The sequence below is a fragment of the Geotrypetes seraphini genome, chromosome 9 (genome assembly GCF_902459505.1).
Source record: "Geotrypetes seraphini chromosome 9, aGeoSer1.1, whole genome shotgun sequence".
NCBI classification, from domain to species: domain Eukaryota; kingdom Metazoa; phylum Chordata; class Amphibia; order Gymnophiona; family Dermophiidae; genus Geotrypetes; species Geotrypetes seraphini.
Genome location: NC_047092.1, coordinates 64,332,605 through 64,476,783, shown reverse-complemented (window position 1 = coordinate 64,476,783; position 144,179 = coordinate 64,332,605). Strand labels below are relative to the sequence as shown.

General features: G+C 42.8%; 2 protein-coding genes and 1 long non-coding RNA gene across 12 annotated transcripts in view; 1 reads left to right on the top strand and 2 right to left on the bottom strand.

Annotated features, from left to right (window-relative positions):
* The window catches only part of TMEM117 (transmembrane protein 117), a 649,075-nt gene extending 600,778 nt beyond the window's left edge, over positions 1 to 48,297 (bottom strand). For 2 of the 7 annotated variants that reach the window (XR_004540699.1, XM_033959432.1), the window contains exons 1-2: positions 47,555 to 48,259; positions 28,444 to 28,746 (exon numbers count right to left, since the gene is read on the bottom strand). Coding sequence is in view for 6 of the 7 variants with exons in the window: in XM_033959432.1 (XP_033815323.1) it covers positions 28,444 to 28,717 (274 nt within the window). In the remaining variant the exon portion in view is untranslated. Of the gene's footprint in view, positions 1 to 28,443; positions 28,747 to 47,554 lie in introns of all 7 variants that reach the window. The other 5 variants (XM_033959431.1, XM_033959429.1, XM_033959428.1 and 2 more) reach the window with 4 other exon arrangements.
* Positions 48,298 to 61,064: 12,767 nt separating this feature from the next.
* LOC117367140 lies at positions 61,065 to 68,594 on the bottom strand. The gene is made up of 2 exons (XR_004540701.1): positions 68,367 to 68,594; positions 61,065 to 61,348 (listed from the first exon to the last, which is right to left on the bottom strand). It is a non-coding gene; the product is annotated as an uncharacterized LOC117367140 (long non-coding RNA).
* Positions 68,463 to 143,613, top strand: TWF1 (twinfilin actin binding protein 1). 4 transcript variants are annotated; one of them, XM_033959446.1, is made up of 10 exons: positions 68,463 to 68,610; positions 77,917 to 77,994; positions 96,100 to 96,278; positions 113,461 to 113,556; positions 131,900 to 132,004; positions 136,117 to 136,242; positions 139,565 to 139,715; positions 141,168 to 141,289; positions 141,977 to 142,031; positions 142,447 to 142,545. In XM_033959446.1, exons 1-9 carry the CDS (start codon positions 68,484 to 68,486, stop codon positions 142,016 to 142,018), a joined length of 1,026 nt encoding a protein of 341 aa, XP_033815337.1. In that variant the 5' UTR covers positions 68,463 to 68,483; the 3' UTR covers positions 142,019 to 142,031; positions 142,447 to 142,545. The 4 variants fall into 4 exon arrangements, with proteins under 4 accessions (XP_033815337.1, XP_033815334.1, XP_033815335.1 ...); XM_033959443.1 differs by lacking the exon at positions 141,977 to 142,031 and having other exon boundaries at positions 142,447 to 143,613; XM_033959445.1 differs by lacking the exons at positions 68,463 to 68,610; positions 141,977 to 142,031 and adding an exon at positions 68,630 to 69,227 and having other exon boundaries at positions 142,447 to 143,613.
* The last annotated feature ends 566 nt before the right edge of the window (positions 143,614 to 144,179 follow it).

Genomic DNA, 144,179 nt, shown 5'->3' with positions numbered 1-144,179 from the left:
CATACAAACATGGAGAGCTTACAGAAGAGCCGCGGTAGCGGATTACAATGAAGAGAGCTTACAAAACAAGAGCCGATACAGGCGAGGAGAGCTTACAAAGTAGACATTGTGGCAATCAGTATTACTAGTACCAGGTATACATAGTGGCGTACCTAGCATATGTGACACCCGGGGCCCATCATTTTTTGACACCTCCCTCCCATCTGTACAAAAAACATGATTTTTAGTAACAAGCCACACATCACACATGAGTACCTAGGAAAAGGCAGCATCTTATATACTGCAGTGAGCAGTACAACATCAATACACCCATTGTAAAACTAAACAAGCCAGACTAGTACAAATCAATCCTACACCGGCAATCCTAACAGAAAACCATGTCTTTCGAACACACCTTTGCCTAGTATAGAATATGTCATCACAAACTAACCCCTCCCCCTTTTACAAAACTGTAGTGTGGACTTTAGACTTGGTGATAACAGCTCTGACGCTCATAGAATTCTGAGCATCAGAGCTGCTACCACCATGGCTGGCGATAAAAAATGCTCCACAGTTTTATAAAAGGGGGGATAAAATAGAAATACATAGACAAAGGTTAAATTGAACCAGCAAGAAGCTGGACTCTGCATACAATGCAACACCAAAGAAACAGTGACATGTCTCCTAAAGCAATAAATAAATAGAAAATTTTTGTTCTACCTTTGTCTTCTCTGGTTTCTGCTTTCCTCATCTTCTTGTTACTCTCTTCCTTCCATCCACTGTCTTCCGTCTCTGTGCCCCTATATGGCATCTTCTCTCCTTCTATGTCCCTTCCAGAAACTGTATGCCTCCCCCTTCCATCTCTCCTTTCACCCCATTGGTCTGGCATCTCTCTCCTCTCCTTCCCTCACCCATACCTCTCTTCTGCAATCCCTTTCTTCCCTCATTTTCCTTTTCAATTTATTTTCTGCATCCATCTAGATTACATTCTTACTACCCTCTCATCAATTTCCTTTTTTACTGTCTACCTACAACTTGCCACCTCTTTTCCTCACCCCCTCCAGTATTTCCCTAACTCAATCCTTTTCCCCCCATCATGTGCCCTCCTTTTATTTATCCCCTCCTTCCATTATGTGCCCTCTTTTTCTACCCCTGCCATCTAGCTAAAGAAGCACTGCCTGGGCTTTGCAGTCCCCAGTTATGTCTCTAGCAGGATATATATTTCAAATCTGATATATTCTAATGACAAAAATAGAAATAAAATGATTTTTTTCTACCTTTTGTTGTCTCTGGTTTCTGATTTTATCGTCTTTTCACTCTTTTCCTTCCAGTGTCTGCCCTGTCTCTTCAATCCAGCATCTGACCATTCCATTCTCTGTCTGCCCCTTCCAGAAACTGTCTATCTCCCCCTGCCATCTCTCCTCTAGACCCCCCCTCCCCCCTTTGGTCTGGCATCCATCATCTTCCCTCTGTTCCCTCATGGTCTGGCATCTTTCTCCTTTCATCTCTCTTTCCCTCCCCCCTGTGGTTTTTAGCATCTCTCTCGTCTCATTTCCTCCGCTCAGATCTGATATCTTTGTCTCCTTCCCCATTCTCTGGCATCTCTCTCTCCTCTCCCCTTTCCTTCTTTGGTCTTCCTTCTTTATTTTCTGCCTCCGTCTAAATTAAATTCTTTCTTAATATGCAGTCCTCAGTTTCCCTCTTTTCACTGTGTCTACCCACAGCATGCCACCCCTTTCCTTCACCCCTCCACTATCTCACTAACTCTATCTTTTTCCCCATCCAGCATATGTCCTTTGTCTTTATCCCTCCTTTCATCCAGTATGTGTTCTCTTTCTCCACTTCCATTCAGCATTTGCTCTCCCTTCTCCCCACTTCCATCATCTGCCCTCTTCTCTCTTCCCACTTCCATCATTTGCCCCTTATTCCCACTTCCATCATCTGCCCTCTTCTCTCTCCCCATTTCCATCATCTGCCCTCTTACCTCTCCCCCTTCTTCCCACTTCCATCATCTGCCCTCTTCTCTCTCCCCCTTCTCCCCACTTCCATCATCTGCCCCCTTCTCTCAATCTCTCCATCCACCATAGGCCCATCTCTCTTCCTTCCGCTCACCTTTCCAATTTTGGCAACAATATCAGCAACGCCCCCCCACCCCCTTGACACTTAAGATCGGCAACAGGCCTCCTACCCCAGCATCAACAGAACTTCAGATCGGCAATGCGGTGCTCAGTCAAAAGCTTCCCTCTAACTCAGTTTCCTGTTTCCACCCAAGCAGTTCAGTGTGTCTTTAGTTTTCTATAAAAATAATAGGATGAGACTCCTGGCATGATTTTGCCAAACCAGGCGTTCATTTTAGCTGCCTGGAAAGTGAGAGTTCTCTCAAGAAATCTCTTCAAACGACACGATATGACAGTAGGATATGAGAATAATTGGACTCTACGTGTGGGCTTATTGGAGTGATTTAAAGAGAAATGGGAAGCAAGGTAACCTGGGGAAATACCGAAGATTGATTTGAAGCAAATACATGCAAATTTGAATAAAACTTGAGTATCAATTGGTAGCCAGTGTAATTTTTGGTAATAAGGAGTAACATGCTCCCATTTTTTCAGACCGAAAATCAGTCGGACAGCAGTGTTTTGAACCACTCTTAGTCTTTTGAAGATTTTCTTATAGGCGCCAGGTAGATTATATTACAATAATCAAGGATACTCAGTATCGATGACTGAACTAACAAACAAAAGGAAGCTGTATCAAAATATTTATTAATGGTTCGGAGTTTCCAAAGAACTGAGAAATATTTCCTGAGTAACGAATCTGTGTGTTGTTCTAAAGGTAAGGTGTCAATCTAAAGTCACTCCCAATATTTTTATGAACTGTTCTATAGGATAGTCACAACCATTTAGGTGTATCATTGATTCTTTAATCTTGTCACTAAGACTTGCAAGAAAAAATTTAGTTTTTTCATCCAGAATTCAATCTGATTCAGAATAGTTGCTATAAAATTTGTTATCTCTACTGTCAGACACGTTAGGGGAATGACTATAGTAATGTCGTCAGCATAAATATAAAGCCTAAGATTTAAACTTTGCAAGAGGTTTCCCAATGATGCAAGGTAAATATTAAAACAGGGTGGAGATAAAAGGTGAGTCTGAGGAACTCCGCATATGTTTACCCAACGATAAGAGAGTTTATCATCCTTGAACACTTGGTACGATCTACTGCCCAGGAAACCTCAGAACTAGTTCAGGACATTTCCCGAAATATCAATAGATTCTAAGCAATCAGTTAAAATAGTATGGTCGACCAGATCAAAAGCGCTACTTAAATCAAGTTGCAGAATCAAAGCGCTTGTACCCTGACTAAATAATGTGTGGAGATAAACAGGAAAGCCAAGACTGTTTCGGTACTGAAACCCGATCAAAAACCTGACTGGTTATCATAACCTTATCTAAATAGGTAGTCAGTTCCAAGTTAACCAGACTCTCCAGCAATTTAGTAAACAAAGGAATGCTAGCAATAGACCTATAATTAGAAGCCAAGGTAATAGAATTTTTGACAATTGGTGTAATCAATATCTGACCTAACTTTTCCGGAAAACTCCCATTAGACAGTACGGAGACCCAGTTGAAGAGTTTAACCTTGAAAGTGAAAGGGCATCTTTCATGGTATTGGGGGACAGCTGTCCAGTCTACAAAAAGAGTTTGCATACTTGTTGGAAAACTTACAGAAAGTTTGCCAGTTAGGAGCTGCAAACTTATCCCTGCACATATCAACTGTGATTTGAGCCACTTTAAGTGGGAAGATATGTGGGGGTGTCTAATTTATTCCTCAGTTAGAATACACATTTTTGTGGATATCTTTTGTTTCACGAGTAAATCAAGGAAAGTCTTTGCTATTTACCTACAATTACATCATTTTCTTTTCCAGTGATAAACAATTTAAAAAATTTGATATCAATGTGTGAACATTTCTTAAGAAAGAACTGAATATTTCAGTGTCCTAATTTTTTCACATGACTGTAAGTATGTTTTTCCTAGGGGCCAATACAGTGTCAATCTGGCCTTGCATGGAGTCCATTTTTGGTTCTTTGTAGAGAATCTGAACCCAAAGGATTATACAGTTGAAAATTAAGCTAGAAACAAAAATTAAAATGAATTCCTCTCTGCAGGATTATATACATCAGCATGGATTAATGAGAGAAAGGCAACATGGATTTAGTCAAGGAAAATCTTGCCTCACCAATCTACTGCATTTCTTTGAAGGGGTGAATGAACATGTGGATAAAGGTGAACTGACTGATATTGTTTATTTGGATTTTCAAAAGGCATTTGACAAAGTAACTCATGAAACAACAGTGTTCAGAAGCAACCATAAAATCGCCTCCTGGTAGTGTGCACAAACTGCGTACAGGGTGGATGCCAGCATGAAATGTTAGAAATATATACTAGTTTCACAGGCTCTTAGCTCTTCTCAAGCTCCCCCTCTGCATTCAACTTGTATGCACTGCTATTCAATGGCAAATCCTCTCAATCAAAAAAACTTTACAATGGCAAGTCTGCTCAGCCAAAGCCGATGGTGGCTAGTCAGCATTTCGCTAAGCTGCGTCAGGGCATCATGGCTGCACTAAAAGACCGATAACAAACAATTTTCAAAACTCAAATGCTTAAATCCGTACTGATTTAACCTTTCCTAACTTAAGAACAAGACTAAACTTCCTAACTCACTCCGGCACATAATCTCCGTGCTCACAGGCGTCGCAAACATGGCTACCTCCGGGTCAGATCTTGTATGTGTCGGTGTCTGATGTCAAGCCAACGCCCCCTCAAAAACGAACCAATCAGATCGCTCTAATAGACATATAGCGAATGAAAAATGGGCGACAGTGAACTGCTTTAAAGATCAAAATGGACACCAAATTTCTAACTGATCCCTAATTAAATAGTGGGGTTCCCCAGGGGACTGTGCTGGGACTGCTGCTTTTTTAACATATTTATCAATGATCTAGAGATGGGAATTGATAAGTTACTTATCCCTCATACCCCACTTGGAACACTCTGATCTTCTTCCCAAAACTTACTTTTCGTGCCTACTCTTAATATATTTGGCACTCGCCGGGACTCCTGTTTCGCCGTAACTGCTCCCCTCACTTAGAATGCTCTTCCCCCTTACATTAGAGAGGAAGCAAGCCTAGATAAATTTAAAGGAGCTCTTAAAGCTTTTTTATATAGAGACGCCTTTGAACAATGATCTAATCTCCTACTTTCTGCTCTCTCTCTATTCCATGCGGATAATCAAAAAAACTCCTACCCCCCTCCTCTTTGTTCTATCTTTTTTTGTTTTCTCTCCTTTACTATACCTTATTGTAGTTTTTACCCTTAGTCCTTTTGTGCCATATTAGTCCATTCTGTTTTTGTATCTGATATGTATTTTTGTTGTGTACCCCCTAATTTTAAATATTTTGTATAATTGCTTAGTATTACGATAGGCGATGTGTCAAATAACCATTAAACTTGAAACTTGAATAACTAGTGAGATGATTAAATTTGCAGATGACACAAAGTTGTTTAAAGTTGTTAAATTGCAAGAGGACCTTGTGAGACTGGAAGACTGGGCATCAAAATGGTAGATGACATTTAATGTGAGCAAGTGCAAAGTGAAGCTTGTGGGAAAGAGGAACCCGAACTATATAGCTATGTGATTCTAGGTTATGCGTTAGGAGTCACTGCCCAAGAAAAAGGATCTAGGTGTCATTGTTGATGATATGTTGAAACCCTCAGCTCAATGTGCGGCGGCTGCTAAAAAAGCAAATAGAATGTTAGGCATTATCAGGAAAGGAATGGAAAACAAAGATGAAAATGTTATAATACCCCTGTAACGCCTGCACCTCGAATACTGTGTGCAGTTCTGGTTGCTGTATCTCAAAAAAAATATAGCAGAATTAGGAAAGGTACAGAGAAGGGCAACAAAAATGATAAAAGGGATGGGATAACTTCTCTATGAGGAGAGGCTAAAATGGCTAGGACTCTTCAGTTTGGAGAAGAGAAAGCTTAGGGGTGATATGATAGAGGTCTGAAAAATGCTAAAAGAAGTCTCCAAAAACCCAAAAATATCATCATGGGAACTACAGTAGGCTCTTGCTACTGTTGATGTGAAAATGTATCCTCTACAATCAGAAAGAGAATGCACAAATTTAACTTACATGGGAGGTGTACAAGCCTTTGCTCTCTAAGAGAAACATCAAGGCCAGACAGAGGTTTGCCAAAGAGAATGTAGACAAACACCAGGACTTCTGGAATAGTGTTTTATGGACAGATGAGTCTAAAATTGAATTATCTGGACATCAGAAAAGAGGACAAGTTTGGCTTACACCAAATACAGCATTACAGGAAAAGAACCTCATACCAACTATGAAGCATGGAGGAACTGTCATGGTTTGGGAATGCTTTGCTGCAGTAGGATCTGGCCAGCTCACCATCATAGAATCCACCATGAATTCTAACATGCTTGAGGAACATATGAGATCATCTGTAAGAAAATGAAAGCTGAAGCGGAACTGGACCCTACAACAAGACAATGACCCAAAACATACCAGTAAATCCACCAAGGACTGGCTGAAAACTAAGAAATGGAGAGTCCTGGAATGGCCAAATCAACACCCTGATTTAATCCCATTGAGATGCTATGAGGTGATTTAAAAACAGGCTATACATGCAAGAAACCCCTCAAACATCTCACAGCTGAAACAATTCTGCATTGAGGAGTGGGCCAAACTTTCCTCGGACCAATGTCAGAGACTGGTAGATGGCTACAAGAAGCATCTCACTGCAGTTATTTCAGCCAAAGGGAGTAACACTAGCTATTAAGGTGTAGAGTGTCAGAATACACATTTTGTGGATAACTTTTGTTTCATGAGTAAATAAAGGAATCGTTTTTTTGTTTACCTGCAATTACATCACTTTCTTTTCCAGAGATAAATAAAAAAAAAAAAAAGATTTGACATCGATATGTGAACATTTCATGGTGTGTCCTAATTTTTTCACATGACTTTATATCAGAAGGATTCATGAAGAGACTAATTTGGAAGTGCGGGCTATAGAACCTCTGCATCAGGGGTGCCCAAAAGGTCGATCGCGATCGACCAGTAGATCGTGAAGGCAATGTGAGTCGATCACGTTGCCTTCACGTTCTACCTGCTTCCCGACGCAGAAGCACCGAGCCGACCAGCCTTCCCCACCCAACGTCAATTCTGACATCGCTGGGAACTTCCTCTCAGACATCAGAATTGATGTCGGGGGGGGGGGGGTGAAAGCAGGTCAGCCCGGCGCTTCTGCATCAGGAAGCAGGGAGAGCTTGGGGCGGCGGTGGTTTGGAGGTCTTTAACCCGATGGCGGTGGCTTGGGGGAGGGCAGGGAGAAAGAAAGAAAGGGGGCAGGCAGGGAGACTGAAAGAAAGACAGACAGAAAGAAAGAAGGGGGCAGGGAGAAAGGAAGAAAAAGTTGGCGGAGGGAATGAGGTCTGGAAGCATACAGCAGGCTGAAAGAAGGGAAGAAATATTGGATGCACAGTCAGAAGAAGAAAGTGCAACCAGACAACAAAGGTAGGAAAAATGATTTTATTTTCAATTTAGTGATGAAAATGTGTCCGTTTTGAGAATTTATATCTGCTGTATATATTTTGCACTATGGCCCCTTTTACTAAACCGCAATAGTGGTTTTTAGCGCAGGGAGCCTATGAGCGTCGAGAGCAATGCAGGGCATTCAGCGCAGCTCCCTGCGCTAAAAACCGCTATTGCGGTTTAGTTAAAAGGGAGGGGGTATATTTGTCTATTTTTGTATAGTTGTTACTGAGGTGACATTACATAGAGTCATCTGCCTTGACCTCTTTGAAAAAAAACCCGAAATATAAATGATAATTCACATTTTTTCTGCATACGGTGTGCTTTGTGTTTTTTTTTTTTAATTTTATTGTTGGTAGATCATTTTGACTTGGTCATTTTAAAAGTAGCTCGCATGCCCAAAAAGTGTGGGCACCCCTGCTCTAGATGTATCTGGACTTTTGGACTCCTCCAAGTCTGAGCTAGTTAGAGGGCGGGAGCTGGCAGGCGTAAGAACATGTTCAGATGATAAAAACCCCGCTCCAATCCAATCAGCAGAAAACTTTGTCAGTATGTACCAGGGAAGCAAGCTCCTGTAAGAGAAAAACCAATGATCGGGGGCTGGAGAAGGTAGGAAATGTTTGCAGCAGCAAAGAAGGGGTCAGAAAGAAATATCAGTTGCTGCTGGGGTTGAAGTGATGGTGATGGGGAGGTGGGAAATGTTGGCTGCTGCATGAATACTTGAATATAAGCCCTTCATTTATTGTGGTTTATGCTCAGATTAGTCTTATAGCCCATTACATTAACGGGTGCTAGAATATATGTGTGTGTCTCTCTTTATTTCTTTCTCTCTCGCTCTCTCCTTAGCCGCTTTCTTTCTTTCTGTCTTTCTTTTTCCTTGGCTGTCCATCACCACCCCTTGCCTGCTCCCCCTGTCCATTCTCCCTTCCTTTTACCGCCCCTGTGTTCACCACCACCCCTTCACATCTCTTCTTATGCAGCAGCAGCACTTCTCCCTTTGTTTTACCTCCCCCCTGTCCATCAGCACCTCTTTCCTTCTCCCCCTGTCCAGCAGTAGGCGTCCCTTCCTTTTTCTCCCCCCCTCCTCCTTCTTATCCCTATGATACATTTACCTTGCTCTGCCCCTGATCATAGGCTCCCGACAGTCGTCCAGTTGCACCCATTTGAAAAGTTCCCTCTGCACCCCTCCTGACGCGACTCCCGCTGTCTTTCTTTCTGTCTGTCTCTGTCCCTGGCCCCCTTTGTCTGTTTGTCTTTCTGTATATCTCCCTGCCCCTGTGTCTTTCTTCTTTTCTTTCTGTCTCCCTTCCTCCCTCTGTCTGTCTGTCTGAAGCAGCATTCCCTCCCCCTCCATTTCCCTCCCCCCACACCAGTTCCCTGTGCACCTGCTCCTGTGTCTTTCTTCTTGTCTTTCTGTCTCCCTTCCTCCCTCTGTCTGTCTGTCCAAAGCAGCATTCCCTCCCCCTCCATTTCCCTTCCCCCACACCAGTTCCATGTGCACCTGCCCCTGTGTCTTTCTTCTTGTCTTTCTGTCTCCCTTCCTCCCTCTCTCTGTCTGTGCAAAGCAGCATTCCCTCCCCCTTCCATTTCCCTCCCCCCACACCAGTTCCCTGTGCAGCAGCATTAGCGTTTCCTCTACCCCCTTTCCCTTCCCACAGTCGCGACTACAAACGCGGGCCCGAGTCCTTTGCCGCCGCCCCCTTCCCTTCCCGCGGGCCCGACTACACATGGTGATTCAAGCAGCAGTCTTCACACGCTGCTTCGGGTCCTTCTACTGCCCTGATTTACTCTGGCACGTCCGGAGCAAATCAGGGCAGTAGAAGGGCCCGAAGCAGCGTGTGAAGACTGCTGCACATGCTGCTTAAATCGCCAGTCGGGCCCGTGGTAAGGGAAGAGGGGGGACGGCAAATGATTCGGGTCCCGGGCAGCGGAAAGTTGCTGGGCTCCTCGGTGGGGGCGCTGAGTAGCCGCGATCCCTCTCCTCCCAGACCCCCCCTCCTCCCCCCGGAGGAACGGAGCTGGCTTCGGCGTCTTCTATCCACTGCGGCCAACCCTAGCGGAAACAGGAAGTAGTCAGAGAGGGTGGGCTGCAGTGGACAGAAGACAGCAAAGCCAGCGTTAGTGCGGTGCAGCGCTTTTCTCTTCATTTAAAAGCGGGTGAGCCGGCGAGAAGGAGGAGGTGGTGGTTTTGGCAGTGAGTGAGGGCGGGAGGGGGCAGTGAGTGAGGGGGGAATTGCCAGCTGTGCTGTGCTTTCCCGATCTGTCCGCCGCATACGCACTCTGGCCACGGACCTACGGATCAGGGATTACAGATCACGCAGGTCTGAGTGCGCATGCACGGCTAGCGTTTTATTATATAGGATAGGTTTATATTTGAGTATATATGGTAACTTGAGGATAGGGCTAATGTGACTGTACTGACACACTAACGGAATATGTCATGCAGCAGAATTTTGAACAGATTGAAGGGGGACAGAGATGGTTTAGTGAGAGTCCTGTGAGAAGCAAGTTGCAGTAATCTGAGGTGATAAGTGTATGGATAAAGGTTTTGGTAGGGTTCTTCAGAAAGGAAGAGACAAATTTTTATGATATTGTAAAGAAACAACAGGTTTTAGCAGTTTGTTGGATATGTGCAGAGGAGAGAGGCATGAAAGATGAACCCAAAGTTATAAGGGTGGGGGGAGGGGGCACAAATAAAAAAAACCACACACATAGCAACACAGACAGACAATCTTATAAGCTTTCTTTTCCATTGAGCCAAGGCTACAATGTTACAACATGAACATTTTAATCATGCTATTGTTTACAGAAAACTAATAAAAATGTAGTAACAGATACTGCCAAAAGATCAAAACAGGCTATGAATTCCGTTTTTCTCTCTGGTTTCAGAATTGCTGTTTTACACTTTTTACACATCATCCATCCCCCACCAACCCCGTCTAACACCAGACTGGGAAATACTGTAATACTAAGTGTTCACCACAAGATGGTGCTCCACTCATAGACCAAGATATACCATATACTGTACAGCAGGAGTGCCCAGACTTTTTGGGCTTGCGAGTTACTTTTAAAATGACCAAGTCAAAATGATCTACCAACAATAAAATTTAAAAATTTAAAAATATAAAAATTTAAAAAAACAAAAAGCACACTACGCAAAGAAAATGTTAATTATCATTTATATTCTGGGTTTTTTTCAAAGAGGTCAAGGCAAATGACTTTATGCAATGTCATCTCAGTAACAGTTAAACAAAAATAGATAAATATACCCCCTCCCTTTTAACTAAACCGCGATAGCGGTTTTTAGCGCAGGGAGCTGCGCTGAATGCCCCGCACTGCTCTCAACGCTCATAGGCTCCCTACGCTAAAAACTGCTATTACGGTTTAGTAAAAGAGGATCATAGTACAAAATATAGACAGCAGATATAAATTCTCAAAATGGACACATTTTGATCACTAAATTGAAAATAAAATCATTTTTCCTACTTTTGTTCAAGTTCAAGTTTCAAGTTTCAAGTTTTATTACTTTTGATATACCAACCATCAAGTTAATATCTGGCTGGTTAACAATATGTTTAAAAGAAAGAGAAATTATACAAAACTAAAAAAAAAAAAAGAGGCATTGTGTATATACATATAACATCACAAGACGAACTAGATAGTGAGGATAAAAGGGAAGGGGGGTAAAGTTACATATTTGAGAAGAAATTGGAGATAGTAGGGTGAGGATAAAACATGATTGAGGGGGGCGCTTTAAAGAAAGCGGTTATTTTTGGTAATTAGAGAAGATGGCTCTAAGTGAATGAGAAGGCATCGCAAAATAAAAACGTTTTTAAATCTGTTTTAAATTTGTCAAGTCGTGATTCGTCGCGGAGTTGCAGTGGCAGGGAATTCCAGAGGGTAGGGGCAGTTACTGCGAAATTTACTTTACGTGTATTGTAGAAGTCTTTGATAGTGGGGATAAATAGAAGTTTTTGATCAGTTGATCTTAGAGTGCGTGAAGAACAGTAGGGAATGAGAAGTTTGTCAAGGAATAAGGGCAAATGAGAGAGCTTTATTTTGAAAGATAGTAAGATAATTTTAAAGGTGATGCGGTGAGAAATAGGGAGCCAGTGTGCTTCTTTTAGAAGAGGGGTTGTCTGGTGATTTCATGAGTCTCTGGTTGCACTTTATTCTTCTAACTGTGCATCCAATATTTCGTCCCTTCTTTCAGCCTGCTGTATGCTTCCAGACCTCATTCCCTCCACCAACTTTTTCTTCCACTCTCCCTGCCCCCTCCCCTTTCTTTCTGTCTCCCTGCCCCCCTTTCTTTCTGTCTTTCTTTCTTTGTCTCCCTGCCCCTCTTTCTTTCTGTCTGTCTTTCTTTGTCTCCCTGCCCCTCTTTCTTTCTGTCTGTCTTTCTCTCTCCTATCCCCCTTTCTTTCTGTCTCCCTGCCTGCTCCCAAGCCACTGCCGCCGCCATCGGGGAACAGGCCTCGAAACCGCCGCCACCATCTGGGCACAGGCCTCCAAACCACCACTTTCCCTCCTCCCCCTAGGAGCCACAAACACTACCAGTCACAAACTGCTGCACGAAACGGGAGTTTTCTGCATGTATTTCTAAGGACAAAAGCGAAGAGGCGTTCGATCGGTTCTCTTCCCCCCCCCCCCCGAATCCTTCCTTCCTCCCGCTTCTACCTTCTGCACCGCCATCTCCGAGGGTGCTCGCGCTCTCTGCCGCTTCTTGCCCCCCAGTCCCCCCCACTTGACGCAACTTCCTACTTCCGATGGGGCGGCCCGTGGCACAGGGTAAAACTCCAGGGCTGGCCTGGGAATCCTTGAGAGAAAGTAGGATGGTGGGGGGAGTGGGAGGGAGGCTGACTGACTGGCGCCGTTCCATGCAGGTAGTGAGTGGAGCTGCCGGTCGCCGAGAACCACCAGGATGCTTCGGGTCCATCTGGCTCTTGGGAAGCAAGTAGAATGCGAAGGCAACGCGATCGACATGCGTTGCCTTCGCGATCTACGCGGCAATGGTCAGCAACGCAAAAATTAAAGATGAGCTCCAGACCCCACTGCAGCAAACTAAGCGGAGACACGCACAGCATATGTCAAGTCACCTGATTTGCACTTGCTGTGCATGAAGCTGGATTCTCCACTCTCCTCAACTTTTTTCCTCTTGTCCCGCCCACCTCATGCACAGAGACTGTGTACTGCATAGTGAGCCGATGCCAGAAGAGAGGTGGTGGTAAAACCTTAAAAAAAGATCATGAGGGCAGTCTGGAATCTGGAGTACGGACTCATCATGGAGGAGAGGACGACAGAAGGTAAGAAGGAGTCATGGTTCAGTGATGTAACAAAGAAGGAGGGGGGCTGTCCGCCCAGGTGCAGCCTATAAGAATGCTCTGAAGGCCGACAATCTTCTTCCCCACAGCAGCCAGCAACCTTTACAGCTGGCTGCTCTCGCCAGCGTCGGGCCTTCAGCTCTGCCGGTCCTGCCTTCTTCCTGTTTTTGTGAAGGCAGGACCCGGCTGAGAGGAAGGCCCGATGCTGGCGAGAGCAGCCAGATGTAAAGGCTGCTGTTGCTGATGGAAAGGGGGGGACGGACAGAGAGCAGAGGAACGGGGGCACATGGATGGAAGAGGAAGGAGATGGTGGCACATGGATAGGGGGAAGGAAGGAAGGGGGGTTGGGTGTAGAGCCTGACAAGGAGGGAGGGAAGGGAGCTGGGTGCAGTGCCTAATGGGGGAAGGAGGGAAGGGGGCTGGGTACAGTGTTTGACAGGAAGAGGGCTGGGTACAGTGCCTGACAGGGAAGGGAGGGAAGGAGGCTGGGTGCAGAGCAGGATACTTGAACATTAAGCCGCTCGACTTATATTCAAGTCAAGCGTTTTTCCTGCTTTTTGGAGGAAAAATGGGGGGTCTCAATTTATGTTCGGATTGACATATTTGAGTATATAAGGTAAACTAATCAGTGTTCAGCAGAAATTAATCAAAGTGATCTGCAGGAGCAGGGGTAGATAAACAGGTAAATTCCTCTCATTAGATAATCCCATTTCTCAATTCCGGAAATGGAAAACCTCTGTATTAGTCTCAGACTATGCTTGTTTAAAATAGTCTAGTACCGTATTTTCACTCATATACCGCGCACCCGTGTAAAACGCGCACACGGGTATAGCGCGCGGGAAACTGTAATTTATGTAAATAAATTTTTATATACCGCGCACACCCCTATACCGCGCATGCCGCCCCGACTCTCCCGTCGCCACCCGACTCTCCTTTCGCCCGCCCCGACTCTCCTCTGGCCACGCCGACTCTCCTTCCGCCCGCTCCGACTCTCCTCTCCCTCTTGAAGTCCTGTCCCCACCCTGAAAGCCTGATGCCCCCCCCGACGTCTGATTCACCCCCCCGCAGGACCGCTCGCACCCCCACCCCAAAGGACCACTCGCACCCCCACCCCGAAGGACCGCTCGCACGCACTCCCACCCGCACCCCCACCCCAAAGGACCGCTCGCACCCCCACAGCCTCCCGACCCCCCCTCATCATGTAGAAGCTCCTACCGTTGTCCTGCTGCTTCCTCTTGGCGGTCCCGGCCATTCTGCGAGTCCTGCGTCTGCGCTGCTTCCTCTAAGGGCGGGACCGCCGGAAGAGGAAGCAGCGCAGACGCAGGGCTCACAGAAGGGCCGGGACCAAGAGGAAGCAGCAGGACAACGGTAGGAGCTTCTACATGATGGGGGCGGGTTGGGAGGCTGTGGGGGTGCGAGAGGTCCTTTGGGGTGGGAGTGCGGGTGCGAGTGCGTGCGAGCGGCCCTTCGGGGTGGGGGTGCGAGCGGTCCTGCGGGGGGTTGAATCGGACGTCGGGGGGGGGAACTATGTAAAAAAAAAGTTGAAAAACGCGCTCACGCGTATAACGCGCAAGGTTATGCACGGTTTGTAAAAATCGTGTATAACGCGCGCGTTATATGCGTGAAAATACGGTAAGCCTTATTTTATCTTGCATCATAACTTGAATATAACACATTTATACTGACATAATATTTTGACTTTATAACAGCTCAAAGAATTCTATCTATTAACCACTCTTTTGACCCAAGGCACTGAACAGCATAAATATATCATTAGGTAATGTTATAAAGCATTTTCTGCATGTCAGACCCATTATACATATGGAAAACCATCCACTTTTATGTGACTTGCAAACAGACGGTCAGTTTAGTGCCACTAAGTATCGGGTTAGGCAGACAATTTACGTGGACAAGAGCCTCGCTGGCCCATATAAATTGCTTATAATATATCGGAGGAAAATTTTTTCACATTCACTAAATCAAATATATTATCCCCTGGATTCTATAAAGGTTGCTCAAAATTGGATGTTGATCTCAGATACTCACAGAACAACAATTATTGGAGGTAATGGGCACTTCATTGGCACTACATAAATATATTTAGGTGATTGGTTTTTTTCCAATTTCTAATTTAAGCCCCCTTTCACAAAAGCACAGAAGAGATTTTTAGTGCTGGCTAGCCCGCTGAATGCTCTGTGCTGCTCCAATGCTCATAGAAACTCTATGACCGTCGGAGCAGCGAAAGGCATTCAGCGCACCGGCCGGCGCTAAACACCTCTTCCGTGCTTTTGTAAAAAAAAAAAAAAGGGGGGGGGCTTCATTAAACAGACCTGTGGAAATAAGAACCGACCAATGAACATGAAGTTTTGAGTTTCAAATCTCAGAAGCCCAAAGGCAGGACCATTCTTGGTAAGTTGAGAAACTGCCACTTTGGCTAAGGTGGAGTTTGAATTGCTATACCTGTAATCATCGGGATTACAAAAGTATTCCATAAACCTATACTAATGTCAAGTCAAATGGGAGGGATGAGAGCTCTTTTAGGCTGAGTCATTGTCTTTGAAAAACCTGTTTGCCTATGATTAATACAGTACCAAAATGTGTTCTTTTCCACAACTAGAGACATTTGTCTTATCCTGAAAGAGCTAAGAACATAAGAATTGCAACTTCTTGGATCAGACCTATGGTCCATCGTGCCCAGCAGTCCACTCAGGCGGCTATGCACTTTTAGGTCCAATTTAATTCAAAACAGCTATAATTCTATATGAACGCTTAATAAATTTCATTACTCACAAATTCCCAGGGAAAAAGGTAATAATTGCATTTTATTAACTTGAGGGGGTTTCTTTTGTTTTTAGGGTTGTTGTTGTTTTTACACAAAACCTTGTTAAGTGCCAACACATGCTTTATAAAAGGAGAAATATATTTGCAGCATTTTATTGATAAAGTTTATGTATATGACAATTTTAAATGTGTGAAGTTGTCTATTTTAATGCATTTGTATGTATATTATAATCCGCATAGATTTTTATAATATGCGGGATATAAATGTTTTAAATAAATAAACATAGGGAAAAAGGCTTATCATGTTATTATTTTACAAATCCTGCACACTGTTAAAAAAAAAATTAGTTCAGGACATGCAAAAAACATTAATAAAACAAAATAAAAACAATTTACTGTGGCATAAAATATGGGGAATGCAGGGAACATCTTGTGTTAAAATGGACTAAGCCTATATTTTAGCATGTTTTAATTTATTTTTGAAAAACTTAACTTAGAAAATCATGTTTGTATCTGTTTATCCCCCAACTACACCCCCTCCCCATTACCTTTGAGTTTGATGCAAATTTCTGCTAGATAGGGGCAAACTGAATGATCTGCTCCCCCCACCCACCCCCATTCACATTTTATGTGTACTCACTCCATCCTACACATAGAATTGATAAGGCAAAGGTAGAGCTTTTCCACTTATAATCCTTCTCACATATTCCTTACCTCACTATTTCAATTCAAAACTTTATCTGTATGTCTCCTCCATCTGTCTTGTCTAGACCAGTGTTTCTCAACCTGCGATACACATACCCTAGGGGGTACACGAGCCGCCTGCCACCCGGGATCTCTCCCTTACTGCCCCCTCTCCCCGCTGAAGCTGCCGCAGATTCCTCCCTGCCATCCAACATGCTCCACCCCCCACCCCCCCACCTCTGCCACACAACATGCTCCATCCATCCATCCCCTGTCACCACAACTCCAGGCACGGATGGGCCAGAACACGCGGCCGGCCCACAAGCCTTCCCCCGATGTCAATTCTGACATCAGAGAGAAGGTTCCAGGCCGGTCAAATGCTGCTTGACTGGCCCAGAATCTTCTTTCCAACATCAGAATTGACATCGGAGGGGGGGGGGGGGGTGAAAGGCTTGTGGACCAGCTGCATGCAATCGCTGCACATGCCTGGCCCGTCCCTGCCCGGAGTTGCAGCGGGGAATAAATGGATGGATTGTGTTGGGTTGTGGCAGTGGCAGTAGTGGCGGGTGTGGGGATGGAGTGTGGCAGGTAGGAATCGGTGGCTTCAGGATGGATGGAGAGTGTCGTGTGGCGGTGGCGGCGCTGGGGGTGGAGGGTGGATGGGCGTGGAGGGTGGCAGGGAGAAATCGGCGGCAGCGGCTTCAGTGGGGGGCAGGCAGGCTGGCTTTGGCACAGGTCGGCTTTGGGGGAGGGAAGAAGGGTGTGTGTGGGCGGTGGAACTTAATTTTGGGTTAAAGGCTGGAAGGCGGTAAGGGGGAGGGGGCACGAACTCGACACAGAAGGAAGGGAAAGGGCATGAACATGGGACACAGAAGGGAAGGAGGAAGGGGTACTAACTTGGGACAGGAGGAAGGGAATAGAAAGGGAGAATTGTTGGGCTTCAGTGTGTGAATGAGAGGGAAAGGAAGAAAGAGGAAAACTGGGCATAGAGAGAAAGAAGAGAGAGGTAGAGATGCATGGGAAGTGAAGGATGAGAGAAGAAATGTTGGATATGGTGGTAGAGAGGGAACAGATTGAAGGGATGCAAGGTGGAGGAATATTAGACATAGTGATGGAGGGAGAGATGTGGCATGGTGCTGGAGAGGGGTGATAGAAGGAGAAATGGATATGGGGCTGGTGGGCAGTGGTGAAAAATGCTGCACATGATCCGGGGGATGAGAGAGAGAGATATATTGGATGTGGCAGTAGAGATGCCTGGATCTCTCAAGACTGATGGTGGGTGGGTGAGTGAGTGAGAGAGAGACTTGTTGCCAATAGGGGTGGAGGAGAGAAGAAGAAAAGTTGGACTCATGGAGGGACAGAGAGAGATGTTAATTGAGGAATGGAGTGAGGACTGGAGGACAGGAAGCATGCAGGAGAAAAAAAGACAAAGACAGAAAACACAGTCAGAAGGAAGTGCAACCAGAGACTCATGAAATCACCAGACAAAAGTAGGAAAAATGATTTTATTTTCAATTTAGTGATCAAAATGTGTCAGTTTTGAGAATTTATATCCGCTGTCTATATTTTACACTATATTTATCTATTTTTCTATAGTTGTTACTGAGGTGATATTATATATTTTAAAGTCATCTGCCTTGACTTCTTTGAAAAAAAAAAAGAATATAAATGATAATTAACATTTTTTTCTGCGTACAGTGTGCTGTTTTTGTGGTTACCATTATATGTTAATAAAATTATATTGTGTGTATATGAAAAATGGATGGAAGAAATTGCATTACGTGTTTCCCCAAAAATAAAACCTACCCCGAAAATAAACCATAGCATGATTTTCGGGGTAGATTTTAATATAAGCCCTACCCCAAAAACTAAGCCCTAGTCATAGGCAACCGCACTTCCTCCCCACCGCCGAACCCCCGCTGATCCTCCATCCTTCCCTCCCAACTGATCCCCGCCGATCGCGACCATAAATACCTTCCGGCAGAGGAATGTCGGGCCAGCAGCACTCACAGGCTGCTTTGCAGCCTTCTCGCTGGGGCCTTCTGTGTACTGATGACATCATCAGTAATGTGGCACACAGACGGCCCCAGCGAGAAGGCCGTGAAACAGCCTGTGAGTGCTGCTGGCCCCACGCTCCTCTGCCAGAAGGTATTTATGGTTGCGGTCGGTGTGGATCGGTTGGGAGGGAAGGATGGTCTGCGGGGGTTCAGCGGTTTGGCTGCGCCTCCGCGGCAGGTGCTCATGGGTTCTGCTGTACAAGGGATGGGAGGAAGGATGGAAGTTGGGCAATGGTTCTGCTGCATGAAGGATGGGACAGAGGGAAGGATGGAAGATGCTGCAGAGGGAAGGCACAAGGGGATGGGTGAGAGGGGAGGAAAGATGTTGCACATGTGGGGGAAAGGAAAGAGGAAGAATTTGGGGTGAAGGAGAGGAAGGGAGAGATGATCATGTACATGAAAAAAATAAGCCCTATATGAAAATAAGACCTAGTGCCTTTTTTGGGCCCCAAATGAATATAAGACACTGTCTTATTTTCAGGGAAACAGGGTATTATTATGGGGGTGGAGTCAGGGGCAGAGTTTGGGCAGGGGTACTCGTTTGGTATTTGTTAGGCTTAGGGGGTACTTGGCTTGAAAAGGTTGAGAAACACTGGTCTAGACTATGAACTACAAGGAGCAGGCACTCATTCTGTGGCTTGATAAAGCACGAAGAGGTCCTTTTACTACTATTTTGATAATATACGGGATACTATAACAATGATAGTGAAGTGGATAATGTATGAAATACAACAAAACTCACAATATTCCCTTGGCTATTTAAGTGGAGCATTGTGAGTTTTGTTATAATATACGGGATATAAATGTTTTAAATAAACCAACAAACATAGGAAAAAAGCCTTACCACAAAACATATTAAAGCATGTTCTTGGAATCGTTTGTCAATGCATGCTAATCAAGGTTTGTTTGTTTTTAATTTTCAGAATGGGGCATGCCACAGGCAGGGAATGGGCATGGATGCGGTACCCAGCTAGCACATTCACTTTAGCATGTGCTAACTAGATACCAATAGGATTAGTGCCCGCTAAATGCTAAGAAATCCATTTTATACCTATTGGCAATGGTCTTCACTAAATTTTAAGTTACAACCACTTTGGATGCAAATGAGCTGAAAGAAGAGCTACCAAATAACTTCCCATACTAGGCAATATCACTGCTGATCAATGTACGTCAATGACATCTACACAATATACCAATAAACAAAAATGGAAGCCAGTCAATCATACAAAAGTTCCTCTTCACAGAAAAAAGTAGGGGAGAGTCATTAGGGTGGGCAGACTGGATGGGCCGTGGCCTTTTTCTGCCATCTATTTCTATGTTTCTATGTTTCTACCAAAGAAACTAACTCAAAAAATAATGCATGCTACACATGGGTTTTTTTTAAAAGGAAACAAAGGATCTCAGATATCCATACCTTATGGCACATAAGTGTCAATTGGTAATTGTTTATTTTTTTAATCTTTTTTTAAGTAAGAACTTTTTCAATGACATCCACCCCAACAACTTGCCTTCAAATCTTTTACTGGTTATATCTTCAAGGAGGTGGGCATTTCCAAATGGAAAACTTCTCATATGCGGACAGATTGGAAATGCTGGGGCTATTCTCTCTGGAAAAGCGGAGACTTAGGGGAGATATGATAGAAACCTTCAAAATCATGAAGGGTATAGAGAAGGTAGACAGGGACAAATTCTTCAGGCTGTGGGGAGCCACAAGCACAAGGGGGCACTCGGAGAAATTGAAAAAGGATAGGTTTAGAACAAATGTTAGGAGGTTCTTTTTCACTCAGAGGGTGGTGGACACATGGAACGCGCTCCCGGAGGCTGTAATAGGCCAGAGCACGCTACAGGGGTTCAAGGAAGGTCTAGATAAGTTCCTAAAAGATAAGGGGATTGAGGGGTACAGAAAGAAGTAGAGGTAGGTTATAGGATTAGACAGAAACCACTTCACAGGTCACGGACCTGATGGGCCGCCGCGGGAGCGGGCCGCTGGGCGCGATGGACCTCTGGTCTGACCCAGTGGAGGCAACTTCTTATGTTCTTATGTTCATCTATTGAGAAATGCCTTGTGCTTCAAACATGTGGCTCTTTCCCTTCATCCATTTCCCCCTTTCTGTCATAAACTTCAGCAGAGAAGCAGAAAATAAGCTAGAATAATGAAGACTACCCTAGTGGTCTCTGGAGGGGTCACCATTGGCCCTGGGCCTTGCAATGAAGAATACTTCCTATAGGCTTCTTTCATCAGGGCTATCGTCTTGGCTACTGAAAGTCTCTCCAACAGATTCAGCTTTTGTTCACACACATACTCTTGCCGCCATGCTGTGCTGTAAAAGCCGCTACAGGATTCTGTTGAGCCCTGCCTCAAGCACCATAAGGGAAAGGCAAATCATAAAATCGAAAGCAATAAACCATAAGTTAATACACCGTGATTGCTCCAAGCAGAACAGAGCATGTTTCTGAAACAGCCAGCCGCTTATATTTAATCAATTTAAATCTGAACACATTATCCAACACTGTGCATTTGCCAGCACATCGACAGCTGCTGCTGCTGATCCGAGACAACACTTAAACAGGTTTTCCAAACAGGAAGGTCACTTTGAAAGGGTTACACTGAGTGATATACTATAAAAGTTAAGATTGGCTCATGTAATTTTTAATTGATGGACAGACTTGCTAAAAGGCTAGCGGTCATTTGAAAAGGTTTTTATACATTGTTAGGGAGGTGCGTGTTATCAGTGATGCTGCTTACACTGGTAAGTCTAAGGAAAGGGTTTTTTTATGTCCATGATAGGAAATTATCCAAACCCTAAAATCTAAAGTCCATAAGCCGTTATTAAGATGGACTTGGGAAAATCCACCGCTTTTTCCTAGGATAAGCTAAATAAAATCTGTTTTGCTCTTTGGGATCAAGCCTGTAATCTGGGTTGGCCACTGTTAGAAGCAGGATAATGGGCTTGATGGACCTTCAGTCTGCCCCGGTATGACAATTTTTATATTCTTATGTTTTTATTATTAGGAAAGGGATGGAAAATAAGACCAAGAATGTTATAATGCCTCTGTAATGCTCCTTGGTGCAACTTGTGATCAAAATGATAAAGGAGATGAACTCCTCTCATATGAGGAAAGGCTAAAGAAGTTAGGGTTCTTCAAGCTTGGAAAAGAGATAGCCGAGGGGGGATACGATTGAGGTCTACAAAATACCGAGTGCAGTGGCATAGCAAGGAAGGTTGGCGCCAGGCCGTGTAATACCCCCTCTTCCCTACTGCTTGAGCACCCCCCCCCTCCCCCCGACCACCTCTTGAAATGTTCTCCGGCCCGAGCAGCATCTTCCACTTGCTGCTTGCGGCTCCCTTCTGATGTCACATTCTAGTCCTGCAACCAGAAAGTGACATCAGAAGGGAGCCGAGGCCGGTGCAAGCAACAAGTGGAAAGTGCTGCTCATGTCGGCAAACATTTCAAGAGATAAGCGGGGAGGAGGAGAAGCCACTGCCTGAGTGGGTAGAATGGGTAAAATTGAGTTTATTTCTTATTCTTTCAAAAAAGTGCAAAGACTAGGGTACACTCAATGAAGTTACATGGAAATACTTTTGAAACAAATAGGAGGAAATATTCTTTCACTCAAATAAGATATTTAAGCTTGAGAAATCATTGCCAGAGAATCTGGCAACAGCAGTTAATTTATCTGGGTTTAAAAAAGGTTTGACAAATTTCTGGAGGAAAAGTCCATAGTCTTCTATTGAGACAGACAAGCAGGAAGCCACAGCTTGCCCTGGGATCGGTAGCATGGAAATTTTGCTACTATTTGGGTTTCTACCAAGTATCTGCAACCAGGATTAGCTATTGTTAAAAGCAGGATATTGGGCTAGATCAGTGGTCTCACACTTGCAGCCCGGGGGCCACATGCGGCCCGCCAGGTACTATTTTGAGGCCCTCAGTATGTTTATCATAATCACAAAAGTAAAATAAAACAGTTTCTTGATATTATGTCTCTTTAGCTATAAATTACAATACAGTGCTCCCCCGCGAAATTGCGTTCGGCGGTTCGCGGTCCCGGTCCTTCATGGTATTTTCTGACCGCGAATTACCGGGCAGGGGAGGCAGGAGAGGGCAGCCAGAGCGTCGGCAAGTGAAGGAAATCACTCGCTGTATGCTCCGACCGCCTCTTCCTGTACTAAAGGCGGGCCTTACCAATCAGGAGCTGCGTGTCAAATTTCAGGGGAGTATTGTGTTATTATTAAAACTTAGTCAAAAGGAAAGATTTATAAACTACAAAAAGTTTTACTTCATGCAAAATTGTCATTTCTTTAATAAGACACTAACTATTTTTTTCTGAGGCCCTCCAAGTACCTACAAATCCAAAATGTGGCCCTGCAAAGGGTTTGAGTTTGAAACCACTGGGCTAGATGGAACATTGGTCTGACCCAGTATGGTTATTCTTATGTTCTCTTTGATGTGTTGTAAAAGAGCTTGCCAAGACTTTTTCCTTCCACGATATTTAATATAATATTATTTGTAAAATTATTCAAAAAGCAAGTGCAACTTTTTAAAATATATATATTAGACTGGTTTGTCTGTACTCCACATTCCTTCTTCTGGATATTTAGTACATTCAAATGCTTCAGAGAGTGTTTAAGAAGTTCAGTTTTAAGCAGGCACTCAAGAAGACAGCTGTGTTTTAGGCCTGGAAACTTCCGAAGAAGTACACACCAACTTTAATGTTATCTGACAGTTCTCATAAGTGAAATTTTGTTAGTTTTTAGGATACGAATTGAATTAAAGAAATTAAAAAATTAAACATTTAATTAATTTTATGTTTTAGTATTCTTGGTGTAGCAGTTCTCATAAGTGAACAGCCATTCACACCCATCCCTTACAAATTTCCATTCATCTCAAAGGAAAATACAAAGGACACTGCAGCCATGTTGTTTAAACAAGGCACAAGCAAATTGAAGAGGATCATATAAATGATAGGCACTGAGATAATGGGTGGGGGTGTTACAGATATAAATATGATATTACTAAGAAACTTCATTGTTTTTGTGCAGGGGGACTGCCTTGAGACAGCCCCAGTGGGGGTGAAGCATGAATTTGTATCAGCACTGTAAAACACCCCCCGATACAATTCAGATAAGTGTACGACTCTCATTAAGTTATAAATCAATTTAAAGTGTTAAGAAGAGATATAAGAGAAGAATGAATGGACTTAAGAAGATGATCTGGTGATTTAGCTAAGGGCTCCTTTTACTAAGTTGCGATAGCGGTTGTAACGCGTGCTGAATTGCCCCGAACGCTAGACCTTAACGCCAGCATTGAGCTGGCATTAGTTCTAGCTGCATAGCGCAGATTTAGCGCACTCTAAAATCCTGTGCACGCTAAAAACGCAATCGCAGCTTAGTAAAAGGAGCCCTAAATATTCATCGCTGTTCACTAACAGATAAATATCTCTGAAGGTCCTTTGAGATGAACGGAAATTTGTGAGAGATGAGTGTGAATTGCTGTTGATATATCATATAAGTTAAGCATCCATGAGTTGCCTGAAGGTTTGGTGCATTTATGACTACTTTAGCTCTCGTAAGTGACCATCATCTTGAAACCACTGTGCCGTGAGATTTTGGCTCATTCAATGGAAGATTCTTGACTAATATGTGCTGCGTACGTCTGGTAGTGTTACAAAAATAATTAATAGTAGTATACATAGAGCTCACAGACTTCTGAGCAAAGGGGATCCTCTTCCTCGTTCTGCAATTGAAGCAGCTTTGTAATAGTGATGAAGGCAATTAAGGTGATCTTTCTGTGCACTAAGGAGCCCTTTAACTAAGCTGCAGCAAGGGTTAATGCATGCATACCACAGTTTGAAATTGGCGCATTCTAACCATGCACAAAAAAAAAAAAAAAAAATTATTTTGTGCAGAGGGCTTCTGTCTAGGGCTGTAGAGTGGGCATTTCTGTGCTAATCAGTTATTGCAGTTACTGCAGCTACATTACCATAAGAACATAAGAATAGCCTTACTGGGTCAGACCAATGGTTCATCAAGCCCAGTAACCTGTTCTCATGGTGGCCAATCCAGGTCACTAGTACCTGGCCAAAACCCAAGGAGCAGCAATATTCCATGCTACCATCCAGGGCAAGTAGTGGCTTCCCCCCTGTCTTTGTCAATAACAGATTACAGACTTTTCCTCCAGGAACTTGTCCAAACCTAAAACCAGCTACGCTATCTGCTCTTACCACAACCTCTGGCAATGCGTTGCAAAGCTTAACTATTCTCTAGGTGAAAAAAAATTTCCTCCTATTGGTTTTAAAAGTATTTCCCTGTTAACTTCATCGAGTGTCCCCCTAGGACTCCTTTTACGAAGTTGCACTAGCGTTTTTAGCGCACGCACCGAAATAGCGCCTTCATAAAAGGAGCCCCTAGTCGTCGTAATTTTTGACGGAGTGAAAAATCGATCCACTTGTACCCGTTCTACTCCACTCAGGATTTTGTAAACTTCAATATCATCTCCCCTCAGCCATCTCTTTTCCAAGCTGAAGAGCCCTAATCATGCACTAACCAATTACTACCACTACTACCGTATTTTCACGTAGATAACGCGCACCCGTGTAAAACGCGCACACGGGTATAGCGCGCGGGAAACACAAATTTATGTACAGAAATTTTTGTATACCGCGTACACCCGTATTCCGCGCATGCTGCCCGACTCTCCAGTCGCCCGCCCCGACTCTCCTCTGGCCACCCCGACTCTTCTTTCGCCCGCCCCGACTCTCCTCTCCCCCTTGAAGTCCTGTCCCCACCCTGAAAGCCCATGTGCCTCAGGCCCCACCCCCAGGAGGGACCTAAGGCTCCCGGGCCTATTCTGATTGGCCCAGGTGCCTTAGGCCCCACCAGTAGGCGGAGCTTTGGGACGGATGGGCCAATCCGGCCTCATTCCGTCGTTGGCTGCCTGCCGGACAGGCGGGTTTGGCTCCCGTCTGTCCGGCCAACTACAGAAAGGTACGGGGAAGGGGGTTGGGGGTGTCGTGGGGGGTCGGCCAGGGTGGTCGCGGGTCAGCTGGGGGGGCGGTCGGAGGTTCTTGGGGGGGCAGTCGTTGGGGGGAGGGGGGTTTGCGTCGAGGGCAGGAGGGCCTGGGATCCCTCCTGCCCGTAATGTAGTGCTGGGTGGGGTTAGGGGGTCACCGTGACCAGGAGGGTTTGGGCTCCCTCCTGGCCCAAACAACTAGCGGGGGGGGGGGGGGGGGTCACCAGGGCAGGAGGACTTGTGCTCCCTCCTGGCCCAATATTGTCGGGGAGTTGGGGAATCGGCGGGGCAAGAGGGCTTGGGCTCCTTTTTGCCCCGATCGTGTCGGGGAGTCGGGGGGGGCAAGAGGGCTTGAGCTCCCTCTTGCCCCGATCGTGTCGGGGGTGCCAAGGTTGGCTGGGGCAAGAGGGCTTGAGCTCCCTCTTGCCCCGATTGTGTCGGGGAGTCGGCGGTCCTTCGGGGTGGGGGTGCGGGTGTGTGCGAGCGGTCCTGCGGGGGGTGAATCGGACGTCGGGGGGGGGAACTATGTAAAAAAAATTTTGTACAACGCGCTCATGCGTATACCATGCAAGGGTATGCACGGTTTGTAAAAACACGTATAACGCGTACGTTATATGCGTGAAAATACGGTATTAATTATTTCTATAGTGCTACCAGACATACACAGCACTGTACAGAGTCACAAAGAAGACAGTCCCTGCTCAAAAGAACTTACAATCTAAACAGACAAGACAAACAGGATGTTATGGATTGAAGGCTATATCAAAAAGGTGGGTTTTCAGTCTGCTTTTAAACAAGATAAGGAAGGGGCCTGGTGGGCAAACTCGGGTAATTTATTCCAGGCATAGGGGGCAGTGAGATGAAAGGAACGAAGTCTGGAATTGGCAGTGGAGGAGAAGGGTACAGCTAAGAGCAGCTTATCTGATGAACGGAGTTCTCTGGGAAGTGTATAAGGAGAGAGGAGAGATATTGAGGGGCAGCAGAAAGAACACATGTGTAGGTCAGCAATAAGAGTTTGAACTGTATGCGAAGGTGGATAGGGAACCGGTGGAGTGATTTAAGGAGAGGGTGACATGAGTGTAGCGAGGTTGGTAGAAGAAGAGTCGTGCAGCAGAATTTTGCACAGATTGCAGAGGAGAGAGGCAGCACTGCGGGAGACCAGTTAGAAGTATATTGCAGTAATCTAAGCACGAGGTTACAAGAGTGTGGACAAGAGTCCAGGTAGTGTACAATTAGTACAGGATTACCACATGAACCCTTAACACGCACAAAATAAGTTTTGGTAAGTGTTTATGCAGCAATTTTTTTTTGGTAGCAAGCTAATGGTGTCATTAGCAAAATGTCTTTTACTGCAAAAATTATGCAAAGATCCCTTAAGAGACATATGAGCACAATGCTCAGAATCACTAGGTTTAATTATCTGGGTCCAAGCAGATTATACATTTAGAGCAAGTGTCCAATTTGAGAAATTATTTCTGCCACACTTTAGGCCAAGATCAATGTCACTTGGCTATAATACACTAGGGGGTCCAACTCATAGATGCAGCAACAAACTTTCCCCCAACACACTCCTCGGTGGTAATATGTATATTATTTCAAATATCTTCTAGAAGATCCTCAGTTGGCTGTTCAACAGGTATTTATGCGTATGCTGCACAAGCCACTATCATCACTGGATCTTTACACCATTATTGGCGACATAATCATTTTTATTTCCTTTATACTTTTATATTATTTATTTTTATTTATATTCAAACAAGTCATTTATCTTCAATAATTTAGCTCATGGAGCACTTCTCTACACTTTAGGCCAAGCCAAAGTCAAGATTTCAGAGTCTTATCCAAGACAAAAGAAAAAAAAAAGAAATTGAAAAAAGAAATTGAAGAACAACTTTCGAAGTAGTTTCAATTTGAAGACAAGAGGGATTACTCTGTGTCTTTGCTGACGTTTGTGACAGGAGCAGGCATTCCCACGGTTAAAGCTATGACCGGTGACATCATTAGAGGCCCGTTCAGGATTGAATATGTTTTATGTTTATTAAAATTTGATATACCATCAAATCTTAACAGAGTTCTCAGCAGTTTACATAAGATCTACACCCTGCTGTGAGGTTTCTGGATTAGCTTGTGTCTTTGTTGAACTTTGTGACGGAGTCAGGCATTGCTATGGTCAAAGCTATGACCGGTGACATCATTAGAGACTCTGATGCTTGCTTGGGGAAGGGGGGAGAGAGGAGAGAGAGGTGTTTGCTCTGGGGAAGGGAGATAGGAGAGAGAGAGAGATATGCTTGCTCAGGTGAAAGGGGAAGAGAGAGAGAGAGAAAAAAAAAAAGAGAGAAAGCGAGAGCACACAACTGTAAAGAGACAAAGCTTTTAGCATTTTGATTGTTGATTTGCTTTGCAGTTCATTAACTGGAGCTGAAATGTTTGCAAATATATATATATTTTGTAGCTCTTTTTTGTCAGTTGTATTGCATGTTATGTGAAGATTTTTTATTCTGGTACCATGTTAAATACTTTTTTTTCTTCTAATAAAAGACGCATTAAAAATGAGCAAGTCAGACAAGGAATTTGAGGTAGAGAGACTGTGGTACACAGGTACAGGATGGTGAAGGTTTGATAGAGAGCTGTAGTGCAAGGCTTGGTATAGGTGTGTTTTTGAGAGAGATTTAGGCTAGTGAGGATCACTGATACATGCTGGTCAGCAGAGTTGCAATCCCGTGTGGGGAAAATACTTGGCGGCTCTCCTTCAGCTCATTTGGATCCAAAGTGGACCCCGCTCAAAAATTAGCAAAGACCACTTCATTAAACTATAGTCTAAAGAAATAATTTAATCCATCTAGTCAAAATCAACCCCTCCAATAGAAAAAGCAAATGTATAACAATTGAACAGTTGGTGATTAAAATGCTTCAGATACACAAAGTAAAATGCACAGTCAATTCTATCACAACTGCATTAACAATAACAAAATGCACAGTGAATTATAGTACTTACCAAAAAGTCGCTGATGAAACAAGAACTTCCCTGCTAGCAGGCCTGTTATAATGGCAATGAGCCATAAAAGGACTTTTAGAAAACTCCAGCCTCCCCCAGGGTATTTGTTCATTACAAATGAAAAGCAGTTTCCAATAACTATCATATTGGCTTCCGTCTGGCTATGAGAGATTGGATCCTCAGCAAATATCAAAAAATTCAAAAAGGTCACCAGATAAGCCACAAGTAAGCGAGTCCAAGGATGCTGGAAATAGTACCGAAAGTCTTTGCCCATTCTTAGGAAATCACTGTTTCGTAATGTACCTGCATTAGGAAAGAGTAGACCATTAACCAAAAGGCTTTCATATACAAATGAAAACACTGTATTGGAAATATTCACTGCTCCCACATCAGCTATCATTAAGGCAGAAGCATACTAGGTTTGGTCTCTGAAAAAACCATTTGCCCATTTCTTGGACCTATTTACCCTTTTCAGAACTTATTTCTATGCTTCCTCTCTGAGCTGTGCAGCTTTCTTTCATTTTCACATTTGTAAGAATTTAAAAAGTATCTGGGGAAGGAGGAATGAGGGACCAATTTTCAGTAAGTTGTCCATCTGCAAACCACACCAGCTCTTTTGTAGCCATATACCTTTAGTGAATTCTCAAAGCTTAAAGCTTAGTTTTCAAGTATTTTGTACCCACTTATCTCTGTTGCATCTGCAAAGAGGGTTAAGTGAAGAAAAGGTAAAAATATCTACCACAGGGCTTCTCAAACGTGACATGGGGACCCTGAAGGAAATCATAGGCCTATGTTTTCTGCCTTTATGAACTGTACAGTCACTAATAGTCAGTGTTACAGAAAAGGAATGTGTGTGTGTTGGGGGGGGGGTGTACAGAGGCCAGCATTCAGTGTTTCTTAATGAAGGTCATTGCTGGCATACAGAAGGTGGATCTGTTCAGAAACTGAAATTATTGAACATATGGTTTCTGTCAATTCCAGTGATATACTACGACAGATACTGCCAGTGCAAGAAGGTGCAAAGAAAGTTTATGCAAGTGTTAGATAAAATAGCAAGGTTAGAGCTATGCAAACTAGGAGATGGGTCTTATGTAAAATACCTGGCATAAGGTGTAATCTTATATAGAGAAGAACTGATTTTGGACAAAATTTGTTTTCCTCAAAAGTATGTGTAGACATGAGAGATCAGGTAGTGTGACCTTTTCTAGTTATCTCCTGACCGATACTTGTAAAATACTGTACATACCATATATACTCGAATATAAACCTGGATTTTTGGGCCAAAAACTGGCCCAAAAATGGGGGTCCCGGTTTATATTCGGTCATCCCCCAGTGACCACCCTCCCGGACTTTCTCCAGGCCTGCCTTAGGCCAGACAGGAGGGATCCCTCCCGTCTCCTGCCCCGGCCGACACTAATACCTACCACCCTCAGTCCTTCCCTCCCTCACGTACCTCTTTCCCTGGTGGTCCAGCGTGTATGCGCTGAAATCTTCCTTTGTAAAAGTAGCAGCCAGTGGCGCACCCCAGGCTGGCACGCAGGAGCGAGCTTTGCGTGCTGACGGCCGCACTGCAACGCTCCTTGATAGGTTACAGCGAGAGCCGCGAATCCCGCAAGAACCCGAGGCAGCCTATCAAGGAGCAGTGCAGGGCCGGTCAGGAGCACGAAAAGCTTGCTCCTGCATGCTGGCCCAGGTGCGTCACTGGCTGCTACTTTTACAAAGGAAGATTTCAGCGTATACACGCAGGACCACCAGGGAAGAGGTGGGACAGTGTGCAGAGCCTGGCAGGGAGGGAGCTTGGTTCACAGCCTGGTAGGGAATAGGACTGAGTGCAGGGCAGGGATGGGACTGAATGCAGGGCAAGGAGGGAAGGGGGCTGGGTGAAGAACTTGGCAGGGAGGGGGTTGAGTGCAAAACCTGGCAGGGCAGGACACTTGAATATTAAGCCACTCAACTTATATTCGAGTCAACTATTTTCCCTCCTTTTGGGGAAAAAATGGGGATCTCGACTTATATTCTGGTCGACTTATATTTGAGTATTGAACAGTGGCACTCATGGGCTATAGGGGGCGATATGAAAAAGATAGTGTGTAAGACATGAGGGTGCAGTATTTTGTAGATTTTTCCTACAAAAACGCCTGCTTTTCATATGGTTCTGGGTAAACTAGTTAGAAGTACATATGAAAGTTAAGGCCACACCCAATAGAAACGTATGGAAAAGTAGGCGCATAAAAATCTGAATAAGGATGTAGCCAAGGCCAGAAAAATACACTACAGATTAATAATATTCTCTGTATGTACTTTGCTACTAAGCCAGATCATAGAGGAAATCAGGTAATGCTGTGGTGAGCTTGTGAATCATAGAGGTGCAACATTACACTGGTCCACAGCCCTGACACAGCCTGAGGGCAAAACGGACAGCTAGCTTAACATTGGCGAAGGGACTAGCAAAGACAGCAAGAAAGATTGAGTAACAACGATTTTCACTGCCTATTTTCAACAAACCCTGCCCAGGATCTAAAAGTTAAGTCCCTGATAAGTTTAAGAACTATAAGTATTTTTGATTAACAACAGGGCAGGAGGGGAGCATGAGCCAGTGAGGTTAATTCCCTTTCTAGTGTGATTGTGAAACACATACAACACACGGGGATCCGAGGCTCATCCCCTTTGATAGTAACTAAAAAGGATTTAAGTTCAGGAGCTATTCATAGTGGATTTACACCTCTGGATAACTTGGACTAAGAAAACTGAAATGACATTTGAGAAGGGTATTTTTTGAAATGTACCAAAGCGGTCCCTTGAGTTTAAGGCAGGGCAGATGAGCCTGCTGTTAGCACTGAAGACCCAAATGCGGCATCCAATTGTGCCGCCAAATTCACCCTATAAAACTTTGTGAAGGTATGAAGACTGGACCACATGGCCTCCGAACATGAAAAGGCCAGAGCCATGGGCTCCACCCATGAAGAAGCTATGCCCCTAGTCGAATATACCCACAAAGAAAATTGGCGATGGTTTCCCAAATCAGTTATATAACAAAAAAGAGGGAACAGAAACCCCTCGTAAAGTCAAAGGAAGAACAAGTGGAGAGTGGGATAGACCACATCAACCTTGGGGTAGACAATCTTTATTTGTATTAATCAACTTAAAACCATATTACATATAAAATCACATGAAAAATCCAAATATACAGAAAGTCCTGTTTTGGAGTATTATAATCAATGACCCAACACGGTCCGTGTTTCGGCCCCCTAAATGGAGGCCTGCCTCAGGGGTGTGGTTTATAGTTCTAAAAGAAATACATTATACATAAAAAAGGTAAGAAAAATGTTAAGACTGCATCCATAAAATACAGGAATGAGATTGCCATGCAAATACATTGAGAAATGGTAGCTTTAGATACCAGTCTACCCTGGTAACTTGGATTCCTTTGCACATACATGATCATACAAATGAAATTTGTTCATCACCTTGAGATAGCGCAGAAGAGTTCTTCTGATATCCAGTCTCTTTAGTCTTGTCCCTATTCTTCAAGCCTATAAGTACTAAATGTGAGCAGACAGACTTCCACAATAGCTCTGCGACTTGTATTTTGAGAGAACCGACAGCCAGCCCCTTTGAGACACTCCTGGTAAAAAGCTAGGACCATGGGCAATGGAGCCCGAAAGGGCTCCTCATTCTGTATATCGCAACTGTCCTGAAAGCTCTTCCAAGCTTTCACATAGGCTGCAAATGTCGACAGCGTCTTAGATCTAAGAAAAAGTAGCTATGACCATCTCTGAATAATCCTTGCACACTAAGGCTGTGTACTCAAGAGTCATGCCATAAGCCCAAAACATTCCGGATCTTCCGGTACAATAGGGCCCTGTGAGAGAAGAGCTGGGTGAAGCAGCAGCTTGAGACATTCGTCTGTTTGCAGCCGCACCAAATCCAGGTACCACAGGTAATGAAGCCAATCCATAGCACCAAAAGCAACAACCCTGGATGAGTCGTAATTCAGCAAATGATTCAGCCTAACATAGGCCATGGTGGAAATACATACAACAGACCATGGCTGGACCAGGCATCCATGCCAGTGCTTCCTGTAAGCTGCTATTGCAGTAAGGTTGAACATTGAATGACCCAATGCCTCACTATCCTGTAGAAGACTATTTGAGAGAGAGACCATTCCCCTAGGTACAAGGTTTGCCAACTGAGGAAGTTGACTTGGACATTGTCCACTACTGCACATGCATTGCCAATAGAGCCAGAAGATGGACTTCCGCCCAACAAAACAACAGTTGAGCCTCTAACTTCAATGGAGCCCTCTTGGTGCCCCCTGGTCTGTTGACATATTCCATCATGATGGCATTGTCTGAGAAGACCCTGACTGCTTTGCCCTTGAGGGTACTCTGCAAAAATTGTAGAGCTAGCTGAATGGCTTACAATTCCAGCCTGTGTGTTAATCAACCATTTTCTCTGGGAAAGCAACTATCATCCCTGAACCTTATGCCCCTCACAGTGACACCAAACCCCCCCCCCCCCCCCCAGCAATAAAGGCTGGCATCCATCATCACGATTACCCAGGAGAGTATGCGGAGGGGCATGCCTCCTGATAGGGACGCCAGCCAAAGCCACCAACAGACTGCGATGCACTTCTGCTGTCCAAGACCAGTGGTGTCTGGAGAGAGTCCTTCTGTGGGGACCCCCTGGACAAAAGAGAGTCCTGTAGTGGACACAAATGGGCTTTCACCACAAGACAACCTCTATGGTGGCTAGCATAGATCCCTGCACCTGGAGGTAGTGCCACACCATGGGAGCAGGCACCATCAAGAGCTCCACAATTTGCTGAGATAACAAATTATCTTGCATATCTTGGGCAGAAAGATGTGGTCCTCCACTGTGTCAAACCTCATGCTAAAGTACTCCAAAGACATCTGAGGCTTCAGATGGCTTTTCTGGAAGCTGATGATCCAACCCAGCTCCTGCAGTAGCTGGACCACTTGGATCATGTTTTCTCACCCTCGGCCTCAGATGGGGCCCTAATCAACCAATCATCCAAGTAAGGATGTACCTAGATCTCTGCTTTCCGCAGATATGCTGCCACCATGATCATCATGTTGGTGAAGGTGCAAGGCCAAAGGGAAATGAAGACTTGGAAATGCCTCCCTAACACATGGATTTGCAAGTACTTCCTGTGATCTAGGAAAATGGGAATATGAAGATAAGAATATTGAGATGGATGACAGGAGCCTATGGGAGACTTTTACAGGTTGTGAGACCTATTCCTACATTTTGCTGAAGTTGTTAGTCACGGGCTTGTGCAAACTAGTTTCAGTTCAGATGCTGAGATGCTAATGTATGGCATGTGAGTGTGTAGATTTCTTGCTGTGAAATCTCTCAAGGACACTACCCAGTGCTGGAAAAGACAATGAACAGTGCTGAAAGGAAAATGCAAGTCAGCAAAAACACTCCATCCGGGAACCTAAGAACTGATAACGTCATGCTGTACCCGTGTGAAGAATGGAAACTTCAAGAAGAAGAAAGTTCTAGACGCTATGCATGTCCAGGGCCCCCCCGGGAAGAATGGAGGCATGGACTAGGAGAGGGAGTTAGCATTTGGATTATCCAATAGGATGATACATATTCCCAGCCAGTGGAAGAATCTGAGAAAAGAGATACTTTTTGTATAAAACCCCCATGCTCTGGCAGTCTCTTTAGAGAAACTGCGCCATGCTTACAGAAAGATGCCGGCATTGTTGGTATGAGATATTTTCTCTCCATTGTATATGTCCAAACTGATTTATTTCTGATTTGACAAATGCTGCTATAATACTAATTACTAGAATAAAAAGTTATATGTTTTGGAATATACAATGTTATTTGTTTTTGGAGTTTATTCACTTTTTTTTTTTTTTGGGGGGAGGGGTTATTATCACATCGGGCCTGAGGTAAAGTAGCAGCCTTTTACTTCAATATGTAATATCCAGAGAGGCCAGAAATTCCCCTGGTGCTACAGAGGCAATGACTGATCACACGGTCTCCATGTGGAATTGAGGCATCATGAGTGCTGCACTGAACGACTTTAGATCCAAGATTGGTTTCCAGTCTTTGAATCTCTCTTGGGTACAATAAAGTACTGTAGATAGAGTATCTGCCCAAGCCCGATTCTGTTGCTGGGATGAACTTTATTTGCTTGAGCCACTCCACTATTGCTCACACTTTGACCGCCTTCTCTGGCTGACTGGCTGGAGAATTCACATACAAGTCCCATAGGGGACAAAAGAACTCAAGCCTGTAACCCTCTCGAATGACTTTCAAGACCCAGCAGTCTGAGCAAATCCTCACCCAGGCCCCACAATGAGCCAACAACCTCCCACCTATCTATGGAGGCACAGTTGCCAACCTGGTACATTGTTGTTTCTTGTTGGCAGCAGACGGGTGGGAACCAAAGGATTGAGGCCATCTGGAGGAACAAATCTTTTCGAGAGCCCAGATATGACCTTTGCATAGAGTAACCCCTATGTATTGGTGAGGCCTTCGAGAGCCACGAAAATTACTCTGAGCCGACCTTCTGGGGGCACATGGCCTACTATCCGGCAAGGACTTAGGGTGATGATCTGTTACACCGGCCACAAGATCGTCCAATACATTGCCAAAGAGACTTTGTCTCTTAAACAGTCAAAGTGGCCTTGGAAGCCGAATCTCCTGTCCACTGCCTTATTCAAAGCATTCTGCGGGCAGATGTGGAACAAGCAGTCTACCCCCTCTATCCACTGGGGCAAGCTTCATTGTCCATGGCCGAGGAATGGCGTAATCTAGTATGGCAGGCGCATGTGACAAAAGACGGCACTAACGCCGCCTTCAGTCTCAACACCAAAGCCTCAAACTGCCTTTTTAGAACCAAGTCTATTCCTGGTGATTCCTTTAGAATCATTCCTCCTTCACTGGCCAGAGATGTACGCTTGGTGACCTGTGCTAGCAATGAATCCACCTTAGGAGGCACAAACAGTTGCTGAAATTTCAAAGCCATCGGGTACAGCTGGGCCGTTGTTTTGGCCACCTTTAGGGAGCACTTCCAGGGCATTCTACTGCTCCAAGAGCACAATGGTTATGTCTGGATGCAAGGGATAGCATGCTGTCTGACCCTTGCACCCGCACATAACAGAGCTTTGAGAAGTAAAGGGCTGCAGTGAATCTAACTTCAACTCTTGCAGCATCTCAGTCATGATCTCCAACAAAACCATCTACTTTAACAGGCATTAAACTGTCAGATCCTCTTCCTGGTCCAAGGCTACAATGAACTCCTAACCAGCTGCCACAGCTTGAGCCCCTGTATCCTCTAACACTGAGGATCCGCTGTGGGAGAGCAAAGGAATATATTCTGACCCCCCAATCTTCCCAGTCTTTTTTCCAACTGGACTTTAGGATCTGAAGGACCTAGCAGGAAGAACTGGTGCCTAATGGGCGCAGACCCTCCTGCGCAGCCATTGCCGACTCCCTGGATGGCATACTGGCCCCTGTAATTCAAAGAGGCCTTAAACATCAGGTTCACAAAATCCGGGGTAAACCCCTAAATAGGGAGCCTCAAGGACCCCTGCCAGGTCTCCCTTGGGTTCCCCGACAGCTTAGTGGTGTCCGCCCAATAGCGCTTCACCGCAGATACTGGGTCGCTATATGAGAGATATATGAAGGCCTTCAGACCCACCAATCGAGCTGTCTGACTCCATCATTCTAGAGGGGTCAGAGGAAGCTAAGCCATTGGCTTTCCCCCACCCCCACCCCGGTGCCTTGCAGCATGTGAAACACGAATACTCCTAAGCATGCCATCCACTACAAACCTAGCATGAATCCAAAATATCAAGGCTAGGAGTCCATCCCTATCAAATTTTAAGCACAATCAAGGAGTATTGAGGCAGACAGAGGCTTTTAATTCCAAATTAGAAAATCCAAGTTGGCCAATTTTGTGCTATAAAAACAGCCTAGGGAGCTAAATCAAAGTTCAAAAAACTGCAAAAAAAAAAAAAAAGGGGGGGGGTTGGAGGTGGGGTCCTGAATCCTGGCCCCCAAAGCTTCCATAAATGGAATTTTCAGACAGCCACCGATTTTCCCCATAGGCTTTTCACTGTGCCTGCACCGGTGCTGTTAGCTGCTCAGCTTCAGGGAAAGCTACAATAAGGAGAAGACTCTGCTTCAAACAAGCATATAGGAAGCTAAGATGCCTGTTTCTTCGGGCTGCCGGCTGGACCAAATTCTGGACTGAAAGTCCAACTCACCCCCCCCCTCCACACACATACATACACACACAGTATTTTTCTCAATGATGTGGTGGGGGGGGGAGAAGGGAAACACAGCTGGCACTTGCTAGAGACACAAGGGCTATCTTGGAGCCACACAGCCTGCACTCAAATTCTGGATGAATGGAGCAAGCAGAGCTCCCAGGGGAACCATCCCTGAACCTAAAATCCAACGAGTGCAGGCTGGCTAGAAAGGTGCCATATACAAGGGGGAATCCCATTAGCAACAGACATTTGCACAAAGAGTCTGTGTCTTCTTGCAGCCAGAGATGTCCCAGGACTGCTGGAAAACACTGCAACACTGAAAGCCTCAAAATCCGGATCAGAAAGACACCTTCAGTCTCACTTGCAGAAGGAAAAGACTGAGGAGGTGGAGGCAGAGAAAACATTCCCCCTCCACATCCCCCAATATTCCTGGACACCCCCCACCTCACCCCCCTCCCAGCATCCCTGACACCCCAACCTGTTACTTTTTTAGGAATAACTACACTTTTAATTCTTGATTCAAGGTATATAAAAGTGGGTTCAGTTCTAATATCAAGGATTGGTGCATTCCACAGGGAAGTCCATGTATAGGTACTCCTATAGTTTGTCTCTGAAACATTCATGAGCTACTAGACAACTCCAGGCCATCAGAGGCACTCTGAACCAGTCTTGGTTTTCCTCCCACTACATGCAATAAGCGTCAAACCAGGACTGGCTCAGTGTTTTCAAGATGTTCCACCCATGTAATTAGAGATCTCAGACAACGTTTCACAACATGTTTTTTTTTTCCAATCATGTAAAAGCCAGCCTTGAACATGTTGAGAGACGTTGAATGAGACCTCTAATTGCATAGGTAGAACACTTTTGAAAGGCAGAAAAGAAGGTACCCTCAGTCCATATGCATACAAGCCTTGAGAATTGGCAAGCACAGGTAAGGTCCCAAGTTTACAGAAAATAAAGACAAGTTACTTATTTTGGGTGGAATGGCCCCCTTCCACGTTACTTGGTCTGTTGTCGCCAATGATCCATCACTGTCTTCCTCCTGTCAGTTCCAGCTGGTTTTGGACTGGTAGTCTTCAAATCAGGAAGCAAGAGACCTCCCTCAGGGAGTCAAAAAAATGCTCAAAATCTTCTGGCAAAATAATTACCCGATATCCTCCATAGATGTTGACTCCACCCACCTGTCTGCCCATTGTTACAACCGACACCAGCCTTGATTGGCTACGAGGAATGGGAAGCCCAAATTTTTCATTTTGTTTTGTTTCCTGCATTGCTTGCGACATACTGTTTTGTTTTATTTTGGTTAGTCTTCATTTTTGTTTTGAAGGCAATGTCATTAAGAGCGTGCCCTCTTTGTTCTCTTAGGCTTCCGCAACTGGTATATCGATTGCTGTAGCTGTCCGAGTCTTGCTGCATCTGAGTAGCTGAAATGTCAGTGCCACTTACTCAGATGTGGCAAGACCCGGACAAATGCAACAATGAATGAGCCCTATTAGTGAATGAATATGTTTTTTTCTGCTCTTCATTTGTTGATGAAACAGAATTGGGTATACCATCGCCATGCAAGGCACATCCTGTAGGAAGTCAGCCACCATGGACGACTCTCCTCCTCCTCGCCAGTGTGTCTTGGCACACAGTTTGCTTTATACTGCTCTAGACTATAATTTAGTTAGACAGACTTACAGATACAGAAGGTAAAGGGTAAGAACTACAATATCAAAAAAAGAAAGAAACATATCAGGTAAAAACATGGGGAGAGGGTATTTACATGTTGTCCTAACAAGGACGGTTGTATATTGTGGGTGTCCTTAAATAAAAGTGCCTTTAGTTTTGATTTAAAACATACCAATGACATTTCTTCTCTTAGGAGAACAGGGACAGCATTCCATAGCGATGGAGCTGTGACTGAAAAAATGGTTGTACGCATCGTATTGATATGGTTTATAGAAGGAATAGATAAGAGGTTGTGAAGCAGATCTTAGAGATCTTGATGGGGTGTATGTTAGAGTTTTTAAGGTTAATAGAAGAATTTTGATTGCAATTCTGTGTCCAATTGGTAACCAGTGGTCTTTTATTAATAACAGAGTTATATGGTCATATTTTTTGAAGTTAGTGATGATCTTCATTGATGTATTTGTAAAGTGCATTACAGTAGTCTAGATATGAGATCACCAATGAATGTATTAAGATGTTAATAGAAGAGGAATCAAGAATTTTTGTAAGAGAGCATATCATATGCAGCCTGTGGAAGCATTTCTGAACCACTGCGCTAATTTGATCATGGTAGGATAGTTGAGAATCTAGTATGACGCCCAACAATTTTATTAAAGTTACTATTTGTAGTGGAATTGAATAGTGGAATTGAAATAGGGCTAGAAAGAGTAAGTCCATTCTTAGACGCAAAGAGCACTGTTTTTGATTTATTAATGTTCATTGCCAACATATTCTCATTCAGCCAGTTTCTGTTTTGTTCCATTTTTGAGTTAATTGCAAATATCTTGTTGGCATTCTCTAGATCTATCTGATGCACTAATTGGATATCGTCTGCATACGCTAACATAGAAAATTGACCTAAAGTAAGTAGAGGTGCTAGAAAGATATTAAACAAAAGTGGTGAGAATAGATCCCTGTGGTATACCAAACTCGTTAGGGAAGTGGTCAGATGATGTTTTGTTGAAGACAACCGTAGAAGATCGATCTGCAAGATTTGAAGAAAACCAGTCCAGTATTTGCTCAGTTATACCTATTGTTCGAAGATGTTGTAAGAGTAAATTATGATCAATAGTGTCAAATGAAATCAGTCAAGCCTCTAAGTAATGTAACCAGATTTAATTTTCCAATGATATATAATTTACTCTGTTAAGTACTGCCTATGTAATTGTAACTCTCTTTGTAATGTAACTAGAAATAGTTTCTTTATAATGTTTACAGAAAAAAACATCCTATGTATTTATCTTTGTCTTTATCTATTCTAACTTCATAGTCTAATAATTATTTTCTCAGGTACTTTAGCTAGATTCGGGACAATCAGGGAATTTCTAAGTACTTTTTTTCATTTATTTTATTTTATTGCATCTTTTTTGTATCTTTATTGTAAACCGCTTCGAACCTCACGGTATAGCAGTATAAAAGAAATAATTATTATTATTACAAATTACATCCCATCTCTATTGACTACAGTATTTAAAATACCTCTGTAGGACTGACTTCCTGTTGGCAAAACAAACTCCTTGGTAGGTTTCTGTGATTTGTTCCAACCGCCTGTCTACCTGGATCCTGAGTGGCTCCTATCCCTTGCCTGCCTAAATACTTAATACACATTTGTGAATTATTTTGTGAATCACTGTTGACCACTTTAGGTTAAAATGATGACGGATATAACAATATCTGTTAGTAATGCAAGCGATTCTATTTCTATCACTAAGCAAACTTGGGAAAAACCTCAAATGCCCAAGTGTTTGAAAAAGCTAAAAGCAAAAACACTTTAATGGGGCCTTGAACATCATCATTGGTCATAAAACCCCAGTATATTTTTTCTTTTTTTGTTCATGTAAATTACACCTAAATTTATGTGCAAAAAATGGAAATATTTATGTGATCGGTTACTGGCAGTTTCAAGGTAATATTCCTTAAATAATTGTCATTTTTGGAATAGAACCTTTAACATATTGCATTTTTTTTAAAAGCCAGCTATTGTATAATAAAGATAGCACTTAGTTTGTTGCCAACGAAACTTTGGCCTGTCCATTTCACTGTTAAATGGCTTCTTCAGGGGAAGTGTTTCATTCCACAATGCAAAGGTTGTTATTCATTTATATCCCCGCCCAATTGTTAATGCACTGACTGGCTTGTTCTAAAGCAAGCTGTGTACTGCCTCATCGATTTTCTTTCTCCAATACTGGGTCACAAGCTCCTAGTGATTCTCAAAGAGTAGATCTATTTCTAGTGGCATAGCCAGATGGTTTTGGGTGGGCTTGAGCCCAAGATAAATGGGAATGATATTTTCTCCATCACCTGCCCCATGCTTTCCACCCTTCAAAATATAAATACCTGAGCTGGTGGGGATACCCCACGCCCCACCAACTGAAGGCCTCCCCCTCCATCAGCAGCTAGAGCTCTTCCAAGCAGCAGTCCACAGCAGTGTCTTTAGGCTGAGGCCACTGCTGAAAGGCTGTGTTTGCACATGCACTAAAACTGAGGGAAGGAGGTCTGTGTCAGCACCAGCATCAATTTAGGGCGTGACCCGTCAAATGCGCGCACAATTAAGCCCTAAGTGCGCACACGACAATGGCGCCCTGACAAATGCACTCCATACAGCAGATACTATTTTGTCTTTTTGAGGATTATGCCTTTTTGAGGGGGATTGGGGATTGGGCCCCCCCCCCCACTATACTCACAATATTCACTTGGTATATAGTGTTAGGGTAAGGTTTAGTTGAGGATTATGGGAACCCCAAGGGTTCACATAATCCTCATCTAAACCTTACCCTAAAACTAGCACAACTGACGGTTAGTCATTGTCGTATGCGCACTTAGTAGGACGTGCATTTGATGGTGTACCATTTAGGGACATGCTGCTGGATGCCACCTGGATCAGAAGGTCTCTAATTGGTAGGGCTTGGGGATTCCCAGCAGCTGCAGCAAGAGTGCCATAATTCTTGGTGGATTTGAGTCAAAACTGGTGGTTATGCCACTGTTTACTCAAAGCTCATTTCCAGGCATAAGCTGCAACAAAATTAAAAAGGGGTGTTATACCTTTTATATTATTTTATATCTAAACACAGGTGACTGATTAGAAACAAACATGATGGCAGATAAAGGCCAAATGGCCCATCTAGTCTGCCCATCTGCAATAACTATTATCTCTTCCTCTCCCTATTCCTCTTCCTCTCCCACGTGCCTATCCCATGCCTTCTTGAATTCCGACAGTCTGAATTCCAGACCACTTCCTCCAGGAGACCGTTCCACACATCTACCATCCACCACGTCCTCCAGGAGACAGTTCCACACATCTACAACCCTTTCTGTAAAATAGTATTTCTTTAGATTATGCCTGAGCCTATAACCTCTTACTTCATCCTTTGACCTCTCATTCCAGAGCTTCCTTTCAAATGAAAGAGACTCGACTCATGTGCATTTATGCCACGTAGGTATTTAAAACGTCTCTCAAACTCGCAGCCCGGGGGCCACATGCGACCCGCCAGGTAGTACAGTAGTTTGAGGCCCTCGGTACATTTATCATAATCACAAAAGTAAAATAAAAGTTTCTTGATCATATGTCTCTTTAGCTATAAATGACAATATTATTATTAAGACTTAGCCAAAAAGAAAGATTTAGAAACTATAAAGAGTTTTACCTCAAATTGTCATTTCTTTAATAAGACATTAACTATTTTTCTGAGGCCCTCCAAGCACCTACAAATCCAAAATGTAGCCCTGCACAGGGTTTGAGTTTGAGACCACTGCTCTAAAGTATACATATTGAGATCTTTTAGTCTGTCCTCATAAGCCTTATGACGAAGACCACACACCATTTTAGTAGCCTTCCTCTGGACCGACTCCATCTTTTTTATATCTTTATGACGAAGCGGTCTCTAGAATTGTACACAACACCAACCAAGTATTCAGATCCCTGAAATGTAACATAATCTTATTTGTACTCTAACTGTAATCTATTTGTTATATCACACAGTAATGTACAGTCAATTTAATATCCAATTTGCAAGTTCTTCCGGAATTAATCCAGGTACCTCTCCTCCCTTGTAACAAAAAAAAAAACAACAAAAACCCCAAAACTGTTGTAACTTCACTGGAAATGTCCAGTTAGCTCTTTTGTATTCCGCCTTGAACTGCAAGGTATAGGCGGAATAGAAGTCCCTAATGTAATGTAATGTAACAATATTCTAAATGAGGTCTCACCAGTCTTATACAGGGGCATCAATGCCTCCTTTTTCCTACTGGCCATACCTTTTCCTATGTACCCTAGGATCTTTCTAGCTTTCACCATCATCTTTTCAACCTGTCTGGCCACCTTAAGATCATCACATACAATCACACCCAAGTCCCGTTCTTCTGTCGTGCACATAAGTTCTTCATCCCCTAATTGTACCATTCCTTTGGGGTTTTACAGTCCAAATGCATGACCTTGCATTTCTTAGCATTAAATTCTAGCTGCCAAATTTCAGACCAAGCTTCTCTAGGTCTTTCTTCATGTTATTCACACCTGAGTGTCTACTCTATTGTAGATTTTTGCTATCATCCGCAAAGAGATAAATCTTACCTGACAGCCCTTCAGGCTTCAGCAATATCGCTTATAAAAATGTTAAAAAGAACAGACCCAAGAACAGAACCTTGAGGCACACTACTGGTAAAATCCCTTTCCTCAGAGTGATCTCCATTAACCTCTACCCTCCGTCATCTTCCACTCAACCAGTTCTTGACCTAGTCCATCACTTTGGGGCCCCATCCTGAGGGCACTCATTTTATTTATTAGACATCTATGTGGAACACTGTCAGTGCTTTGCTAAAATCTAAATACACCACATCTAGTGCACTCCCTCTATCCAATTCTCTAGTCACCCAATCAAAGAAATTGATCAGATTTGTCTGACAACGCCTACCTCTAGTGAATCCATTTTGCCACCGGTCCTGTAATCCACAGGATTCCAGAAACTTTATCATTCTGTTTTAAAAGCATTTCCATTAATTTGCTTACCACAGAAGTCAGATTTACTGGCCTATAATTCCCTACTTCTTCCTTACTTCCACTTCTGTTTAGAGGGATCACATATGCCCTTCTCCTGTCCTCCAGTACCACTCCAGACTCTAAAGAAGCATTGAAAAGGTCAGTCAGCGGAACCACCAGAACTTCCCTAAGTTCCTTCAGCACCCTCGGATGTACACTATCAGGCCCCATCGCTTTGTCTACCTTTAATTTAGCTAGCTCCTCACAAACACAACCCTCTGAAAATCAATCCGGGTTTACCACTCCTCCATCCCTATTCACATTTGTCTTCTGTGGTCCCACCCCTGGTACTTCAGCCGTGAACACAGAATAGAAATATTTGTTAAGCAATTCAGTCTTTTCTTTATCAGCTTCTACATATTCCTCTCCTTCACTTCTGAGTCCCACAATGCCACTTTTGCACTTCTTTCTATCACTGATTTATCTAAAAAATGTCTCCCCGTTTTACCGTGTCTGCTATTTTTCCTTCCATTTGTATCAATGCTTTCCTGACTATCTGACCAGCCTCTCTTAACTTTTCCAGATATTTTAGCCTGTCTTCCTCTTTCTGCGATCTTTTGCAGTTTATGAAAATTGATCTTATCCCTTACCTTCTCAGCTACTACTTTTGAGAATCAAAGCAACCTTCTTTTCCTCTTACTTACTTGCCTCACAAAAAGGTTTGTCACCCTTACAATAACTCCTTTCAGTTTTGCCCACTGCATTTCTACTCCTTTCAGACATTCCCATGGAGACAATTCCTCAACATAATCCCCCCATCCATTCAAAGTAAGTTTAATCTAGAACCTTTACTTTTGAAAGAGCCTCTCTATGCCCATTTTAATATTAAACTGTCCCATGCAGTGATCACTGGATGCCAGATGGTCACCCACTGTAACATCAGAAACACTTTCCCAGTTTGTAAGCATTAAGTTCAGTTTGATCCCCTCCCACATGGGTTCCATTACCAACTGCTGGAACAGTTCTCCTTGTAGAAGACCCCACAATAGGGATTCCCCAAAGCGTGTTAAAATCACCTATTAGTAAAACTTCCCCTTTTTTAGATATATTCTGAATTTCTAGTATTAAATCTGTCCACTTCTTCCATCTGTGAAGGAGGTCTGTATATCACACCAATGTAAATATATTTACCATTCCCTCTTTCCAAATTGATCCACAGTCCCTCTTCCTTGCCTTGTAGATCCTGCAATTGTGTGGCTTTAATATGATCTTTAACATATAACTCTACTCCCCCCTCCTTTTCTTCCTATCCTGTCTTTCCTGACAGGATAGCCCAGTATAACTACATCCCAATCATGGATCTCTGTAAACCACGTCTCTGTGAATGCCATTATATCCAATTCATCTTCGTCCATCACAGCTTCTAGATCTAGAATCTTATTTCCCATACTTTGAGCATTAGTTTATACTGCTTTCCAGATATTGCCCCCTTTTCCTATCCATGTAGAGGTATTCAGAGATTTACTTACCTGAGGACTTATACTCACCTGGGGGCTTTGATCACCCTGCTGCATCATCACTTCTAGTTTAAAGCCTTCTTCTGTAGATTAGCTAGCCTACCGCCGAAGACACTTCTTCCCTCCTTTGATAGATATTTACCATTCCTGCTCAGCAGCCCTTGGAAAATTATCCCATAGTTCAGGAAGCTAAAATGCTCTCAATGACACCATCCACATAGCCACACATTCATCTCCAGGTTGCATACTGACTTTTACCTTCGACAGGGAGGATGGACAAGAATACCACCTACAAACCTGACTGCTTTACCTTCTCTCCCAGAGGCAAAAAGTCACTTTCAATACATTCATAGGGGTACCTGGCAGTATCATAGTGCCAACATGGATGAGTAGTATCAGATAATAGTAATCAGGCTTAATGAGTCTTGGCAATCTCTCCGTAACATCTTGGATTTTGACATCAGGCAGACAGCATACCTCCCAGTACATCATGTCTAGGTCTGCAGATGGATGCTTCTGTACCCCTCAGAAGGGAATCGCTAACCACCACTACCTTACGTCTCGTAGTGGTAATAGATCCAGCAATTTTGGGGATTTCAAGCTTTGGTCTTTCCTCTACCTGGGATGCTCTCATCTCCTCCACTTCCAAGGCAGCATACCGGTTCTTCAGTTCAAGGGCAGGTAAAGTCACAGTACCAATCTCGCACGGTTCTATAATCTGAGTCCAGCTGTCTTGCCTCAGAACAACCTCTTCTTCCCCACTGGTGGAAATCTTTTGACACCTCATGAATCAATTCATTGATGTACCTCTCATTCTCACGGATGCTTCTCAGTCTTGCCACCTCCTCTCTCAGTTCCTTTACTTCCTTGATGAGGGATCCAAGCTGAAAACAGCTTGCACACGGAACCACTCCCTCTGCCTGGGTAACATTTTCTGTCTGCACAGAGACAGACGCTATAACCTGAACAGCAGCTTTGGTGTTTCCCAGCCATACTGTGGTTGCAGAAGTACTTACACCTGGAAGAAAAAAGAAAGAACAAAAAAACTGACCAAAGCAATGCCCTATTCCTGAATGCAACACTTGAAGAGCCAAAAAAGCTCCACCTTGGTGTGGGCAGGATGAAATTAACCTCAAGGATCACCTGTGGAGTCTGATCTCTAAGAAAGTCCTTAGAGTTCATTCTCAAACTAAGAGGCTGAAACTAGTCAGAGGTCTCTCCTCAAGGAGCGCTTGAGTGAGAGGATTCACACTCCCATGAAGTATAGTGTGCTTGGCTTGACTTAAGAGTTTTCCAGGCCTCTATCCCACTTACTACTCCCCAAAGTCTCAAAAAGGTCCTAAACAGATCCAAAGAAGCCTTTTAGTCAACAGCTTTCTCCTCAAGCAAATACAGTAAAACCTTGGATTGCAAGTGTTTTGCAAGACAAGCAAAACATTTGATTAAATTTTAACTTGATATACAAGCAAGATCATACAGTATACACACATCATAAACTTGAAACTTGAGCCGATGATTCTTCTCTCTCTGACGCTGCAAGAGTGTAGTGACTGTTCTAAACATGCAAAGTCTTGCAATAAGAGTACATGCCGTATACACACGTCACATCATCACAACTGAGCCGATGGTTCTTCTCTCTCTGATGTTGCAGGAGTGTAGTGGCTATTCTAAATGAGCGAGGTCTTGCAATACAAGTACGTATAGTATTTTGTCTTAAAGTTTTTGGGTTGTGAACGAATTGTCTGAGTTTCCATTATTTCTTTTGGGGAAATTTGCTTTGATATACGAGTGCTTTAGATTACAAGCATACTTCTGGAACAAATTATGCTTACAAACCAAGGTTTTACTGTATATGCAAAGTATATATGCTGAGCCTCTGCAACCTCTCTCTTAGAACCAGGCTTACTGAGGGTGAGGCACTAGGCCAGCATTCCTTCCCTCAAGGGTCACCTGTGGAGTGTGATCTCTAGGAAAGTCCTCAGAGTTTAGTATGTATTGCAGACTGAAGCACCTAGGCACAGACAGGATGGGGCCTTATAAAGCTTATTCAGTAGAGTGGACACTGGGGACCCAATATCACCATGGGTGGCTTTGCTCTATGTATGAGCAGATAAGACCTTTACTGTACTTTTTGTGTGGTATCTTTCTCTTGTTCTGTAGCCCTATCTTAGTAAAAGGCAAACCTTTTACCATTTTTTAGAAATAAAACGAGTTAAGACTGTGAACACAGAACATGGGAACCTGCTCGACTGCATCCGGCATGTTCAAACTTATAACTTAATCCACAAAAAAAACATTTTTTTTTTTTGATCTGTCATGTTTATAACTACATTTTGATAATGCCCCCAAACTGCAGCTTTAAGTTAAACAGCCTACGTCACAGACAGACTTTTCCCCCATAACACTTTCAGATAGAGTTACTGTCATTTGATAAAGGGCAGAGATATTTTTAACTGCAGTTTAGTCAGCCTGTAACACTTCAGTTTACCTAAGCAATCGGCCATAATATGCTACCCGGAACGGCAGGTCCTGCATTCAAATTGATGTGTAAAGCATCTTGCTATAGTACCGGATCATAGGAAGAAGGCCGGACTTGTACTTTATAACTGAGAGAGATTCTTATATGCCGTGTAGATGATATGTCTACTTACCAAGATTCTAATCAGTGTGATATGTGTATATTAATAGCAAAGCGAATTCGTTGGACGTAGTAGGGCTTCACGGTGACCGAGCAGTCATGTTGTACTAAATCTCAGCGAGCGTGCTGGCAGGTCCACGCCCTCCTGACGCTCGCCTTCTGCCCTTCCTCCTCCTCCTCTTCCTCCCAGCAGTAGATGGACAAGGATGCAACCTGCGTTCCTTCTGTCTCTCTCTAGGATCTGGCCTCAGATCATTTCACTTATTTTTCCCCCTTGTGTTCAGATAAATAACTTATCAGGGGGTCAGCCTCGGCGATCCGCTTTGCCTTCTTACCAAGCCAAGTTTCTTCCAGCCGGGCGTCATGTCACGCCATCGGTCCCGCACGCCAGGCAGGGAGCAATTGCCCTCTCCGGGACCGATGAACGGAAATAGGGCCCAGGCCTCGGTCCCCGTCGGACGAGGCAAGCAGGGAGTGCTCGACCTTTCTGGCACTGCTGGGCGGAAAAGGAGGACAGGCCCCTGTTTCCAGCTCGACCCCTGTCCGGCAGCCTCACCTATTGTAGCTGCGGTTCCTTTAAGTTCTGCCGAGCAGATATGGTCACGTGACCGGGTTGAGCGCCGCAAAACGAATACAAAAAAAGTCGAGCCGGTGGGATGCACGCACAGAATACAGGCTTTGGCAGAAAATGTTGAACAGCAGGTATAAACTCTTTCTATTCGTCGCTTTTTCTTATACGTTCAGCGCAGCTGAGATGTAAGGCAGACAGTAAGTTGGATGATGAACTAGGAAACCTATTACGTTTTAATGTAATGAATGTTGTATAAGCACAGCTGCAGTCAGAATGGGTTGTCATTATAGTTCTTCCTGGTATCTTTAAAAAGGATGCATATACTGTATATATTACCTAGCCTCCACTGTGCAAGATCCCACCTTACTGTGACCATGTCATGTTTTTGTCATACCTTTGCCACATACTATCATATTGTCACCTTTACTCTCACTCTACGATACGTTGTATCATCCACGCTATATTTGCCATACTATGGTATGAATTCTCATGCTATGTCTACTACACAAAGTTTGCCATCCCATGTCTACCGTGCCAGATTCTATCATGTTAGGTGTGTCATACTATGTTATCTATGCTTTGTTTTGCCATATTATGCACCCTGGGGTTGTGGGTTCAAACCCTGTGTTGCTCCTTGTGACCCTGGGCAAGTCACTTAATCCTCCATAGCCCCAGGTACGTTATATAGATTGTGAGCCCACCAGGACAGATAGGGAAAATGCTTGAGTATCAGATTGTGAGCCCACCAGGACAGATAGGGAAAATGCTTGAGTATCTGATTGTAAAACCGCTTTGAAAACCTTGATAGGCGGTATATAAAATCCTAATAAACTTAAACTTATGCTCATCATGCTATGTCTCACCATACCGTGTTTTATCATGTTGTTTTACCATGCTTTAACTACGTTTTGCCAACTTTGTCAGACAATGTCCTACCATGCCATTACTTTGTATAAATACGCTTTATTGTATTATGTATATAAACTTGAGCTCTCCTGGGAGGACGGGATTTAAAACCAAATAAATATTGCCTGAATCAAGATATGATTGATTTTTGCTGGATTTAGAATAAAATGTAGCTTTAAACTCTGAGAAACTCTGGCCATTTGCCTTCAGAAGATGGCTAGATGTAACCCAGTGTCTATTCTGCAAGATATTACCCCAATCTGTAAGGACAAAAGCCCAGGTTCACTAAATATAGCGACTCAATCGCTGTTGGCCAATTCGCTGTTGCAAATGATTTGCACAGAGGTGCAGATCATTGCATGTAAACCCACCGACTCAGTCGCTCAGTTAGCGATTGAGACATGCACAGGGCCCTGACAGTAGGGACAAGAGAAGCAGCCTCCTGTCGCTACTGTGAGGGCTTCTGCCGGGGTTTCTTTTTTAATGGCAGAGATATTTTGCGTGTATTACACACACAAAATGTCTGCCCAATTTTTAAAAATGGGGAAAAAAAAGCTTCCCGACAGTACCCCCCCCTTCCCTCCCCACCCAAACCCCCCAAAATGGCAGGAGGGATGCTCACTCCCTCTTGCCACCAGTCATCCCCTGCCGATCTTAAATATGGCAGGATGCCAACTCCCTCCTGTCATTGGCCCCCTCTCCCTGGCTGAACTTAGATATAGCAGGAGAGATGCCCACTCCCTCCTGCTGTTCCCCCAGTACCTTTACATTGGGAGCAGGTATGCCCCTCCTGCCTGCTCCTGCCCAGTGCGGGCCTTAGGCCTCTCCCCGGTGTATCATGTGATGCACAGGAAGAGGCCTAAGGCCCTGATTGGCTCCTCCCTTGGGAGGGGCCTGAGGCACCTGAACCAATCAAGGACATCCTTAGGGAGGAGTCTATGGAAGTCCCTGATTGGCCAGGTCAGCGGCTGGCTAGATCATTTTGAATATCATGCCTTAAGTCATCTAGCATAAATGCAACCTGTGCTAAACAAGTATGAGTTAATGGTTCAAGATCAATATCAAAAGTATTTGATACACAGTCAATCTAAGCAATTTACAAATTCACTATAGAGAATAATGGGGGGAGGGGGGATATAAAATTAAGTATGGACGTAAAGGACCAAAGTTACATTCAGTAGATTGATACAGATATAAGTGAAATGAATGTTTACAAGAGAAATTTAAGAAGGGTGACCACAAGAGAAATATTGTCCCAAGCAGCATTGTTCTTGTTCTTCTAGACACCAACACGATCAGCAATAGAGCAGTGGTTCCCAACCCTGTCCTGGAGGACCACCAGGCCAATCGGGTTTTCAGGCTAGCCCTAATGAATATGCATGGAGCATATTTGCATGCCTGTCACTTCCATTATATGCAAATTTATCTCATGCATATTCATTAAGGATAGCCTGAAAACCCGATTGGCCTGGTGGTCCTCCAGGACAGGGTTGGGAATCACTGCAATAGAGAACCCAGATAAGATATGAGGCGGCACTGCAAAGTTCTCAGCCCAACCAACTTCCTAAATTTTGAGCATTTTTGCCACTGTAGCTGAAAAAGAGTGTTATTTTGTTAAGTGCCAATTTTCAGAAATAAAATTCTATGTTTTTATATTGTTTCAGATTATTAATTGAGCCATATCCACATCATTCTCTTCTTGGCTGGGCTGAGAACTTTTAAGCACTCCCTCAGAACTTAGGGGTACTGGTCCTGCAAAGTAGATAGGAAAGACTGAAAATAAGGATGTAAATTTTTCAAGTGATATCTCAGACTGGAGGTATTGGAGAAAGCTGTTCCAAAGTGTAGGAGCAGCTAAATTGAAACATGAGGTTCTATTGGTGTCAAATATGGTGGAAAGAAAGACATACTGTTGTGACAAAGAAGAAGGGCAGAATGCAAATGTAAATGACAAAGTCCACAATCCATACTCTGTTATGAGACCAAAAAGAAGCTGTTAAGGTACTAGGGGGGGGGGGGGGTTGTGGGGATTTAACCCCATGACCTGTGGAAGATAGAAGCAGTGCCTTTCACCACTGAGCCACAGGAGCTTTTGTTTAGGCAAGGGTTCCTATTATTTTTTTTGTGGCATTCTGCCATCTAAGTACATATTGATGATGTCAAGATTGTGCATCAGACACATCCACTTGTTTTGAAGCACAGCCATTGTGAGTAGTGTATCTCTTTTTCTTTTCTTAGCCTTTTGGAAATGAGGTTTAGCATGCAATATATTTTTTTTTCATGTGCTTTGCTTGAGTAATGAATGCATTATTAAATATCTTTTACTATTATCAAATAGGAGTCCTCTTTAGCACAAAAATAGAAGTTTAGTATGATATATATGCTTTGTTTAAGTAATGCATTATTAAACATATTTTGAGCTTAATATCAACCTGGAGTCCTCTATACCCCAAAAATAAAAGCCCTGTTCACCTATAAACGGACACCTATGGCATATCTAAATGACGCCTAAGTCACGTCCACCTCACTCGCATCACGTCCACCTAGCACCCAGCTCACGATAAAAAGTAGACCTGGATTTGTAACACCTGCATTCGGGCGCTGAGCGGCATGCAAGTCTGTAAATGGACGTCCAAATCAAAGCTACACCCACACCTATTTTTAGGTGCAACTTTTTCCGATAGACATCCACAAAATTGTGGACATCTATTTTGAGAATCGCGTCCAACGTTTGGACATCTAAGTTCCAGTTAATGCTTGTTAAAGTCATTAATTGGACTTATTATCCACTTTATTTGGACACCTAAGTCAATGGATGTCCACATTGTGGATGCCTAAAGTTAGACGTCCTTTACAGAATCTGGCCCCAAATGACCACAGTTTAAAGTGAGTGGTGTAGAACGGGTACTAGTGGATCAATTTATTTTTTGTTACTCCGTCAAAAATTACAAAGACTAGGGGACACTCACTGAAGTTACAGGGAAACACCTTTAAAACAAATAGGAGAAAATATTTTTTTCACTCAGAGAATAGTTAAACTCTGTAATGCCTTGCCAGAAATTGTGGTAAGAGCGGTTAATGCAGCTGGTTTTTAAAAAGGTTTGGACAATTTCCTGGAGGAAAAATCCATAGTCTGTTATTGAGACAGACATGGGGGAAGCCACTGCTTGCCCTGGATCGGTAGGTAGCATGGAATGTTGCTTTTGCCAGATATTGGTGACCAGGATTGGCCACCCTGAGGACAGGCTACTGGGCTAGATGGATGGACCCAGTATGGCTATTCTTATGTCATCACTAACAGCCTCTTTTACAAAGCGGTGCGGTAATAGCCCCCAAGCCCTTTAAATCTCTATGGGCTTCTAGGCCGTTAGCGCAGCGCAGCGCAGCTGCTAGCGCAGCTTTGTAACAGAGGCCATAAGTTTTTAGATATTTCTTTTCCTCTAACAAAAATATTTTTAAGATTGTGTAAGTGGAATTTCTCTTATAAACCTTCTACGCTCCACAGCGTCTCACCAGACACTCACAACTTTTTTTTTTCCTTAGAACAAAATAACTCTGTGGGCTCTGAGATCTAACTATTATAATCACTCACAATCACCAGCATAATAAACTTCCAAACTTATGTTCATTTCCTTCACAACCATTCTCAGAATTCAGCCACACAACCACTTCACACAACTTCCTAAGCCTTAGCCACCTAGGATCACAACTAGCAAAAAGTAGTTAAGAGAGTTAAACACAGTAAAATTTCCTGTAAGAACTGATTGGTTGATGTAGAAAGCCATGCAGTAGAGCTAAATTTGATAGCTTAGAGCACAGATTGTGCTACAAAATTTATTGTAGAGATGCGGTAAGCAATGAGTGAAAATTTACTGCCATCTTTAAAAACATGCAAGAATCCATAGCTCATGCACTGACAAGAGGGGGACATCGAAAAAAGAAGTTGCTAGGTCTGCATCAGCCCCTTTAAAAATCCTTGGTAGCCTAGTGGCCTCCTTGACCTGACTTAATTTTTTGTGAGGATCAGGTTAAGATACCCACAACCCTGACCTCCCCCCCCCCCAAAAAAAAAAAATAGATATATTCATGGTGTCTAGTGGCACTCACACCACACCCCTACGCCACATTCAAAAATATCCCTGGTGACTCGCAGCACCCACTTCACCCTCTATGACACCTCTTGGCCCCACCATATACCTGTAAGAGGCAAGAGTGATGGCAGACCCTACACATTGCATCCTGAGATGCACAGTGTAGGGTCAGCCTGATAAATAAGGAGTTGAATGGGTGCCGCTAGGCACCATGGATATTTTGGTAGGATCAGGAGTTTAGGTGCATGCCAATAGAAACTGGGGGTATTTGGGGGGGGAAGGGTAGTAAGGGTCATCATGGGGGGGTGGGAATGGGGAGTTATCTCAGGGATAGGAACAGGGTGCTGAACATATTTTTGGGAGGGGGAGGCCCGAAGAGGGGACTATTAGTTTTTCTGCTCAGAATGCACAAGAGTTAGCTAATCCTTGTATACCCTCTTTTGGGCAAAAGTTTTGCATTGGGCTCACCTTAAAATATGCTCTGTATTTCTCTGCGTCAGGACAGAATAGCCAAGTCTGATTTTTAATATGCTGTGCACCAGTGTCGACTGCATGAACTGATCCCGTACTGAACGTGTTTCTGCATCATGCGGCCAGTACCGTCTATGCATTTCTGTCCTCAGGAGCTCTCTACATCAGTTCCTAGGTTTTGGATGTTTGTGTCTTACAAATACATTTATTTATACAAGATTTTATTTGCCACTTATTTGTTAATAACAACAATCAAAGCAGTTCAAAATGATATGATTCAGAAATGGAGTATACTGTCATTATTTATTAACCCCCTCCTTTACTAATGCTTAGCCTGGGTTTTAGCACCAGCTCCTTTTATAATATAACAGTAACATAGTAAATAACAGAAGGTAAAGACCAGCTGGATGGCATATATGCAGTTTCTGTTTGAGTATCCAGAAGGCACCTGAAGAGTATTTCTCCTCATCAGCCCCCCACCCCCAAAAATATTTCCTGCAAGGACAGTAGAAGCGTACATGTATCCCCTAAAATAACAAGGTGAAAATCAACTGAAATTAATTTAAAAGCACTAATGTTACCATGACATGTTCATTAGTGCTTTTTAACCTGGTCGTTTCAGTGACTCATTTTTTTAAAATTAGATATGCTTATTACCTATATCAGTGGTTCCCAACCCTGTCCTGGAGGACCACCAGGCCAGTCGGGTTTTCAGGCTAGCCCTAATGAATATGCATGGAGCAGATATGCATGCCTATCACTTCCATTATATGCAAATCTCTGTCATGCATATTTATTAGGGCTAGCCTGAAAACCCGATTGGCCTGGTGGTCCTCCAGGACAGGGTTGGGAACCACTGACCTATATAACCCAGGAAAAAAATGTGTCACACAGCATGCCAGAGAGCTAATGAAACCTAACTATTTCTAACATTGATGACCTGGTTAAAAGACAACTTTTTCACTGGAGCAGTCAAATTGGCTCAGTGGTGTATCTAGAAGAAAAACTAAGCATATGGGAGGTAATTCTATAAGGAGCTACATAGATTTAGGCAGTGTGTATGCACATAAATGTCCATAATCTAGTCATTTAAACAAATATGGATCCATTGTATATAGACAATATCTGGCTATGCACTTTCGGTAAGTATGTGCATATCTACAATACCACATACTTTGCTGGTGGATGTTCACACAGGAAGAGTCTAGGCTAGGGTGTCCAACCTGCGGCCCCGTGAAGTATTTTGTGCGGCCCCGGTCAAGGTCGATGCAGTATTTTACTCTGCTGCCCCCGGGTGTTTACCGTCTTGCTGCAGTGTTTGCGCATTTGTGCGGCCCCAGAAACATTTTTTCGGCCAATGCAGCCCAGGGAAGCCAAAAGGTTGGACACCTCTGGTTTAGTCTAGGCAGAAGCCACACTTATGCTGCCCAGTCTATGCACAACCATTTAGAGCAGTGGTCTCAAACTGGCGGCCTGGGGGCCACATGCGGCCCGCCAGGTACTATTTTGAGACCCTCGGTATGTTTATCATAAAAGTAAAATAAAACAGTTTCTTGATCATATGTCTCTTTAGCAATAAATTACAATATTACAAAGGCACGCTAGCGGTTTAACGCGCGTAATAGCACGTGTAAACCGCCGGACGCACTAGCCGCTACCGCCTCCTCTTGAGCAGGCGGTAGTTTTTGGCCAGTGCGTGATGAAAAGTCACGTGCGTTAACTCCGCTAGCGCGGCTTTGTAAAAGGAGTCCCTAGCTAAAAGGAAAGATTTATAAACTATAAAGGAGTTTTACCTCATGCAAAATTGTCATTTCTTTAATAAGGCATTAACTATTTTTTTCTGAGGCCCTCCAAGTACCTACAAATCCAAAAGGTGGCCCTGCAAAGGGTTTGAGTTTGAGACCACTGATTTAGAGCAACTCTATGGCTGATGCGAGTGTTTGTTCTTAAAAACAAATGCACTCAATATCTAGCTGGTGGTCGGGGGTCTTCCTGTCATTGGGGGATGGGAGGGAGGAGAGAGCCAGATTGCAGGAGAGGAAGGGAACATCAGAAACTCTGATGCTACTCTCCAGAAGTTAACTGGTCACCAGCTAAAATTCAGATGGCTGCCTGGTTAGCTCAGCGTCTACAGTGGGACAGCCCTTTTGCAATCCTAATTTTAGCCACTCGCTTGACTAGTTAGCTAACTAGTTAAGAATGGGCCCAAGCTCCACTTAGTGCCACTGAATATCAGCAGTTAGGCAGGTACAAGTGGAGGGGTATTGCTTATTAAGATGATTCTGAACTCAATGGTTAGCTTAGTGGGTTGAGAACCAGTGGAACTGGGTCTCTTTGTGACCCTGGGCAAATCACTTAACTATCCATTACCCCAAGTCCAAATATTTTAATTGTGAGCTCTCTAGAGACAGAGAAAAATACCTGTATGTACAATGTGTAAACTTGTTGGTTGTACCCCAGAAAAGCAGTATATCAAGAATCTAACAAATGTAAAGTTAACCAGGATGTAAAGTTAACAGGAGGCTCTCCTGTTAAGTTAAATCACTTAATATCAGTTATGTACGTATTCTATACTTCCCTTTATAGAACGGGCCTCTTATTCTATAAAGCAGTGGTTCTCAACCCTGTCCTGGAGGACCACCAGCCACTCAGGTTTTCTGGATAGCCCTAAGCCCTAATGAATATGCATGGAGCAGATTTGCATGCCTGTCACCTCCATTACAGGCAAATCTTTCTCATGCATATTCATTAGGGCTATCCCGAAAAACTGACTGGCTGGTGGTCCTCCAAGACAGGGTTGGGAACCACTGCTATAAAAGGAACCTTTTAGTAGGCACCAGGAAAGCACATATTTGGAGCCTATTCTACGTCGGAGTGCTGAAAAGTTCTCAGCCAACCAAGAAGAGAATGATATGGATAGGGTTCAATCAATGGTATGAAACTATGTGAAAACATAGAATTTTGATTCTGCAAATTGGCACTTAATAAAATAAGATAACACTCTTCAGCTACAGTGGCAAAATAATGCTTAGAATTTAGGAAGTTGATTGATTGGGCTGATAACTTTTCAGCACCAGGACTGTGGAGTCGGTAGATAAATGTTCCGACTCCGACTCCTCAGTTTTTTGTACTTCAGACTCCGACTCCACAGCACTGGTTAATTTTCAGATCATTAAAATGGAATGTCAAGTTGAGAGAAATGAGCATTTTCGACACCACCTTCTTTTTGCTTTTAATCAAGGTTCTAAGGCCGCAGAAGCTGCTCGCAACATTTGTGCTGTGTATATAGTGGGTGCTATAGCTGAAAGAATCACTCGTGATTGGTATGCCAAGTTCAAAAATGGAGTCGGTAGATAAATGTTCCGACTCTGACTCCTCAGTTTTTTGTACTTCTGACTTCGACTCCAGGTACCCGAAATTTCCTCTGACTCCGACTCCTCGACTCCGACTCCACAGCCCTGTTCAGCACCCCCTCATATAAAGGAAAGTAGGTGCCTACTTCTCACTATAGAATATTGACATAGCAGGACAAATACTCCCATCCCTCTTTTACAAAACCATAGTATGGTTTTTAGTGCCAGCCGCAGCAATAACAGCTTTAATGCTCATAAGAATTCTATGCGCGTCGGAGCTGTTACCACCGCAGCTGGCACTAAAAACCATGCTACAGCTTTGTAAAAGGGGGAGATAGTTAGAAGCCATCAACTTGTGTTTGAGTCCTAGCGACTTGATGAATTACAGCTCTAAAAAGAGATTGGTTTTGTGCTAATCTGGAAAAGTCCTCCAGCGTCATCCCCTTGGTTGTTTTTAACATGTCCAGCCATCCGATTGCAGGTTGCCCTCATCGCCTGGTTCCTTCAGTCTTCCCAAACATAATGTCCTTCTCCAATGCTCTCTCTCATTTGACAGTGTGACCAAAATAAGACAGTCATAACTTCATCATTTGGGCTTCAAGTGGCATAGCCAGTTTGATCTCTTCCAGAACTGATTTGTTAGTTCTTCTGGCGGTCCACGGCACGCATAAAATCCTTCTCCAGCACCAAAGCTCAAATGTTGGTGGCCAAAATATAAACAGGACAAATACACACGTATATTATGAATACAACCATAGCACAACCACTTGCCACCAGCTATAGAGCTGGTGTAAATGCTCATACCTAAGATTGGTAAAACATACTCACACGCATATGTATATATACAGTTCTATAATTTCTGTGTGTAAATGTTCACACCGCACAATGTCTGCTTATGTGTACTCCTACTTTCAGATCATGTGCTATTGCACATAGTTGGCACCATTTTATAGACTAGGAGTAGCTATGATATGTACATTTACACACATGTGCATACACAGTGGTATACTGGTAAATTTTTTAACAATGGGCTCCCTCACTCTCCAGGCATAGCAAGCCCTCCACCCCCCACCCCTCTTCCCCATGCAAGCATGCTAGGCATACCTTTGCTGGCAGGTAGACAAAGTCTACCACCAGCCACATAAGCAGACTGTTACCATTTCCAACTACTTGTTTTTGGCTCTGAGAAGCAGGCCGGGACCTCTGGCACATGGCTGCAGCATGCATGAGCAGTCCTGGCATGCTCCTCAAAGCCGAAAATAAACAGCGGGGAGAGGAAGCAGTCTATTTGGCTGGCGAGGCTCACTATCCCTACCAGCAAAGTAAAAGGGAGTTCAGCAGGAGGACTGAGCCCAAATTTTGGGAGCCGGTTGTTGAAGTAGTCAAGGCCCTGATTCTACAAAGACCGCCTAACTTAGGGGTCCTTTTACTAAGGCGTGCTCACCGATTTAGCGCGTGATTAAGATTAGCTTACGCTAAATGCTAACGCACCCATTATATTCTGTGGGCGCATTAGCATTTAGCGTGCCTTAGTAAAAGGACCCCTTAATTGATCAATAGGCTTAATCAATGCCAATACTGGCACACAGCACCTCACAATTGGACTTAATTGAAAATTAGGTGCCTAGTCCAAAATGTCTACAGTAAAAGTAGACATGGTTAGAGGCTTTTCAATAGTGTGTTTTCAAGCTAGGTACCTCTTTGTAAATTAGGTGCACTTAGGCTCTGATATCGGCGCCTAATTTTAGGTGAAAAAACCCCTGGAAATATGGTGTGCCTAAATGTTAAGATGCTGAGTATCGCCTAAGCATACACAATGGTGACACTAAGCGTGATTCTATAATGGGTGCCTAAGTTTTATAGAATCATGCTGATATCAGTGCCTAAACTTTAGAGCAGGAGTCTCAAAGTCCCTCCTTGAGGGCCGCAATCCAGTCGGGTTTTCAGGATTTCCCCAATGAATATGCATGAGATCTATGTGCATGCACTGCTTTCAATGCATATTCATTGGGGAAATCCTGAAAACCCGACTGGATTGCGGCCCTCAAGGACGGACTTTGAGATCCCTGCTTTCGATGGACTTTATAGAATGATGGCCAGAAAGTCTACTTTAACAGTTGGCTCCCTTGAAAACTTAAACACCACGCTTAAGGTGGTGCGAGCCAGCTCCAGAACACCCCAAAATGCCAGGTGAGGTAAGCCAAGAGGATGTACTCAAGCAGATTGACAGACTAAAGAGCGACAAATCGCCGGGTCCGGATGGCATTCACCCAAGGGTACTCAAGGAACTAAAAGACGTAATAGCGGAGCCACTTCGACAAATATGCAACCTATCATTAAAAACCGGAGAGATCCCGGAGGATTGGAAAATAGCAAATGTCACGCCCATCTTCAAGAAGGGCGCAAGGGGGGACCCGGGAAACTACAGGCCGGTGAGCCTGACTTCAGTTCCGGGAAAGATGATGGAGGCACTGATTAAAGACGGCATCTGTGAGCACATCGAAAAAAATGGGCAGCTAAAACCAAGTCAACATGGCTTCTGTAAGGGTAGGTCATGCCTCACAAACTTATTGTACTTCTTTGAGGGAGTGAACAGCCAGGTGGATAAAGGGGAATCTATAGACATCATTTACCTTGACTTCCAAAAAGCCTTCGACAAGGTGCCACACGAGAGACTGCTTAAAAAGATATGGAACCACGGGGTACAAGGGGAGGTCCACCGATGGATCAAAAACTGGCTGGCAAACAGGAAACAGAGGGTTGGCGTAAAGGGTCACTACTCAGACTGGAAAGGGGTCACGAGCGGAGTTCCGCAGGGGTCGGTGCTGGGACCGCTCTTGTTCAATATCTACATAAATGACCTAGAGGCGGGAACAAAGTGTGAAGTCATTAAATTTGCAGATGACACCAAACTATACAGCAGGGCTCAAACCAAGGAAGACTGCGAGGAGCTCCAAAAAGATCTAACGCAGCTGGAAAAGTGGGCCGAAAAATGGCAGATGAGCTTCAACGTGGGAAAATGCAAGGTCATGCACGTGGGGAAAAAGAACCAGATGTTCACATACAAAATGGGGGGAACACCACTAGGGGTTAGTAACCTGGAGAGAGACCTGGGAGTGATGGTAGATGCAACACTGAAGGCATCGGCGCAATGCGCCACAGCCTCTAGGAAAGCAAACAGAATGCTGGGTATCATTAAGAGGGGTATTACGACCAGGACGAAGGAAGTTATCATGCCGCTGTATCGTGCAATGGTACGGCCGCATCTGGAGTACTGTGTCCAGTACTGGTCGCCGTACCTCAAGAAGGACATGGCGGTACTTGAGGGAGTACAAAGAAGAGCAACCAAACTGATAAAGGGAATGGAAAATCTCCCATATACCGACAGATTGAAGCAGTTGGGACTTTTCTCCCTGGAGAAGCGAAGACTTAGAGGAGACATGATAGAAACCTTCAAGATCCTGAAGGGCATAGAAAAAGTAGACAGAGACAGATTTTTCAAATTAAGGGGCACCACAAGTACAAGGGGGCATTGGGGGAAATTGAAAGGGGACAGGTTTAGAACAAACGCTAGGAAGTACTTTTTCACTCAGAGGGTGGTAGATACATGGAACGGGCTTCCAGAGGCTGTTGTGGACAAGAAAACACTAAATGGATTCAAAGAAGGTTTGGATAGATTCCTAGAAGAAAAAGGGATTGGGGGGTACAGATAGGTATAGACCATTGCTCAGGCAATGGACCTGATGGGCCGCCGCGGGAGCGGACCGCTGAGCAGGATGGACCTATGGTCTGCCTCAGCGGAGGCAACTTCTTATGTTCTTATGTTCTTAATTAATTAATTGATATTCTTTAATTTTATATTTTGTCCTCTTATTACAATAGATTTTATAATCATGTACTAACATATTACGCAGATAGATCAAAAAAGATCTACCCCTACCGTATGAAAATCCTAGAGCAGCAGAGGAACTTAATAGTTGATTTAATAACTGATTCAATTTAGATTAGAATGGAGGGCCCTCATTAATCACAACTCACATGAGGGGAAATAACAAAAACCCCTAACAGAAAGTTGTCACTCAATAACCCAAAAAGGGTTACATCCCTGGGTCCTTACTGTCTATTTGTGAAGTGCAAAAATTATACGTGTCTTAAACAATAATCGTGATATCTTAAATAGTACTAAGACTCTGCTGCTCTAAGAGTCATACATCAGTGTCCAATTAGAAGTCACCGCCGTAGCGATGTACACTCAACTTTGCTAGATCAAAAATGTAACAACAAACTGTATTTATCTTTGGGGTTGAAAAAGAAAGTTCAACTGCTCCAAAATCGCTCTGCATGCTCATAAACAGGGCTCCGTTTCGAAGGAAGAACCTTTTTCATCGGGAACTACGCAGTGCTTCGCATTAAAGCTGAAAAACAAAAAAGCAAGTTTGAAAATGAAGAACTAACATATTAAACAATATACAATAATAAACTGCTAAACAATTTATATTTTGAAAACTTTTCTTGTACAGTACTTTATGCAGTTAGCCTTGGTTTGAGCAAATACAGCCAGACTTAGAAGAGGATTCCTCTTTGTCCAGAGGAAGAGCAATGCTTTCACATTAAGGTGAAGGCTTGGAAAGGAAAACTAACTTGGACAAATTGGATGCATTTTGAAGGCAACAGCAATGTAGACTTGCAGTAATTTCAAGCTAGGAATAAGTTCTGCTTTCAAGAATGTATGAACGTAATTCTGTAATACAGAGTATTAGTAAGTGGCATTTAGTTTACTCATAACACTGAAAAAAATCCCCATTTTATCTAAGTAGCATTTTCCCTCTACTTCCTCTTGCTGTTTCCACAGCTCTGTAAATATACAGCAGTAAGTACATAGGTATTTCACTGGATCAGATATCTAGTAAGTCAGTAGTATCAAATATCCAGTAAGGCAGCAATATCACCTGTTTTTATTACCTTGCCTGTACTACTTCCAATAGCATAAGCACAGCAATTCACTCAGTCAGCCTCAGGGCCTTTGCTAGGCTGTGGCCTGCCTCCGAGGAAAGAGGAAGTTGTATCATTGGAGGCGGGCTGTGGCCTGGCAAAGACCCTGGTTGACTCAATTGCTGCACTGATGCTATTGGCAGCTGTGCAGGCAGGATACAAGAATGCTGTTGCTCGTCCGGAGGAGAGGCAGGGAAAAGAGAAGAGCAAAATGGAGGAGACTTGCAGGCACTACTTGCCCTAAGGAGCACGCGTACTATGTGCTGGGAACCTCTGCCCTATAACATGCATTCTTAAATTTCATAGCGCACAATTCCAAAGGGGGCAGGAACATTCCCACAATTTAGGTGTAGTGTTAAAGAATACCTGCATTTCCACACCTAACTGCCATTAGTTGGGCACAAGCATTTACACCAGCCTTCTTTGCCAGGCATAATTGGGTGGAAAATGTGCGCTAAGCTGGTAGTCTATAAAAGCTGTTCCATGCAGAATGCTCTTTACAGAATACTAGCTTAGTGTGGATCATTCCAACACTTGGCTTTGGGTAGCAACTATATAAATCACAAAAATAGGGACAATATGGTCCACTTGAAAAATATATTATTAATATCAAAACAAATAGTGGCACCTGACCTATAGTAATCTATGTGGAGGAAAAAAGATCTCATTGATTGGAACAACTGCTCTCATGGAAAGTTTTAAGCAGTGTTATAATCCAACTCAATTTAATCATGGGCCAAAAACCTCCATATATATGTGTGTTGCTTGACTGTTTTCTTAATAAACGGCATGAAATAAAATAAATGACAGCACTAATCTTGAAAACCTAACTTTGGGTGTAATTTATTGAATCTAGCTTTACATTATCAAAACCATTCCCCAAACAACAAATCAAAATATAATAATTTCACAATAATAAAACTTCCAAATGTCAATTTCTGATTCAACGGCAATGAGCTAAACCAAGGGTGCCCAAATGGTCGATCGCAATTGACCAGTAGATTGCAAAGGCAACACGAGTTGATCGCATTGCCTTTGTGATCTTTTTCTCCCTGCTGCATCCCCGAGCCAGGTCTGGCGTGTACAAGCACCGGACTCACAAGACTTCACCTCCGACGTCAATTCTGACGTCGGAGAGGAAGTTCTGAGCCAGCCAATCGCTGCCTGGCTAGCCTGGAACTTCCTCCCCAACGTTAGAATAGACATCAGAGGTGAAGTCTTGTAGGCCCGGAACTTATACGCGCCAGGCCTGGCTCAGGGAAGCAGCAGAGAGAAATCGGCGTGATGGCTTGGGGAGGTAGGGAAAGAATCGGGGAAGTGGAGAAATCGGCGCGAAGGCTTGGGGGGCAGGGGGAGAGAGAAAGAAAGGCAGGCAGGGGGAGAGAAAAAGAAAGGCAGAAAGAAAGAGGGGGACAGGGGGAGAGAGAAAGAAAGACAGGCAGGCAGGGGGGAGAGAGAATGAAAGGCAGAAAGAAAGGGGGGCAGGGGGAGAGAGAAAAAAAGACAGGCAGGCAAGGGGAAAGAGAAAGAAAGAAAGAAATATTGGCTTTACAGAAAAAGGAAGTGCAACCAGAGACTCATGAAATCAGAAAAAAGGTAGGAAAATGATTTTATTTTCAATTTAGTGATCTAAATATGTCCGTTTTGAGAATTTATATTTTGCAGAGAACCTATGAGCGTCGGGAGCTGCGAGGTGCATTCAGCACAGCTCCCTGCGCTAAAAACCACTATCGCAGTTTAGTAAAAGGGGAGGGGGTATAATTGTCTATTTTGGTATAGTTGTTACTGAGGTGACATTGCATCTGCCTTGACCTCTGAAAAAAACCCCGAATACAAATGATAATTAACATTTTCTCTGCGTACAGTGTGCTTTGTGTTTTTTAAAATTTTATTGCTGGTAGATCATTTTAACTTGGTCATTTTAAAAGTGGCTCGCAAGCCAAAAAAGTGTGGGCACCCCTGAGCTAAACAGTACCCTCTTAACTAGCACCATGCACAAACTCCCACATGGCATAGACTGCTGTAATGCAAGTCCCTCCCTTTTTCCTCCTTTTGGGCCCATTACACACATGGACCCTTCTCCCTCTCCTAGCCTTAACCATATTAAAATTGTTCATTTTAACCCCTAATCAACCCCTATAAAAAAAGGGAATGGCCAATACCACTCCATTGTTGACAAACCTCCCCCCCACACACATACATACATATCTCACAAAGTAATCAATCCTCCAATTTGATCCCTCCCCCAGGGAGAGCAGGTGAGTCCCCAAAAAACTTTTCAACCTCCTGAACTTTCTGTGGAAGAAATGCTGCCTTCCAAAAACCCCCGCACTATTTCTGAAGCTCTTGACTCTGATTAGTGGATGGATAAACCTCTTCCACCAAGCAACTTGTCCCCCTCATACTTGCTCTCAAAGGCTATGAGCCCACCCTTCCACCTCTCTCATTCCATTATCAGATGTATGGGGAAAGGGTTGGTTCAGTTATGTTATGTTATGTGACTTTATGGGATAAAACCAATAGGAGCTTCTGTATAAAAGTTTAAATGCTGATATCCAAATTGCAAACTGGGCTCCTAAAATAACTACCTATATGTTTGCCATATGTTGTGGTACGAAAAGAATGTCAGTTTTCACTGGATGATTCAGAATTCTCCAAAAGGTTTGAAGCTTCTTTGATACAAGTCTGGGTTTCTTTGTTAACAGTGTTGACACTTTCACACACTGTGATTTGTGCTGTCTTACTAGTTCTTTCTTTTATCCTGTTTCTATGGCCACTCCCATCATTCGCCATCTTTCTTTTCTTCTGTTTCCAAGCAGTGTTCCTTTATTTCCCTGACTTCTCACCACATCAGTCCACCAGCATGGAGAATGACACGGTGGCAGAATTTGTCACTGCTCCCATCCCCAAGGATAATCATGGGAAACCATCCCCATGTCATTCTTTAAGGAGAGAAGGAAGAATCAGAGTATGAATGGGCACAATCACTGACCCCTCAAGCCTTGAGATAGACCCTAAAGAATGACAAAGGATGGTTTCCCGCGGGAATGGGAACGGTGACAAATTCTGTCACTGTGTCATTCTCTAATTGGACTATACATTAATTTATAAATTTTCCACTTTTTACAATTCAATAGAACATTCAAAGCAGACAACTGCGAAGCTCAGTACAGTACAATTTCCATACATGCTAAAACAGTTATGTCAAATGGGTAATAGTATTTGCTAATTCAAGACCTTCCTCTGCGCTAGCCCATCTTTAGCGTACCCAGGAAAAAAGGCATTTTCAAGTATGTATCCTTTTTTCACATTAGCTCATGTAACCTGAAAAAAATTGAACATGGGAACCTAAATATGGCTCCCGCATTAGGCATGCACTAACCAGTTAGCAAACACAAATATCTACATATTAGCTGAATAGCGTGCTCATGCCCATTCTCCAGTCTGACATGCCTCTACCAAAAATATATTTTAAAAAATATATAAATAATAATACATGCTTAGTGAATGCAAAAAGATTATTTACAAAAAAAAGCACTTTAACACACTTTGTGGTAAGCGCTTTCATGCCTATGTTAAGGCTTAACACCATTTGGTAGATATTACAACTCTACCCCCATCCCCCCCAAAAAAGAAGAAATTGACTCCCCATTCACTTTAACGAGTATTCTTTGAATAAAAAGAATTTCAACCCACCACAAAATCCATGTAACCATCTATCACTTTTAGCTTCACAGGGAGTGAATTCCACCTCTGTAAGGGCACTAGGTGTCTCATTTATGGAATTTGCTACTGTTGGCAATCCAAAATAAAGTGAGTTTTTTAAATTATATTCTTGAAGTGCTGTAGATTCAATTTTAATATTAGTATCAATGTATTAGCATTAATGACTGTGTATTAATGTTTAATACCCACTGTGAACAAGCAAGTCAAGGTGGTTTACAAAATCTTTTGCTGGCCCTTAGAGCTTTCTGTATTCACAATAGGACCCTTTAAATGAAGAAAAAAAAAGTTAGCGACCCTGCTTTAAGCTTTTGTCCATTTTTTATGCCCTCTGCTGCGTTCTAGTGAAGGACATGTGAACTGGGTCAGATCAGTGGTCCATCAAGTCCAGCATCCTGTTCTTGAGGGTATCCCTATCCAGGGCTGGTTTTAGTCATAAAGGGGCCCAGGGTAGAAATTAAGGAGGGGGCCCTTCTTCTACTTATCCATCTCCCAATTTCCCTACCCATTTTTAAATGACTTCTTCATACACAAAACACAGACTTTCACTAAATACAGAACAATGGATCACAAATTAGAAATAGAATTATGAATACCAAAACTGAACCGGAAACCCAAAAAATTAACCCTGCAAGTACTTCATTTTGTACTGAACACAATCAGTGGCATAACCATGAGAAGGGGCTGGGCCTCCCACTTTGAGCTTAGGCATCTTCAAAATTAACATCTCCCTTGATGTAGCTGGTGGAAATCCCCAAGCCTCATGAGCTGATGACCACATCCTTCCCCTCCTCAGGTCCAGTGATCAGAACTTTCAAAGTTCTGTAGCTAGCAGCAGAATTACAGAGCCACTGCCTTCCCCCAACCCCCATCCCGCCTTCTGCCTGGCTCTCATGTATGCATGAAAAAATTGGCAGCTTGAGAATACTGCCATTAGCTGCAAAGTTTGGAGACTTCTGGTTGCCAGACTGGAGGAAGTGCTCTTCAGTTGCCAGGGCTTGGGGATCTCCATCAGCTCAGGTATTTATCTTTTGCATTTAAGCAGGGAGAAAATCTGGTGCCCTTCCACCCATTTTGGGCTCCAGCCCCTCCCCACAAATCAGCTGCATGCCACTGACTACAATAAAAATATATTTGTGATGCACATATCCCAAAGATAACATATTCCAGTTAATACATTCAAAATAAAACACTTTTTTCTACCTTGGTGTCTGGACATTTTGTTTTTTCATCATCTTGGTCCCAGTTTCTCTCTGCTTTTTGTCTATCTTTTCCTAATTCTCTTTCATAAGAACATAAGAAGTGCCATCTCCGGATCAGACCCTCGGTCCATCAAGTCCGGTGATCCGCACACGCGGAGGCCCCACCAGGTGTACACCTGGCATAATTATTTGTCACCCATATCCTTCTATGCCTCTCGTAAGAGATGTGCATCTAGTTTGCTTTTGAAACCTAAGACGGTCGATTCCGCAATAACCTCCTCTGGGAGAGCATTCCAGGTGTCAACCACTCTGCGTGAAGCAGAACTTCCTGATATTTGTCCTGAACTTGTCCACCCTTAGCTTCATTCCATGTCATCTTGTCCGTGTCGAATTGGACAATGTAAATAATTTTTTCTGCTCTATTTTGTCGATTCCTTTCAGTATTTTGAAGGTCTTGATCATATCCCCTCGCAGTCTCCTTTTCTCAAGGGAGAACAATCCCAGTTTCTTAAGTCGATCCTCGTATTCCAGTTTCTCCATACCTTTTACTAGCTTCGTTGCTCGTCTTTGCACCCTCTCCAGCAGTTTTATATCCTTCTTTAGGTTGGGGGACCAATGTTGGATGCAGTATTCCAAATGGAGTCTGACCATTGCTCTATAAAGTGGCATTATGACCCTCTCCGATCTACTCGTGATTCCCTTCTTTATCATGCCCAACATTCAATTTGCTTTCTTTGCGCCGCACATTGTGCTGATGGTTTCAAGGTCCTATCTATCAGTACACCCAAGTCCTTTTCTTGTTCACTCTTACCCAGTTGCACCTGACATTCTATACTCGTATTCCTTATTTTTTCTGCCTAAATGCATTACTTTGCATTTCTCCACATTAAACGTCATCTGCCATTTATCTGCCCATTTCTCTGACAGTGTCTGTTGTTCATTTTTTTCTCCTCTCTTGCTCCATTTCCCTCACTATGCCTGTCTTCAACATATTGATTTTTTTCCCTTTCACATGGGTTCAACTCTCTTCTTCTTTCCCCATGGTCCAACATTTTGCTCTCTCTCTTTTCTATTGTTGTGTTCTTCCATTCCCCCTTAATGCTGAACAACGTGTTGGAGGGAAAGAGAGATGTTGCATTTTTCTCTCCCTTCTTTCCATCCCCAGACCTAACATTTCTCCCTCTCCCTTCTTTCCATCTCCTTTTCTCTTCCCAACAGTCCTCTCTTCAAGTATCTTTCCCCTTCCTTCACTCCACATCCAACTTCTGTTTCTCTTCTTTCCTTTCAGATCACTACCCACCATCTCTCTCTCTCCCTCCCTCCTCCTCATCCTCCTCTGTTTCCAGTCCAATAAGCTCTTCCCCTTTACCTACTCCCACACTCAGTCTGGCACTTCTTTTAACTCCCTCATCTTGTCCCTCTTTCTACTTAAAAAAAAAATTACAGCTAGTAATGAGAATTTCCTCACTCGTATGTCTTCCTCCTTCTATCCACGCCGGTCGGTTGTTGCTCTTACCTTCCACCGCTGAAAAAAAACAATTTTTCCTGCACAGGACTTTCAGCTGGGGCAGCCAATCTGAAGCGCTGCTTACAGCTCCCCTCCCCGCTTTCCTTCTGCAGCGGTCCATCCCCAATGACGCAACTTCCGGTTTCCGCCTGGGAGGACCAGGGCAAAGGAAAGCAGGGAAGGGAGCTGAAGGCGGCTGTTCTGATTGGCTGCCGACCTCCTGCAGCAAAAATTGATTTGTCAGCGACGGAAGGTAAGGACAGCATCAGACCGGTGCAGATAGAAAGGGGAAGACATGCTGGTTCACACGAGCCATGGGGCCCAGTTTGCTCTCCCCTAACGCCGACCCTGCCCCTATCAGATTTTAAAGCCCATTTTATGTTGCGGGAGGCGATTCTGCTAAAAAAAAAAAAAAAAAAAGAGCAAGAAATGTAGTGCAGCAAAACAGTATCGCCATATATTTATTTTGTATTATTAACCTCCCAGTCGGCTTTTTGGAAAAGATGCTAGAGCAGGGGACTCATGGCATTACAACCAAGTTTTAGGGGAAAGCTGTCTTTTAAAACTTGACGGCTGCTATTTTTGTTTTCAACTTCTTAGAAGCCTAAGAAACTTAAGCTCTAGACTAGGTACGACTTTAGGCTGAGACTTAAAATCTCGCCGAGGCCAGATCGGTGACAAGTCTAAAGGGAATGACGCCGGCCTGAGGAAGTAGCGGTCCGCCCCGGGCTGTGCCGGCGGGGGCGGTAACGTGGTGCAACTGCTGCTCCTCCTCCTCCTCCTTGTCTCGCACTTCCTGGTTCTTGGCCGGCACGAGCTGCAGTCACGGGAGCGGCAGCGGAGTCATGTCCCACCAAACCGGCATTGGAGGTACAGAACAGGGAGAGGGCGGGAGGGAGTATATCAATCCCCGGATAAATAGAACCGAGTCTTCGTGTACCGGGCAATGCAGGATGAAAGGAGCGCCCCCCCCACCCCCCCTCTAGAGATCACTCCTCGGATCACCTGCGTGGTAGCCCTCTTCGCCGTCTTTGTAGCCCTGAGGCACACAGACATAGGGGTAAAAGTGGCCCAAATTTGTTCCTGTTGTAATCGGGATTGCTTCGCCAAGTTTCGGACAAAGGTCTGTGGACACAGGTCCTGCTAATTAGGGGCCAGGGCTTGGTGCAGAACAACACGGCTTTGGGTTTAACTTTGCTTTGAGTTTCATTTACGATGTTTTCACGAGCTTCTTTTAAAGGCTTTAATTGCTGATGTGACAAGAACTGGTGCCAGTATCAGTGATTCTGTGGGGATTTAGAAATCAGTTATATGTTCCAGAGTTTATAATTAGCTCAGTAGCAATTATACCTAATACCAGCAATTCTCATTTAGCCTTCCTGTGTTGCTTGTTGAAACCTGTTTGGCTAAGGGAAATTTGGAGTGTTTCTTCCTCGGGTTTAGATAAGTGGATTTTGTGCAGATGGCTTCACCAACTTTAAGCACTAAATCTATTCCATCTGTTCCTTAAAGCAGCAATGCTACATACTTTTCCATAAATCCATTTACAGAGCTTCTTCAGATTTCTCTCTTCTGTGTTCAAGGAGAAAACACTTAAAGGGTAAAGGATAACGGGATGTCTTAGGACCCCATTTCAGATCATGCATCATCCATCCAATTCTTCCGCTTCATGGTTTCTTGGAACTGGGGAAAAAAAGTTCTCTTGAGAATATCCCCTTAAGGGTATAAGTTTTATAAGGCTGCTAATTTCTTACATTTTTCCAATTCATAGCACTTCCTCTGCAGAATTGTGGCATTTGAATTTGATAGATGGAAATAGAGAGGTGTCTGAGATATCACAAGCACACCACAAATGTGACTGACCAGTAAAAAAAATATTCTATATTGTGATTGTTTTCTAGAATTTTTTTTTTTTTTAATTCTTAACATAAGAATCGGTGTACTGGGACAGACCGAAGGTCCATCAAACCCATATCCTGGTTCCAACAGTGACCAACCCAGGTCACAAGTACCTGGCAAGATCCCAAAGAGCAAAATAGATTTTTATGCTGCTTATCCTAGGAATAAGCAGTGGATCTCCTGATCTAAACCCAAGTCCATCTTAAAAATGGCTTAAGATCCTTTCTTTTAAGAAATTATCCAAACCTTTTTTTTAAATCCTGCTAATCTAACTGCTTTCACCACAATCTCTGGCAATGAATTCCAGACTTAAATTATTTGAGTGAAGAAATATTTTTTCTATGTTTTTTTTTAAATCTATTACAGTGTACTTGTAATAATGAAATATGTTTTAAAGTAGTAATTTATATTTAGAGAATTATATTGTGCTTAATGCTAATTAACCCCCCCCCCCCCCTTATGAAGCCATGCTGCCAAGCAGCGCAAGCTAAATGCCAAGCTGTCCATAGGATTAGAATGGGCAGCTCGGTATTTATAACTCACACTGCTCGGCAGTGCAGCTTGATAAAAAAGGGGGTAAATTAAATGGTTTATTTTTTTATTTAATTCCTGAGAGACAAGTTTTGAAGTTCTTGAAAGCTCTGATAAACTGGGGAGTTGGGGTGAAGAATTGTTGTGCTTATCAGACCCCCCACTCAGCTATTAAATGAATGTATGAAGAAGGTAAACACAACCCAAAATATGAGGGGTGGGAAGGAAGAGGTAATGGCTAATTTAACAAATGACTCATCGCCCCCCCCCCAAAAAAAAAAAAGAAAATTACAAATTACTTGTGAAAGAAAAAAAAATTGATAGACTTGGTCCAGGCAAAATGGAGGTGGAGAGCAAGATACAGTGGTGCCTCGCATAACGAACGCCTCGCACAACGAACGCTGCACACAACGAACTTCATGTCTTGATTCACACAACGAACTTCGTTTCACACAACGAACTTCACACAACGAACTTCGTTTCACACATCGAACTTCGTTTCACACAACGAACTTTGTTTCACACAACGAAGTCGCCCGAGCTGCCGATGTATTGCATCCTTCCGCGCAGGCACTGCAGGCAGTCGTTAGTCACTGCGCTTAACTGCCCTCTCTCACTGTATACAGTCGTCCTTTTAAGATAAACTCAATATTTTTTATATATCATGGCTTCTAAAAAAAGCAGGAAGGTGATTTCTGTTGAAATGAAACGGGAAATAATTAGAAGGAGTGAATGTGGGGTAAAACAGTGTGACCTCGTCAAAGAGTTTGGCCTCAGCAAGACCACCATTTTCACCATTTTGACAAATTTATCTTTTTTTATGTCATCTTAGCATATTTTATGCTGCAGAACGAATTATTTTTTTTAACATGTATTGTTATGGGAAAACGCGTTTCACATAACGAACTTTTCGCATAACAAACTTGCTCCTGGAACGAATTAAGTTCGTTGTGTGAGGCACCACTATATACTTTAAGCTATTAGTAAATCAAACAAGCTTAGACTCTTCTCTGAGCACATAACCAAAACACTTATCCACACCCTCATCACCTCATGCTTAACTACTGCAACTCACTACTCTCAGGACTTCCATTTAGTCATCTCGCTCCACTCCAGTCCATCCAGAATTCGGCTGCATGACTCATATTCCAGGAGAGCCGCTTTACTCACGTTACCCCTCTCCTAAAGTCACTTCATTGGCTTCCCATCCGTTTCCGAATACAATTCAAGCTCCTCTTACTGACCTACAAAGGCACTCGCTCAGCTGCCCCTCGCTATCTCTGTTCACTTATCTCCCCCTATGATTTTCCTGCGTGAGTTCCACTCAGCTGGTAAGTCCCTCTGTTCTGTGCCCTTCTCTTCAACTGCCAACTCCAGACTCCGTCCCTTCTGCTTTGCTGCGCCGTATGCTTGGAACAAGCTGCCCGAATCCCTGTGGGAGGCTCCATCTCTGGCAGTGTTCAAGGCCCAGTTAAAAGCCCTTTGAGAGTGCTTTTGACTCCTAACTCCTCTCATCTTGTGTTCTGCATCCCTAACCCTATATATCATGCCTGTCCAAGTTAGAATGTAAGCTCTTCCAAGCAGGGACCATCTATAAATGTCAAAATGTACAGTGCTGCATATGCCTTTCAGTGCTATATAAATGATAAGTAGTAGAATTTATTTTTTTTTTTTTATATTAACAATACTTTTGTCTCAGAACTAAAACCTCTAGGAGGCAGAGGTTTTATATCTATAATAATAAAATGTTAAGCGCGCATGCGCACTCTCACCGCGTGTTCCCTCGAGATCTGATCTGTCGGGATGTGCCGGCAAGAGTGCGCATGTGCGCTTACTATGTCACCACAGGCGGACTTCCCCCCTCCCCTCAGAGCAGGCCGCCCCGCCCCTTCACAACGCCAGCCACAAGGGTGATGTCCATTGGCTGGCTCGGCAGTGGGTTGGCGTGACAGTGGCATTGGCTGCGCCCGCCTAGCGCCGCGGAGCGGCCGAGACCAAGGCGGCCGCCGATTGGCTGGGGTGACAGCGCTCAGAAGCCCCGTCTGGGAGCGTGAGACTGGTAGGTGGGCGGGCACTGTGGCTGTCAGAGGGTGGGAGGCGAGGCCGTTAGAGTGACGAAGACCCGGCGGGGTGCCGTGACGGCCCTTGGAGAGCTGGTCGTGCGCAGGGAGGAGGAGCCGACCGAGTCATTTGTTTGCCTGCAGCATGCTAATATTGACGCGGTGCCTGTCGCAGGTGATGTCCCAGCCCCCATGCACAATGGTAAAACATCATGACTGAGGCCTCTCTTTGAAAATTAAGCCCCGGGATCTTGGAGGTTTCCTTCCCCACCCTAACAACCTTCCCAGTTCCCTGAGCCCCACCCTTCCCTTTTTCATCCCCCCACCTCCCATCCAATCCTTCCACACACAACCACACCAGACACTGTTGTCTCTACACACTTCGACATATAACCTACCAAACCCCACAGAACCATACAAATGATTTGACTCTACCAATCTCATCCCTCCCAACTCCCATATACCCACAAAATACCATGACTATTGCACAACAAATGAAGTGTTTGAAGAAAGACTGCACAAAAAATATAAACAGCATTTTGATATACTAAGACCCATAGTCAGCAAACATCAGACGATGCTGCTCATGGGAGTGCAAATTATAACACCACAGTTTCAAGATGACAGGCCGAAAACAATATAGGAACATGTGGGCACTGTCAGAGACAACGGCAAAAATCCTGCCCCTGAAACCCATTGTAGCACACCAACCATTATTGGCAGGATCAATGAAACTGAGGTCGGGCTGACTGGTACAGTTCAATTCTGTTCAGCAAAATCCCCAAACTCAAACCTCCACCAATCTCAAGATACTTATGAGAAAATGGGCCCTTGTTTATGGGGAAGTTAGACCACAAAAGTATGCAGGTCTTCCACTTTTGTTAAGACGAGAGTGTGGTTTTCATGCACAATGCGTACTCTTGCTGGGTATTAGAAGGCAAACTTTACACCCCTTACAAACAGCTGAGAACAAAAAGATGCAAAAGTTTTACGCTGTTCCATCACCTTCAAAAAAAATATCTTGGAAAATAATTTTTTTGGCCTTATATTCCACTTCGTGTTGCCATCTTGGACTCCCCGCACGCCCCGGCCTCCTCCCCCTCCTCCCGCAGATGTGAAAAAAATACAGAAATACTGAAACAGGCTAAGCACAGAGAGAGAAAGAAATAAATACAGACACACACACACATATTCTAGCACCTGTTAGAGACAGAAAGAAAGACAGACAGGCAGAGAGACAGAAAGAATTACAGAAATAAAGAAAGGGGGCAGGGAAAGAGAAAGAAAGACAGACAGACAGTGGCCAGGGAGAGAGACAGAAAGAAAGACAGACAGGGGGCCAGGGAAAGAGACAGAAAGAAAAAACAGAAAGAAAGAAAGGGGGCCAGGGAGAGAGATAGAAAGAAATGCCTAAGTCTACACATCTATTCTAGCACCTGTTAATGTAACGGGCTAAAAAACTAGTTATTTATATATAGATATATAATGGAATGTAGATGTAAAAACACAAAAGGAAAGACCAGAATCATATAACAGGTAAGTGTTTTGCAGAATGTATTGAGCACTGTTGCTTTAACAGCATTTTTTGTACTGTCTCTTCTGTATTTTGATGTACAGCACTGTGTTTGTCTAGTAGCACTATAGAAATGAGTAGTAGAACCGGTAGTAGTAATACAAGCCACTTTCTTTCTTCTAAAACAGATTTTTCTATTGCTCCTCACCCACATTTTCTTTCTACGTTCTTTTCTGGTGTACTTGCTTGATTGAGGGCTGCCTGGGAAAAGAATCTCTTTTTAAGACTGAGGGACTGATGCAGTGTGCACCTTTATATAAAAAGTGTGAACTAACCATGTAAAAAGTCCATCACACATATGCACAGCACATTTTAAATAGTGGTATTGAGGCTATTGTCTATTAAGTGCAGATGCACAGATCAAAAGATCTGAAGAAGTGTAAAAGGTTAGTTCAGAAGCATTGGTCAAGATTTAATGCCAGGTTCTTTTATATTGCATTATGCTACATAACATTATTTCTTATGAATCACTAATATGCCCCAATTCAGTGTGATTTACAACAATCATTTAAAAATTGGTCATAACCAGAAATTACAAAGGTTAGGGCTCTTCAGCTTGGAAAAGAGACGGCTGAGGGGAGATATGATTGAAATCTACAAAATCCTGAGTGGAGCAGAATGGGTACAAGTGGATCGATTTCACCACTCCCTCAAAAATTACAAAGACTAGGGGACACTCGATGAAGTTACAGGGAAAACCAATAGGAGGAAATATTTTTTCACACAGAGAATAGTTAAGCTCTGGAACACATTGCCAGAGGTTGTGGTAAGAGCGGATAGCATAGCTGGTTCTAAAAAGGGTTTGGACAGTTTCCTGGAGGAAAGTCCATAGTTACATTACATTACATTAGTGACTTCTATTCCACCTGTACCTTGCAGTTCTAGGCAGATTACATCAGAAGATAACTGGACATTTCCAGGAAAAATTACAGTTTAGGGAGCTGGTTATATAAATTGAGTCTTTGGGAGAACTTAAAGGATGAGTAGAAATTTGAGGATTACATCAGAAGAAAAACTGGACATTTACGGAGAAATTACAATTTTAGGAGGCTGGTTACATAGTTGAGTCTATGAAGGGGAGTTACAAGAGGAGTAAAAATTTGAGGAGGAATTTTACAGGGGAGGGGGAAGGACAAGGGGGGGGTTAAGATATCTGGATGAATTTTTTGAATAGCAGGGTTTTGATTTCTTTTTGAAATGATTTGAAGTTGCATGTTGCTATCAGCAAGTTAGAGATGGAGGGGTCTAGTTTTGCTGCCTGCGTTGCTAGTAGGTTGTCATACATCTTCTTGCGTTGCATTCCTTTGAATGAGGGATAGACAAATGGAGTCCGAGTTCTCCTTTGTCTGGTTGTAAGGTTCCGATTTAGGCGATTGTTTAGGTAGTTGGGTACAGTACTGTTTATTACTTTGAATAATATACAATATAATTTCAAAAGACATGGGGGAAGCCACTGCTTGACTTGGATCGGTAGCATGGAATGTTGCTACTCTTTGGGTTTTGGCCAAGTACTAGTGACCTGGATTGGCCACTGTGAGAATGGGCTACTGGGCTTGATGGACCATTGGTCTGACTCAGTAAAGCTATTCTTATGTTCTTAATAAAATTAGCATTTCACCTAGCACAGATCACCCTAAATCAACTAACACCTATCACACATGTATTCCCTCTTATAGAATATTTTTGAAAGCCCTCAATTGAATTGGAAAACATCCCACCATCTTGCTGCTAAATATGAAAACGTAGCTGAGTGCAAGGCTTTATATTTGACCCAGTGGCATAGCGAGGGAAGCTTGCGCCTAGGGTCCTGGTATAGCTATGCTGTGTGCCCCCCACTCCAGTACCTCTTCTAATCTTTGTTGGCTAAGAGCAGCATCTCTTACCTGGTCCCTATGAACAGGAAGTGACAGAGAGGGATGAGGCTGGTGCAAGCAGCAGGTAAGAGATGATGCTTGCAGTCAGTGAAGATTTGAAGAAGTGGGGGGTGGAGGATGCTTGGGGAAGAGGTGCCAGTACCGCAGCCAAGGCAGCACCTAGGGTGGTCCGCCCCCCTCCCCTACCATACCAGTGATCTGACCCTTTTTGGGTTTGAAAAAAGTGTTTAATGCAATTAGGTATTATTCTGTGCTTCCTATTCTTCCCTTTTATTATGAGCATAATGACCCACAGCTTTCTTTTAAGAGCATGTGAGAACTCTGGGGTGGCATGGAAGGCCGCCAGAGCCTTCCTAATTTCAACTTGTCTTCTTTTTAGCAGTAGGCATTATAGGGATAATTCTATAAAGAGTGCATGTAAATGACCAAAATATCACCATTTAGGTATGTGTGCACATATATGCGTAAATGCCGTTATTTTGGCTACAAGCTATTCTACAAAATAGTATCTAAATGAGATGGTGTGTAGTTTGATGGTGGATACACTGCTAACAAACACATTATACATGTGTTTGTTAGCAGTGTAGCTGCAAGCATTTATGCCAGTTTATGTTTATTAAAACTCTTTAAATACCGCATAGGCTACAAATAAGATCAAAGCGGTTTACAAAATAATCCAAAGTAATGAAAAAGAACTCAGTTAAAAAAGAGAAAAAAAAGTCACACACACTAAAATAAATAACTTTGAAATTGGTCATGCTTAAATTTATACTTGTATTAAATTTATACTAGCAATCTATAAAGGAAAGGAGGCTTCAAACAGCATCCCTTTATAGAACTGCCCTCTACGTGTGCCTGTAAGTCTAAAGAAACACCCCATATTCTTTTTATTTTTTCTTTCATAGTATTGCTTCTTAACTCGGTCCTTGGGGCACACTCAGCTAGTCAGGCTTCCAGGATATCCACTATGAAGGAGTGGTGTAGCGGTTAGAGCTACAGCCTCAGCATCCTGAGGTTGTAGGCTCAAATCCCGCACTGTTCCTTTTGATCCTGGGCAAGTCACTCAATCCTCCATTGTCCCAGGTATGTTAGATAGATTGTGAACCCTCCAGGACAGATAGGGAAAAATGCTTGAGTTCCTGATTGTAAACCACTTAGATAACTTTGATAGGCAGTATATAAATACCTAAAATAAAAATGAATAACGATGAGAAATGTCATGGTATATGCCATTTTAAGCTGCTTTAGGCGTGTATTAGGGCCTAACGCAGCTTAGTAAAAGAGTCTCTTTGAGATTTAGAGAGGATAGATAATTTTTGCTTGTTGTAATACTTTATTGTATTAACATAAGTTGGTCAACTACTACTATTTATCATTTCTATAGCGCTGAAAGGCGTACACAGCGCTGTACATTTAACGTTCAGTAGACGGTCCCTGCTCAGAAAAGCTTACAATCTGACTTGTACAGACAGGACTTCTCGGGGTTGGGGAGTTGGTCAAAGGGTTTTGCTCAAGCTGTTGAGACCATACAGATATAATAACTGAGGTACGACTGTGCAGTACGGAGATAAAATGCATTCACATCACTAATTTTATTTTGCTCCATCTCCCTTTTTTTCCAGCTAACGAAGATGTTACTGATGTATTTGCCCGAGCCAGAAATGGACAATATAGGCTGTTAAAAATAGACATTGAAAATGGTTAGTGCTGAATTGCTAACATTATTTTTAAACAAAACATATGGTTCATATTGTTTTAAGATTATGCATGTTTTATTGTAACCCTTGTAGGTAATAAATATTTAAACTAAATGTAACTCTGTGTGAAGGCTTTTGCTAAAAATATTTGACTTTAGTATCCTTGGTTACCTGTATAGCCAATGCCTGAGTATGAAGACAGAGAATAGTTGGCAAATAGGGAGAAATAAAAGAAAAAGAAAACCATATGGAAGTCATAAAGCATTTTCACACATGCTGTGAATTCTGGACAAAGTACAGCTTTGGGTTAGCATTGTTCTCTGCATTCATACTGCAAAATGAACTGTAAATGAATGTATGACTTAATCATGTACAGGAGTTTCAGACCTGATAATTTAGAATTTAGTTTTTGGTTAATTAGCTGCCATTTGTTAAGGGAAATTATTCCAGATTCAAATGTGGAAAGGACCATACCAAGGGCAGTCAGGTAGTGCTACCATTTAGGGTACAAGGGAATGATTTGCAAAAATCTGTCCTGTCATTGGCTGTGGTGAAGAGGGTGGGGTTGTGTTGCACAGAGCGTGGTTCCAGATTGGAATTGCTTCTGAATGTGGCTATGCCAGGAATAGTGACAAAAATCCTGTGTGTAGGAGTGGTATAGATCCTAATTTAAGCCACATAAGATGTCATACTGTGCCAGATCAGTCATCCATCCAACCTCTGAAAATGACTAATTTAGGTCACAAGTACCTGGCAGGATATCAAACACTAGGTTAATTTCTTGTGGCTCATATCCAGAGATGAGCAGTAGGGATTTGCTGTTAATTGTTTGTTGCTGTTAATTTAAACACTTCATTGTCAGTTGAAAGTTTCCATTTATTTTTTAGAAGGTCAGTAAATATAGTGCACACACTGTATGGCAGGGTTGTAGCTCTGGCCCACCCAATCCGACTCAGGCCCACCAAGTCTCTCTCGCAGTGTGAGCATGTGGTAGCGCCAGTCCCGCTTTTGTGGCCCAGTGCATCGCCTCTGAGGAAGGGTGAGTTGCCACCTGCCACAACCCCAGCTTTGGGGGGGGGGGGCAGGTAGGGCTTGATGTTGCACTCATGCAGTCACACTCCTTCAGGGAGGTTCTACCCACTTCAGGCTCAGGCCCGCTCAAAATTGACTGTCTAAGTACGCTACTGTTATATGGTACCATACTATTGTTTTCAACATTACTACCTTATTTTTTTTTTCTCTTCAAAACAGTGGCATAATATAAATTAGTAAAATAATAGCCAGACAACCAATTTTGGGTGTGCTTGAACCCAAAGTGGGTGGGCACAAAATTCTCTGCCCTGCCTTACCCCCACCTCAGAATATAAATACTTTAGCTAATGAAGATCCCCCAGCTCTGTCAGCTGAAGATTTTCTCTGAAGATAACCAGAACTCCCCTTCACTAAGCTTTGCAGGCATTAGCTATGTCCCTAAGCCATTGATGCCGGCATTCCACACATGCTTAGTTGTCAATGGCTCAAAGATACTGTTGCCGACTGCAAAGCTTGGTACAAAGGAGTTCTGGCCATTTTTGGAGGAGGTCCTCAGCTGGCATACTTGGGGGTCATATATATAAGGGAAACAAATATGCTAGACACTCTATCTAGTCACTGTGAACCTCAAAAGGTGTTTGAAGAGTATACAGAATGAATGCAAAACTACTACTGAAGCTCTGAGGAGAAAGAAAGACCTCAGTTAAAGGGCTTCATGGACCTTACAAAAAACATAAGAACATAAGATTTGCCACTGCTGGGTCAGACCAGTGGTCGGTCCATCGTGCCCAGCAGTCCGCTCATACGGTGGCCCTTAGGTCAATGACCAGTGCCCTATTGGAGTCTAGCCTTACCTGCATATGTTCTGTTCCAGTAGAAACGTATATAACCTTTTCTTGAATCCCTGAAGGGTGCTTTCCCCTATAACAGCCTCCAGAAGAGCGTTCCATATTTTTACCACTCTGGGTGAAGAATAACTGCCTTATGTTTGTACGGAATCTATCCCCTTTTAAATTTAGAGAGTGCCCTCTCGTTCTCTCTACCTTGGAGAGGGTGAACAACTTGTCTTTATTTACTAAGTCTATTTCCTCCAGTATCTTGAATGTTTTGATCATGTTCTCTCTGTCTCTTCTTTTCAAGGGAGAAAAGGCCAGTTTCTCTAGCCTCTCATTGTACGGCAACTCATCCAGTCCCTTAACCATTTTTGTCGCTCTTCTCTGGACCCTTTCAAATAGTACTATGTCCTTTTTCATGTTTGGCAACCAGTGTTGGATGCAGTATTCCAGGTGGGGGGGGGGGGCAGCGTACCATGGCCCGGTACAGCGGCATGAAAACCTTCTCAGATCTGTTTGTGATCCTCTTCTTAATCATTCCTAGCATTCTGTTAGCCCTTTTCGCCACTGCCGCGTATTGCGTGGACGGTTTCATTGATTTGTCTACAAGTACTCCCAAGTCTCTTTCCTGGGGGCCTCTCTCCGAGTACAGCACTGGACATCCTATATTTGTGCATATGAGTTTTGTTACCGACATGCATCACCTTGCACTTATCCACGTTGAACCTCATTTGCCATGTCGCAGCCCATTCCTCGAGCGTATTTATGTCTCTTTGCAGGTCCTCGCAATCCTTCTGTGAGGTTCAAATCACAGAAGACTATGTCTGACTATGCCTTTTTTTTCTCCAAACATTTCTTTTTGATGCTCCTCAGAACTTCAATAGTAATTTTGCATCCATTCTGTATACTCTTCAAACACTTTTTGAGGTTCACAGTGACCAGATTGACTAGATAGTGTCTAGCATATTTGCTTCCCTTAAACAGTATATCTAATATGCTTCTCATTTTGATACTCGGGGATCCCCACTAGCTATCTAGTCTAATCTAATCTAGTCTTTGGTTTATATACCGGGTCATTTCTCATCGGAGCTCGACTCGGTTTACAAATAGTCAGGAGACCAGAATATACACAAATGATGAGAAATAAAAATAGAGTTTAAATTAGAAACTTATGCTTAACTTATAAGTATGAGAAAATGAATGCTGACATACTGGGGCATAATAGGATATTCAAACTGGTTTGGGGTCCATTGACGTCTTTTGTAGATTTGTTATAGTTGTCCTTTATCTTTATCTCTATTTTCCGTTGTTTTACACTCGCACATCCAGGAGGGGGAGGAGGATATATCTTTTGTTTTGCTATTATTCCTGATGGTAATGCTAGATGGGGAAGGGAATTTTATTTTTGTATAGATACTGATTGATTATAAGTCCTTGGTTGATTTGTCAAATCTCAAGGTTAACAAGGCAATGGGGCCTGACAACCTACACCCCAGGGTGCTCAGGGAGTTGTGTGATGTCTTGGCGGAACCGCTATCCGCACTCTTCAATCTCTCCCTTAGTACAGGTGACGTCCCGTTGGACTGGAAAATGGCTAACGTCATTCCACTTCATAAGAAAGGCTCCAAGATGGAAACAGCAAACTACAGACCGGTGAGTCTCACATCAATAGTGAGCAAACTAATGGAAACTCTAATCAAATGCCAATTGGATACGATTATGAACGAGGAGAATCTACGTGATCCCCGTCAACATGGATTTACTAAGGGGAGATCCTGCCAATCCAACCTGATCGGCTTCTTTGACTGGGTGACGAGAAAGCTGGATGTTGGGGAGTCCCTGGACATCGTATACCTGGACTTCAGCAAAGCATTCGATAGCGTACCACACCGCAGGTTGCTGAGCAAAATGAGTTCTATAGGATTGGGCGACACGCTGACGAAATGGATTGGGAACTGGCTTGAGGGTAGGCTTCAGAGGGTAATGGTGAATGGCACCCCCTCCGAAACGACGGAGGTGATCAGTGGAGTGCCACAGGGCTCCGTCCTGGGCCCGATCCTGTTCAACATCTACATAAGAGACTTGGCAGAAGGTCTCCGAGGTAAAATAACACTATTCGCTGATGACGCCAAACTAAGCAATGTAGTGGCCAAGAGTACAACAGACAAAAACTCAATGCCCGACAACATGATGCACGACCTACTACTACTGGAGCGCTGGTCTAGGTCCTGGCAACTCAGCTTCAATGCCAAAAAATGCAAAGTCATGCACCTGGGCAGCCATAATCCATGCAAGACTTACACCCTAAATGGCGAGATCCTAACAAGAACTGAAGCAGAGCGTGACCTAGGGGTGATCGTCAGTGAGGACATGAAGGCTGCCAATCAAGTGGAGCAAGCTTCCTCCAAAGCAAGGCAAATCATAGGTTGCATACGCAGGAGTTTCGTCAGCCGTAAGCCTGAAGTCATTATGCCATTGTATAGATCCATGGTGAGACCACACCTGGAGTACTGTGTGCAATTTTGGAGGCCGCATTACCGAAAAGATGTGCTGAGACTAGAGTCGGTGCAGAGAATGGCAACCCGGATGATCGCTGGTCTCAAGGATCTCCCTTACGAGGAAAGGCTAGATAAGTTACAGCTCTACTCACTCGAGGAACGCAGAGAGAGGGGAGACATGATCGAGACGTTCAAGTATCTCACGGGTCGCATCGAAGTGGAAGAAGATATCTTCCTTCTCATGGGTCCCACGGCAACCAGGGGGCACCCGTGGAAAATCAGGGGAGGGAAACTGCACAGTGACACCAGGAAATTCTTTTTCACTGAGAGAGTGGTTGACCGCTGGAATAATCTTCCACTTCAGGTCACTGAGGCCAGCAGCGTGCCTGATTTTAAGGCCAAATGGGATAGATACGTGGGATCTATTCACTGAGTTATGTGGGGAAGGGTCATTGCGGTGGGCAGACTGGATGGGCCGTGGCCCTTATCTGCCGTCTATTTCTATGTTTCTATGTTTCTATGATTATTATTTGAATATAAATTGTATTGCACTTTTTGTTGGCATTAAAAACTAAATAAAGTTTAAAAAAAAAAGAAACTATCTTAAAAATAGATCTTGCTATACAGGAAGGTTCAGGACCGGTGTTCGACCTGCTGGGGCTCAGGTCAGAAAATAAAGGAGCGCTCTCCTCCCTGCCTTCCCTCCAGTTTCCCCACCTGCCATTATGATCGCACCAACAGACCCTACAGAACAAGGGATCACAAATTAGATATAAAGGGCCCCTTGTACAAAGCCATGGTATCAATTCTCCCATAACAAATGCACCGAAGCCCAGAGGAATTGAGTGGGCTTCAGTGCATTTGTCGTGGAAGTATTACTACCCTGGCTTTGTAAGAGGGACCCAAAAATATTTATACAAAAATTGAACTGGGAACCTCAAGAAGTTAAACTTGGGGCTCCTTTTACTAAGCTGTGATAGCGGTTTTAGCGCGTGCTGAATTGCCGCACGTGCTAGACGTTAACGCCAGCATTGAGCTGGCGTTAGTTCTAGCTACGTAGCGCGGATTTAGCACATGCTAAAAACGCTATCACATTAAAAGGAGCCCTTAGTATGTACTGCAAGCCTGGAGACATAAAAACAGAAATACGTTTTCTTTTCTACTGAACACAATACAAAGATATTTGCTATGCACATGACCCAAATCTAACATATTCCATTTAAAACATTCAAAATAAAATGCTTTCTTTCTACCTTTGTTGTCTGAACATTTTATTTTTCCATCATGTTGGTTCCAGTTTCTTTTTTCTGTGGTCCTGTCTCATGTTTAAATTCTTCTTCATCCAGCTGCTATTTGTATTTTTTCCCTCACTACATCTGCCTCTAACATAGTGATCAATCATTCCTTTTTAGCTCTTTTCTTCCTCTCTCCTTTTTACTTTTCAGCTACCTATCAAATTTCTATCTTCTTCGTTCACACACTAGCTCTCTCATTCCCCATCTCACTCCTTCCTCAGCCCTCCATTCCCTTTCATCTACTCCCCATTACCATATTTCTACCCTCTATAACAGAGGTCTCAAACTCGTGGCCCACCAGGTACTATTTTGAGGCCCTCGGTATGTTTATCATAATCACAAAAGTAAAATAAAACAGTTTCTTGATCATATGTCTCTTTAGCTGTAAATTACAATATCATTATTAAGACTTAGCCAAAAGGAAAGATTTATAAACTATAAAAAGTTTTACCTCATGCAAAATTATCATTTCTTTAATAAGACATTAACTAATTTTTCTGAGGCCCTCCAAGTACCTACAAATCCAAAATGTGGCCCTGCAAAGGCTTTGAGTTTGAGACCACTGCTCTATAATCGCTATCTTCTCATTCATTTTCTTGCCACCCCTTTCCTGCCTTTTCCAATAGGATTCTACCATTCCCAGGTCTACTACTGCTGGTTGGGCCCAGACCCACCCATGGCTACACCCCTGCTTCAGAATGCATTTTTCACCTTATATCGATTTGCTCCCACATACACTATTTCTTTCTCATTCATTTCATGTCCTTGAGTATTGATTATTCTCTTTAGACTAGAGACTCTCTTTCTGGTACTTCTAGCTCACAAATTAACCCTTGGACACTGGACCAAAATTCATATTTACACTCTCTAAATAAAATAGGAAGCATCGATGACCTTACCTCATTCCCCCTCCTTTTATCAAGCGGCACTGTTGAGCAGCGAGCAGTAAATACCAAGCTGCCCATAGGAATAGAATGGGTGGCTTGGCATTTAGCTTGCACTGCTTGCCATATAAAAAAATTGTTCATTTTATTCTATATCCCCTTCTCAATATACCTGCAGATCCTTTTCTCCCATCACTATCTTTTAGGGGCAGCCTAATGGTTACAGCAGCAAGTTGAGAACCATGGAAGTCGGGTATCAAATCCCACTGCTGCTGCTTATGATCCTGAGCAAGTCTCTAACCTTCCATTGCCTCGGGTACAAACTGAGATTGAAAGGCCCTTGAGGACAGCGAAATGCCCACTGTGCATGAATTGGAATTTGGCCTGAGCTAAATCCAAAGCCCTGCTTCTCTAAACGGTTACAGCTGAAGCATCCTGTATACTTCTCTTAACTGGTGGCTTTTCTATGGGCTCCTTTTACTAAGCTGCGTTAGCGTTTTTAGCACACGCCATGTGGCTAGAACTAACGCCAGCTCAATGCTGGCGTTAGCATCTAGCGGGCGCAGCAATTAGCACACGCTATTCCATGCGTTAATGCCCTAACACAGCTTAGTAAAAGGAGCCCTAAGTCTTTGTGGCTAATAATTGTTTATAGAACTTTCAGGAATTTTTGTGAATGCATTTAAAACTTGGCTATGCTAATTGCCTCAATCGCACCCTCTGGCCACAAATTCCACATTTTTAATTCTAATTTGAGTAAAAAAAATATTTTGAATTTGTTTTAAATGTGCTATCTATTTAATTTTAAGGAGTGTTTTCCTTGTGTTAGTAATTTTTGGAAGGATAAGAAACCATCCCTTTGTCACTTGTTCCATCTCACTCGGAGTTTATAAATTTCTATCTCTCCTCAGCTATCTGGTCTCTAAGCTGAAGAGCCATAACCCATTTAGTCTTTCAAAAGAAAGGTGTTGTTTCCCCTTTATTATTTTAGTCACCCTTCGTTGTACCTTTTCTAGTTCCACTATGTCTTATTTTTTATTTGATTTGCTTTATATACTGTTTAGTACGACAAGGTTTTAAAGCAGTTTATAATAAACAACCAGTTAAAAACACGAGCACTGTACAATGCACAAAATAATACAATAGAACAATAAAATATTGTAAAATATTAAGAGAGCGCAACCAGAGTGGCTCATAATAATCAAATTGGTGTCAGTTTCTGACAGTGATGCAAATAAATTTGTTACAGATCCATCCAGTCAACTTTGGCCTTCGAGTACTAGGAACAGTTAGAGATTTTGGCTCTCTCGTTTATTGCTTACCCTTATTTACTGCCAACTCATGCCTACAGCTCTGGTTGGTCTACAAATCCAGTTAAAAGAACAGTCAAGTGTATTCATGAGTTTTATCCCACACTAATCCCGTCACTAAGAGTCATTTACTCCAGGAGGGATACGATCTTTTCTGTCACAGCACCTCAAATCTGGAATTCTCTCCCAGCTAACATAAGGGATGAAAAATCACTTGGCAAATTTAAAAACCTATTAAAAATTTGGCTTTTTAAGGAAGCTTTTAATTAAGCTATGTACATTTTAAATTCCCCCTAGACTTTCTTTTCTTTAGAAAGAGTTATAAGTAAAATCGAGCAGGTAATCTTTTACCCTTCCTTTTGTTTCAAATTCCTACCCTGTTATATTTACTTTATAATTGTATTTAATCCATTTTATTTTTTTCCTCATGTTTGGTTGGTATATAGTTGTGTAAATCAATGCCTTAGTAAAATGTTATTCGTTTTTATGTCACCCTAATTTGCAACATTTTTTGTAAATCGCACTGAAATAATATTTTGCGATCAAATCAAAATTTTATTAAACTTGAAATTGAAACTTGAAACATGTTCAAACATTTCATATAGATTTTTTTTTAGTTCCAAAATTTTATTGAAATTTAAAAAAATAAACATACATTCAAACAGGAGGATATCGGATCACGGCGAGCAGAGGGGTGCCGGATCGCGCGAGGGGTGTCGGATAGCAGGGGGAGGTGCTCGTACATCGAGGTAAGCTCGGTTTGCCAGGCACCAATATTGCGAATGTTTTGCTCGTTTTGCAAAACACTCGCAAACTGGTGCACTCGTAAACCGAGGTACCACTGTACCTTCTGAAAAGTCTGTTCACAAATTATATTATCACAATGCAAATGATATTCATGAAGGGCTGGATTCTGTATAGGACGGCCCAGGAGAGGCGTCCTATACAGAATCGGGCCTACACTAAACCCCAATTCTGTAACTGGCGTCCATGTTACAGACGCCGGTTACAGAATCAGGGTAGAGTAGACATGGCCGCTATACTTATTGCGGCAAGGGATCTCTCTACCGCTATAAGTATAGCGGCCGCGGCCGCCTGTCCAATTGCCGGCAGGAGGGTGCCCAACCATTTCTGCCGGAAGATGCTCCCAGTCCCCCCGACACTATCGATCGCCGGCAGGAGGGTGCCCAAACCCTCCTGCCGGAAGACACCCCCCCTCCGCACATACCCCCGCGTTAACAGCCCCCAAACCTCCCCCCCACCAAACTAACCTTTAATTGTTGGCCAGACGCCTACAGCTGCCTAAAATCGGGACACACTTTGTAGAATCAGGGCCGAAATGTCTATAATGAACTATCCCCAAACCCACCCACCCCTCCCCATTTGGAGAGAGTGAAAAACCATATCAACATTCATACATAAACATTCATATTCATTCTTTCAATAACACTCATCCATTGTCCACATATTCTGACTGGCGGGGAGTCACGAGCGGTGTGCCGCAGGGATCGGTGCTGGGGCCGTTACTCTTCAACATATTTATCAATGACCTGGAAACGGAGGCAAAGTGTGAGGTTATAAAATTTGCAGACGATACCAAGCTCTGCGCCAGAGTTAGGACCAGGGAGGAGTGTGAGGAACTGCAAAGGGACCTCGATAAGCTGGAGGACTGGGCAAACAAATGGCAAATGCGCTTTAACGTAGATAAATGCAAGGTCATGCACATAGGGAAAAAGAACCCGTTGTTCGAGTATAAAATGGGGGGGGAGATTGCTGGAAGACACCGGACTTGAGAGAGACTTGGGTGTGCTAGTGGATCCATCCATGAAACCATCCGCACAGTGTGCAGCAGCCTCGAAGAAAGCCAACAGGATGCTGGGCATCATCAAGAGGGGCATATCAACCAGGACGCGGGAAGTCATCATGCCGCTGTATCGAGCGATGGTGCGCCCACATCTGGAATACTGCGTTCAATATTGGTCGCCGCACCTCAAGAAGGACATGGCAGTTCTTGAGAGAGTCCAAAGGAGGGCAACGAAACTGGTAAGAGGGCTGGAAAACTTCCCATATGCTGAGAGGCTGGATAAACTGGGGCTCTTCTCTCTGGAAAAAAGGAGGCTCAGGGGGGATATGATAGAGACCTTCAAAATACTTAGGGGCATAGAGAGGGTGGACAGGGACAGGTTCTTCAGACTAAAAGGGACGACAGGTACAAGGGGGCACTCAGAGAAACTGAAGGGAGATAGGTTCAAATCAAATGCAAGGAAGTTTTTCTTCACCCAAAGGGTCGTGGACAAATGGAATGCGCTCCCGGAGGAAGTGATCCGGCAGAGTACAGTACAGGGATTCAAACAGGGATTGGACAGATTCCTGAGGGAAAAGGGGATCGTGGGGTACTGAGGGAGGTGCTGGGGTGTTGCATAAGTATAGACAGCTCACCAGGTCGTGCAGGTGCAAGGCCGGAGGGTTAGGACATTGATGGGAAGATAGGACTTCGATGAGAAACCTAGGGGGCAAGGGGGCCCCTTCTGGTGATTAAGGCAGGTCATGACCTGTTGGGCCGCCGCGGGGGCGGACTGCTGGGCGGGATGGACCTCTGGTCTGACCCGGCAGAGGCACTACTTATGTTCTTATGAGATGTCTCTCCTCATCTAAGAGCTGTTACTGATACTTCTGAACTTTCTGCCATGAAATCTGAGATTCCCTGGGAGGTGAGGTGGCCACAGGAGCCATAAGGGGCGTGTTGAGATGTTGACAGTATATTGCATTTATTACAAACACTGTAACAATGTAATTGAATATTCTGTCTTTGACCTTGATTAAAGAACTAAGCATTGAAACAAAAACTGTGATTTTCTGCTACCATTCTGTCACAGAGAAGGGAAAATCTGTCAGCCATTTATTATCCTATTGTTAATGAGCTTTTAATTTGAGACTTGAAAAACGCTGCTGTTGGCATCTAGAGTCTTCTCCTTTCCTCTGTTACTAAGGTCCCTTGGTTTCTGTCGCTGCAATCTCAGATTTTCCTTTTCCTCCAATAAGTAGGCAGGTCTCTGCTTAGTGATCTGGTTTTTAAATCAATTTATGGATTCACTTTTAATCGTGCGCACTGCATCCATAAATTGTTCTGCCTGGAAAGAGCATTGCTTAAAACTAAATTATCTGTCCATTAAATCCCTTCTGTTGTGAATAAATCCTGTTTAGAGTTGTCTTTACTAGGGTGTTAGTGTGTGGAATACTCTATTTTAGTATTAGGGAAATTTGGAGCTGTAAAATATTTCGTGTTCAAATGTGTTTATTGATTTTCAAAGACAATACAATACACATAATATATTCAGTAAGAAATGCAGTGAGATCGAATGACAAGCCATGAGCATGAAGATAAAAATAACTAACATTATTATGTATCATAACCAATACAATAATGGTAAGGTATAAAGAAAGACCTCAATGCAGATTATAACAGAATCCTGGAGAGGAGAAAGAAATAAGAGTGGATAAGAAAGGAAGATTAGGTACATGATGTAGAGAGGTAATGTGCGTGGAAGAGAAGAAGAGAAGCAGGAAAAGAAAGAAGGGAATGGGGCGGGCATCAACATCCAAACGATGATATATAACAAATGTAGAGTACAGGAAAACACAATGGAGTTCACCGGAATGTCAGCGGTTAAATAGAGAAATGTTGTATAGGTTCCCAAATGCGAGATATGGTCAGTGACCTATTAGAGTATTCAGCCGCTTTAATCTCATAAAGATGAATCATGAGTACTGTATTCCACCAGAACACAATATTAAGAGTATCAGCAGATTTCCAGTTGTGGAGGATCATCTGTATCGTAAGGGTGATCAATATATTAAGGAGAAAATATTGACTGGAGGTGAGTGGGTCCGACACCGCTAAATCTCTAAAAAGGAGAATATCAAAAGTAAAATCAGATGTAATAGGTAATATGCGTCGAATAATACCCCAAACCCTATTCCAGAAAGAGTTAAAGATAGGACAGGCATAAATCATATGGTATAGATCTCCCAGTGCAGCAGAACAGTGCCAGCAAAGGTTGGAGTCCCTAAGACCAGCGCGAAACATTTTGGAAGGTGTCCAAAAGACTTGATAAGCTAGAAAATATAGAGATTGTGATAAACTAGCAGAGGCTGTAGGTCGAACAGTTTTGCTGAAGTACCATTCCCAATCTCTGTCAGAACCGTGCCAAGTGATAAAGGTCACCCAAGTGTCAGTGGTCCTAATAGATCTAGGAAAAAGATGTGATCTGAGTTCTTTATAAAAAAGAGAGGTCGAATGTCCTAGAAGAAATCCTTGCTGAGATAAGGTGAGAAAGTGGGAGATTTGCGAGAATGAGAAAATGGAAGGAGAGCATTTTTTCAAGCAATGTGAAAGTTGAAGCCAGTGAAAAAATTCTGAGGAGGGAAGGTTGAACTTGTTCATAATCTGAGAGAAGTATAGGAGAGTGTCCTTGTTTATAACGTGATCTAAGGTCCCTATTCCTTTATCAATCCAGGAATGCCAATGAATAAAACAATTATCTATATTGAATAAGGAATTGTACCATAGAGGAGCAGATAAAGAACATCTTCTGTCAGATTTAGAGATTTCATCAAAATATCGTATTGCCTGAAGAGTCGCAGAAATAGAGATAGATTTACAAGGAAGAGAGGAAGGAGATATATATGGCAAGCAAGATAATGGGATAGGTTTGATGAGATGTTGTTCAATATGAATCCATGCAGAGTGATTACTATTTAGATTCAAATCTTGAATCCAAACCGAGCTGTAGCGAAGCAATGCTGCAATATGATAGAGAAAAAAATCAGGAAATCCCATACCCCCATCCTCCTTGGATGATTTAAGAATTTTCAGTGATATTCTGGGGGGGGGGGGGAGGGGTTTGCACCAAAGATAGTCTGATAGCTTGCTTTCCATAGATTTATAAAAGGTTTTGGGAGCTAATCTGGGCAGCATAGAGAGATAATAATTAATAATCGGAGAAATGATCATTTTGATGGCTTCTAGCCTCCCCCACCATGTCACAGAAAGAGGCGACCATCTCTTTAAGAGAGCATCCACTTTGGCATTTATGGCTGATAGATTGATGGACATCATTGTGTCAGCGTCTTGGTGAAAGAGAGTTCCAAGGTACTTCAGGGAGGAACTAGCCCAACGAAAGGAAACTGGGCCACAATCAGATAAAGAGGTGACATCATTAAGAGGAAGAATTTCAGACTTATCCCAATTAATACGGTATCCAGAACCAGAGGAGAAGTCAGAAACTAGTTGAAGTAAAATAGGAATAGAAGAGGCAGGTTTGGAAAGGAATACAAGTAAGTGGTCAGCATAAGCCAGGGTCTTGATTTGTAGAGAACCTACTTGAACACCCAGTATACGGGGATGTTGACGGATAGCCAGTAAAAGAGGCTCAAGAGCTAAATTAAAAAGAAGAGGAGATAGAGGGCAACCCTGACGTGTACCTTTGTGAAGGTAAACCGGAGAAGATAAAGAATCATTGATCCGCAATCTGGAGAAAGGTTTGGTATAGAGGAGCTGGACCCACTGTACAAAGTTCGGCCCACAACCGAACCATGACAAGGAGGAGAATAAATGATTCCACTCAACCATATCAAACGCTTTCTCCGCATCTAGGGATATCGCAATCAGAGGATCAGAAGAAGAACGAGCCAGATCCAGAATAACGTTAAAAGTGCGTGCATTATCACCGATAAAGCGGTTTCGCATGAAGCCCACTTGATCCGGATGAATGAGGAAACCAAGAATTTTATCTAAGCGGAGAGCCAATATTTTCGCCAGGATCTTACAGTCTGTGTTCAACAACGAGATGGGTCTATAATTGGCTACATTAGTGTCGTCTCTCCCAGTTTTGGGAAGAACAATGATATGAGCCTCCGTAAAATTTCCTTGGTCATTTGGGGAAGAAAAAAGATAATCATATAATCGTTTTAACAGAGGAGTAAGGTCAGTAGCAAAAGTTTTATAAAATTCAATTGGAAAGCCATCAGGTCCTGGTGATTTGTGCGAAGAGAGCGATTTGATGGCTGTTAAAATATCTGTTTCCGAAATTGGTGCTCCAAGAAGAGAGGCCTGGGAGTGTGATAAAGATGGATGTGATATAGTTTGGAAAAAGGAAGTACTGGACTTTACAGAGGAGCTCGCAGAGGAGGAATAAAGCGTCTCGTAAAAGGAAGTGAAAATTTGGGAGATAGAAGTGTCGTCTGTAACCGAAGAGCCATCTTCCTTAAAGTCGCAACTCGCGAACGTTGCTTTCTGTTAGCCAGATAACGAGCTAAAGAGCGACCAGCTTTGTTAGCTGAGACATATGTGCCAGTTTTAGAAAGGAGAAAATCTTGTTGTGCTTTAAGGCGAGAGAGTAAATTATATTCAACTCTTTTCTGAATTAATTCCGGAGAAACATGAGCTAGATCAGCAGTCACCTGTTGTTTTTCCAATACGGAAATATCTCGTTCTAAGGAGTCCAGTTTAGAGGAGTCCGATTTCCTTTTCCACGCTAAAAAGCTAATCACCTCCCCTCTAAGGCACACCTTAAAAGCCTCCCAAACGGTATTAAAGGAGGGAGTGGAGGGAGTGTTGTTGATAAAAAATTCAGAAATGAAGCCGTGAAGTTTATCCTGAAGAGCGGGCTCCGAAAGAAGTGAGGCGTTAAGACGCCATATACGTTTAGGAAGAGTATGTTGTAACTCAATATGGAGTCCGATAGGAGCATGATCAGACAATATGATGGGATGTATAGTAGAGGCTCGAACTTGAGGAAGCAAAGATTTAGATATAAGAAAGAAGTCAATTCTAGAAAAGGATTTATGAGGGGCGGAATGAAATGTAAATGAACGCTCATCGGAATGTAAAAGTCTCCAAGGGTCGCAGAGACCAAGGTCGGAGATAACATGATGAAGTTCAGTCCACATCTTGGAGATACGAAAAGGAGATGGAGATTGTCTATCTTTAAGGAGGTCTAGCGGTAGGTTAAAGTCACTGCCTATTATCAGAGGATGATCAGAGAAGTTCAAGAGAGTATCTCGTAAGGTGAGCATGAAAGAAGGAGTATCAATGTTGGGCGCATAAAGGTTGAGAAGAGAAAGCTTTATATCTCTAATGAGTATGGTAGCAGCTATCCATCGACCCTCAAGATCTGAAGATTGATGAAGGATACTGGCCTGAAGAGATGATTTGAACAAGATGGATACCCCTCTTTTCTTATGAAATGCCGGAGAGAATATATGAGTGAGAAATCCAGGGAGCTTGAGTAGGGAACAATCTTTAGAGTTAAGATGAGTTTCCTGTAAAAGAAGAATATCGTAATTTTTCAATTTAAGATAGTCTATAATTTTCTTACATTTCAATGATTGATTTATACCGTTGACATTCCATGAAGCAATCTTAATGGACGTCATAAAAGAGTATTAGAAAATGTAAAAGATGTTTATCCTCAAAAGGAATGCCCGCCCCAAGAAAGAACAGAGAAGAAGAGAGAAATCCCAAAGATGAGTGTAGGTCAGGAACCAGCTCCAGGAGAAGGGGGAAAAAGCAGAGAGAGCCAGTTTGTCGAAGAAGCAGTGGCGAGGGAACAAGCCACCCACTATAAAGACAAAGAGAGTAACACTAATACCAACAATGGTAAGTAAAGGAGAAACAACATAGTAAACAGTTGCATAAAAAAATTAGTAAATCTTAACCATGTAATTGTGTAGGAGAACTGAGTAAATACCAACAATGGTAAGTATGATAATGGAATACTTTCCGAACCCGGGAGGTATGGTAACAGTCAAGTGAGCATGGAAAAGGGAAAAAACATTTAACCATTTCAATAAGAGAAAGATTGATGTGTTATATAACAATAAAGATACATCGGCAAGAGGGAACAGAGGGAGGGCAACTAGTATGTAAAAGAACATAACAATCACTAGAAGCAGTCCCCACAAGTAGAAAGCAGATCTATTGTCAATGTAGATGATAACCCCGCTCGAGTTCCAAAGCTGGGTTGAGATCAAGGTCCAAGAATTTAGGAAGCCAGGATGTTATAAAGGAGAGTGTGTCGCTTCCCTCAGCCCCCTCCGGTACTCCAAGAATACTTAAGTTAGATCTTCGGCTACGGTTAGCCATATCCTCGAGCTCCGTCAAAAGTTTCAAGATGGCCGTGGAGTTAGCTCGGATCGTCGGGACATCTTTTTCCACCGCCGAAACTCTGTTAGCCAGTAAGTCGAAGTGCTGTTGTGAGGCGGCCAGTTGTGAGTGAATAGTTTCAAGCTCAGTATGCATATCTTTCGATATGTCAAGATGTGTTTTCATCAAAGATTTAATTTGTTGTAATTCTGTCATAACCGGGTCACACTCCTCCACGAGGTCTGAGGCAGAGTTGTTCTTGTCCAGGGAAGGTGGAGCGGACTTGAGGCGTTTATTTGATGGTAGAGCCTCAGTTTTGTTTTTTTTTGTAGCCATGATATACGGAATGCACCGTAAAGTGATTCTCTATGTGCAGAAAGATCAAAATAGTAGTCGGTATCAGCGAGAAATAGCGATAAACCGAACAGGAAGTGGGAGCTAAAAGCTCATGCAGCCATGCTATCTAAGCCCAAACCGGAAGTCCTAAAATATTTCATAAAGCTTTGAAAAACTATGGCTTGGTGAAGATGCTAATTGATTTTAAGATCTGATCTTAATATTAGATCTGTTGTCATTCTCCAATGCTATAGGATTTCTTTATTGTGATTTACTTAGAATCTGCATGGAACTTAGTGCAATATAAGAACTATATAGTATAAGGAGAGCTGTTGGATTATGCATTTGCCTTCAGAACTTCCCCTCTGATGGTTTGACTGATATGTAGCATATGCACGGGGTAGATTGTATAACCCAATACTTCTGGCTACATTGGATTCAAAGGCCTTCAAGACATTAACAGTGATGAAAGAAGGAAAAAAAACTAATTTTGGGGGGGGAATTTTTATGAAATGGTTCTTGAAATAATTGAGCGTGCACACACTGGGCATGTGACTTAGGGTTCATTACTGTCATGTTAAAAAAATCTGCCCTGAATAGGAGTCTCTATTAGAGAATGACACGGTAGCGGTTTACCCGCGGCCACCGCATTTTAGCCGCGGGTCACCGCCGAAAACGGGGAAGAAAACTAGCAGTTGCTGCGGCGACGGGGACAAGGCCATTCACCGCCCGCGGGGCGGTGAATGGGTCTTGTCCCCACAGTGAGGCATGAAGGATCGCTCGGTCCCCGCAGCTCACACCCGCCTGCCCAATCGATTCTAGTGTTTAGCCAGCACTCTCCCTTCTCCTCACCCTAGTTTGTAGATTTTCTTTTTCGGCGACCCGCACGCTATCAAAGAGCCGCTGCTGCTCAGTTTCGATCTTCTGCTTTTGACGCAACCGGAAACAGGAAGTTGCAGCAGAGCAGAAGATTGAACACTGAGCAGCCGCGCGTGTGCGGCTCTTTGGGAAAGCGTGCAGGTCGCTGAAAAAGAAAGCCTGCAAATTAAGGTGAGGAGAAGGGAGAGAGCTGGCTAATCACTACGATCGATTGGGCAGGCGGGTGGGGGCTACGAGGACCGTGCGATCACCCGTGTTCCCGGCTCAGACTGTAAGGAGGGAGTGAAAGGGAAAAGGATTCTGGGCCAAGGTGATGAAAACGGAAAGAAAAACCCACAGCAGGAAAGAAAGGGAAGGACAGGCAGGTGAGCCAGATGCTAGAAGCAGGGGGGGGGGGGGAAGAAAGAGGGAAAAAAGCTAGATGGGGTTGAAAAGAAGAGACACACTGGTATGGAAGAGGAAGATAGGGGAAATCTGGACACAGGAAGGTAACAGAAAGAGGGGAAATTATGTGCATGGGGCATAGGGACAGAGACAAAAAGGGGACATGCCATGGGGATGGTATATGGACACAGGGGGGGCAATGGCAGATACATAGGGGAGATATTAGAAAAGTATATAAAATCGTACCCGTTTGAGGCTTTTATGTATGCAGCGGTGACGGTGACGGGGCGGTGAATGGGGTTGCAGTGGCGGTGACGGGGCGGTGAATGGGGTGGCAGTGGCGGTGACGGGGCGGTGAAGGGAATGACGGTGACGGGGCGGTGCAGAGGATGGTGGGACGGGGCGGTGACGGGGACCAATTTTTTCACCGTGTCATTCTCTAGTCTCTATCACTTGCGGATTTATTTCTAGACATTAGCATGCTGATGTAGTGTTGCTGTTCATTTTTTAGAGTATCTTACAGTGACGTCTTCTAGGCAGCCTGAAGAATCCTGGGATCAGGACTATGATTCTTTTGTCCTACCACTGCTGGAAGATAAACAACCTACTTATATATTATACCGGTTAGATTCGCAAAATGCACAAGGATATGAGTGGATCTTTATTGCCTGGTCACCAGACCAATCTCATGTAAGTAATCTTCATAACATAATGCACATTTACAGGAAGAGTACAACCTTTACCAAATATCAGAGCTCATACTAAAGAATAGTAGCTTGGAATTATTCTGCAGTAATTTTTTAATTTCTCAGTTTCTCTAAAATGTATTTCTTTGGCTTTGTTATTTGTCTTTTAATGTGTGATCAAAAGAAAGCATAATACCATTACTTGAGAAGTTTCTTGCATGTTCTGACGAGGTCTAGAAAGGCTTTCTACAAGTTTGATTTCTTAACCACTTGTGATATGCAATCATCTTATAGCAACATAATCTTCTTAGCTTTATGGCCATTTCTATCCTACTGGGTATATCATAGTAACAGCAGATAATGGCAGATCGACCTGCAAGGTCCATCTAGTCCAGGGTTGTCCAACATCAGTCCTAGAGAGCCACAATCAGTTGGGTTTTCAGGATTTCCCCAGTGAATTTGCACGAGATCTATTTTCATACGATGGAAGCAGCACATACAAACAGATCTCATGCATTTTTATTTGGGAAATCCTGAAAACCTGACCTGGCGAAGGCTGAGGTTGGGCACCCTGATCTAATCTTGAGCTGGCCTTCCAGGGCTCACACAGTAGAAATCTGCCCAACACTGGATTAATTTTCAATACTGGAGTTGTTATCGAAGCCTGTCCAGCCCAACCAGATTTATCTATCCATAATCAGGACACAGACTACAGAAGTCTGTCCAGCACTAACATTACTTCCCAGCTCCAGGTTTCTTCATTATGACAATATGACCCAATATGGCCACTTTCTCTACAGCTGTTAGTGGTCTAGTCTCAGTTTTTATGCTTTGGTGAATTAGGGTAAATTCTTGGGTATAGTCATTTTCTTGTGCTTTTTGTTTTCAAGTTCCGCATATACGACTACCTTGGGGATAAATGCTAAAATTAGTTAAGGCCAGGACTCCCAATTTCATACGGTGCCATAGATGTAGAAAGGACTACAAGATTAGTGCTCTGCTTCAAACTGCCTCCCTCTGTCATACTTTGAACTGTGCAGTGCTACTGTGTTCCATGTGGTCAAAATGCATCACTGGCCCCAGTGAAGAAGTTTGGGTGGAAAACTGAGTAAGGGGGAATAGAGGCCAAGAGAATGCAAGGAAGTATAGCAGAGCGAATGGAGTGAAGGGGGGGAAGTAAGGAGATCAAAGGGATTATGGAAGTGGATGAAGTGGGTGAGGGCATGGGAAGAGCAATAGAATGAGGGGGGAGATCAGAGGGTTGCAGGGTGTGAATAGATAAGGTAGTGCTGTGTGGTTGGGGACCAGAGGGGCACAAATGAAATGAAGCAGTTCTCTTATTTGAATGTTGAAGATGGGGAAAAGCATTACATTACATTACATTAGTGATTTATATTCCGCTTGTGCCTTGCGGTTCTAAGCGGATTACAATGTATAAGACTGTACATTTCCAGTAGCGGTGCAGTACATAAATTCAAGAATGTGTCAAGATACAATTGTTAATCTGGGTTTTTCGGAAGAACTTGAAAGCTAATAGTAGATTATGATAAGTAGTTGTGATGAGTAGATATAGTAATGTCAGGATTCTGGTAGGTTGTTGTGATGAATGGAAATAATAAGAGTCAGGGTTCTGATGTATTGCTATGGTGGTGATGGTGGTGGTCATGGGAGTATTTTCTAGTGTTGTTGAGGGGTTATGATGATGGAAAGTGTTTTTTGAAGAGATGAGTTTTGATTTCTTTTCGGAATATTTTGATGTCTGTTGAATTTATCAGTAGGTTGTTGATGGTGGGATCAATCTTTGCTGCTTGTGTCGCTAAAAGGCTGTCGTATATTTTCTTTCGTCTTGTTCCGTTGAGAGGGGGGTGAATGAATAGGCTCCGAGTTCTCCTTAATCTATGAGATAGGTTACGGTGTAGTCTGTTATTTAGGTATATGGGTGCTGTTCCGTGTGTTACTTTGTATAGTAGACAGTAGAATTTGAACTGGGATCTTGCTTTTATTGGTAGCCAGTGTGAGTCTAGGTATGCGTTGGTGATGTGGTCATATTTGCCAAGGGAGTAGATGAGTCTGAGGGCCGTGTTCTGAACCGACTGCAGTTGTCTTAACATATAGTTTGGGCAAGACAAGTAGAGGCTGTTGCAATAATCTAACATACTTAGTACCAGGGATTGTACCAATAACTTGTATTGATCTTTGTTGAAGTATTTTCTTATTTTTCTCAGATTACGCATAGTGAAGAATGCTCTTTGGATGATTTTGTGGATATGAGTCTGCATTGTGCAATTTCTGTCAAGTTGTATTCCCAGGATTTTGAGTGTGTTTTGCATTGGGTACTTGATTGTATTTAATTCTAGTTCAGTGAAAGATGGTTTTTTTTCCTTCTCTAGAAGGAGGAATTTGGTTTTTTCCGTGTTCAGTTTTAGTTTATGACTTGACATCCATTTTTCTACCGTTTCCATTATTATTTTCAAGTGGTTTGTGGGTAAGGGGTCTTGACTGTTAAATGGGAATATGATAGTTATGTCATCCGCGTAGCTGAATGATACTGTGTTTAGGGCGTCTAGGGTTATGCCGAGGGATGCTATGAAGAGGTTGAATAATATTGGTGATAATGGTGATCCTTGTGGTACTCCGCATGGGTTTGACCATGGGTCGGATATGTGCTCCTTTGACTTGACTCTGTATGTTCGAGTTTTTAGGAAGCTTTGGAACCAGTTGTGAACGTTACCTGAGATCCCTATTGCGTCTAATATCTGGAGTAGTATGTGGTGGTCAACTAGGTCAAATGCCGCTGAGAGATCAAGTTGAATGAGAAGCAGTTTGTTACCTATGCTGAGGTGTTGTCGGACAGTGTCTAATAGTGATACCAGTAGAGTTTCTGTGCTATGGTTAGATCTGAATCCGGATTGTGAGGGGTGTAGTATGTGATGGTCTTCAAGGTAGTTGGAGAGGTGTTGTGCGACAAGGCCTTCTGTTAGTTTGATGTATAATGGGATTGAAGCGATTGGTCTGTAGTTTGCAGGATTGTCTGTAGGACCTTTGGGATCTTTCAGGATAGGTGTAATTATGATTTCTCCTAATTCCGGTGGGAAATGGCCTTCACTTAGTGTAGTTTGGAGCCATAATGTGAGGTTAGCTTTGAATTTGGTGGAAGCTGTAGCTAATAAGTATGAGGGGCAATTATTCAAGTCACATGAGGATTTGCTGTATTTTTTGTAAAGTCTGTTCAAGTCTGACCATTGTATCTTTGGGAAATTTGTCCAGGTCCTGTCTGCTGGGATTGCTTCGTCTTTTGTGTGATTGATTTGTATTTCTTCTATGTTGGTTCTTGAATTGTTGAATGTGGATCTGGTTGTGAGGATTTTGAGTTTGAAATAGTCCGCTAATTGAGTGGCTGTGGGAGTTTGGTTTCCTTGGGTGGCGAGATATGGTTTAGTATCTGTGAGGTTTTTTATGATGTCAAAAAGTTTTCTTGTGTCTGGTTTTTCGGTGCCGATTAGTTTAGAGTAGAAGTTTTTCCGTTTTTCCTTCAATTTGGTATTGTATTGTTTTATTTGGATTTTCCATTCTTCTTTGGTATGATTGTGTTTCTGTTTTTTCCATGTTCTTTCTAATTGTCTGCATTTCCTTTTTAGGTGTAAGAGTTCGTCGTCAAACCATTTGTTAGATGGTCTGTCTATTTTGTTTTTATTTTTTATTGGAGCTAGTTCGTTTAGTGTAGATTCACTTAGGGTCCGCCAGCTGTTTATGAATTCTTTGGGGTTGTTGGGTTCGATTTTGGGGTCGACAGTGTTCCAGAATGTGTTAGGTTCGATTTTCGGTCTGATCATGATGTGTGATTTCTTTGGGATGGGTTTGTTGTTGTTTTGAGCCCAATTGATAGTGAATGAGTATTTGAAGTGATCTGACCAGAGGGTGGGGTGCCAGAACCCGTTTGAGATGTGAATATTTTGTGTGTTTTGGTTTGGAGATGAATATGCTGCTATATCTAGTTGATGACCTTTTTCGTGAGTGGGTTCTGGGTTGAGAATTTGGTAAGATAGTGAGTTGAGGTATGACAGTATGTCTGTTGCTTGTTTGGATGATTGATCTTCTAAGTGGAGGTTTAAGTCTCCTAGAATCAAGTTATGTGTGGAGGAGAGAGAATTCTGGAAGATGAATTCTTCGATTTCTTGTTTTGCTGAGTTCCATTTTCCTGGTGTAATGTAGCAGAGAAGACAGTTCATGTTTCCAATGAGTGATTTGTCTGATATTTGGCAGGCTAATAGATCTAGGTAAGGGGTGGAGTGCTTGCTTAGGACGTCTATGTTGAAATTGTTTTTTGTTATGATTGCTATACCTCCTCCTCTCCTGTTTTCTCGACATACTAGTTCTAGTTTATATCCTTTGGGGCAGAATTCTGTGATGCTTGGATCTGAATCGGAGGTGAGCCATGTTTCCGTTAAAAAGAGGCAGCTTAGATTGTCTTTGATCAGCCAGTCTTTGATTAATTCTGCTTTTGAGTTGATGGATCTAATGTTCATGTATGCGCAAGATATTGCGGAGATTTTTGTGTTGGGGTTATAGGTTGTGTTTGTGATAGTTCTTAGTGAAGTTTGGTGTTTTTGTGTGCTTGAGTTAGGCGTTGTTGGGGGTCTTTTTCCTCCGATAGTGGAGTTGCTGGCTTGGTTGGATATTGGACATGGAATTAGCGTTCTAGTGGTATGCAGTTTTCTGGTTTGTAGAACAGGTCTGTGCGTTGTTGTTAGGATAGGGATGGTATGAGTTTGATATCCGGTGGTTTTCCATTTTGCTATAAATGTGGCAATTAGTATGAGGATAAGGATGAGGTTGGGTGTACGCATTGCCATTTTTTTTTTTTTTTTTTTTATTGTTTGTGAGGACTGCGGTTTAGTAAGCTATGATGTATAGGTTGAGATTAAAAGTTCTGGCTGCTTCCAAGTCAAGGTGGTATATGCTGGTGGTATCTGCTGGGTCCGCCGCTGGTCGGGGAGAGGGGCGGAGCAGGGCTCCCATGCGACCTCTCCTCTGATCCTGCTGGTGCTGGAGGGGGCCCGAAAGTGGTCTTGCGCCATTGGCGCTGGTAGTGTGTCCCGGGTCCGCCGCTGGTCGGGGAGAGGGGCGGAGCAGGGCTCCCACGCGACCTCTCCTTTGATCCTGCTGGTGCTGGAGGGGGCCCGAAAGTGCTGGTAGTGTGTGCTGGGTCCGCCGCTGGTCGGGGAGAGGGGCGGAGCAGGGCTCCCATGCGACCTCTCCTCTGATCCTGCTGGTGCTGGAGGGGGCCCGAAAGTGGTCTTGCGCCGTTGGCGCTGGTAGTGTGTCCCGGGTCCGCCGCTGGTCGGGGAGAGGGGCGGAGCAGGGCTCCCACGCGACCTCTCCTTTGATCCTGCTGGTGCTGGAGGGGGCCCGAAAGTGCTGGTAGTGTGTGCTGGGTCCGCCGCTGGTCGGGGAGAGGGGCGGAGCAGGGCTCCCACGCGACCTCTCCTCTGATCCTGCTGGTGCTGGAGGGGGCCCGAAAGTGGTCTTGCGCCGTTGGCGCTGGTAGTGTGTTGGTTTGCAGAATGCATGATGCAAAGATGTCAAGTTTATTGGTTCCAGGCTGGAGATTTTGGAATAGCTCTGGATTTCTGACTACTCCCATCCTGGTGCATTATTGGCAGGATCAGGTACTACAAATCCCATACTGCTTTGGGCTATAAGTTCAAATCCAGGACTGGGCTAAAGGACCCCTTCCTGGAACTGAGTAACTTGGTATCTCTGTAGGATATGAAGACAGAAAGGTTTTGCTACAACTAAGCTACAGTTGGCTGGAGCATCAGTAAATGGAGAAACAAGGTGCTAGCAAAATGGACAGGACTGCTGGCAATCTGAGAGGAGAGATGGTTAGCACAGTAAATGGCAAAAATGCCATGTGCTAGCAGTGAATGTGTCCCGAAAACACACCTGGAGCTAAAGAATGAGGAGAGAGACACTGTAGAAGGTGATATGTCGAAGCATTCGTTTAGGCCTGGGGAGGGGCAGTCATGAGCAATGCTGGTCAGGCTAAGGTATGCTATAGTTATATTAAGGCAGAGGTGTTCATGAGCCTGTGGGTAGAATGCATTCCACCTGTTCTTTCGATGTGTTTGTCTAATTAGTTAGCACACATAATTTTGAAACATTACGGAACGCTTTGGTGGATATGAAGTCACAATTTCATCACACATTCTGATAAATATACATCATGCTAAAATATTTAATGTGGCCCATATACACGTAGACTTCTGATTATGAGGCCCACTATAAAGAATTTACTGTGGCCCACACACCTGAATTTCTAATTTAGTGGGCCACTTTTGAAAGAGACTTAGACATCCTGGTGTTAGAAAGAGATTGTGGTAAAATTAAGGTTCCTTTTTGAGAGCAATTAATGGTGCTTGCGAGGCCTGGAGGGATGATGTCCCACAAAGGAAACGCTCCTCGAGATGCAAAGAGTGCTGATGCAGATACAAAACTGTTAAAGTATGCTCAATGGAATCCAAGAGGCCTGTAAAAGCTAAGAGACAGGATTAGGGAAAATGGATCCAATTAAAAAATAAAAAGGGAAGGGAAATAAACGTCGTGTGCATTTTGCTTTTCACGTTCCATTTTAACGTTCATGGTTAAATTGTCTTTTTTTTTTTTTTAATATTTCTGGGCCAAAGACCACAGAAGTCTGCCCGTTACTGTCTTTAGGTTCACACTATCTGTCAGAGTTGCTATCGAAGCTTAGTCCAGCCTATCCTAACCATCCTGTCATTTATATGATATAGACCAGTGTTTTTCAACCTTTTTACACCTATGGACTGGCAGAAATAAAAGAATTATTCTGTGGACCGGCATCGGGTGTGGACCGGCGGTTGAAGAACACTGGGCTAAGTCATGGGCCAGACCCCGCCCATTTCTACCCAATCTCCACTCCAAACCCCACCCTCATAATAGTACTAATTGCACCTTGCACGTCCCGTGCCTCATCTGGAAGCCTTCCTTCCCTTTGACGTTGCAATGTCAGAGAGAAGGCTTCCGGTTCAGGCGCAGGATGCCCGTAGGAGCCACTGCCCGTGCCTTTGTGCACTGAATCAGTTAGGAAGAGGGAGCTGGCTTGAAGATAACGCCGCATCGATCTCACCATGGACCGGCGGTTGAAGAACACTGTTTTGGTCCTGATGCACGTGCTGGCCCTGTGGACCAGCAGGAAATTTCTGTGGACCGGCACTGGTCCATGGACCGGTGGTTGAAGAGCACTGATATAGACCATAAAGTCTGCCCAGCACTGTCCTCACATTCCAAATCACTGGAGCTTCCATCGAAGCCCATCCTAAACTGAATCGCCATATACTGGACATAAACCTTTCAAAACTGCCCATTACCAGCCTTAGTTTGTTTTATGCCATTCATTTTCTAATTAGAGATCCTCTGTGTACGTGCCATGCTTTTTTCCCATCACAGTTTTCATCTCTACCAGCTCCTTTGGGAGGGTATTCCAGGCATTCACCACTCTCTCAGTGAAAAAGAATATCCAAACATTACTTCTAAGTCTACCACTCCGCAACCTCAATTCATGCCCTCTAGTTTTACCATTTTCCATTCTCTGAAAAAGATTTAAAGATTTGTTTCTATATTAATACCTTTCAAGTATATAAATGTCTCATGTCTCCCCTGTCCCTCCTCTTCTCTAAAGTATACATGTTTGTCTTCCAGTCTCCTCTTGTATGTCTTTTGACGCAAGCTCCATACCATTTTTGTCGCTTTCCTCTGGACCGCTTCAAGTCTTTTTACATCCTTAGCCAGATTCGGCCTTCAAAACTGAACACCAAAAACCTGTACAGGGCCATCAACACCTCCTTGTGCTAGTTATGCCTCTCTCTAATCAGCCCAGCTAACATGTTATCACACTGTTTCATCACCTTCAGATCTACAAACACGACCACCCCAAGATCCCTGTCCGAGCATATCGGCCTTTCATCTCCTAGCACATAAAGCTTCCTCGGATTTCTGCTTCCCAAGTGCATCATTCTGCACTTCTTCACATTGAATTTTAGCTGTCAAACATTACACTATTCATCTAACTTGCAAATCCTTTTTCATGTTTTCCACTCCTTCCGGGGTGACCACTCTGTTGCAAATCTTGGTATCATCTGCAAAAAGGCAAACATTACCTTCTAACCTATCTTTCCTCTAAGTTGAGCACATGAACAGTTGAGCACATGAACAATCTAGGAGCGTCGCACACAGATGATTGCTCACAAAACTACATGCAAATCTGGATGTTGGGTTTTAGAATTTGTAGTTAACACCAAAAAGTTTTTTTTAGAACTGTCGCTCGCATGAGAAAATATTTACATGCACCCAGCAAACCTTTAGAGGGAACATTGCTTCTAACCCTTCAGCAATGTCGCTCATAAATATATTGAACAGAATCAGCCCCAGCATTGATCCTTGTGGCACTTCACTACTCGCCGTTCTTTCCTCCTGAGTGAATTCCATTAACCACCACCCTCTGGCCTCTGTCTGTTAACCATTTTCTAATCCAGTTCACCACTTTGGATCCACATCAGTCAAGTTTATTCAAGAGCCTCCTACAAGGAACCATGTCAAAGGCTTTGCTGAAATTTAGGTAAATTACATGTAGTGCACATCTTTGATCCAATTCTCTGGTTGTCCAGTCAAAGAATTCAGTCAGATTTGTGTGGCATGATTTATTGTTAGTAAAGCCATGTTGCCTCAGATCTTGTAACCTATTGGATTCTAGTAAGTTATGCCTGGAACAGACTGCATGAGTCCGTACATCAAGCTCCGTTTCTGGTAGCATTCAAATCTAGGCCAAAAGCCTACTTTTTTGAGATTTCTTTTAACTTAACTCATAACTCCCATGCCTGTTTTATCAGTCCCTCTCTGAGAAGCTCCCTGATCCCCTAATTGTCTTGTTTGTCTGTTTTAATTAGATTGTAAGCTCTGACTGTGTTGGGTTCATTATTTTAAGCCATTAAAGGCTTCCTTTATAATCAGTACACTCTTATACATGCACATTCCATTTGTGTTAAATAATTTGTGATTTGTGGGTTTTCTAGAGTCGCTCCAGGAGGCTGAGTTGGTAGGCTTCTTGGAAAAATGGCTGCCTCATGACTACACTGTTGGCATATCTGAGCAAATTAAAAGTGGAATGCATGTATAGATTGGATCATTGAGACACTGCTAATAATAGGTCATGAGTAGTTACTGCTAAACTGTTAATACACTTCCCCATCCATATTCACGGTTTCTATATCTACTGATCAGATTATTTGCAGTTTTAAAACAAAAAATGCTTTTTCATTTTTCGGGCTATTTAAAACCATGTAAGCCCCCCTTAAGCCTTACCTGGTGGTCTAGCGGGTTTTCGGGGCAGGAGCAATCTTCCCACGCTTCTGCCCCGTGCAGATCGCTCACAGGAAATGGCTCGAGAGACTATGGGAGCTCAAGGCAACCATTTCCTGTGAGCGATCTGTACGGGGCAGGATCGTGGGAAGATCACTCCTGCCCCGAAAACCCGCTAGACCACCAGGTAAGGCTTAAGGGGGGTTTACAAGGCTTAAAATAGCTGGGGGGGAAGCGGGGGTTAGAGGCGGAACTGGCCCGAGTATTATTTGCGTTTTTTTAATATTCGCAGGCCGGCTCTGCCCCTACGGAGGGGGATGTGTATATGCTCTGCACCACGGAGGGGGACGTGTATATGCTCACAAAGTGGCACTGCTCAGTGCTTATAAAACTAGACATAATGATTTGAACTGTGAAGTGAAATGTATTCTTAATTTTCCTAATTAATTTGCCCGAATTCAATCCTTTCAAAACAATTGTTAAAGAAGAATATCAAGTTTTCCCTTCTTTACCTGGCAAAACTGAGTATTGTTCAAGGTGCTCATATTGGAGTCCTTTTACTAAGGTTGCGCTAAAACGGCTAGCGCGCCTTAGTAAAAGGACCCCATTATTAATTTTATATCGGTGAAAGAAGCTGAGAGAATAATTTGGAATCACCTAGACCAAAGGCTCTCCAATACTCTAAGGGTACGCAACACGCTTGTTGGGGGTACGTACTGCACGGGTCTCCTGACCCCACCCCCTTTCCTGTTAATGGCCACCGGGGATCGCATGACCTCTTTCCTACCCATCAGCCTCCGCTGAAGTCGCCGCTGGGGATCCAGTGCCCTCCTTCCTGCCCGCTCCCCTCCGCCGAAGCCGACCTGGAAGGCTTCCCTGCGATGTCAGAGCTGAGGTCAGAGGGAGGCTTTCTGGGTCACTGGGGGATCCCAGTTACCTCCTTCCAGGTGGGCTGCTGTTTCTTCCTGCCTTCAGCGGCACTTTCTGCATGTGGCTGACCCACAAGTCTTTCTGAACTGTGTGTATATGAAAAATTAATGGAAGACATTGCATTACAATTAGTACTACTATTATGGGGGTGGGGTCTGTGGCCGAGTTTGGGTAGGTCTGGGGGCGGAGCTTGGGCCGGGGTATTCGGTCGATATTTGTTAGACTCAGGGTGGTACTTGGCTTGACGAAGTTGAGAAACACTGACCTAGACCAACTGTTCAGAGTGGCTCTGAAGGAGACTACAGTAACTTTTGAGGATGATTCCTCTTGAGGAAGTTTGTCTATAGCATGATGTGAAATCTTTATGATTCCGCATTAGATTTTATTAAATGATTGGATACAACTCAAACTCAATTATAGAACATCGCACATGCATGATAGAAACATGATGGCAGATAAAGGCCAAATGGCCCATCTAGTCTGCCCATCCACAGTACCATTATCTCTTTCTCTGTCTGAGAAATCCCACATGCCTATCCCAGGCCCTCTTGAATTCAGACACAGTCTCTGTTTCCACCACCTCCTCCAGGAGACTGTTTCACGCATTTTTCTGTAAAAAAGTATTTCCCTAGATTACTCCTGACCCTATCACCTCTTAACTTCATCCTATGCCCTCTCATTCCAGAGCTTCCTTTCAAATGAAAGAGACTCAACTCATGTGCATTTACACCACGTAGGCATTTAAATGTTTCTTTCATATCTCCCCTCTCCCACCTTTCCTCCAAAGTATACAGATTGAGATCTTTAAGTCTGTCCCCATATGCCTTATCATGAAGACCACACACCATTTTAGTAGCCTTCCTCTGGACCGACTCCATCCTTTTTATAAGCATTGTTTGTGTGTCAGGTTGGATTATAAGTGGATCAGTGCTCGCTTGTTTGTTTTAGAAACCTGAGAGCACCGTCTGCACAAAGAACCTAAAGAATACCAAAGCTTTCAAGAAATATTGTGAAAAGAGACCCGGCCCATTCTTCAGCTGGAATGAGTTTTGTTTACTTGAAGTTGCTCTACTGTTGTTAGATTGAACAATAAAACTCTTGTGAGTCTCTTTGTTTTTGTTAAGCACTGCATTATATAAAACAGGTAACCTGAAATATGATCACAGGAAGGCACATTGCCCACTTTTAAATATTTGATGAGGGGAGTTGGGTAGGAATATGGTATCAGGAAGAGATTTTCTAGTACTGTGAAGGATTGGTAATAAACTCTTTAATACAAGAGAACTAAGATTTTGCAAGTTTCACATAAGCAGAGTGTACATAAGAACATAAGCAATGCCTCCACTGGGTCAGACCCGAGGTCCATCGCACCCAGCAGTCCGGTCACGCGGCGGCCAAAACAGGTCCAGGACCTGTGCAGTAATCCTCTATCTATACCACTCTATCCCCTTTTCTTAAACCCCAGTACCGTACTCTGCCCTATTACGTCCTCTGGAAGCGCATTCCAGGTGTCCACCACACGTTGGGTAAAGAAGAACTTCCTAGCATTCGTTTTGAATCTGTCCCCTTTCAACTTTTCCGAATGCCCTCTTGTTCTTTTATTTTTTGAAAGTTTGAAGAATCTGCCCTTCTCTACTTGCTCTATGCCTTTCATGATCTTGTAAGTCTCTATCATATCCCCTCTAAGTCTCCTTTTCTCCAGGGAAAAGAGACACAGTTTCTCCAATCTCTCAGCGTCTCTTATCAGGCGTATCGCTCTCCTTTGAACTCTCTCGAGTAACGCCATCTCCTTCTTAAGATAGGGCGATCAATATTGGATGCAGTACTCCAGATGCGGACACACCATCGCCTGATACAACGGCAGGATAACTTCTTTTGTTCTGGTTGTAATACCCTTCTTGGTTATACCTAGCATTCTATTCGCTCTCTTAGTGGCCGCTGTGCACTATGCCGTCGGCTTCATTTTCATGTCCACCATTACCCCCAAGTCCCTTTCTTGGGTACTCTCGTTCAATAATATCCCTCCCATCGTATAGTTGTACCTCGAGTTTCTGCTTCCCACATGTAATACTTTACATTTCTCAACGTTGAACTCCATCTGCCATCTCGTCGCCCATTCCCCTAGTTTGTTCAAGTCCCTTTGCAATTTTTTGCAGTCCTCTTTAGTCCGAGCTCCACTGAATAGTGTCGTCTGCAAATTTTATTCTCACACTTCGTCACTGTTTCTAGATCATTTATGAATATATTAAAAAGCAGCGGCCCGAGCACCGAGCCCTGCGGTACACCACTCGTGACCCTCCTCCAGTCTGAGTAGTGGCCCTTCACTCTTACCCTCTGTTTCCTACCCTCCAACCAGTTTCTGATCCATCTATGTACATCTCCTTCCACCCCATGGTTCTTCAGTTTCCACAGTAGACGCGTTCATGGGGCACCTTGTCAAAGGCTTTTTGGAAATCTAGATATATGATGTCTATGGGGTCTCCTCTGTCCATCCGTTTGTTAATTCCTTCGAAGAAGTGCAATAAGTTCGTTAGGCATGATCTCCCCTTGCAGAAACCATGTTGGCTGGTTATCAGAAGTGTATATTTGGCCTGTATCCAAGAAACATATTTGTCAGATCATAGCATTTGAAGTTGAAATGGAGTTGGTTTGGGAATCATACATATTGCAGCAGTGCTATATTGATCAGTTATCTCAGTGCAAGTGATTAGAGTGGAAAGAGATCATCGGTGCATATTTAAATGTCCAAGACACAGAACTCACATTGGTGAATATGTCCCCTTCACTTAAAGATAATTTTTTTTTTAAATTAAACCTTGGTAAATGCTGTGTGTAAAAGATATACCTTCTACCTTAGTGATGGCTTGAGACTAATATGATCTTAGAGCCTAATTTGGATGGAACTACAGAGCTGCGGAGGGAAGTTCCACAAGGGAGATGAACATCTTATGTAGGCTGTTGAACATGATTGACACTTAGAGTAATGTATCCTCTACACCGATTTAGAGAGGATTATATGCTCTGCCTCTTTTCAGGAGCAGCAATATAAGTTTCTTTTGCAATTATTTATTTCATCACGACTGGCCTTTTAGACAAGGTTGGCCATAAGCGATGTTTGCCCAAAATGTTCAAAAAATCATGCAACCTCAGCCCCCATTTTGGGCTTATGGGAACATTCAAGAATTTTGGCAAAGAATAATTTAATACCTAATCTAAATTCTTCACCATCATGCTTTGTTTAAACTGTTGGATATATCCTCTTTGACCCTGAGAAGAGAAGGAAAGATTTTGCTGAAAAAAGCTTCTTCTTTGGGAAGTAAGGGCCAGATTCTGTATAGGACTCCCGGTCTCAGAAGCTGCTTAAGCGGCTTTTGAGAATCGCACATGGGCATCCTATATAGAATCATATCTGTCCTCGCAGACAGACACCTAACCCTGCCTAACACCACAATTCTGTAACCAACATCCATATCACAGAAGCCAGTTAGAGAATTGGGTTGCCGAGACATCTCCCGGCAGGAGGGATGCCTAGTCCCTCCTACTGGGACCCCCCCCCCCCCCGCAGGAGATTGTTGGAGGGGAGTTTCAATGTCTCTGGAGATGGGGGGGGTTCCGGCAGGAGGGACTGGGCATCCTTCCTGCTGGGGATGTCTCCCAGGGGGGTGGGATAGGGGGTTTCCGGTAGAAGGGACTGGGCATCCCTCCTGCCTGGGGATATCTTGGGGTGGTGGCGGCAGGAGGAATTGGACACTCTTCCTGCCACAGACATTCGTAGGGGGTGGCTTCAGGGGTTCCAATAAGAGGGACTGGACATCCCTCCTGCCGGTAGTCTTTGTGGGGGAGGGGAGCCACGGGTTCCCTACCAAGGTCACTAATCTGTTTGCTGCAGGGAGATTCCCTGCCACGATCAGATCAGCGGCCATGTCTTATTTGACATGTAGACCAGCATTTTGCTGGCCTACATTTCAGGCACCTATCGCAGCCCTAGGGAGATGCCTAGGGCTGCCTAAGCTCACCTAAGGCCACTTCTGGACAAAACCACGCCTAACCTTAGGCGAGCTTAGGTAACCCTACACACTTCCCTAGGCTTGCAAAAACGCCTACAATATAGGCGACCCTGTTTGAGGCTCTTTTTTTTTTTAACGTGTGTCCCGATTGACTAGACAACGGTAGGACGCATACCGCCACCTACAATCGAGACACTGTTTATAGAATTTGCCCCTAAATGCACCCATATTTTGTCAAATTGGAGGTCTCAAGATCTACCAAATTTAATGCAACAGAAAAATTAGCTTTCCCATTTGTTAAATTTGAATGGGTAGATGACATGAAGGACTTTTATACATAGACTTGGGTACCTGTCTGAAAAGCCTTATCCTAAAGGGCACATAATTTATTGTTGAATCTGTAATATTAAGCACATGGATGGGATTGGGGCAGGCAGGAGAAGTTATGGATATATAGGTCTGGTTGGGTTCGACGGACTTCAATGGCAACTCCAGTAGTTGAAAATTTAATCCACTGTCAGGCAGACTTCTACTGTGTGTCAAGAATGATTATCCCATACAATGCCCCACGCTCTCTACGTTCATCTTCTTCAAACCTACTAACAATTCCCTCCTTGAAAATCATCGGCACAAGAAGAAATGATATATTTTCCGTTATGGCCCCTAAATTATGGAATTCTCTGCCAAGTTATATTAGAAATGAAAAAGATCTTTTATCTTTTAAAAAAATTTTAAAAACCTTTTTGTTTCAAGACGCTTTTGATGTGTAATATGGCATATCTTGGACCCTTTACATTTTTTTTACGATTAACAAACTCATTAATCCCCTTCCCTTCCCATTGTATTTTCCCTTTTATGTAAATTCTAACAGAAAATGAAATTGTAACTTTTCCCTCCTTTCCTCTTCACTCATGTTTGTCTTTATTTCGATTACTAAAATGTTAACTGATCCATGTAATTTGTTTTGTGATTGATTTGTCCAATTGTATGTGAGACCACTATCTAGTGGCTTTTAAATTGTATATCGCTTAGAAAATTTGTATAAGCGATTCATCAAACGTTAATAAAACTTGAAACTTAAACTTGAAACTTGTGCCCTGGAAATGTCAAGGAGAGCTCAAGAATAAGTATGTAAATGTTGAGCAGACTAGATCAGGGGCATCCAACCTCGGCCCGTGCTAGGTCAGGTTTTCCCAAATGAATATGCATGCGATCTATTTGCATACAATGGAAGCAGTGCATGCCAATAGATCTCATGCAAATTCATTGGGGAAATCCTGAAAATCCAACTGGATTGCAGCTAGGATTGATGTTGAACAACCCTGGACTAGATGCCCAACCTTCTAGTCTTACCAAGTCTTCCTTGGAGGAGTGATGTCTATAAAACCAGAGGGGAGTGGAACAGGCAAAACAAATCGATGGTTTACAAGTCAAAAAAAAAATACAAAGACTTTAGCATGTTTAAAACCACAGGAAAAAAAAATCACTCAATGAATAGTTATGGTTTTGGATTTAGTTTCTGTAGGATGTGAAAGTAAAAACAGTTGTTACTGGACTTAATGGACTTTTGGTATGACCTAGTATCATGATTCTTGCTCCTATCGGTTCCGGCATATATACATATAAAATTCCAAGTAGTGCTGCTCTTATTGTTTGAATGTGTTGCTTAACTAAATTGACTGTTCTTGCTAGATGTGCCAGCACTTACATGCATATTTCATGGCACCTTGTATGCATTTTACTAAAAGACTTGGGACCTGATTCCCAAAATGGCATCTTGCCGCCATCTTAATGGACCAATTGGGATGCATGTTTTTTAAAAAAATTGATGCAACAAATGACGCCTGCAATGTAGGTGTCTGATTCATGCCTACGGAAGCGCCTGTGCATGCCTACAGATGCCTAAGGCCAGTGTGGGCGTGGCTTACACGGGAACTGGCCTTTGGTGTCCGTAGGTGTGCCTAGGCGCTTCTTTAGGCACGAGTCAGATGCCTTAAATGCAGGCCTATAAAATGACGGCCTACATTTAAGGCATCTGTACAAAAAATAGACACAGTACCTACTTTGCAGTACCTGTTTTGCAGGTGTCTACCGCTGCAGGCACCGTTTACCAGAATCAGGCCCTTAGTGTTCAGGAAACCTTTTGTCAGGTATCTGAAAAATTGTACATGTTGCAACCTGGATGTCCCAAATACTACATAAGAAAGCACACTGGCTCACATATAAACTATGTTTGCTCACATTCAAATCCCTTCTTTACAAAACTCCAGCTTTCATTTATAAGTTATTAATTCCATATACTTCCAATAGAACGTTGAGATCTATTGAACAGCATTTGCTGACGATTCCCTCTCTTAGAATTATTAATACTAGACGGCAATTGATTTTTTTCTGTTACAGCCCCCCAAACTTGGAACTCACTTCCTATTCACTTGAGGGAAGAACATAACTTGGAAAAATTCAAAAGTAAACTAAAGAGCTTTCTTTTTAAAGATGCTTTTGAAAATTAGCCATTTAGTCTTCCAACTAATTTTACTTTTTCTGCCAATTTTATTGAAGTAATTTTTTAACTTCCCTTTCCTTATGTATCTCCCTTGTATGTCCCTTTAACTTTTAAATAATTTGTAGTTCTTATCCCTTCCCTCCCTTATGTTCTTAGTTCTGTTAAGTTCGTCAATAGTCCTGTTGGACCTTGTTTTTGTTATCCGTTGTATTGTTCCCCATACTTTGTAATTTTATTATTATGTACATCGCTTAGAATTGTGATTAAGTGATTAATCAAATCTCTATTAAACTTGAAAACTTGAAAGGTAATTTGCATGGGGGTCTTATCATGTTTACTGTTAAGATGGCTCTTTTCCAACATAATAGGTTCGTCCAAAAATGCTGTATGCTGCAACTAGGGCAACTGTGAAGAAAGAATTTGGTGGTGGCCACATTAAAGATGAAATATTTGGCACGGTAAAGGTATGTGTATTTTCAGACTTACTATTTTTGTAATGTTCACAGGGAAGGGGTGGGCCAGTTGGGCTGGTCATATGGAGGTGGTGGTTGCAATCAGGTGCAAGTGACATGTCTCTTGATTTCCCACCATCTTGCTGCTGCCTCCTCCTCCCTCTCAGCACCAGTGTTTTCAGTTAGTTTAAAGGGGAGTGGTGCAGTGGTTAAAGCTACAGCCTCAGCACTCTGGGGTTGTGGGTTCAAACCCGCGCTGCTCCTTGTGACCCTGGGCAAGTCACTTAATCCCCCCCATTGCCCCAGGTACTTTAGGTAGATTGTGAGCCCGCCGGGACAGACAGGGAAAAATGCTTGAGTACCTGAATAAATTCATGTAAACCATTCTGAGCTCCCTTGGGAGAACGGTATAGAAAATTGAATAAATAAATAAAATAAAAATAAATAATAAAAGTTCCTTCAGCAATAAAGCTGACCTGTTCTTTTTTTCTGAGCCCCCTCTGACCCGAGTGGTTCAAATGTCAACTGTCTGAACATCACAAGTTTCTATAGGTGCATAGTGTCATACCGGGTGCCTTCTTAGATGGAATAAAGTGTGCACATTTGTGTTACTTGGGAGCACTCAGCACAGAAAAGGCTCAAACAAGGAAGATACAAGCAAACCAGAAGAAGTGAGAGGAGTACTAGGCGAAGTGGTGTTTATCAAACAACCCATTCTGGCTTGTTTGGGGTGGTTGTTTTTTTTTTTTTTTGCATTGGGATGTTTTTATTGGCTAAAACAGAAGTCATGCTTATAATTGGAAACATGATGGCAGATAAAGGCCAAATGGCCCATCCAGTCTGCCCATCCACAGTAACCATTATCTCTTCCTCTCTCTAAGAGATCCCACGTGCCTATCCCAGGCTTTCTTGAATTCAGACACAGTCTGTGTCTCCTCCGGGAGATTGTTCCATGCATCTACCACCCTTTCTGTAAAAAAGTATTTCCTTAGATTACTCCTGATCCTATCACCTCAACTTCAACCTATGCTCTCTCATTCCACAGCTTCCTTTCAAATGAAAGAGACTCGACTCGTATGCATTTACATCACGTAGGTATTTAAACGTCTATCATAGCTCCCCTCTCCCGCCTTTCCTTCAAAGTATACAGATTGAGATCTTTTAAGTATGTCCCTATACGCCTTAGGACGAAGACCACGCACCATTTTAGTAGCCTTAGTAGCCTTCCTCTGAACTGATACCATCCTTTTTATATCTTTTTTGAAGGTACAGCCTCCAGAATTGTACACAGTATTCTAAATGAGTTCTCGCCAAAGTATTATACAGGGGCATCAATACCTCCTTTTTCCTACTGGTCATACCTCTCCCTATGCACCCTAGCATCCTTCTAGCTTTCACCGTCACCTTTTCAACCTGTTTGGCCATCTTAAGATCATCCCATACAATCACATCCAAGTCCCACTCTTCTGTTGTGCACATAGGTTCTTCATCCCCCTAAACTGTACCGTTCCCTCAGGTTTTTGCAGCCCAAATGCACAACCTTGCATTTCTTAGCATTAAATTTTAGCTGCCAAATTTCAGACCATTCTTCAAGCTTCGCCAGGTCTTTCTTCATGTTATTCACACCATCCTGGGTGTCTACTCTATTGCGGATTTTGGTATCATCCGCAAAGAGGTAAATCTTGCCTGACAGCCCTTCAGCAATATTGTTTATAAAAATGTTAAAAAGAACAAGCCCAAGAACAGAACCTTGAGGCACACCACTGGTAAAATCCCTTTTCTCAGAGCGATCTCCATTGATTGTCGCCTTCCACTGAACCAGTTCTTGACCCAACCTGTCAATTTTCTAGACCGGTTCATTTATTCTTGTTTTCAAATTTATTTTCGTTTTATCTACATAAATTTTCTGGCATGGACATAGCGCTATATAGATCACAAAACTGGAGTTACAGTTGCTGAAATGTCATCTCACAACATTTACAAGAACCACACTTATAATGGCCAATATCAATTGTTTTTTTTTGGTGAAGGTAAATATGATTGACTAAAGATCTTTCAAATTTTGACCCCGACTGTATGCAGTTTTTAGATATTTATGCTCAAATAAGGATGTGTTTGGACAATTTTCCTATTCTTCTGTATTATCCTATTCATTGTCAGACTTGCATTTTATATATTGCACTAGCTGATCACCTGGCGTTGCCCGGATATCCCAATCTCAGCAGCAAGAATGGCCCTCTCTATGGGGCTGAACTTGGACTTAAACGGAATCAGGAGTGTCTCAGCAAGCCTGAAAACTATGGATTAGACACTTATCTTTTATATTCTGTAGTTAGGCCTCATGCTGCTGTACTGTCTTGTGAAGCTCTAGATCAGTGTTTTTCAACCACCGGTCCATGGACCAGTGCCGGTCCACAGAAATTTCCTGCCGGTCCCCAGGGCCAGCATATGCCTCAGGCCCAAAACAGTGTTCTTCAACCGCTGGTCCACGGTGTGATCGATGCGTTATCTTCGAGCCAGCTCCCTCTTCCTAACTGATTCGGTGCACAAAGCCACGGGCAGTGGCTCCTACGGGCATCCTGTGCCTGAACCGGAAGCCTTCTCTCTGACTTTGCAACGTTAGAGGGAAGGCTTCCAGATGAGGCACGGGACATACAAGGTGCAATTAGTACTATTATGGGGCGGGGTCTAGGGTAGAGATGGGCTGGGTCTGGCCCACAACTTAGCCCAGTGTTCTTCAACCGCCGGTCCACGGACCAATGTCGGTCCACAGAATAATTATTTTATTTCTGCCGGTCCATAGGTGTAAAAAGGTTGAAAAACACTGCTCTAGATGTAGCAGCTCTCTTTCATATCCTATAGTTGGGCCTTATGCTGCTGGACTGACTCTGAAGCTCTAGATGTATCTGTTGGAAACTTGCCTTACATTTCCTTGGAGGCATTGTTACAGCAATCACAGCACACAGTATGACATCATTCCCCAAGCTCCACACAATTGGTCAAAGCAGTATCTATCTTTTTTTATGAATATTTACATATCACCCCTTCCCACCCCCACAGTGTTTGTCCCAGATAGTAATTGATATGTATACCAAGTTTGGTTGAAATCTGTCCATGCATTTCGGAGTTATGCTGGAACATACATACATACATCTGATTTTATATATATATATATATATATATATATATATATATATATATATATATATAAAGAGAGAGAGAGAGATTTGCATATTATTGTCCATATTATTATGCTGTTCCTCCTTCTCGTTGAGCAGATTTTTCTCTGTGGTTATACTTTGCCCATTGGTAGGGTCCATGTAAAGTTTTTTTTAATTGTAACTTCGTATCACATCTTCTGTTAGTTTGCTTGAATGTTTCTTAAACTCACTTTCTGTACTGCATATACGTCTGAATTAAGATATTGAGAGAATGGCAAATTGTCTCTTAGATATTTTAGGATGACAACTACTATTGGATAGAAAAGTATTTCTATCTGTGTTTTTCTTAAATACCGTGGTTTCAAAACCCAATTGTGTCTGTTTTACCAAAACATCCAAAAATGCAATTGATTCATAAGAGGCATTGCTAGTGAACTGTATGTTGACATTGCATGAATTCATCCAGTTGAAAAAGATACAATGCTGGCCTACATTTCAAGCAGATGTGGCCGGTGAGCTTATCGCGGCAACGGATCTTCTGCCACGATAAATTTAGTGGCCTGGCCACTGAGTGGCCTAAGTAATCTGGCCAGTCAGAATCTTAGGTCACTCCCAGTGCATCCCAGAATGCACTGCAAGAGGGGTCTAAGATTCTGGTTGGCCCAGGTGCCTAAGGCCACTCCTATGGGATGGCCTTAAGCACCTGGGCCAGTCAAGGCCTTAGGCCCCTCCCTAATGCATCCCACAATGCACCAGGAAGGAACAGACCTTTCATTCTAGTGAAGGAGGGCCAGCTGGCTGGAGGCATCCCTCCTACTGAAAATGTTTGGTGGGGGGGGTTCTGGCAGGCTCACAATCTATCTAATGTATCTGGGGCAATGGGGGGATTAAGTGACTTGCCCAGGGTCACAGGTTGCTGAGGTTGTAGCTTTAACCACTGCAAAACAACGATAAATCCAACAGGTCTGCAGTGAAGGCGAACTCAATAAGCAAAAGATGGACTGCCGAATGGAATGTACAAGGTTCAGGAATGTTTATTAAGTCTATATAAAATTGTAATCCAAAGTAGTGACTCTCATATACATGGAGTACGGACCCAACACAGTCCGTGTTTCGAAGAAACACTCCTTCCTCAGAGGTCCGAAATGTCCAGTGTGTCACAAGTGGAGAGTCATATGGTGCACAACATAGGTGTTAAAAATGTGTGAGTCGAAGGCAAAACTTCTTCTGGGCCAATGCACAGTGCATTTCGCCTTCGACTCACACATTTTAAATTATTTTTAACACCTATTTTGTGTACCATATGACTCTCCACTTGTGACACATTGGACATTTCGGACCTCTGAGGAAGGAGTGCTTCTCCAAAGCACGGACCGTGTTGGGTCCATATTCCATGTATATGAGAGTCACTACTTTGGATTACAATTTTATATAGACGTTTAATAAACATTCCTGAGCCTTGTACATTCCATTCGGCAGTCCTTCTTTTGTTTATTGCTTTAACCACTGCACCACACTCTCTTCACTGATTTAGTATTTCTAATACAAAAATATTTCTACTATGGAAGCTAATCATTTTTGATTTCAAAATTTTCAGCTATGTTTTGTATTCTCTATAATAGCCTATCCCTCTGTTTCAGCATTGAAATACCCTGTAGATTTCATCTTAAAAGCCAAATTTAGATTCCTCCAATAATAGTCTACTATCAGAATTTGCAGTAACTGGCATTGCTGTCCTCCACCCTTCACCCTCCCTCCCTCCTTGCAATGACTGGATCCCTCGTTTTTTCTTTTCTCAGAGTTCTGGCACTGAGGTGGTGTGGGGCCTCGAGCATGCACAAGTGCTGAAGGCCCTGCTTTGTCCAACTGTAAGAATTAATAAGACAAAGATCCTGTCATCACAGGGGTGGGGCTGGAGAGTGTACGAGAGCAATGCCGGTTACCACAGGGGAGCAGGGTAGAGGAGAGATGGTGCTTTCGTTAGTAGCCCACCCTAGACTTCAGAAAACCTATTCTTTCTAATAATAGCCTGGGGTATATGATACTTTATGGGTGGGTTTCAATAGATGTTTGATATTAAGTATATTTTTATTGCATATTAGATATTGAGCCCCATTTCACATAGACTGTAGAGATCAGAATCGAGGTGATGACATTTTAGAAAATACAATATTTCAGAAAAGGATCTGCAGATGTAGAGTCTTTTCTAAAATACCTGCAGGAGGACTTACATGGGGATAGAATATGTCCCCATCCTCACGGATAACCAAAGGAAACCATCCTGTGTCATTCTATAGTGTCTGTCTCAACCTCCGTCCTTCTACACCAGCATTCTTCAATGTAAGGTTTGAAGGTCAGTGGCTATGCCCATCCATACTCCTGATTCTCCCCTTTTCTCCTTAAAGAATGATAGTTAGCTGTGGGGACATGCATTTCTTGTTGGGAGCAGCTACTTTGCAAAGATACATGTGGGAAAATCAACAGGGGAAAATTGGCAACTTACACAAGTTACTGTTGGCACATACATGTGTGTATATAAACTATTTTGCAAACATTTGTAAACAGATGCTGTCAATTAACTACAAAGTCCACAATCTTTATTTTCATTTTGAAGAGGGAGATATACAATGGGAGATTGAAGAGAATATCTCTCTTAATCTTTCTTATAAAGGGCTAGCAAAAAGAGTACTTTAAAAAAATCTGTATGTGCCAGGGAGCAGTTCACTTCTTGACACGGAAGAATTAAGAGCTAGATTCACAAAGTAAACCGATCGTGTACCGATCGGTTTTTGACCCCTTTGCAACCAGATTTCCCTCCGGCCCGATTCACTAACCTCTTCTGTGATCCGTTTCCAATCCGTGCATGCAAATGAGAGGAAACGCATACAAGGTAGACAGGGACGCAATTCACCAACAAAATTTTTAAAACCGACTGGGCTGGCCGATCAACCCAAGAAGCGACTGCTGGGGACCAGTCGCAAACGGCTTTCCGACTCTCCAGCTCCATTGAAGCCCTGTTCTACTGCCCCGAATCTCTCCTGCCTGCCGCCCCGATGCACTTCCCCAGATCTCTCCTGCCTGCTCTGCCCCGTCCCAAATCGCCACCCTACTCTGCCCCTATCCTGCCTGCTTTGCCCCGTCCCAAATCGCCGCTCTGCTCTGCCCCAATCTCTCCTGCCTGCTCTGCCCCAATCTCTCCTGCCTGCTCTGCCCCAATCTCTCCTGCCTGCTCTGCCCCAAATTGCCACTCTGCTCTGCCCTGATCTCTCCTGCCTGCTCTGCCCCGATCTCTCCTGCCTGCTCTGCCCCAAATTGCCGCCCTGCTCGTCCCCAGATCTCTCCTGCCTGCCGCCCTGAATCTCTCCTGCCCTTCCCCACACTGCAAGCCTGTGGTTTTAACCCGCGGGTTTAAAGCAGGTTAAAATCACAGGCTCGCTGGACTAAAAAGTAAAAAAAAAAAAGCGAAGCTCGGACGGGTCTCAGAACCATGCGCAGACCTCTACAGATGGTCTGCGCTTGCGTCGGAATTGCACACCAGCGATCCGTGCCGGCAGATGGGGGCGTTTCTCCAATCGCCCCATCTGCATATTAGAATCCATCAGACCATTGAAGAATCCATCAGACCTGCCCGGATCGGACACAGATCGGTCCCGATTGGATAGGTTAGTGAATCTAGCCCTAAGTCATATATATACATTCTTTTTCTGAAATTGGGATTATGCATGTAGATTTTTGATGTCCCAAATCCATGTCCCTAACACCACCTTATGATTTCTACATATTATGGATATCTACATGTAAATTTAGCTCTTTAAAGTCACCATTTACCTGCTAATTAATGCCAATTAGCGCTTGTTAACACCAATTATTGGTACTTATTTCAAATGTAGTATCAATTTAGCGCTAATTCTCTTAAGTCCTGGATTCTCAAAATGGCTTCATTCAGAAGGTTCTGTAGGCATCCAAATGGCAACTGTTAAGTGTTTTAATTGGCCATTAACAGTGCGGTAATTGACTAAAAAAAAAAGTAGGCGCCACAACATTCCTACAAAAAAAAGTAACCTGAATCACATCTATGCAGATGCTTACCGATGCCAAACATCAAAAGAGACATGGTTATGGGCAGAGTTGACGTTCAGCGCTGCTAAGCATGATTCTGTATTGAAGATATGTGCCAGAAATATAGGCCTATAAAACCCTGGCCTACATTTCCAGTACCTATCTTCGATGCAGATCGCAATTTTCAAAATGGTACCGGAAATGTAAGCCAGAGTTTTATAGGCCTACATTTAAGGTGCCTATCTTCAACGTAGAATTATGCTTAGTGGTACTGAACATCAAAAGAGGCGTGGTTATGGGTGGGGTTGACATTCAGCACCACTAAGCATGACTGCATTGAAGATAAGGACTGGTGCCATTTTTTAGGTGCTGGCCAATTCTGTCGCAGTTTTGAGAATCTGGGCCTGATTACTGAGTGTCACTGACTCTATTCTATGACTGGGGGTGCAATTCTGCACCTAACATTTTAGGTGCTATGTAAAGATTTGGGGGGTAAATAATAACATAGTAACATAGTAGATGACGGCAAATTTTACTGATTTCGTACATCTATGTCCCAGACCTAAGAATGTACTTACCAGGAAGTTAAACTGTTAGCATGCTAACACGCATGCAGAAATTCCTTATTTTCTGATTTATTGAATAAATATAGCAATTGTATTCACAATTAGCAGGATTTCCTAAGAGGCTGGCAGTCTCTGGGCACAGGTTTCTTGGTTACAATATGATGTAGAAATAGGCGAAGGTTTAAAGAACAAGAGTCGGGAAAGAACTGCAGATGCCAGTGAAGAACTGCAGTGAAGAAATACAGAATTGTTTTTACATGAGGGGTGGTAGACGCGAGAGTAATGTTAGGAAATTCTTCTTTACGGAGAGGCGGTTGACACCTGGAATGAACTCCAGAGGGAGGTGGTGGAGAAGAAAACAGTGACAGAGTTCAAAAAAGCATGGGATGAACACAGAGGATCTCTAATCAGAAAATAATGGTATATATTGAAGAACTAAGGCCAGTACTTGGTAGACTTGCATGGTCTGTGTCCCATATATGGCCATTCAGTTGAGGATGGGCTGGGGAGGGCTTTGATGGTTGGAATGGTTTAGATGGGCTGGAGTGAGCTTTGATGGGGACTCCAGTAGATGGAACCTAAGCATAGTACACAGAACTTTGGGTTTCTGGCCCAGAAATATGTAAGAAAAAGGACAATTTAAATCTTACCTAAGATCCAAAGCTGGTTCAGAACTACAGGCCTCTTTTCCATGATAAATGTTGATGCAAAAATATTAGCCTCAAGATTGCAAATAATATTACCAAAAATTATCTCTGTCGATCAAATTGGTTTTTTTAAATGGGAAAACCTCTATGGACAATTCAAACATAGAAACATAGAAGATGACGGCAGAAAAGGGCTACAGCCCATCAAGTCTGCCCACTCTGCTTACCCACCCCCTGTCTATGCCCTAATGACCCAATTTCCTTATCTTGACCCTTGTAGGGATCCCACATGGGTATCCCATTTATTCTTAAAGTCTGGCACGCTGTCTGCCTCGATCACCTTGTTCCAATGATCAACCACTCTCTCTGTGAAGAAATACTTTCTGGTGTCGCCATGAAATTTTCCGCCCCTGAGTATGAGCGGGTGCCCTCTTGTGGCCGAGGGTCCCTTGAGAAAGAAAATATCATCTTCCACTTCGACACGTCCCGTGAGGTACTTAAATGTTTCGATCATGTCTCCCCTCTCCCTACGTTCCTCGAGAGTATAGAGCTGCAATTTGTTCAGTCTCTCTTCGTACGAGAGACCCTTGAGCCCCTGGTTGGCCGTCCGCTGAACTGATTCAATTCTGTGCACATCTTTACTGTAATATGGCCTCCAGAATTGCACACAGTACTCCAGATGAGGTCTCACCATGGCCCTGTACAACGACATTATGACTTCAGACTTTCGGCTGACGAAACTTCTATCGATACAACCCAATATCTGCCTTGCCTTAGATGAAGCCTTCTCCACTTGATTTGCAGATTTCATGTCTGCACTGATGATTACTCCTAAATCTCGTTCTGCTGAAGTCCTAGTTAAAGTTTCTCCGTTCAAGAAGTACGTCCTGCATGGATTTCCGCTTCCGAGGTGCATGACCTTACATTTCTTAGCATTGAAGCCTAGCTGCCAGGCTGAGGACCAACTTTCCAATGTAAGCAGGTCCTGCGCCATATAATTCTGTAAACTGCATTCACTTACTATATTACATAGTTTGGCGTTATCGGCGAATAGTGTTATTTTACCTTGAAGCCCTTGAGTCAGATCCCCTATGAACAGTTGTTCGCAACAACCTCCGAGTTTGCTTGGGTGATGTAGTATCCAGCCTTGCCCAGATGTGAAGTATGGGAAACGGATTCAAGGCACTTTCTTGAAGTAATACAATCTTCTGAAAATACGGATGAAGATTATATTGCATTGGCTCTAGATGCTGAAAGGCTTTTGACAGATTAGAGTGGCCTTTTCTTTTTCAAGTGCTACAGTGGTTTGGATTTTCACAATTGGCTATAAATATGAACAAAGTCTTGTACTCTAGACCTAGAACAAGGATATTTATCAATAATATCTGTACCTTTCTATCCAACTAGAGGAACAAGGCAAGGATGCCCTTTATCACCTTTGCTTTATATTATTGGCTTAGAACCTTTGATGATGAAACTTTAAAACAATATAAACATTCATGGAATGTCGTTTGGTAATAAGATTGTCAAATATTCTGCATAATCCGATGTCTTGATTTAATCTACACCTGCTATCCTTGAAACAATCCAAACATATTCTACAAACTTAACATGTCTAAATCTGAATTAATGCCATTAAATTGTCCTGGAATAGAGGTTGAAATTTCTCAATATAAGTTCAAATGTGTCAAAAATAAATTAAAGACCCTCGACCACCAGAGGGCATCCGTTGAAAATCAGGGGAGGGAAGTTTCATGGCGACTCCAGGAAGTACTTGGGGTTTATTACAACTCTTGGCAAAAAGTTTGGGATACTATATGTTCATTGATTAAGGCTAAAGAGCCATTCACCATAAATATCATTTTGTTGGGTCGACTTTGCGTGAATCTGTTTTGCCAATCATTTCTCTGTACTGTTTGAGTCATGACTTGTTTATATTTGAAATTATTAATAAAATATATTGAACTTAAAAAATCATTAATTTATAGAGAGTGTACAGTTGGGCAGACTGGATGGACCTTTTGGGTCTTTATCTGCCATCATTTACTATGTTATGCACGGTGAATAGACAGCGCAGCGGCGGCGCGTTCCTGAACCCACCCCTCAACTTCCGGTATATGATACTTAAAATCTGGCACTTTGCGGCGCACGCTAGCACTCATCAAACATTGATAGTTACTGCATGATTTGAGAATTTACTTTAAGTTATTATTGTACAAGTTTTTATGGTTTTTAAAGTTTTGTTTTCTTTTAACTGTGTTAAGGCTCTTACCTGCTTTTATTTCTCTCAGTTATTTCCTTAGTGATCTTTCTGCCGCTGCACAGCAGCGGCGCGTTCTTGAACCCACCCCTCAACTTCCGGTATATGATACTTAAAATCTGGCACTTTGCGGCGCAGGTCCTGCTCCTTGATGCGGTACTGCAGTGCGGACTATGGAGTACCTCCATAATTAGTAATAATTTTAAACAAATTACAAATAAATTCTACAAAATAATTTTTTTCGTTTCACAGGCCTTTTTTTATGTGTTATTTTCGCTTTTCATATTCTGGATTCTAACTCAGTAGAAATGGATAATATATCTTCATCTATTCCAGTCTTCTGGGGTCACAGACCCGTTAAACCCAAAGCCAAACAAAATAACTTACAAAATGCTTTTCAATCTAATTTAAAACTACTTTCTATTGAAAGAACTCCCTCCAGTAATTCAAAATTTCTTCAAAAACATAAATGCAAAGCCCTAAACATTGGTTTAATTAACATTCGCTCTATTAAAACAAAATATCACCTCATCAGAGATCTTATTTCATCTCAATCCTTAGATATATTATTTTTAACTGAAACTTGGTTATCGGAAGGTGAAGAAGCGTATCTCTCATTTGCCTGTCCAAATGGATATTCTTTTTTTTTTAACCATCGTTTTAATAAAAAAGGTGGAGGACTGGCAGTAATATTCAAAGATTTATTATTAACTCAAGTGGATAAATCTATAGGTTATGCCCCTATTGAATACTTACAACTTACCATTCAATCAAAACCCAAAACAGATGTACTATTAATTTATCTACCTCCTCCAATAAATTCTGATAACATTGCTCTTCTTCAATCATTACTTTTTGAATTTGGCAGTTCCTCTTCAAATCCATTGATCATGGGAGATTTTAATATCCACTTTGATGATCAAAACAATAATTTTACTAATACTATTCTTTCCTATATTGACCAACTAGATTTATGTTCATTAATAACTCAACCAACTCATCAAGCAGGTCATACTATTGACACAATTTTAATTCCATTATCAGAAATGAATAACTTCACCTTAAATCATTGTCTTCCTGTTCCATGGTCGGATCATTATCTGATCTCTCTAACTTATAATAATACATATATAGAACAGAAAGTTAAACAACAAACAATTGCTGTTAGGAATTTTAAAGAACTTTCAAGTGAATCCTTACAAGCTACATTAGAGTTGGATTTTTCAGATTCAGCTACTAAGACAATAGACGAATTAACCAACAGGTGGAATATGGCCATTCAATCTACCTTAAATATGTTGGCTCCAATACAAAATAAAACCATCTCTGCTCGAAAAATTCGTAACCCATGGTTTTCCGCAGAACTTCTACTTCTAAAAAAACAACTAAGATCCCTTGAACGTAGATGGAGGAAGGATAAAACTTACATTAATTTAGCTACATATAGGATCCAAGATGGCGTCAGGCTGGACGCGCTGAGATGCCGCTCTGAGGATTTTTCTTCAAACAATTTTCAAACAATTTTCAAGCGGTGCAATTACTTACCCGATGCCTAAACGGAGGGGCCGTAGTGCCGCTGGTGCCTCGCGGCCCACGGCCACCCCCGCGGCTGGTGACATCGGGGAACTCATCAGACGGATGCAGGGTATTTTTTCGGCGTCGGAGGGAGGCCCGCAGAGGAGTAGCGGCGTCAGTGAGGCCGTGGAGATTCCTCCGGGATTGGAGACATCTTTGAGCCCCGACGTTAGGGCGCCGCCCCCGCAACCTCAGCTAAGCAGCTCTCCAAGGGGTAAGGTAACCCCGGAGGTCGGGGTCTTGTCTTCCCCTGAGGCAAGTAGTCCATCACAGAGCCTGCTGACAGGAGCTCCTATGGATATGAGCTCCTTTGAAGAAGCTGAGGGGGAATCATCTGAGAGGCGAGTTAACCTTCAGGGACAGCGTCAAGTTATTCAACTGGACGGTGAGCACTATGACATTTCTTTACCTGTAATTTCTCTGGAAAAACCCTCAGAAGTAACTCTGGACTCACTATGGGATCTTATGGCCGGACTAGTGAAGACCATAAGTCCCAAACTTCAGTTAATTGAGGGGAAATTATCTCAACATTCTACTGAACTTAAAGAACTGAAAAAGGATATGACTGCCTCTAATTCCTCTGTTCAAAAGCTTGAACAGGACATTAAATCATCCAAACAATTACAGGAAACTTTAATGAAAGATAATATCAATCTTAGAAGAAAGATGGAGAACTTAGAAAATAACTCCAGATACAATAACTTAAGAATCATTAATTTTCCTAGGCTTCCACTGACACCTCCTAGAGAAATGTTTAAAAGATATTTTCTTGAAGTTTTGGGGGCCTCAGAAGATTCATTACCTCCTTTATCAAGAGTCTATTATTTACCTAATAAGATTAAATTACCAAAAAAGCCGTCGGATCAAGGACTATTGGATGTATCAGAGTTATTGGAAAAATCAGATAAAGAGGTCGTAGAATCGAGCACTTTGATTATAACAGTAGCTCTCTCTATTGATAAAGTATGGTTGTTAAAACTGTTCTTTAAAAATAGACAGAAAGAATTTATGGGTTGTAAAGTGCAGGTATTTCCTGATTTATCACGAGAGACGCAAAGGCGTCGTCGTGAATTTCTTTTGTTGAAGCCAGGTGTTATATCTTTGGGTGCTACTTTTTATTTGCGACACCCTTGTAAATGTATAGTGCATCACCGATCAGTTAAATATGTTTTCTTTGAGCCTAATCAGTTGACTTCTTTTTTAGCGCTCTCCCGATTGGAGGTAGAAAAATCATAAGCTCTATGACTATTGGTTAATCCCAGCAATCAGCCTTCCAGCTAACTTTATGAAAGAGTGTACATTAAGTTCAATTCTTCTATCTTTGTTTTATTTGATAAGAAATCTTGGATCCAAATTTGAGGACTTGAGCATTTTAGTTAATATATGATTTAATGTTAATTGGAATTGTTTCTTGCTTTATGTAGAATTGCTAATTTGCTTTCTGTACAAGGTATTCTTGATTATATGATTTGAAAATCAATAAATATATTTAAACATAATTTAGCTACATATAAGGAATATTCGGAACTCTATAAAGTAAAAATAAATCAAACTAAAATGAAATATTACTCCGACAAAATATTTAAGGCCAAAAACCCTTCTATTCTCTATACCATCCTTAATAATATAACTTCAAATAAAAAAGAAAAACAATTGGACTCAGTTAACATAATTCCTACAGCCCAAGAAATTGCTGATTATTTTATTGAAAAAATTAATAACATCAAGAAATCATTTAAAAACTTATCCCTTCCAACTGACTTAGATCAAACTAATCAAGATTTATTATCTTCAAAATGTTCAAAATTCAAAATACCAAGCCTAAAGGAGATTGAGGTTACTCTTAAAACTCTTAATATCAAAGGTTCGAAAGCTGATCAAATACCACCACTAATTCTTAAACAATATTTTGACATCTTTGGACCTCTGATTCACATTTTAGTTACAGAAAGTTTAAAACAACATACTGTGCCCTTAGACTGGAAAAAATCATATATCCGACCAATTATGAAAGGGAAAAATATTAGTCAAACTGACTTGTCAAATTATAGACCAATTTCCAACATTCCATTCTTGGCAAAGTTAACTGAAAAAATTGTTTTTAATCAAATTTCAGAGTTTGTAGAACAAACCAATGTGTTACATTCAAATCAAACAGGTTTTAGACAGCACCATAGTACGGAACATTCTCTCATAGGTATGACAACTTCTATTCAATATTTCTTAGATCACCATCAATCGGTGCTGTTAACCTCGCTTGATCTTTCAGCAGCATTTGATACGATTGATCACCAATTACTCCTTGCTAGACTTCATTCTATAGGGGTTACAGATGAGGTTCTAGCTTGGTTTACATCCTACTTTAGTGATCGCACATCTACAGTTATTTTTAATGAATCTTCATCTTTACCTTCACATATTTCACAAGGGGTTCCACAAGGATCTATTCTTTCACCTTTGCTTTTTAATATTTTTTTGGCTCCGCTGTTGACATTATGCCAATCAATTGGATTTCATATTTTTGCCTATGCCGATGATATACAACTATTGCATCCATTAAATAACAATAATATAAATGAAATTTCGGCTATAAATAAGAAACTAGATCAAGTTCATCATTGGCTGGACAAAAATAGATTGGCTCTCAATATTAAAAAAACAAATGTTATGCTTTTTCCTTGGAAGGATAGTTTTTCTCTTGTTACTCCTATTTCAATTCTAAACGTTCCCCTTCAATTAGTTAAAAATATAAAAATTCTAGGAGTAATCTTTGATAATAAACTTAATTATCATGATCATATCAGTAGCATTGTGAAAACCACCTTCTATAGACTGCGTAAAATTCGTTCCATATCTAAGTTTCTCTGTCCTAAAGCACTTAATATACTGATTCATTCTCTGGTGATGTCTAAAATAGACTATTGCAATTCCCTATTTAAAGGAATTGCTTCAAAAGAAATAAAACGATTACAAATTATTCAAAATGCATCAATCAAATTAATAACAAAATCCAAAAAGTTTGATCATGTAACACCTCTCCTCAAAAAGGCTCATTGGCTTCCAGTCATATATAGAATTACTCATAAATTATGTACAATTATTTTTAAAACCTTATATAATAAGACCCCAGCTTTTTTATTTAGGTTACTTATCCCTTATTCTGCAAAGAGAATCTTAAGATCTAGTGAACAGAATCTTTTATCGATTCCCTCACTGAAAATTATTAATACGAGGAGACAATTTATCTTCTCCTGTACAGCACCGCAGACCTGGAACGCCCTCCCTATGTTTTTACGGGAGGAGAAGGAGTTTGCAAAATTTAAAAATGAGTTAAAAACTTTTCTTTTTAAAGATGCATTTGCAAATTAATCTTTTATCTTATTGCTCTGGCTTATTTTATTTTCCTTATATGTCTTATTACCCTTTTGTATTTTCCCTTGATGTTTCTCCTTTTCTCTAGGAATTGTATTTCATCCCTCCTTACCTATTGTTTTTGTAATGTTAATTTTTAATATACTAAGCTTATTTATTAATTGTATGTATTGTTTTGTTACCTAATATGTAAATTTTAAGTGTACACCGCTTTGAAATTTGGATTAAGCGGTTAATCAAGTCAACTAATAAACTTAAACTTAAACTTAACAGTCGTATAAATAAAGGGGTTTCAGCCATGTGGTTGTTGCAGGCAGAGGCACAAGTGTGACCCTGAACAAAGGGATAGAGAAGAGTACCCAAGGGAAGGGGGTGTAAGAGAGGGCCCGATAGGAACAGAGCTTAGTACCAACCAGGTAGCAGAAGAAAGGACACACCTTATTGACCTTGTTAGGGCAAAGGTATAGAAATGACCAGGAAGTGAGCAAAAAGATTCAAGTTTAACTGAGAGAAGAAAGGTAGGTGATCTTAGAAGAAAGACCACTGGTAGAGAAGCTTTTACGGGCAAGCAGGAGTGACTGCAGCATATGTAAGACTAGGGTTACCAGATGTCCGGATTTAACCAGATATGTCCTCTTTGTCCGGGTTTAGAAAAGCTGTTGAGATTGGGGCCAAGTTTGGAGTGCATCTGTGCATGCTAGGATGCAATGCGGTGATGTCACATGCATGCGCACATGCATTCGACATCATCGTGTTGCATCTGCACTTGCGCAGATACACTCCATACTTGGCCCGACAAGACAAGGTTTGCGTGGAGCTGGGGTTGGGGGGGCGGAACAGAGCTGGGCAGGGCTACACAGCCTCTTTATCAGATGTAAAATCTAGTAACCCTATGTAAGATTAGGGTTACCAGACGTCTGGATTTCCCCGGACATGTACGGAAAATCTGGTAACACTATGTAAGACTACATTGCCCACAATGCTTAGCTCACATATCTTGCCAAGAAATAGCTTCTTCAATAAAATTCTGAGAAATTACTGAATCACATAAAGCCTATCTTGGAGCCTTGTCACAACTAGGGTAAGGCTGCTGGGGGTATAAAAGCAGATAAAGGCCTGTATGGTTCATCCAGTCTGCTCAACAAGATATAACTCATAAGCTATAATATGATATCTTGTTGAGAAGACTGGATGTATTGGCATCGGTAAAGACAATTACATAATAAAAACTAATATAAGGAGTGTTTATAGGGGACCATTCGAAGTGGTAAAGAGGTATTATAAATGAATGCAATGCTGCCTCCTCTACAATTTTTCCTGATTATAAACTATGTATAACCAGGAGAACATGAATAATAATAATTATTTTATTTTTATATACCGCCAAAGACATAGTAGTTCGAGGCGGTTTACAACAAGAAGAGCTGGACAGTCAGCGAAAAACATAACAATGAAGACTTTGGTTACATAAAGTCACAATGTAGGGAAATCAAGAATATGTGATAGGAGTACAGTGGAAGGTTTAAGAGTTCTTGGATACAAATCGGTTGAACAGGTTAGTTTTAACTAGTTTTCTGAAGTTAAGGTAGGATGAGGAGTGTTTGATGATGTTGCCTAGCCAGCTGTTTTGTTGACTTGCTTGGAAGGCTAGCGTTCTGTTAAGGAATCTTTTGTATTGGCAGGTTTTTATTGAAGGGTGGCTGAACATATGTATTCTATGTATGACTGTTAGATATGTCTGTTCTGGATAGGTCCCTTCAGGTGGCATCAAATCTCAAAAGCACATTTATAATGAAATCCTCAGAATGGAGGAGTAGCAGTCTGAGAACTGGGGAACCCAGAATTCAAACCCTGCAGTGCCCTCCTGACCCTCCGCTGCCTTAGGTACAAACTTAGAGCTGGATTCATTAGAATGCACGGTGATTCAGATTCTCTTTAGGGCACCAATATCGGTGGCCGCTGATCACTGTCAATCATGTGATGGCATCCTATAGAGAATCAAAAAGTCCAACAGGACAGAGAACCCACAGGTATAAAACAGTACAGTACCCTATAGAGAATCACACTTCGTGAAAGATAGGTGCCAGAAATGTAGGTCCGGGTTTTCTGGGCCTACATTTTCAGCACCTATCTTTGTTGTAAATTGCGCTTATGTAGATTTTTTTTTAATAGCACCTAATGCCACTTCCAGCGTTAGCCACGCCCATAGTGGCGTTAAGCGCCATAAAGTGCCTATGCAGACGCAATTCTGGGCCATTTACTTAGGTGCCGATAGGCATTGTAATTTTTACCATTTTTCACCATTTTAAATGGTGTTTCTTGATTAACTTAGGTGGCCATTGATTTCTAAATTTCAATGCTGTTTATATAATATCTCCCTGTGTGCTATTAATCTTAGGTCCCATTTTATGTAGTGAAATTTATTTGTTAATAATATACATTTGTTAATTTATTAATTGGCTTTATGAAGGTATTCATTAATTTATGGCATCAGTGCAATTCAGTAAATTTAGCCTTTTAAACTGTAAGCCCTCTGTGGATAGAGAAGTACAGAGAGAGAAGGTATCTCACCTTGAGCTACCATTGAAAAGGCTTGAGCTACTTATGAATAAATAATTCGTATGTTGAGTCTTCTCTCACATGTGACACTAACTCAAATATGGACTGAAGGTAATGGATGACTATTGATAACATCAGGTCATTGTTTCTTTGCAGGATGATGTTTCACTGAGTGGATATAAAAAACACTTGATATCACAGTCATCCCCTGCTCCCCTGACTTCTGCAGAAGAAGAATTGAGGCAGATCAAGATCAACGAGGTATACCATAATAAAATGTGGGTGAAAAAAAATAATCTCTAAAACCAATTTGTTCGTATGTTGGTTTTCTGCTAAAAACAAAAGTCAGACCGAGAGCAAAAGTGGATTTATTTGATCTGCAGCTTAGTAATAAGAAGCCATTAGGTTTATTTTGTGGCATCCTGCCTGTGTTCAGAGGTACGCATAACAATGTAAATGTAAATCTACTGCAGAAATAAATACTAATATTCAGGATAAAAAATTTGATATTATTATGGATTGTATAGCACAGTGTTCTTCAACTGCCGATCCATGGACCGTTGCCGGTCTGCAGAAATTTTCTGCCGGTCCACAGGGCCGGCACCTCCATCGGGCCCAAGAGATTGTTCTATAGCTGCCGGTCCTCGGTCCGATCAATGTGGCGTCTTTGGGCCGGCTCCCTCAGTGCTCCAGTGCACAAAGCCGTGGGAAAAGGCTCCTACCTGCGGCCTGTGCCTGACCCGGAAGCCTTCTCTCTGACGTCGCAACGTCAGAGAGAAGGCTTCCAGGTGAGGCGCGTGAGGAGCCACTACCTACAGCTTTGTGCAATGAAGCACTTAGGGAGCCGGCTCAAAGACCCTGCGTTGATCACACCGTGGACTGGCCTGAAGCTAACATGGGGGGGCAGGCCAGAAGGCAAGGCACATGGAGGGAGAGAGGCAACAACGGTAGGGGAAATGCTTTTATTTTTTTTTATTTAGTGATTTTACATCTGCCCTAATTGTCTGTCCAGGAAGAAATGCATTTGTTTGTTTTTCTCTGGGGATTGTACTGCTTGCAGAGTTTTGCATCTTAGGGTTTGTTTGTGAATATTAGTATTTTTAGTTTTTGGTCCTGCTTTTGCATGGGGTTATCTGTTTTTTTGGTAGGAATGAATGTTGAAAAGCATACAGTGTGCTTTGTGTATTTTAATTTTGTGGTTAACCATTATGTGTTGTTAATACGATTATATTGTATGTGTGTGTATATATGAAAAATGGATGGAAAAAATGGTGTTACAATTAGTACTATTATGGGGGCAGGGTCTGGGGCAGAGATTGGGTGGAGATGGGCACGACTTCACCCAGTGTTCTTCAACTGCTGGTCTACGGACCGGTGCCGGTCCACAAAATAATTATTTTATTTCCGCCGATCCATAGGTGTCAAAAGGTTGAAGAACACTGGTATAGCATATACCAGATGTTCTTAGTGCTGAAAAGAGGCATAGAAAGAGGGATTTTAGAAGCCATTTCCATGGGTAAAACTGTACATTAGCAAATGGAAATGGGATTTTATAAACATTGTTAACCTTGTATATTGTAGGTGTAGAAATAAGCAAATATTATTATTTACATTAGGGGAAGGTGTTCTTGATACAGGGCTAGAAACTACTTGCATGTATTTTAACCCTGAGAAAGTGACCAGGTGGGTACATTTCTATGTACAGTGGTACCTTGGATTACGAGCATAATCCGTTCCAGGAGCATGCTCATAATCCAAAATGCTTGTTTATCAAAGCAAAGTTCCCCATATAAAATAGTGGCAACACCGAAGATTCGTTCCAGAATCCAGGGTCTGTACTTGTTGGGTGCTGGGTGCTGCAGCGCCGTCTCCTCCGTCCGCCATCCAAAGAAGAACCCCACAGTGCCGCTTCGGGGGATGCCTCAAATGTCTGCCAGCCGCCGGAGAACCCCGCAGTGCCGCTTCAGAGGGATGCCTCCTCCATCCGCCGGCCAGCCCTCCACGTCGGTTGCCCCCGCAAGCTGGAGAGCCCCCACCCAAGTCCACGTAGCCGAGCGCTGCCCACCCGCACGCCGCGCACGACACGCACAACGCTGATGATTGACGCTGTGCGTATCACATGCAACGCGCAGGCGGGACGGCAACCAGCCACACAGGCCCAGACAGAGGTCCTCCAACCTGCGGAAGGCACCCGACATGGAAGGCTGGCCGGAAGACGGAAGAGGAATCCCCCAAAGCGGCGCTTCCTGGACTGTAAGTGCTCGTTTATTTGGGCAGTGCTCGGTTTGCGAGTCAAAAGTTTGCTGAGTGTTTTGCTCGTCTTGCAAAACACTCGCAAACCTGGGTTACTCGCAAACCGAGGTTCCAGTGTATTTTTATTTTTGAAGAGCTTGCAAAAGCCTGTGGACTGAAAGTAAGTGCATACTTTGCACCCATACAGTTAGTAAACTACTCATCTTGGATAGTCCTCACTTCCTAGAGCTTACAAGCTAGTCAAGACAAACAAACAAAACATACTGCAAACACACAGAAGAAATTTTGATCATGCATCTGGATCACTCTGCAGTGATCCATGGGATCGCTTGTGGGCGTGTGTCCAATCAGATCATTTGCATGGGGACTCTTCAGTGAATCGGTCGCCCGGCAAGACTCGGCCACGGATCGCCCATGGATCGGATCAGAAAGGTGAATTTAGTGAATCTAGGCCTCTGTGCTGATGGAGTTAACATAGAAACAATAGAAAAATGAAGTCGGATAAAGATCGTAAGGCCTGCACTACTGCCTGAAGCTCATTAACTCTCCTAGTTGAAGTGATAGCTATGAGACAGTACATTACACATTAAGATCTTGAGAGTTGTTATTGCTAAAGGTTTCAAGAAGAACCAAACAAAAAATGGGATAGGACAATGGTCTCCACAGAAGAAAAGGAAGCCAAAATGGTCATGTAAAGCGCTAGTTTTAGTCCATTCATAAAGGTATTTCTGTAGTCTAAGCGTGAGGTTATAAGGTATAACCTCACGCTTACAGGTCTCCCGCTGAACCACCTCTCCCCCTGCAATCTGTGCAAACTCTACTGCACAAATTATCTTTTGCCATCCTCGGTACACTAACGTTACCCTTCTCCTCAAATCATTTCACTGGCTCCCTATCCGCCTTCACATACAGTTTAAATTCCCTATTACTAACCTATAAGTGTGTTCATTCTGCAGCTCTTCAGTATCTCTCATTGTCTCTCCTTATATGTCTACCCAAGAACTCAGTTCCTCAGATAAGTTGCTTTTATCTGTACTCTTCTCCTCCACTGCCAATGTCAGACTTCGTTCCTTTCATCTCACAGCCCCGTATGCCTGGAATAAACTACCTGAGTCTGTGAGTCACGCCCCTTCCCTTGTTCAAAACCCACCTTTTTCAGATTGCCTTCAACTCATGACCCTACTCCCCACTGCCCTCTTATCACCCCAGCCAGCAGTTTAACCATGCCCCACTAACCTTAACCTTAACCCCAACCCTAGCATCCTGTTTGTCTTGATTGATTGGATTGTAAGCTCATTTGAACAGGGACAGTCTCCTTCGTGACTCTTTACAACGCTGTGTACATCTGATAGCACTCTAGAAATAATTGTAGTAGTAGTAACTTCGGACTCTTTTTATAAAGATTACCAGACACTAACAGAATTAGCTCATGCCATATGCCTTGTATTTTATTTTACACCTAAAGGGTCAAATGGCACTTGGTACATGCTAAGTTTCAGTAAAAGAGCCCCTTCACCAAATATGTCTTGACTCCACCCCTTGTAAAATTGTTGGCTGTTCGCTCTGGAACTCCCTGGAAATCCCTTCAACCGTTTGTAGATTTCCATAATTCGCTCAAGACCTTTCTTTTTCATGATGCTTACCGAGATTGATGATCGCCCACCCCCTCCTACCGCATCTTCTCTCACTCTGATTCCTGACTTTCCTGATATTTAATAGAGTTCCTACACTCTCTTGTGCATCTTCCAAACTGCTTTATAATTCTGTAATTTGCTCACTCTGAGGCATTACTGTAATTGTAAACTGCTGTGACAACTATAACCCTGAGCGATTTAATAAACTTGAAACTTTATTTGACAGTTTGTATTTTTTTGCTTGTGTCCTTCACAAAATGTGTTTCTGGATGTGCTTATGGCTAATTGTTATCCATTGTGGACTCTTGTACTTGAATGAGTAGAGTACCAGTCGTTTCAAATAAATACTGTCTTGGTCATTTATTTAAACTTTAAAGCAGATTTAGCCATTATACTTATTTAATGTCAACATAGTTTAGCTCAAGGTTATAAAATTCCCTCCAAAATATTTAACTGAATTCTTAGGTTGTTTATATATCTTTATAGATACAGACAGACATCAGCGTGGACACCAAGCACCAAACACTACAAGGAATTGCATTCCCTATAGATAGAGAAGCATTCCAAGCTTTGGAAGATCTGAAAATGAGAAAACTCAACTATGTTCAGCTGGTAAGTGAAAAACTCAATTTAACATCTATACAAAATACATTTAATGCTAGTTGTAAAGGTGTTAAACATATATCTCAATATAGAGAGGCCAGATATATGTCCAGATATATGGTAAAAATAACATATTTAATAAACAGTGATTAATTTATTTTTACTGGGTGACCAGAGAATTAGATAGTGCTAGATATAGTGTATTTAGATTTTAGCAAAACCTTTGACTGTATTCCAGCAAGACATCTAATAAATAAACTGAGTGCACTCAGGATAGGGCCCCCAAAGTGACAGACTGGGTCAGTAACTGGTTGTGTGAAAGGCGACAGAGGGTAGTGGTCCATAGAGATCACTCTGAGGATGGGGATGTTATCATTGGTGTGCCTCAAGATTCAGTTCTCGGGCCTGTTGGGTTTTAAAGATTTCCCCAATGAATAAGCATGAAATCTTATTTGCATACACTGCCTTTATTGTGTGCAAATAGATCTCATGCATATTCATCAAGGATAGGGTTGCCAGATTTCCAGAGGTCTGGAGGACCTTTGCAAATGTGCAGATGTTGATACAATGCATGCATGTGCAGATATGATGTCATCGCATCAACGTTTGCACATGGGCATAGGGCCTTCAGATGCGGCCCTGATCTTTGGGACTTCCAAAATTCAGACATGGAAGGAGAGTAGGAGGGAGGGAAGGCGGGTACAAAGAGCCGTGCATGTGCCAGACTGAGAGTGGGGGGAGAGGAAGAAATAATGGAGGAGAGGGAGAGAGATGGTAGACAATGGGATGGAGGTGGGGAAGGAACAGAAAGGGAGAGAGGTTGGACACAAGGGATGATGTGAAGGGGGATATAGATACTGGATAGGAGGGTAGTTGGGAAGAGAAAGGGTGGACCCTGGGGTGGTGGGGAGGGAGGGAGATATGCTGGATGAAAGGGTAATTAAGAAAAGGAGAGATGGTGGATCTGGGGATGGTGGAGGGTCCCATCGCTGCAGCTTGCGGAGATGGAGTCGAAAAAAAGGAAAGATGCCAGACCGGGAGAGAGAAGGGAAACTGAAGGGGAGAACAGAGATGGAAGATGGATGATTAGCACTGAGAAAGAAGAAAATGACAAATGGGCAGGAGACCCTGGCAAGCGAGTTATCAGAAGACAAACAGAAACCAGAGCCTGGGATCAACATGATTTGAATAATGATCAGACAACAAAAGGTAGAAAAAATAATTTTATTTTCTATTTTGTGATTACAATATGTCAGATTTGAAATGTGTACCCTGTCAGAGAGGCAAAGTCTTTTTTATTTATTTTGTTTACACCACAGAGCCGGTATGGGGTTGTAGAGATTGTAACTAGAGAATGACACGGGGAAAAATTTGGCCCCGTCTCCGCCCCGCCCCATCCCATCCCTATGAGCTCAGTCCCCGTCTCCACCCTGTCCCCACAAACCATCTGATCCCATCCGCACAAGCCTCAAATAGTTTTATACTGAACTTTTTTTTTTAATGTATTTTTATTGAGAATGGCAAATAGCCCAGACAGGTAAGTGCAATGAACAATACAAGAAAAACAAGATGATAAAAAGAAACAAAATTCTGTACAATTGTCATTTTATAAATCAAAGTTCTGGCTACCAAACTAGAGGAAGAGATCTTCAGCTGGCAGGGCTTTGTTTATAAATGTTTTATCAATACAACTAATATACTACTTTATCCTAAAGCAGTGGTTCCCAACCCTGTCCTGGAGGACCACCAGGCCAATCGGGTTTTCAGGATAGCCCTATTGAATATGCATGGTGCAGATTTGAAATCCTGACACCTTCATTATATGCAGATCTCTCTCATGCATATTCATTAAGGCTATCCTGAAAACCTGACTGGTCTGGTGGTCCTCCAGGACAGGGTTGGGAACCACTGCCCTAAAGCAAAAAGAAAAGAAATAGACTTTTTTTTCCTACCTTTGTTGTCTGATTTCTGCTTTCCTCATCTTCTCATCATTCTCTTCCTTCCATCCACTGTCTGCCTTCTCTCTGCCTCTTCCATATGGTATCTGCTCTGTTATTGTACCTATCCCTTCCATCTCTCCCTCCACTCCCCCTATGGTCTGGCATCTCTATCTTCTTCCCTTCTATTTTTCCTTCCCTCCCCCAGGTGGTTTTTAGCATCTCTCTTCTCCTTTCCTCTCCTCAGATCTGGTATCTGTCTCCCCAGTCCAGCATGTGCCCTTTTTCTTTATCCCCTCCTTCCATCCAGTATGTGCTCCCCTCCCCACTTTCCTTCAGCATCTTCTCCCCTCTCTCTCCTACCCACTAATGTGTCTGCTCCTACCGCCCCTCCCCCTCTCTCTCCACTTCCTTGCAGCGTATTCCCCTCTCTCTCTCTCCTACCCATTTCCATGCAGCTTCTGGCCCCACTCTCTCTTAACCATTTCTCTTCAGCATCTGATTAACATAGCATTATGTTTTTAACATTGTAACTCAACACATTATCAATTAGGTGCAGGAGAGTTGTGTCTGATGCTGGTGGTTTAATATACTTCTCTCCCCTCCTCCTCTCTTTTTCTACTTCCCTTCAGGGCCCTTTGTGTGGTCCAGCAGCCCCCTCCCTCCCGATCGCCGCAGTCCGGGCATCTCCCTCCTCCCTTCCTCTCATCTTCGCTGGCAATTTTAATTTTTTTGTCTCCGAGCTGCCCGAGTCTTTCATCAAGTCGCGTGCGGCTTCCTGAAACTTCTCCTCTGATGCAACTTCCTGTTTCCGGTTGCGTCAGAAGAGAAGTTTTAAGCAGTCACTGTGTGACTTGTTTAAAGGCTTGTGCCACTCGGAGAATCACCAGCAAAGGGGGAGGGAGGGAGATGCCCGGACGGTGGCGATCAGAGGGAGGGGGGCTGCTTTACCGCACGATCGGTGGCCATGTGTGTTCCCTCACTTAATTGCAGAGAAAAGGCCATTCACTGCTCCATGGGGTGGTGAATGGCCTTGTCCCCGTACTCGCAGCGACCACTTTTTTTTTCTCCCCACCACTGTGTTATTCTCTAATTGTAACCCTATACTTCTACTAAGACTAACGGCCTCTTTTACAAAGCCGCGCAGCCCCCAAAGCCCTTTAAATCTCTATGGGCTTTGGGGCCGTTAGCGCAGCGCAGCCGCTAGTGCACCTTTGTAAAAGAGGCCGTAAGTATCTTAATTAAAAATTTGGCCCGTGACTTAGCCTGTGTGTTAGATTTCGGCCCCTTATTTGATTATGACACCCCTGTTCTAGAAGATGAATGACCATTTTATTTTAATTTGGCTGATGACATGTGTCTGAGTATTAATCTCCAATATTTGTTGTTAACAGCAAATAGATATAAAAAATGAAAGAATTGTTCTGGCAAACACAGCAGAAACTGAAGTGAAGGACTTGCCCAAAAGGATCCCAAATGATGCTGCACGATATCATTTCTTCCTCTACAAGCATTCCCACGAAGGCGACTATTTGGAATCCATAGGTACCAACTGGCTTATATTTCTGCAGCTTTTAGCTTCTCATCAAGCAAACAGAGTTTTAAAGAACAGGAAGATAGGAGCATGTTTCTAAGAGAGAGAGTGTTCCTGAGCCACTGATGGTGATGGTAGTATACAATAGCTGATCTTCCTTCCACATCACTTGAGTTGCACGAGATTAAGGATTCTTTGGCACATCACATAAAAATCCCCACACTAAGCAGTACATAGAACCACTATGAATATATCTCAAGATGTGAAAAGTTAAGACATGGTATTGTATTTTATGGTAGCTAGCAAGTTCCATTTGCCTGTTACTTTGGAAATACTTTCTCCAAGTTAGGATAGGAAAAAAACTTACTCATAAGCAGGGGAATGCTGAACAGGATTAAAATCTCTCAAATGCATTCCTAGTGCCCATCTTAGCTCATGCATTATGTCAGAGAGCTTGCTTTTGGAGTAGGGTGTAGTATAGATCAAGATGCACTTGGAAATTCTTTGCAATCAAGCTGGAGGCACAGAGTACAATTTAAATATTTTTGTATCTTTCTCCCACATTTTTTTGTTCTTGAATTGCATCTTTTGGCACTTGAGGTTCTTGTCTTTTCTTCCTATTGCACAGTTGCTAGGTACAGATACTAAGAACACCATTCATGTGTTTTTTTCCTGTATCACATTGTTGGTTTCCTTGCATCTTTTTGAGATTTGGAATGGTAAGGTCCCAGGTGATCATCTTCATTCTGTCAAGTGTCATATTTTGTGGTATAGCAATATTATAGGGTTTACACCAGTGTCCCACAAACTTCTTGATGCCGCGGCATGTGTGGATGTTGATGCGATGATGTCATGTGATGTGATATCATCACATCGACGACCACGCATGCACTGAGGCCCTGAGCCTGTTTCTACACTGGTAGGGGTTACTGAGGAGAGGTGCAGGGAGAGGAAGAGAGATGCCAGTGAGGAGAGGTGCCCTCTGACAGCCTACAGGATCTGCCTCTCGCTGCAAGAGGCATGTCTTGTAAGCAATCAACCAGCGCCTCTCCTCCTCACAGCATACTTGTAATCTGTCGCTACACAGTTTCCAGTGTATGAGCCCGTTATTGTGCTGTTCCCTATACTCGGCATCCAGTGATAAGATGGTAATTGTTTCCAGTTCTGTGCTACAGACGCTGCCTGAACCATCTTGTTTGTAGCCCACTGTCCCATTATCTATAGGTTTAAGTTTACCACCTCTTAATCATTCTTGTCAGATTTTAATATATTAGTTATTGCCAAAGTAACCCATCGTATCTGAACTTTAATCAGTTTATTTCTTGTTATGCTAGTCCTATTCTTGAATTTTTTTGGTTGCTCCACAAATTCTGTTGCCTTTCCCACTCATTCCTTGTAGTCATTGGAACATGTGTAAGCTTTTTCAGAGCGAAGTTTCACCTCCTTCACCTTTCTTTTTTCAGTTTTTCTTTACTCAATGCCTGGATACAGCTGCAGTATACGAGAACGTATGTTGTACTCCAGCTGCAAGAGCCCCTTATTGGAAGGTCTAGAAAAACAACTGCAGCTGGAGGTAGTTAAAAAGGTAAGTATTGCTTGCTCCTTTATTGGGAACCAACATTCTGGGGAGATTCCAAGAAAGCTATGAACCCCTGAAACCACGAATACATTTAGGAATCAAGTGGCCCTTGAAAGATGACATTCAGACCTTAACCCTCTGTGAACCAGATTTGTGTTCAAGTTGCAGTATCTCACAGCAGAATTTCCCAGCCCAGTGCTGTGCTTTTCTGGATACACACTAGAGAAATGTGCATGATCTTGAATATATATGAATATATCTTGTGCATATTTATAGATGCCCTAAAAACTAGATTGTTAGGTGTGTCTTAACAAGTATGCCTCTGGGTCTCACTAGGCTATTTTTCTGGATATGTATGAAAGAAATGTGCATAGTCTTGAATACATATGAATAAGGGCTGTATTTCAATTAAAATGTATAATTGTGATTAATCACACAATTAAAGGTATTTTATTTATTTAAATTTTCCCCACTACAACTCCTTGTTACTCTAGGCAAGTTATTTAATCCTGTATTGCTCCAGAAGCAAAATAAGTACCTGTATATAATATATAAACCGCTTTGATGTGTAACCTCAGAAAGGCGATATATCCAAATCGCATCCCCCTTCCCTTCCCTAAAGGACTGATCTTTCTCCCTCTCTCCCACCTCTAAATCCAACATCTTTCTTTCCTCCCTCTCCTCTTTGCTCAGGTCCATTATCTCCCTCCCTTCTTTCCACCTCATGAGCCGTGACACAAACTTAGTGGTAAGTAGCACCAAGCTTTTTCATGGCTGCTGGAGCTCACCACCATAGCCACAGCTTCAACCAGTGGCCCCTCCATTTCTGTTTGTGGATCTGTAGCTGAATCCCTACCCCTATCCAGGGTTCAGCATCTGTCCCCTCAATCCCCCCTGCCCCCTTACCACTGGTCTATCTTAACGTGGCAGTGTTGCACATTATGCTGCCTGCAACCTGCTGTGATGTTTCCCTCTGGCCTGTCCTACCTCCTCTGAAATCTCTTCTGTTTCTGCATGGTCAGAGGGAAAGCTTCAAAGCAGGTTGCATGCAGCGTATGTGTAACGCTGCTGCTTCCAGTGCCCAACAGAAAACCACCTTAAGGGACTGAGCTAGCTGATAGTTTTTAAATATAATGGATCATTTTTAACTCCTTTCTTGACAGATTGAAATAGATAATGGAGATGAGCTGACTGCCGATTTTCTTTATGAGGAAGTTCATCCAAAGCAGCATGCACACAAACAGAATTTTGCAAAACCAAAAGGGCCTGCAGGAAAGAGAGGCATTCGAAGACTAATAAGGGGTCCTGCGGAGACAGAAACACCTAATGATTAACAAACGTATCACTATCATGAAGGAGCAAAAAGTCTCAAGTCTTTAGTGCTGAAAAACTAAAATCTATTTCACATATTTTTGTATGCAAAAGATACAAAATCACAGCTGTTGTCATATGATTCATATTATCTTGCATGCTTTTCCATTTGGAAGAGTTATGATCATAGTCAATTTGTCTTACTCTCTATTCCAGTGCCTTTCCTAATATTCTCAGTTAGTTTTAGAAAAGTAAATTTGTCTTATCATCCTAATCACAGAGCTGAGAGTCACAACATTGAGTATCTGTGTATAGCTAAACCCAGTTTATAAATAGGAAAATCCAATGTCCTTGGGATTTAATTTATATCGGAGAGGAAATAATTTCAATTTAAACCCTACTTCTATGTTTAGGTTAACACACCTCTTCCTCCTAGACTCAACCACTCGAAGAAATTGGCAAATGCTGTATGAAGATTATAGTGAATTTTTTCAGCTGCTTAGTTTATTTCTATTCCTTTATAAATTTATGAAATTTATTTGAAATGTAATGAAAACACTAATTTTGTGATTCATTTGTGGTATATAATTTAAGTCCTACAAATTAAAGTAATAACACTACATTTCTATGACACTAAATATTAATTTGTTCTATTTAAATCAGCAGTTCCTCTTAAGGGCTCCTTTTATGAAGCCACGTGAGGGTTTTTTCTCACCATTTGCAGCTCATAGGAATTCTGAGTCTGGGAGCTTTTACAAATGGTGATTAAAAAAACCTAATGTGGCTTTATTTTAAAAGAAAAAAAGGGGGTGGGGGGCAGCGGTAAATGTAGATTCCAGCTAGAAAGGATCCCTGATGCATGGAAAATTATTTTTATAGGCATACAACAGTGAAAAATCTATGATAAATCAAATCCGAAGCAGCCATTGACCCTAATACATGTGGCAAAACCGGCCAAAAAAAAAAAGAAATACACTTTGTTTTTGTCAGAGCTTAATACAGGACAGCATACACTTAGGGCCCCTTTTATAAAACTGTAGTAGTGATTCCTGCTTGGCAAATGTAACACAGCCAATTCGGTGGTTCTTGTATCTGCTACTGTGGCTTTGTAAAAGGAGCCCTAAAGAATAATGGTACTATTGTACAATAGGGGTGTGTGTTGGTGAAAAAAAATTTTGCTTCATGTGAATTTTTTAATAATTTTTGGACATCATTATTTTCACTTGATATATTCATTTATCCCAGGACAAGCAGGCAGCATATTCTTTACGCATGGGTGACGTCACCGACGGAGCCCTCGGTACGGACCTTTTTACTAGAAAGTTCTAGTTGGCCGCACCGCGCGTGCGCGAGTGCCTTCCCGCCCGACGGAGGAGTGCGTGGTCCCCAGTTTTTTCGTTTCCGCGGAGCGAAGAAGACGTGTGTTTTTTCAACAGAGTTGAAATCCTCCTTTTGCCTTCCCGCTCGCGTTATTTTTTTCGGTTTTTCACCTTCGGGTACTTTTTTCTTTCCAATTCCAAAAAAAAAAAAAAAAAAAAAAAATTCTTTCTTTTGTTTTATTTTTTCGTTCCTACCCCGGCGGGGC

Coding starts and splice junctions, on each gene's coding strand:
- TWF1 (XM_033959443.1), top strand. CDS start 68,484: ATGACGCAACTTCCGGTTTCCGCCTGGGAGGACCAGGGCAAAGGAAAG. Junction 77,995..96,099: donor AAAAATAGACATTGAAAATG/GTTAGTGCTGAA, acceptor TTCATTTTTTAG/AGTATCTTACAGTGACGTCT. Junction 139,716..141,167: donor CGACTATTTGGAATCCATAG/GTACCAACTGGC, acceptor TTCTTTTTTCAG/TTTTTCTTTACTCAATGCCT.